General features: G+C 42.6%; 5 protein-coding genes and 1 long non-coding RNA gene across 7 annotated transcripts; 2 read left to right on the top strand and 4 right to left on the bottom strand.

Moving 5' to 3' along the window:
- Positions 1–2,215: 2,215 nt before the first annotated feature.
- Positions 2,216–3,616, bottom strand: LOC139566422 (putative nuclease HARBI1). Its single transcript, XM_071387587.1, has 3 exons — positions 3,478–3,616; positions 3,085–3,196; positions 2,216–2,990 (listed from the first exon to the last, which is right to left on the bottom strand). The coding sequence occupies exons 1-3, from the start codon at positions 3,544–3,546 to the stop codon at positions 2,620–2,622; spliced, it is 552 nt and encodes a 183-aa protein (XP_071243688.1). The 5' UTR covers positions 3,547–3,616; the 3' UTR covers positions 2,216–2,619.
- Positions 3,617–3,772: 156 nt separating this feature from the next.
- Positions 3,773–5,942, bottom strand: LOC139566421 (myb/SANT-like DNA-binding domain-containing protein 4). Of its 2 annotated transcripts, XM_071387585.1 has the most exons (9): positions 5,565–5,942; positions 5,203–5,273; positions 4,939–5,115; positions 4,786–4,847; positions 4,617–4,703; positions 4,488–4,529; positions 4,246–4,419; positions 4,131–4,166; positions 3,773–4,032 (listed from the first exon to the last, which is right to left on the bottom strand). In XM_071387585.1, exons 1-8 carry the CDS (start codon positions 5,720–5,722, stop codon positions 4,131–4,133), a joined length of 807 nt encoding a protein of 268 aa, XP_071243686.1. In that variant the 5' UTR covers positions 5,723–5,942; the 3' UTR covers positions 3,773–4,032. The 2 variants fall into 2 exon arrangements, with proteins under 2 accessions (XP_071243686.1, XP_071243685.1); XM_071387584.1 differs by having other exon boundaries at positions 3,773–4,419.
- Positions 5,943–14,892: 8,950 nt separating this feature from the next.
- LOC139566268 (myb/SANT-like DNA-binding domain-containing protein 4) lies at positions 14,893–17,200 on the top strand. The gene is made up of 9 exons (XM_071387328.1): positions 14,893–15,286; positions 15,572–15,642; positions 15,730–15,906; positions 15,997–16,058; positions 16,141–16,227; positions 16,315–16,356; positions 16,425–16,598; positions 16,678–16,713; positions 16,812–17,200. Exons 1-8 carry the CDS (start codon positions 15,129–15,131, stop codon positions 16,711–16,713), a joined length of 807 nt encoding a protein of 268 aa, XP_071243429.1. The 5' UTR covers positions 14,893–15,128; the 3' UTR covers positions 16,812–17,200.
- On the top strand, positions 16,895–18,837 carry LOC139566269 (putative nuclease HARBI1). Its single transcript, XM_071387329.1, has 4 exons — positions 16,895–17,366; positions 17,436–17,551; positions 17,648–17,759; positions 17,854–18,837. The coding sequence occupies exons 1-4, from the start codon at positions 16,895–16,897 to the stop codon at positions 17,895–17,897; spliced, it is 744 nt and encodes a 247-aa protein (XP_071243430.1). The 3' UTR covers positions 17,898–18,837.
- Positions 18,838–36,489: 17,652 nt separating this feature from the next.
- Positions 36,490–92,049, bottom strand: LOC139566267 (cholecystokinin receptor-like). The gene is made up of 5 exons (XM_071387327.1): positions 91,595–92,049; positions 81,362–81,610; positions 49,254–49,515; positions 44,990–45,117; positions 36,490–44,567 (listed from the first exon to the last, which is right to left on the bottom strand). Exons 1-5 carry the CDS (start codon positions 91,764–91,766, stop codon positions 43,993–43,995), a joined length of 1,386 nt encoding a protein of 461 aa, XP_071243428.1. The 5' UTR covers positions 91,767–92,049; the 3' UTR covers positions 36,490–43,992.
- Positions 92,050–98,859: 6,810 nt separating this feature from the next.
- LOC139566437 (uncharacterized) lies at positions 98,860–104,573 on the bottom strand. The gene is made up of 3 exons (XR_011673103.1): positions 104,438–104,573; positions 100,104–100,217; positions 98,860–99,792 (listed from the first exon to the last, which is right to left on the bottom strand). It is a non-coding gene; the product is annotated as an uncharacterized lncRNA (long non-coding RNA).
- Between the last annotated feature and the right edge of the window lie 39,606 nt (positions 104,574–144,179).

Below are 144,179 nucleotides of genomic sequence, written 5' to 3'. Positions count from 1 at the left end.
GCATGCTCTGAGGACGCGGCTGGGAATGCCGTCTGGGCCTGCAGCCTTGCGAGGGTTAACACGTTTAAATGTTTTACTCACCTCGGCTGCAGTGAAGGAGAGCCCGCAGGTTTTGGTAGGGGGCCGTGTCAGTGGCACTGTATTGTCCTCAAAGCGGGCAAAAAAGTTGTTTAGCCTGTCTGGGAGCAAGACATCCTGGTCCGCGACGGGGCTGGTTTTCTTTTTGTAATCCGTGATTGACTGTAGACCCCGCCACATACCTCTTGTGTCTGAGCTGTTGAATTGCGACTCGATTTTGTCTCTGTACTGGGACTTAGCCTGTTTGATTGCCTTGCGGAGAGAATAGCTACACTGTTTGTATTCGGTCATGCTTCCGGTCATCTTGCCCTGGTTAAAAGCAGTGGTTCGCGCTTTCAGTTTCACGCGAATGCTGCCGTCAATCCACGGTTTCTGGTTTGGGAATGTTTTAATCGTTGCTGTGGGTACGACATCGTCAATGCACTTCCTAATGAACTCGCTCACCGAATCAGCATATTCGTCAATATTGTTGTTGGACGCAATGCGGAACATATTCCAATCCGCGTGATCGAAGCAGTCTTGAAGCGTGGAATCAGATTGGTCGGACCAGCGTTGAACAGACCTGAGCGCGGGAGCTTGTTGTTTTAGTTTCTGTTTGTAGGCTGGAATCAACAAAATGGAGTCGTGGTCAGCTTTTCCGAAAGGGGGGCGGGGGAGGGCCTTATATGCGTCGCGGAAATTAGTATAACAATGATCTAGGGTTTTTCCAGCCCTGGTAGCACAATCGATATGCTGATAGAATTTAGGGAGTTTTGTTTTTAGATTAGCCTTGTTAAAATCCCCAGCTACGATGAATGCAGCCTCAGGGTGTGTGGTTTCCAGTTTACAAAGAGTCAGATAAAGTTCGTTCAGGGCCATCGATGTGTCTGCTTGGGGGGGAATATATACGGCTGTGATTATAATTGAAGAGAATTCTCTTGGTAGATAATGCGGTCGACATTTGATTGTGAGGAGTTCTAGATCAGGTGAACAGAATGACTTGAGTTCCTGTGTGTTGTTATGATGATCACACCACGTCTCGTTAATCATAAGGCATACCCCCCCGCCCCTCTTCTTACCAGAAAGATGTTTGTTTCTGTCGGCGCGATGCATGAAGAAACCAGCTGGCTGCACCGACTCCGTTAGCGTCTCTTGAGTTAGCCATGTTTCCGTGAAGCAGAGCACGTTGCAATCCCTGATGTCTCTCTGGAATGCTACCCGTGCTCGGATTTCATCAACCTTATTGTCAAGAGACTGGACATTGGCGAGTAGTATGCTAGGGAGTGGAGCGCGATGTGCCCGTCTCCGAAGCCTGGCCAGGAGACCGCCTCGTTTGCCCCTTTTACGGCGTCGCACAGGGTCGCCGGCTGGGATCAGATCCATTGTATTGGGTGGAAGGCAAAACACTGGATCCGTTTATTTAAACAACACCTGGGGCCTGTTGCACAAAACTAGGATAAGGGATTAAGCCAGGATATCTTGGTGATCCTGGCTCAATTGATCCGTAATCCGGTTGCACTAAAGATGGATAGGGGGCAGGAGGATATGTTATGGTATAAATTACCATGGAGATTTATTCTGTGGAGCTAGCCTGCTCCAGACCAGGCTAAATTCCAGGATCTATTTAATCTCATCCCTAATGTCAGTCAGCAGTCACCACAAATGGAAACCAATAGTTATTTCACTGCTCACTATACATTGTTATCACATATAACTAGACCCACTGTTATTATTTAAACGTTTGTGATCATTAATTTCAATGATTTTGGATAAAAAATGATTTTTAGATGATGTTGCTATCATTAGATAATTTACAGTTTCCCATAGACTATAAGGCTATATATAAAATGATAGAATATTAGGGCCACAGAGGGGAAAAAAACACAAGTCATAATATTGTAACCAGTTGTTTTAAAGGAGGACAGTTGTTAAAATGACAGATGTGGGGCATTTCGTGAAATTGTAATTCAGTATGGTTTCATAAACAAAGACATGCTGATGTGCCAGAATATTAAGTATCACATTGTCATAAGTATCAAAACTGTAAAAACAATATGTAGCTTTTCTGCAGAAAGAACCAGCCTCATAAATTTATGACTTTATCCTTTTTCTTCAGTGTGGCCCTAGTACTCTGTCATATAAACAAATACACATTCCATATGAATATAAAAACACAATGTGTAACATTATGTTCCTTTATTGAATAAGGACAAAACAAAGCAGGTAAACCATCAGCTCCTTTCGAAACTGAAGTCACAGTGACTCTACAAGATGGAAAGCACAGAATCCAAGCATATTATACAAAATGATACATACACATTCAAAGGTCTGTATATAACACACCCTGCATGTCTGCACACTAAAATAAATGCAGGACAAATCCATACACATCAACTGAACAGACAAATGAATGGATGCAGTAGCCTCCCTGCAGCCTTGTATTACACACAGTATACCGCACAAACATCATAAGAGGCCAAATTCGTCAAAAAACGAACCCCAAAAAACCCAAATTCCTCTGCCACCGCAGGACATATTTAACCAAAATTGAAAGCACACATACTAACTAAAATAATTCAACACATATTGGTCCCTCAGCAGCCGACCACTGTCGTCATCAGGGAAGATTGCCGGATTGTCCCAGTCCATGGCTGGTGGCACTCTGGGGGCCCTCTCCTTCCTCAGGCAGGCCACATTGTGGAGGACAGCACAAGCCACAGTAATATCACATGCCCTAACAGGGCTGACCCTTAATTTGTGAAGGCAGTGAAAGCGTGCCTTCAGGAGGCCAAAGGTCATTTCAACTCTGGCCCTGGTCCTGGCATGGGCATGGTTGTAGGCCTGCTGTGCTTCCTGGGGGTCTGTGAAAGGTGTCAGGAGAAAAGGCTGGCAGCCATACCCCCTGTCTCCCAGCAACACACCAGAGAATTCACCTGTCAACACAAAATCTCATCATTACTACCTCATAAACACAGTGATATTCTTGACACAGCCATGATGGTTATAAATAGGGGTTGTGTGGCTTACCTTGTGATAGGCACTGATAGATTTCAGAGGCCCGAAAGATTCTGGAGTCATGGACTGAGCCAGGCCATTTTGCCACAACATTGCTGATCACACAGTCAGCATTGCAGACCATCTGAAATCATAAGATGAGGAATATTACACCAATCAATGCACATCACTGGCAATGCAGAGTGTTCGTCAATGGACAATATCAAAAAGTTATGTTCACCTGAACATTAATGCTGTGAAAGGATTTCCTATTCACAAAATCGGCCTCATGGGCACCTGAGGGGGCTTTTATCCTTATGTGTGTGCAGTCCACTGCACCAATGACATTGGGGAAACCTGTCACACAAAGTAATGAGTATCCTACTATGTGTTAACAGTTGTCCTGTAATTTGTAGATCCTCTTACCTGCAATCCTATAGAACTCCTCTTTGATGTCACAGAGTCTTCTGTGGCCAGGGAAGGAGATGAAGACATCTGCTAATGCTTTGATAGCCAGACACACACTCCTTATTGTGTGGCAAATTGTGGCCTTGTTCAGCTGTTCTGCATCCCCCACTGAGTACAGGAAGGCTCCACTAGCAAAAAAGCGCAAGGCCACACAAACCATTTGCTCCACACTCAGTGCATGGCTCCGTGCAGTGCGGTGCTTAATCCTGGGACCCAGTAGTCTGCATAGATACCTGATGCCATCTGCAGAAAATCTGTATCTTTCATATAGATGGTCATCAGGGAAGGCCAGTGGGTCCAACCGGTCCCTGAAGACCCTTTCTCGCCTGAAGGCTCTCCTCAGCACAAGTGCTTCTTCATCCACCACATCTCGCACGAATGGGCATGCCATTGTCAGAGCAGAAAGGAACACACAATTTTGGGCCTTCATATAGGCTAGTGGCCACACCTGGTGCTGGGGGGGTGGGCAAAAGAGGGCGATGCCTTATAACGATGACTTGGTTGTACTGATTGCTGGGAAAATAAAAAAAACCTTAGAAAGATGCCACCGTCCTGTGTGCTCACAATAAGAGCTCATATGTCATGGCTCACTTGACTTTACGAGAATATACCTAATTTTTATTTTGAGCTGTGTCATCTTCTTGGAGCTGGGGGAGGAAAGAAAAATAATGATTAATACATTTGTGTTACAGTTAGCATACAGTGTACATTGAAGGCATATCTCACCTCCCTCTCAAGTTTTTTTATTTCAAGGTCCAGTTTCCTAATTGTCCTCTTTTTTATTTCGGACTCCAATGCAAGATTTTCCATCTTTTTCTTCTTGTACTGAATGTCTATGTCTGCCAGTTCTATTTGGCGCCGGAGGTGGTTGCCATACAACTTTCTGATAGCTTGTGAGCTCTGTGAACACAATACAATTAGCGCAGCTGGAATTTGGCAGGATGTGGTGTCCTTTTATTAATACGCACTATGTTGCCAGGCTGGTTTTCCCACTGTATAGCATCTGGGTCCTGTAAAAGAAATTAGATTTTTTGATTTTGATGAGGACTCCTCACCATTGTAGAGTAAATAGTACTTTCACAGTCTTAACATGATACCTCATGCCTTCTGGAATCCAGAGAGATGGTCTCCTCCTCATCATCGTCTCCATCATGTGCTGTTGCTGCTGCACTGGGGCCTTCACCCTATCACATTTAATCGGATTCATATTGAAGCTAGTAGACAAGACATGCCAGGCCTACAGTATGCCTTTGATGGAGTACTCACTGGATCAGCATCGTCTGGTGCTTGTGCTGGTGGCTCTAACAGGAACACAGTGCTGCCAGACACTGCAAGGCAATAGGTAAACCAAAGTCAGACAGTCCAAAATTGATTCAATATGAATGTGGTTGTATCCCATGTAGAGATGGAAGGACATACCTTGAATGAAGCGGGTGGCATCTTGGGAGGAACCTATGCTCGTCTCTTTCCCCCCAGGGATCCCCTCTAAGACGGGCCTGCCTTTATTTAGCTCCAAGGCCATGTCCTCTGCTGGGGTAAGGTCAGCCTTTGGTGACCCACCACCCGTGCCTTGTCTGTGGGTATTCTTTTTCACTGCTAAAACAGTACAGACAATGTGTGAGCAGGCACCTTCTGGGTACAATATATGCTTGTGCTTTGTTAAATATTAGTCAGGGACCATACCATTCTGCAGAATGTTCTTGTATTTGATTTTGACCTGCTGCCATGTCCGTTTTGGCCCGTTCATGTTTAATCTACACACACACACACACACACACACACATTTAATGGAGTCACACTGCAAAAAATTACTTGGTATTTTTGTCTTGTTTTCAGTAAAAATATCAAAAAATGTATCATAGCTTTATACAGTGTGATGGAGTTACTTTACACAATTTCACTCATATCTGCAGTGCATTTCAATTAAAAATTTAACCGTTTCATAATTACAGTACAACTGCATTTTTGGAGATGTGAATTAAATATTTGAATTGTAATTGTGATGTTTCAGCGGAGCGGTGAGTGTGTAATTGTGCACTACTTACGCATTCAGGCGGTCTGCAATACTTTGCCACGCTTTTTCTCTTTGCTTTATCACTGTGGCGGTGTTGCCTTTCTTCTTAATTATATCTTTTACCTCCTCGTATGCCTCCATGAGGATTTGTGCTTCCGACGGGGAAAAGTACGCGGCTCTAGTTGCCATGGTAAATCAGTTAATCTGTGATCTGTGTCTATTTGAGTGAGCCGTGAGCGCGCACCTATCCAGGATTGGTTTCACCTGGCTTAATGAATCCGTGTCTGCTCATCCTGGCTTGGTCTTTGTGCAACCAATTAAGCCTGGACGCACATGTTTTGGCTTCATTGAGCTCAGCTGAGTCATTTATCCCGGATGTCTTAATTCTACTTTTGTGCAACAGGCCCCAGGTGTCAAACACCTTATATTACCATAAAGTACCACTTATTTGTCTGTCTTCACCACTGAAGTAAGCTCTGAATCCACAAGTGTGTTTTGGCATTGACAATTCTCATTATAAGCTTTAGCTATAGGCCTTGGGGCAATGATTGAAACAGTCAGTTTCTAAGGCCTAGGGCGTGTGTCAACACTAATCGTTGTCTATGCAGGATGTCACATCCTTGAGAAAGGTAAACACATTATTCTCTCCTTCCAGCATTACTGTTAACTGAGTAATCCTCTCAATGTAGGCAGAAGCACACTCCTTATTCTCTTCTATTACAATGCTACAGTATTTACTACTGTCACACCCTGATCTGTTTCACGTCTTGTGCTTCCTCCACCCCCCGCCAGGTGTCCCCAATTTTCCCCATTATCCCATGTGCATTTACACCTGTGTTTTCTGTTTGTCTGTTGCCAGTTTGTCTTGTCTCGTCAAGCCTATCAGCGTGATTTTCCCGTATTCCTGTTTCTCTCTTTTACCAGTTTTGACCATTCTGTCTGCCCTAACCCTGAGCCTACCTGCCTTTCTGTACCTGTCTGACACTGCCCTGGATTACCGACCTCTGCCTGCCGTTCTGTACTTTACTGACACTGCGCTGGATAACGGACCTCTGCTTGTCCTTGACCTGTTTTTTGCTTGCCCCCTGTTTGGTCAATAAACATCTGTGTTTCGAACTGTCTGCATCTGGGTCTTAACCTGAGTCGTGATAACTACAATGGATTCACTGCTGGGGTTTTCTGTTAGTTTTCATTTGACTGGGGATGTTGCGGACATGTTTTCACATTTTTCACACTAAGGTTATTAAAGTTTACATTCCGTTTACATTCTATTTGTCTTCAGATATTTATTTGAGATTCAGTTTAGTTTCAGTTAGTTTTCAGATCCACTTTACTAGTTTTTACTTTAAACAATACATTTATGTTTTGTTCGAAAAATGTGCATATTTGAGGTATAAATCATAGTTTTACATTGCAGCTACCATCACAAATAGCACCGAAGCAGCCAGAATAATTACAGAGAGCAATGTGAAATACATAAATACTCATCATAAAACATTTATGAAAAATACATGGTGTACAGCAAATGAAAGATAAACATCTTGTGAATCCAGCCAATATTTCCGATTTTTTAAAGTGTTTTACAGCGAAAACACAATATAGAATTATATTAGCTTACCACAATAGCCAAACACACAAATGCATTTATTCACCGCAAAAGGTAGCTATCGCAAAAACCAGCAAAAGATATAAAATGAATCACTAACCTTGAACAACTTCATCAGATGACAGTCTTATAACATCAGGTTATACAATACACTTATGTTTTGTTCGAAAATGTGCATATTTAGAGCTGCAAACCGTGGTTATACATTGTGAATATGTAGCAACATTTCCCCAGAATGTCCGGAGCTATTTTGAACACTCACCTAATCTGACCAAAGAACTCATCATAAACTTTACATAAAAATACTTGTTGTATGGCAAATGAAAGATACACTGGTTCTTAATGCAACCGCCGTGTTAGATTTAAAAAAAATAACTTTACCATAACAAACAGCTTGCGTTATTGCGAGACAGCGCTCGCCAAAACGGCGGAGAATAGGAATCAACATTTTCCATAGAAATACGAAATAACATCATAAATTGTTCTTACTTTTGCTGAGCTTCCATCAGAATCTTGTACAAGGAGTCCTTGGTCCAGAATAAATCGTTGTTTGGTTTTAGAATGTCCTTTTCTTCTGTCGAATTCGCGCCACAATGCTAGCCAATGTTGATAACGTTCCCATTTTCTCTCGAAGCAAAGAACGGAAAACTCAAAGTCCCAATAAACGTTGAATAATCTGATGAATCTGATGAATCTGATCTGATGTTATTATCACATGTATCAAATAAAGTCAGAGCCGGAGATATTCGCCGTGAAAACCGAACGCTTATCAGAAGACAATATCGAGGTGCTTCGCTCGCCTTGGTAGACACCTGCCACTCCAAAAGCTCTTGTTCGACCTCAGATCAAGCTAGACACCCCATTCCACCTTCCACTGCCTGTTGACATCTAGTGGAAGGCGTATGAAGTGCATGCATATCGATAAATATAAGTCAATTGAATAGGCAGGCCCTGAAACAGAGCCTCGTTTTCAGATTTTTCACTTCCTGCATGGAAGTTTGCTGCAAAATGAGTTCTGTTTTACTCACAGACATAATTCAAAACAGTTTTAGAAACTTCTGAGTGTTTTCTATCCAATAGTAATAATAATATGCATATTGTATGATCTAGAAAAGAGTACGAGGCCGTTTCATTTGGGCACGATTTTTTCCAAAGTGAAAACAGCGCCCCCCTTATGACAAGACGTTAATGAAGTTTTATATACATTTTTATGTTTCGTTTTTATTTTATCCACACTATACAAAAATATAAATTCATGTAAAGTGTTAGTCAATTGGCATGCTGACTGCAGAACTGTCCACCAAAGCTGTTGCCAGAGAATGTTCATTTGAATGTTCATTTCTCTACCATAAGCCGCCTCCAGCGTTGTTTTAGAGAATTTGGCAGTACTGTACGTCTAACTGGCCTCTCGACCACAGACCATGTGTATGGCATTGGGTGGCCAAGACGTTTGCTGATGTCAACATTGTAAACAGAGTGCCCCACGGTAGCGTTGGGGTTATGGTATGGGCGGGCATAAGCTGTGAACAATGAACACAATTTCATTTTATCGATTGCAATTTGAATGTACAGAGATACCGTAACAAGATCCTGAAGCTATTATTATGCCATTCGTCCACTGGCATCACCTCATGTTTCACAATGATAATGCATGGCCACATGTTGCAAGGATCTGTACACAATTTCTGGAAGCTGAAAATGTCCCAGTTCTTCCATTTATTTCAATAAACTGACTTACTATATGAACTGTAACTCAGCAAAATCTTTGAAATTGTTGTATGTTGCATTTATACTTTTGTTCAGTATGGTTTCAGTTTTAGTTTTAGTGTTGGGGCAGAAAGTAACCATTTATGTGTTGTATAGATTTTGTGTGTTTGCGGATGTCACTTCTTGCCACTTTGGGGCCGAAATGCATAAGGTGATGGGTCCGGTCACATAGGTTAGGATAGGTTTAAAGGTACACTCAGCAAGATGACGTAGACGTAGTAAATTCGAATAACTCCATGTACTGAAGCATTTATAATGGAATAGTAAATTGTTTATTCATAATTTAGTAATCATTACTCCCACATGAGTAAAAATGAGAAACCTAGTTATTCATACATTTACAGTTGAAGTCAGAAGTTTACATATACCTTAGCCAAATACATTTAGACTCAGTTTTTCACATCGCCAAAAGATATCTGTCATTATCACAGCTTAACATATATTGTCTAATTCTATGACTAATGACAGTACTTTTTTAAAACAAAACATACTTTTTTTATTAATAGGGATATGTTAACACGGTTGAAGTCTAGCTGCTATGGAACCCACACTCAAAATTATCAAAATTATCAGAATTTCCCCTTAGGTACCCTTTTATCATAAGTTGCTATAACACCTATAACACCTCAAGATTGTTTTGATCACGCACACTGGAAAGTGTTCCGGGCAGCCTCAGAGAATAACATCTATTTATACGCTGATTCGGTGAGTGAGTTTATAAGGAAGTGCATTGGAGATGTTGTACCCACTGTTACTATTAAAACCTACCCTAACCAGAAACCGTGGATAGATTCGCTCAAAACTGAAAGTGCGAACCACCGCATTTAACCATAGAAAGAATATGGCCGAATACAAACAGTGTAGTTATTCCCTCAGCAAGGCAATCAAACAAGTGAAAAGTTGTTATAGGGACAAAGTGGAGTTGCACTTCAACGGCTTAGACACGAGACGTATGTCCTTCGCTCTGTTTGTTTAGAATAGATACCCTAGAGATACCTATAGTGGTGAGAGGAAATTGTTCTTTGTCTCTCGTCTTTTACGGGGAACGGCACCTCCGTACCTTCAGGCTCTGATCAGGCCCTACACCCAAACAAGGGCACTGCGTTCATCCACCTCTGGATTTCCACTTCCTGTTTGGATTTGTTCTCAGGTTTTTGCCTGCCATATGAGTTCTGTTATACTCACAGACATCATTCAAACAGTTTTAGAAACTTCAGAGTGTTTTCTATCCAATACGAATAATAATATGCATATATTAGCAACTGGGACTGGGGAGCAGGCAGTTTACTATGGGCACCTCTGTGCACCTTTCATCCAAACTACTCAATACTGCCCCTGCAGCCATAAGAAGAGAAAAGATGGAGGATAATAATAAGTACATGTTAACAAGGTGATGTCTAGCAGATATCATACATACACACTATAGGCAAACTCAATCTGTTTTAGATCACAAATAATTTCCCCCTATACAGGGTATCCTTGTGCCATCTGTTCCTATGGCGCCTGGCACTATAAACATGATCCAAGGATGACACCAACTAAATGTATCTTAACACCCGTTGTTATTTGAAAGGCTACTGTCTCTTCTGCTCGTTGGCTATTTCCATGTGGCACTCCTAAAGTAAAACACTCTCAAGCTGGAAAGGAGTGGGGGTAAAGACAAATTGGTGTTAAATCAGAGTGGGAGATGCTGGAGGGACACTTAAAAGCACTAATGCTTCAGAACAGGAAATTAACCAGCAAAACTGTGGTAATAGCCCACGATGTGGCATGCTTTGCAAACTGCCGGTCTGTAACTTTGGGGACAGGAAAGGAACCCTGCAAAACTGGCCAAATATGTGATATCTTCTACAAGCTGTCACAGAAGATGAAGCCAACAATCTTGCGTTCAGTTCCCACACTTAGCCGAGGCCAAGTAATTAGCATTTCGAGTCAAGATGAGTTGACAGATTCACTTTTCCTGAGGTTAGATTAAATCCATTAAATACTTTTTCTTCTTCGAATAAAGGTCCATTTAATTTAGTTCCTTAGCAACTAAAGAAGACAAAGTCTAAATATATCTTTGGGTTATTCTTGAATTGTGCTGTAATGCTGTCCTTGGACTTTGGCACCATGTAAAAACACAAAAAAATAACAAATACAAATAATACATGGTTCATTTTATTAAACTGTTATTTAATAAGAAAACATATGTCAGTCATTCATACTGTAAAACATATATATATACAGTGGGGAGAACAAGTATTTGATACACTGCGGATTTTGCAGGTTTTCCTACTTACAAAGCATGTAGAGGTCTGTCATTTTTATCATAGGTACACTTCAACTGTGAGAGACAGAATCTAAAACAAAAATCCAGAAAATCACATTGTATAATTTTTAAGTATTTAATTTGCATTTTATTGCATGACATTGCATGACATAAGTATTTGATACATCAGAAAAGCAGAACTTAATATTTGGTACAGAAACCTTTGTTTGCAATTACAGAGTTCATACGTTTCCTGTAGTTCTTGACCAGGTTTGCACACACTGCAGCAGGGATTTTGGCCCACTCCTCCATACAGACCTTCTCCAGATCCTTCAGGTTTCGGGGCTGTCGCTGGGCAATACGGACTTTCAGCTCCCTCCAAAGATTTTCTATTGGGTTCAGGTCTGGAGACTGTCTAGGCCACTCCAGGACCTTGAAATGCTTCTTACGGAGCCACTCCTTAGTTTCCCTGGCTGTGTGTTTCGGGTCGTTGTCATGCTGGAAGACCCAGCCACGACCCATCTTCAATGCTCTTACTGAGGGAAGGAGGTTGTTGGCCAAGATCTCGCGATACATGGCCCCATCCATCCTCCCCTCAATACGGTGCAGTCGTCCTGTCCCCTTTGCAGAAAAGCATCCCCAAAGAATGATGTTTCCACCTCCATGCTTCACGGTTGGGATGGTGTTCTTGGGGTTGTACTCATCCTTCTTCTTCCTCCAAACACGGCGAGTGGAGTTTAGACCAAAAAGCTCTATTTTTGTCTCATCAGACCACATGACCTTCTCCCATTCCTCCTCTGGATCATCCAGATGGTCATTGGCAAACTTCAGACGGGCCTGGACATGCACTGGCTTGAGCAGGGGGACCTTGCGTGCACTGCAGGATTTTAATCCATGACGGCGTGGTGTGTTACTAATGGTTTTCTTTGAGACTGTGGTCCCAGCTCTCTTCAAGTCATTGACCAGGTCCTGCCGTGTAGTTCTGGGCTGATCCCTCACCTTCTTCATGATCATTGATGCCCCACGAGGTGAGATCTTGCATGGAGCCCCAGACCGAGGGTGATTGACCGTCATCTTGAACTTCTTCCATTTTCTAATAATTGCGCCAACAGTTGTTGCCTTCTCACCAAGCTGTTTTTCTATTGTCCTGTAGCCCATCCCAGCCTTGTGCAGGTCTACAATTTTATCCCTGATGTCCTTACACAGCTCTCTGGTCTTGGCCATTGTGGAGAGGTTGGAGTCTGTTTGATTAAGTGTGTGGACAGGTGTCTTTTATACAGGTAACGAGTTCAAACAGGTGGAGTTAATACAGGTAATGAGTGGAGAACAGGAGGGCTTCTCAAAGAAAAACTAACAGGTCTGTGAGAGCCGGAATTCTTACTGGTTGGTAGGTGATCAAATACTTATGTCATGCAATAAAATGCAAATTAATTACTTAAAAGTCATACAATGTGATTTTCTGGATTTTTGTTTTAGATTCCATCTCTCACAGTTGAAGTGTACCTATGATAAAAATGACAGACCTCTACATGCTTTGTAAGTAGGAAAACCTGCAAAATTGACAGTGTATCAAATACTTGTTCTCCCCACTGTATGTATGACTGCAGAAAACACTGAGGGCAAGCAAATTGGCTTTTAGTAGATCAACAGAAATATACTGTATATATTATTTTGAATGCCAAACGTTTTACAATATAACCAAACAAAATATATTGTTACAAAATTGTTTCAATAATGTAAAAGGAATACCTGTCCCTCAATTTAATGTAATTCTTGTTATCACTTAAAAGAGAAGAAAACATTTTAAACATACAACATCCTTGAGTATGTGGAGTGATTAGTGCCAAATATGAAATTAATAAATGCATTTACATTTTCATATCAGTGCATATGATTAATTTCACACTGAAATTGCAATGTTAAAATGAAAATCGAAAATAGTTGATTGGAAATTGGAAACAGTAAAAGGGTGACATAATAAATAAACATTTTGGTATCTCAGATTGTTCTGGCAATTCTCACATAGAAACTTAATCGAGAGGAAGGATGTTTGAAATGCTGTTCATTTTTATCATTTTTTGGGGGTTAAGAAAATCATAATGAAAATTGAAATTTTTATGCCCCTTTTAGACCTATACATGCCTCCTGTTAGACCTTATGATCTGTGAACCGTACATGATACAGACAACATATTGGTGTCATTGTACTCTTTACAGTGTGCTCTAACATACAGAGTATCACATTTTAACATTAATTTCTTCTACATAAAAAATATTAATATGAATATCTCAAAACTACTCTTTTTAATTTTGTTCATTTTTAGAGAGCTTCTATTTGCATTTTTGTAAAAATGCTGTTATTAACATAGACTTGTTTTAACATAGCCCTGACATACTATTTAAACCAATGAGTGTTTGGAACTTTAAAGTAAATTATCTCAGAATTATCTTATAAAAGATTAAACCTTATAGTCTCAAGCTCTTGTATACAGTATGTTGAATAATCAAGACATACTCCATATTTGAGAACACAATATAAAGGGGTATAATGACACCAATATGTTGTATGTATCATGTACGGTTCTTGGATCATAGGGTCTTAAAGAAGTCATGTATAGGTCTAAAAAGGGTAAAAAAAATGCCAATTTCATTATGATTCTCAAAACAAATTTGTGATACAAATTTAAAAAGCATGTCAAACATCTTTCTTCCCAATTGAGTTTCTATGTAAGAATTGTCAGGACAAATTCAGACACACCTCCAAAAAGTGTCGGGCTAAGCTGGCATGGAATCGCCCAAACAGAAATTCTAAATCAAAATGGCAATGGTAAACAGAAAATGGTAAATGGTCAACAGAAAATGGTAAATAAATATAACCTTCATTTAACTAGGCAAATCAGTTAAGAACAAATTCTTACACTATTTACACCATTTCCAATTTTAATTGAACCATTTTCTATTTACATTTTGCAATTTAATAGTGGCACGCTCATGAAAAAAAAAACATTTATCATTTCCACATTCCTATTTAGCATTTAACCCTCAAACTACCAACATAATTTACACACAGATTACCAACTGGGGTAAATTTGAGCTAATTATAAAACTTTATTCTTATCAAACATGATTAGACATGTAAATAATGTTTTCTAAAATAAGAATGGACCAAAACACACTCTTATTTTAGCAAAAGTAGAGTTAATTTGCATATGCTGCCAAAAGGAAATGTCACGAATCCCGCTTCCTGAGTCTGTTTTTGCCTGTGTTCTGTCCTGGAGTGTTTTTTCCGGTGTCCTGGAACGCACCCTGTCTGGTTGCCGGGCGACGTAGCTAGTTGGAGGATCTCTGAGTACCCGCACCTGTATCCCATCAGCTATCTGCACACCTGGTCCTGATCATCACCCCTCCACTTCATAAGCGCTGACCTGACATCCATTCCCTGCCGGATCGTTAGCCATGAACAGTATGTTGTGCCAGCGTATCAGCCTCCAGTTTGATAGAGTTTGTTTTGTTGTTTTGTACGTCTTGCTTGCCTTGAACTTACCTCCGTTTTTTCTGTCTACAGTCATTCACCCGGAACACTCATCCCATCCCTACCTGGTCGTCGGTGACTTCAGTTACTTCCTTGGATCTGCTTACTCAATTCCATCAACTCACCTCCGCTGCCCGCTCCGCTACTTGGATTTTTCGATCACTACATTTAAACTTGTAAATAAATACTCACCTTCGTCTTACTCTCCTTGTCCAGGGGCCTGTTGCACAAAAGTAGAATTAAGACATCCGGGATAAATGACTCAGCTGAGCTCAATGAAGCCAAAACATGTGCGTCCAGGCTTAATTGGTTGCACAAAGACCAAGCCAGGATGAGCAGACACGGATTCATTAAGCCAGGTGAAACCAATCCTGGATAGGTGCGCGCTCACGGCTCACTCAAATAGACCCCGCCACAGATCACAGATTAACTGATTTACCATGGCAACTAGAGCCGCGTACTTTTCCCCGTCGGAAGCACAAATCCTCATGGAGGCATACGAGGAGGTAAAAGATATAATTAAGAAGAAAGGCAACACCGCCACAGTGATAAAGCAAAGAGAAAAAGCGTGGCAAAGTATTGCAGACCGCCTGAATGCGTAAGTAGTGCACAATTACACACTCACCGCTCCGCTGAAACATCACAATTACAATTCAAATATTTAATTCACATCTCCAAAAATGCAGTTGTACTGTAATTATGAAACGGTTAAATTTTTTATTGAAATGCACTGCAGATATGAGTGAAATTGTGTAAAGTAACTCCATCACACTGTATAAAGCTATGATACATTTTTTGATATTTTTACTGAAAACAAGACAAAAATACCAAGTAATTTTTTGCAGTGTGACTCCATTAAATGTGTGTGTGTGTGTGTGTGTAGATTAAACATGAACGGGCCAAAACGGACATGGCAGCAGGTCAAAATCAAATACAAGAACATTCTGCAGAATGGTATGGTCCCTGACTAATATTTAACAAAGCACAAGCATATATTGTACCCAGAAGGTGCCTGCTCACACATTGTCTGTACTGTTTTAGCAGTGAAAAAGAATACCCACAGACAAGGCACGGGTGGTGGGTCACCAAAGGCTGACCTTACCCCAGCAGAGGACATGGCCTTGGAGCTAAATAAAGGCAGGCCCGTCTTAGAGGGGATCCCTGGGGGGAAAGAGACGAGCATAGGTTCCTCCCAAGATGCCACCCGCTTCATTCAAGGTATGTCCTTCCATCTCTACATGGGATACAACCACATTCATATTGAATCAATTTGGACTGTCTGACTTTGGTTTACCTATTGCCTTGCAGTGTCTGGCAGCACTGTGTTCCTGTTAGAGCCACCAGCACAAGCACCAGACGATGCTGATCCAGTGAGTACTCCATCAAAGGCATACTGTAGGCCTGGCATGTCTTGTCTACTAGCTTCAATATGAATCCGATTAAATGTGATAGGGTGAAGGCCCCAGTGCAGCAGCAACAGCACATGATGGAGACGATGATGAGGAGGAGACCATCTCTCTGGATTCCAGAAGGCATGAGGTATCATGTTAAGACTGTGAAAGTACTATTTACTCTACAATGGTGAGGAGTCCTCATCAAAATCAAAAAATCTAATTTCTTTTACAGGACCCAGATGCTATACAGTGGGAAAACCAGCCTGGCAACATAGTGCGTATTAATAAAAGGACACCACATCCTGCCAAATTCCAGCTGCGCTAATTGTATTGTGTTCACAGAGCTCACAAGCTATCAGAAAGTTGTATGGCAACCACCTCCGGCGCCAAATAGAACTGGCAGACATAGACATTCAGTACAAGAAGAAAAAGATGGAAAATCTTGCACTGGAGTCCGAAATAAAAAAGAGGACAATTAGGAAACTGGACCTTGAAATAAAAAAACTTGAGAGGGAGGTGAGATATGCCTTCAATGTACACTGTATGCTAACTGTAACACAAATGTATTAATCATTATTTTTCTTTCCTCCCCCAGCTCCAAGAAGATGACACAGCTCAAAATAAAAATTAGGTATATTCTCGTAAAGTCAAGTGAGCCATGACATATGAGCTCTTATTGTGAGCACACAGGACGGTGGCATCTTTCTAAGGTTTTTTTTATTTTCCCAGCAATCAGTACAACCAAGTCATCGTTATAAGGCATCGCCCTCTTTTGCCCACCCCCCCAGCACCAGGTGTGGCCACTAGCCTATATGAAGGCCCAAAATTGTGTGTTCCTTTCTGCTCTGACAATGGCATGCCCATTCGTGCGAGATGTGGTGGATGAAGAAGCACTTGTGCTGAGGAGAGCCTTCAGGCGAGAAAGGGTCTTCAGGGACCGGTTGGACCCACTGGCCTTCCCTGATGACCATCTATATGAAAGATACAGGTTTTCTGCAGATGGCATCAGGTATCTATGCAGACTACTGGGTCCCAGGATTAAGCACCGCACTGCACGGAGCCATGCACTGAGTGTGGAGCAAATGGTTTGTGTGGCCTTGCGCTTTTTTGCTAGTGGAGCCTTCCTGTACTCAGTGGGGGATGCAGAACAGCTGAACAAGGCCACAATTTGCCGCACAATAAGGAGTGTGTGTCTGGCTATCAAAGCATTAGCAGATGTCTTCATCTCCTTCCCTGGCCACAGAAGACTCTGTGACATCAAAGAGGAGTTCTATAGGATTGCAGGTAAGAGGATCTACAAATTACAGGACAACTGTTAACACATAGTAGGATACTCATTACTTTGTGTGACAGGTTTCCCCAATGTCATTGGTGCAGTGGACTGCACACACATAAGGATAAAAGCCCCCTCAGGTGCCCATGAGGCCGATTTTGTGAATAGGAAATCCTTTCACAGCATTAATGTTCAGGTGAACATAACTTTTTGATATTGTCCATTGACGAACACTCTGCATTGCCAGTGATGTGCATTGATTGGTGTAATATTCCTCATCTTATGATTTCAGATGGTCTGCAATGCTGACTGTGTGATCAGCAATGTTGTGGCAAAATGGCCTGGCTCAGTCCATGACTCCAGAATCTTTCGGGCCTCTGAAATCTATCAGTGCCTATCACAAGGTAAGCCACACAACCCCTATTTATAACCATCATGGCTGTGTCAAGAATATCACTGTGTTTATGAGGTAGTAATGATGAGATTTTGTGTTGACAGGTGAATTCTCTGGTGTGTTGCTGGGAGACAGGGGGTATGGCTGACAGCCTTTTCTCCTGACACCTTTCACAGACCCCCAGGAAGCACAGCAGGCCTACAACCATGCCCATGCCAGGACCAGGGCCAGAGTTGAAATGACCTTTGGCCTCCTGAAGGCACGCTTTCACTGCCTTCACAAATTAAGGGTCAGCCCTGTTAGGGCATGTGATATTACTGTGGCTTGTGCTGTCCTCCACAATGTGGCCTGCCTGAGGAAGGAGAGGGCCCCCAGAGTGCCACCAGCCATGGACTGGGACAATCCGGCAATCTTCCCTGATGACGACAGTGGTCGGCTGCTGAGGGACCAATATGTGTTCAATTATTTTAGTTAGTATGTGTGCTTTCAATTTTGGTTAAATATGTCCTGCGGTGGCAGAGGAATTTGGTTTTTTTTGGGTTCGTTTTTTGACGAATTTGGCCTCTTATGATGTTTGTGCGGTATACTGTGTGTAATACAAGGCTGCAGGGAGGCTACTGCATCCATTCATTTGTCTGTTCAGTTGATGTGTATGGATTTGTCCTGCATTTATTTTAGTGTGCAGACATGCAGGGTGTGTTATATACAGACCTTTGAATGTGTATGTATCATTTTGTATAATATGCTTGGATTCTGTGCTTTCCATCTTGTAGAGTCACTGTGACTTCAGTTTCGAAAGGAGCTGATGGTTTACCTGCTTTGTTTTGTCCTTATTCAATAAAGGAACATAATGTTACACATTGTGTTTTTATATTCATATGGAATGTGTATTTGTTTATATGACAGAGTACTAGGGCCACACTGAAGAAAAAGGATAAAGTCATAAATTTATGAGGCTGGTTCTTTCTGCAGAAAAGCTACATATTGTTTTTACAGTTTTGATACTTATGACAATGTGATACTTAATATTCTGGCACATCAGCATGTCTTTGTTTATGAAACCATACTGAAGTACAATTTCACGAAATGCCCCACATCTGTCATTTTAACAACTGTCCTCCTTTAAAACAACTGGTTACAATATTATGACTTGTGTTTTTTTCCCCTCTGTGGCCCTAATATTCTATTATTTTATATATAGCCTTATAGTCTATGGGAAACTGTAAATTATCTAATGATAGCAACATCATCTAAAAATCATTTTTTATCCAAAATCATTGAAATTAATGATCACAAACGTTTAAATAATAACAGTGGGTCTAGTTATATGTGATAACAATGTATAGTGAGCAGTGAAATAACTATTGGTTTCCATTTGTGGTGACTGCTGACTGACATTAGGGATGAGATTAAATAGATCCTGGAATTTAGCCTGGTCTGGAGCAGGCTAGCTCCACAGAATAAATCTCCATGGTAATTTATACCATAACATATCCTCCTGCCCCCTATCCATCTTTAGTGCAACCGGATTACGGATCAATTGAGCCAGGATCACCAAGATATCCTGGCTTAATCCCTTATCCTAGTTTTGTGCAACAGGCCCCTGGTCTGCTTCTGGGTTCTACTTCAGAGAACCGTGACAGGAAATATATGTTTTCCCTTATGTAATGTGCTTATTCTTTTTAAGGTTTTTGTAATTCATTTTTATTTAACAAGGCAAGTCAGTTAAGAACTCATTCTTATTTACTATAACGGCCTACCCTGGCCAAACCCAGACGACACTGGGCCAATTGTGTGCCACCCTACAATCCACATTAATATTCAAATGCATATTTACCATCATTTGGTTGTAGTATCATTGTTTTTAGATTTGTGAAGTAAATATAAATTATTTCATATTTATGTGGTAAAATATATAAATGTTAAATATACTTAATTGTTGGGCCTCCCGAGTGGCACGGTCGTTTAAGGCACTATATCACAGTGCTTGAGGCTTCACTACAGGTCCGGGTTCAATCCCGGAGTGTGTCGCAGCCGGCCACGGCTGGGAGACCCATGAGATGGCGTACAATTGGTCCAGCATCGTCTGAGTTAGGGGAGGGTTTATATAGCCGGGTTGTCTTTGTCCCATTGTGCTCTAGCGACTCCTGTGGCAGACCGGGGGGCATGCACGCTGACACGGTCGCCAGTTGTACGGTGTTTCCTCTGACACATTGGTGTGGCTGTCTTCCGGGTTAAGCGAGAAGTGTGTCAAGAAGCTTGGCAGGGTTGTGTTTCGGAAGACGCATGGCTCTCGACCATTGCCTCTCCCGAGTCCATATGGGAGTTGCAGCGATGGGACAAGATTGTAACTACTAATTGGATATCACAAAATTGGGAAAAAAATATATAAACAATTATAATAATATACAGTACCAGTCAAAAGTTTGGACACACCTACTCATTCAATGGTTTTTCTTTATTTTCACAATTTTCTACATTGAATGTTCCTGAGTGGCCTAGTTACAGTTTTGGCAAGACTTGAAAATGGCATTTTAGCAATGATTAACAACCAACTTGACAGAGTTTGAAGAATTTAAGAAAATAACAATCAGCGAATATTGTACAATCCAGGTGTTCAAAGCTCTTTAAGACTTACTTAAAAATACTCACAGCTGTAATCATGGCTCAAGATGTTTCTACTGTAACATGCCATGTCTCAGGTTGGTGAATACTTATCGAATCAAGATACATTAGTGTTTTGGTGTTCATAAATGTGTAATAAATGTTAGAATTCTTCTTCCAGTTTGATATTACAGAGTATTTTGTGTAGATCGTTGACCAACAATGACAATTAAATACATTTTAAGCCCACTTTGTAACACAACAAAATGTGGAATACATTTTGGTAAAGAAAGTCAAATGCAAGTTTAAATGCCACCGCAATTCAAGAATGACCCCTTTATTAATAAATATTGGTCTTAATTCATTCTGTTATATTTTTATTTAATCATCTAAATTAATTTGCCAGAAGACTGCAATTGCAATTTTGAATTAAAAAATAATGTTTTCATTATCTCATTATGGTAAAGATAATCTCTCTTGGACAGACTGCGTAAACATAAACGGTACAGTAGATCTGACAAGATACAACAGGGTGCATGAGATTGAGCAGCATTAGTTCCAGTGCTGGTTATTTGGACAAATCACATATTTCATAGGTGTTAATTAACATCTTTCGAATTTCAGAAGGGGAGGGAAAATTTGGCCCATAGACATGCCCTTAACTTGCAAAGAGACAGGGCGGAGCTCTTTGTTCTGGTTCCGAGCCTCGTTCTCTTTCTTCTCTTAACGCGTACTGTATGGATCCAGAACTTTATCGAGCCTCTGACCAATATTGCAAGACTTTAGTTCTGTGTTAACCGAGGTTATGGTAAAGCATTAAAAATGAATGAAACAAATTATAAAAAGGTTTTGAACACTAAGCTTTAAACGTGGTCAAAGTTATACTCCTGACTGAGTTGGCATTGAAATCAAATTACACCAATGGTAACACATAATTTATATTGACATGGTCTCAGAGCTTAGCAAACGTCCCGTGCATGTCTGAAAATAACAAGTAACATGTAAAGAGTCATTTCCGTGTTCAAATATTATAACAGAAGTATGTACACAAATTGTGCTCATGTAACCTATGTGAAGGACAATGATATCTTTATGATGTGTGTTCAAAGACTCAGTAATAATAATTCATATGCTAATCTTTTTTGCTGTGCTAGTGTACTGTGTCAATATTTGAATACAGAGCTGTACCATGAGGTAACATAAAAGAGAACACAGCCAAAGCATAAGTAACTGCATTGTTCTAACCTGAGGGCACTTTCAACAAGAACAAAGAAACACTGCTAAAGCATGAAGGTAATACTGCATGCATCAGTAACGTATATGGATAAGTGACAAGTCAGGAGGGAGAGACATGTGGATGTCTTACCTGCACTGACTGTAAATTGCTCTGTATAAAAGAAAGCTGCTAATTGACCAAAATGTAAATGTAGTTACAGTACATTTGGCTCTGACATATATTAATGATTAACAAGCAGATACAAAACTCGAAGACACCTTCTAACAAGCTCAATTGTGTCCCATTGTCACGTTCGTCGTATACATAATGAGCGGACCAAGGCGCAGCGTGAGTAGAGTTCCACATATTTATTAAAGTAAACCTTAAAAAAAGAAAGAATAAACGAACAAGAAGTTTGTAGCGCACATAGCACTAAACCAAAACGGAACAATATCCCACAAACGCAGGTGGGAAAAGGACCACACTAAGTATGATCCCCAATTAGAGGCAACGATCATCAGCTGCCTCCAATTGGGAACCATACTCACACCAACATAGAAATTCTACACTAGAACACCCCCTAGTCACGCTCTGACCTATTGCACCATAGAGAACCCCAATGGCTCTCTATGGTCAGGACGCGACAGTACCCCCCCCCCCCAAAGGTGCGGACTCTGACCGCAAAACCTGAACCTGGATGGGGAGGGTTAGGGTGGGCAACTAGCGTCGGTGTAGGCTCCGGTGTGGGACGTAGCCCCCGCTCAGATCGCGGATCTGGCCCTGAAGCCAGGCTGAACGCCATACCCGGACTGAGCACCGGAGCAGAGGAAGGCTCCGGCCATGGAGCGGGACTGGACGCCGTGCCTGGACTGAGCACCGGCGCAGGGGAAGGCTCCGGCCATGGAGCAGGACTGGACGCCGTGCCCGGACTGAGCACCGGAGCAGAGGAATGCTCCGGCCATGGAGCGGGACTGGACGCCGTGCCTGGACTGAGCACCGGCGCAGAGGAAAGCTCCAGCCATGGCACCGGCGCCGGAAGCTCCGGGCCGCTGACCATCACTGGAGGCTCCGGACCGTTGACCTTCACTGGAGGCTCCGGACCGTTGACCTTCACTGGAGGCTCCGGACCGTTGACCGTCACTGGAGTTTCCGGACCGTTGACCTTCACTGGAAGCTCCGGACCGTTGACAGTCACTTGAAGCTCCGGACTGTTGACAGTCACTTGAAGCTCCGGACTGTTGACAGTCACTTGAAGCTCCGGACCGTTGACCGTCACTTGAAGCTCCGGACCGTTGATTGTCGCTAAATGCTCTGGACTGTGAACCGTCGCTGGAGGTTCTGGGCTGTAGACCGTTACTGGAGACTCCGGACTGTACACACGCACTGGTGGATGAGTGCGGGGAGCCGGCACAGGTCGGGCTGGGGAGGCGCACTTGGAGGCCTGGTGCGTGGAGCCGGCACAGGTGGCACCGAACTGATGACACGCTCTTCAGGGCGAGTGCGGAGAGCTGGCACAGGACGTACCGGGCTGGGGAGGCGCACTGGAGGCCTGGTGCGTGGAGCCGGCACAGGACTGATGACACGCCCTTCAGGGCGAGTGCAGGGAGGTGGCACAGGACGTACCGGGCTGGGGAGGCAGACTGGAGGCCTGGTGCATGGAGCCGGCACAGGTGGCACCGGACTGATTACACGCTCTTCAGGGTGAGTGCCGTGCAGAATACACCTAACCAACATCTCTCTCCGATCTCCCTCCTCCAACAGCTCCATCGACTCCCTGACGGTCTCTAGCTCTCTCCTCGGCTCGACCAACAGCCCCTTGTGCCTCCCCCAAAAAATCTTGGGGTTTCTGTGGCCGTGGACCCCGGCGTCATCGCTGTCCTCCTAAACTCCTTGGCGACTCCTGCCAAAGAAGGGTCTCGCATCCACCCATTATTTCTGCCCATGTCCAGCTCTCCTTTACCTCCATGGTACGCTGCTTGGTCCTGTAGTGGTGGGATATTCTGTCACGTTCGTCGTAAACATAATGAGCGGACCAAGGCGCAGCGTGAGGGGAGCTCCACATATTTAGTGAACCTTAAAAAAAAAAAAATGAATAAACGAACATGAAGTTTGTAGCGCACATAGCACTAAACCAAAACAAAACAATATCCCACAAACGCAGGTGGGAAAAGGACCACACTATGTATGATCCCCAATTAGAGGCAACAATCATCAGCTGCCTCCAATTGGGAACCATACTCACACCAACATAGAAATTCTAGACTAGAACACCCCCAAGTCACGCTCTGACCTATTGCACCATAGAGAACCCCAGGGGCTCTCTATGGTCAGAACGCGACACCCATGATCCCTAGCGTGAGAAAAACACTTGTAATGGTTTGGGTAATAGGTTCCATCACTCTCCCAAATTTCATGCTTATGTCCCCAGGCACGACCCTCCGCAGCCAAGACAAGGTCCATTATTGGCCCGTTACCATTCTATGGCTGTTAACACAGGCCACTGGTGGCCAGATGTGTCACACAGGATATGATCTCAGCACCAAAGCCTCACCTTGCAGAGGGTAGGGAGGGAGTGTAGATTGCAGAATGTAGGGAGGGAGGTGAGATTAATCATCACATATGTGGAACGTGTATAGCCCATTAGTGAGCTACACTGTGTGTGTTTAGAATGGGGAGTAGAGTGTTGAAAATCTTATTTGGATTGGGGCATTGTTCCAAAGAAGTTCCCTTGGTGTGACTGGTTCTTCTAGTTCTATATTCTATTATGTGTCATATTGATTTGTTGTCCTTTATGAAAGATGGAAAAGTTACATTGTATTTAGTATTCTAACATTTAGCAAATCAATCATTTGAGTGGCCTTCGGGTCAAGTATATGGCAATCTCTTGTTCATGGTTTAAACAAATCCCCATGTCTCTGTATATTGCTGAGCGTATGTTTTATGTATGTACTGTATATGTCTTTTTTACAGTGCCCAATAATTGCCCTTCGGGGAAATCACACATCTATTGAATCAATCGATCAAATGTACTTCATAAAGCTCACTAATGTGCGTTTTTTTGCTGCAGATATTTGCTACGATGTTCATCGGTATGACACAATCACAAAGACAACCATAAAACAACCACAACCAAACATCAAACACTTGCAGGTTGGTTGGCACTTAAACACACATTCACACAGGCCATAATAGCTTGTGCCCCACGTAATTGCCCTGCATGAACAGACGACTTCAGCACCACAGACAGCATCCCAAGTGCCAGCGATTAGGCCTACTTGTAGACAACACTACACACACAAAATGCCTAGTAGTCAGCGCTACTGATTGATATACAGTACCAGTCAAAAGTTTGGACACACCTACTCATTCAAGTGTTTTTCTTTTCTTTTTACTATTTTCTACATTGTAGAATAATAGCGAAGACATCAGAGCTATAAAATAACACATATGGAATCATATAGTAACCAAAGAATTGTTAAACAAATTCTTCAAAGTACACACCGTTTGCCTTGATGACAGCTTTGCACACTCTTGGCATTCTCTCAACCAGATTCACCTGGAATGCTTTGCTGGTGACGCTGTCAGTGATGTATTTAGATTTCAAGGCACACTTAACCAGCACGGCTACCACAGCGATACGCCATCCCATCTGGTTTGTGCTTAGTGGGACTATCATTAGTCTTTCAACAGGACAATGACCTAACACACTTTCAGGCTGTGTAAGGGCTATTTGACCAAGAAGGGCTCCCTGCCTGTGCCATTAAACCCCTACAACTCATCCAGAACGCCGCAGCCCGTCTGGTGTTCAACCTTCCCATGTTCTCTCACGTCACCCCGCTCCTCCGCTCTCTCCACTGGCTTCCAGTTGAAGCTCGCATCCGCTACAAGACCATGGTGCTTGCCTACGGAGCTGTGAGGGGAACGGCACCTCAGTACCTCCAGGCTCTGATCAGGCCCTACACCCAAACAAGGGCACTGCGTTCATCCACCTCTGGCCTGCTCGCCTCCCTACCACTGAGGAAGTACAGTTCCCGCTCAGCCCAGTCAAAACTGTTCGCTGCTCTGGCCCCCCAATGGTGGAACAAACTCCCTCACGACGCCAGGACAGCGGAGTCAATCACCACCTTCCGGAGACACCTGAAACCCCACCTCTTTAAGGAATACCTAGGATAGGATAAAGTAATCCTTCTCACTCCCCCCCCCCCTTAAAAGATTTAGATGCACTATTGTAAAGTGGCCGTTCCACTGGATGTCATAAGGTGAATGCACCAATTTGTAAGTCGCTCTGGATAAGAGCGTCTGCTAAATGACTTAAATGTAAATGTAAATGTAAGGAGAGCGATGGAGTGCTGCATCAGATGACCTGGCCTCCACAATCACCCGACCTCAACCCAATTGAGATGGTTTGGGATGAGTTCGATGGCAGAGTGAAGGAAAAGCAGCCAACAATTGCTCAGAATGTGGGAACTCCTTCAAGACTTTTGGAAAAGCATTTCAGGTAAAGCTGGTTGAGAGAATGCCAAGAGTGTGCGAAGCTATCATCAAGGCAAAGGGTGACTACTTTGAAGAATCTCAAATAAATAATATATTTTGATTTGTTTAACCCTTTTTTGGTTACTACATGACTCCATAGGTGTTATTTCATAGTTTTGATGTCTTCACTATTATTCTACTGAGTAGAAAATATTACAAATAAAGAAAAACCCTGTAATGAGTGGGTGTGTCCAAACTTTTGACTGGTACTGTATACTTACAAAATAGATTTGTTGTGTAATAATAGTAGACGGCTCTACTGCAGATAAACACTTGCTTGCACTTAAGTTTACCTGTAAACAAAGTCCATCCATTTATCCCTCGGGGTAAAGACATCAATGACTGAACTGTAAAATTTCTCCTTGATGGTCGTCAGTTTTAGAAGTCTCTCGGTCTCAATGGAGAGAATGGCAAGGGATGAGAGTCGTCCTTGATCGGTCCGGTTTTGACTATACGTTTATATTCATTTCAGAAAATGACCTCTCAACGGATGCTGTTACAGCTGGTATAGTGAGGACCAACTGCAGTAACTTTGTCGCCTCGGGGACAATGTGTGTCAGGTCATGCTGGAACAAAAAGCTGAGGAGCTGTCCAGGTGATATTCTCGTACCATTTGTGAACTGTACAATCTGACAAGATCAGCCTAAAACCTAACAAAATCGATGTACTCTGTACATTTTGACAGGTTCTCATTTTCAGGAGTCAAGCTTTTGTGACATTAAGTTAACCAGTGTAGTCAAACCTGGCTGTCATCTGAACATTGATATTGTCCATTATGCTTTAATAGATTCTCCCCCTCTCTACTCTGATCATCTGTTTACTACAAGTTTAGATTTCTGCAAGGTCCGGTTCATTGTATTTCTCCTCAAATTGCTCATAGAAACTATAAAAGTATTGTTGCTGCCGTTCCAGTGCTTTCTTTGTGTCGCTAATACTAGTACGACAAAAACCCATATACAGTGGGGAGAACAAGTATTTGATACGAAACACACAGCCAGGGCAACTAAGGAGTGGCTCCGTAAGAAGCATCTCAAGGTCCTGGAGTGGTCTAGCCAGTCTCCAGACCTGAACCCAATAGAAAATCTTTGGAGGGAGCTGAAAGTCCGTATTGCCCAGCGACAGCCCCGAAACCTGAAGGATCTGGGGAAGGTCTGTATGGAGGAGTGGGCCAAAATCCCTGCTGCAGTGTGTGCAAACATGGTCAAGAACTACAGGAAACGTATGAGCTCTGTAATTGCAAACAAAGGTTTCTGTACCAAATATTAAGTTCTGCTTTTCTGATGTATCAAATACTTATGTCATGTAATAAAATGCAAATTAATTACTTAAAAATCATACAATGTGATTTTCTGGATTTTTGTTTTAGATTTCGTCTCTCACAGTTGAAGTGTACCTATGATAAAAATTACAGACCTCTACATGCTTTGTAAGTAGGAAAACCTGCAAAATCGGCAGTGTATCAAATACTTGTTCTCCCCACTGTACATCAGGTAGTTCTGCAGAACACAAAAAAGCGCATCAGCTTCATTGACAATTCCATCATAGGCCATGAGCAAAAAGCAAACACGGTGGCGTTATCTAAATGGGTTGCTAATTGGTCATTTTTATCAGCAAAGGCATGTAATTCTTCCACAAACACTGAGTGTACAAAACATTAAGAACAACTTTCTAATGTTGAAAAACCAGCAGCGTTGCAGTTCTTGCCACAAACCGCTGCGCCTGGCACCTACTGCCATACCCTGTTCAATGGTACTTCAATATTTTGTCTTGCCCATTCACCCGCGGAATGGCGGACATACACAATCAACGTCTCAATTGTCTTAAAGCTTAAAAATGGTTCTTTAACCTGTCTCCTCCCCTTCATCTACATTGATCAATAAGGGATCATAACTTTCACCTGGATTCGCCTGGTCAGTTTTTGTCATGGGAAAGAACAGTTGTTCATAATGTTTTGTACACTCACTGTAGTTGCACCTGGGCCTGTTTGGTGAGCTGGCACTCTCATCGTCGCCACGAAATGCCAACTCATGTTAACCTCGATAGCATGTAGCGTGAATTAACTAGGTGTTTTAAAATGTCACGGTTCTCTTTCACCTTGTGCATTGTGCAAGATGTTCATTCAATGCCAGATCTATCTGTGAGCTGCCAAATGTCTTAAGCGTTATCTGCCTTTGGACATGAGACACAGATTTCTCATGCTTCTTGAGTGCTATAGGCAAGTTGTTCAAATCGCAGTAACAGGTTATTGTCCACACACTGTCGCTGGTGGGGAACAACAGACAGGGGAAGCAGTAGTCGGCTGCTAGCACCGCAGCCACAGAGCCAGTCTTTCTGTTGATACCACTCAGTTTGAAATAATTGTGTATTTTCTGTCCCTTCCTTTGATGTAGGTCCCTAAGCTCAGCTGTTGTTCTTCCATCCCTTATCACCCCTGGCCCTATTTTGCTAGAAAATCCAACTTTGAAAACTGTTGCAATATGCAATATGTTAGCCATCCTGATCAGCTTACTTTAGATAGCCGTAAAACAAACGTAACCGCCAAAAGGCGGCAGTTGACCTGTGCTGTGAACAGGCAGTAGCGAGCTCTGCCTGTCCTCCTGCCTATCCAATTATTTTTATACCTGCACATTTATTATTTGAGTGCAAGAAAAATGAATGGGACATGCTGACAAATGAAAGGCTTCGAAGCTCTCTGCCTGCCTTTCGCCATCTGTTAGCTGGCAGTATATGAAGACACACACATGCACAAGTCATGTCAATGCCTTACATTGAGTTTGGAGATTGAAGGGTGGGAGAAAGGCAAATTGCGAGGCTGTCTGTCCCCTGACCTTGGAAGTACTAGTTCAGAAATCGATTTTTTCAGGCAGAAAAAACATGAAGATGGCAAAATGATTTTTGATCAAATGTTTATTTTTTTATGTACAGTTATTTTTTCATATATTTTCACGGGGGAAGCGCACATCACTGATGTAGCCCTGAAATCAGCAGTTGTCACAAAATGCTTTACATATACTCAGCCTAAATCTGAGTATATATCAAATCTGTTTGAATTCAACTCCACAAACACTATAACAAACCTTCTTAGCAACTAATGTACAGTACCTCTTGTTCTCCTGCTTTCTTTTCTCCAAACCACGTCACTTCACAGAGCTGACAGGTGTGTATATTGAGATATACTGTACATAACTGTAGAGGTGTGTTCAAGCCATTAGCCATTAGCCTAGTGTAACATACTTTTATTTCCCTGAAGCATGAAAATAGCCAAGTGTTTCAGTCTCTCCAAATTGGAACATTGTTAAAGTGTGTGTGTCCTTGTCAGCCTTTTTTGACTATTACACACCATTACTGCCATAAAATCCAGCTTTTAAAAATTCAAGTGTAGAGAGAGGTGCAGGTGGGGGACATTAAGGGCTCAAGTCAATTCGTTTTGCTGAAGTTCAGCACTATATTTAAAGATAAATTCCGTCTGAGCCGACATATGCAGTGTTTATCGTCAATCAGCCTCAGCGAACTCGGCAACATTCCCTTTAAAATTATATTACGCTGAACTTGAGCAATACATATTGAATCAAGACCCTTAGAACGATGGAGAGGGAAGGAGAGAGAAGAACAAACATTTTCAGCAAAAGAGAGGGAGAAGGAGAGAGAGAGGAGGAAATCTAAACAGAAGAGATAGCGAGAGAGAGAGAGAGAGAGAAAGGTAGGAATATATACAGAAATGAGAGGAGAAGGGAGAAGAGAACAATTTATATAGAAAAGGAGAGTGGGGTACACCTGAGTGCATCAGGGCCAGGAGAGAGATGAATGTCTGTCACGTTAGGCTGATTGGGAGAGTGAGAGTCCATTTGCTTGGAGTGCTGGATCTGACGTTAGTAATGCACCCTGGAGCGGCCCACAGACATAACACATGGGGATGGAGGCAGGGGACTAATGGACACTATGCATCTATTCCAAACGTGTTTTGTTTGTGTAATATTATAGAAAAATACATACTTTTTACTGTTTGTAAAGATAATGGGGAAAAAAGGTTCATACTTAAGACTATGTTTCATTTTTGACATCATGTAATATACTGTAGATATTGAAATCCTTATGTGGATTACACCTGCATCTACTCTGGAAGATTTGACAGGTTTAAGAGTATGGCAAATATAAGCCTAATGATAAGATGCCATGTGCTCTGACAGAACGTATTTATTCCTTAAACTTTATGTTGGAGAAACAAATCAACACCTTAATTAATGTAACGGCTGTCTTCGGGTGAAAGAGAGGAGGACCAAAATGCAGCGTGATGATAATCCATATTTTAATTAGGATATTTAAACGACGAACAAAAACAACAAACTGACAGAAGGAACCGAAAACGCTACAGTCCTGAACATGGGAACACAGAACAGATGAACACACGAACAGGAACAATCACCCACAAACAAACAGTGAAAACAGGCTACCTTAATATGGTTCCCAATCGGAGACAATGACAAACACTTGCCTCTGATTGAGAACCATATTAGGCCAAACAACAAACCCAACATAGAAACACAAAACATAGAATGCCCACCCAGCTCACGTCCTGACCAACTAAACAAAGACTAAACAAAGGAAATAAGGTCAGGAACGTGACAGTACCCCCCCCCCCCCCAAGGTGCGGACTCCGGCCGCAAAACCTGAACCTATAGGGGAGGGTCTGGGTGGGCATCTGTCCACGGTGGCGGCTCTGGCGCTGGACGTGGCCCTCACCCCACCATAGTTAATTCCCGCTTCCGTGGCCTCCTCTTAACCCCACTGGACTGATGGGCGCCTCTGGACGGAGGGGCAGCTCCGGACTGAGGGGCAGCTCCGGACTGAGGGGCAGCTCCGGACTGACTGACGGCTCCGGACTGACGGCTCTGGCAGGTCATGGCTGACTGACGGCTCTGGCAGGTCATGGCTGGCTGACGACTCAGGCAGGTCCTGGCTGAATGACGGCTCTGGCAGGTCCTGGCTGACAGGCAGCTCCTGTCTGGCGGGCGGCTCTGGCAGCTCCTGTCTGGCGGGCGGCTCTGGCAGCTCCTGTCTGGCGGGCGGCTCTGGCAGCTCCTGTCTGGCGGGCGGCTCTGGCAGCTCCTGACTGGCGGGTGGCTCTGGCAGCTCCTGACTGGCGGGCGGCTCTGGCAGCTCCTGACTGGCGGGCGGCTCTGGCGGCTCCTGACTGGCGGGCGGCTCTAGCGGCTCCTGACTGACGGACGGCTCTAGCGGCTCCTGACTGACGGACGGCTCTGAAGGCTCAGGACAGACGGGCGGCTTTGAAGGCTCAGGACAGACGGGCGGCTGTGAAGGCTCAGGGCAGACGGGCAGCTCAGACGGCGCTGGGCAGACGGGCAGCTCAGACGGCGCTGGGCAGATGGGCAGCGCAGGCGGCAGCTCAGACGGCGCTGGACAGACGGGCAGCGCAGGCGGCGCTGGGCAGACGGCAGACTCTGGCCTGCTGAGGCGCACAGTATGCCTGGTGCGTGGTGCCGGAACTGGTGGTACCGGACTAGGGACACGCACCTCAAGGCTAGTGCGGGGAGCAGCAACAAGGCGTACAGGGCTCTGGAGACGCACAGGAGGCTTAGTATGCGTGGTGCCGGAACTGGTGGTACCGGGCTGGAGACACGCACCACAGGGCGAGTGCGTGGAGGAGGAACCGAGCTCTGAATACGCACAGGAAGCCTGGTGCGTGGTGTTGGCACTGGTGGTACTGGGCTGGGGCGAGGAGGTGGCACCGGATATACCGGACCGTGAAGACGTACTGGAGCTCTTGAGCACCGAGCCTGCCCAACCTTACCTGGCTGAATGCTCCCCGTAGCCAGGCCAGTGCGGGGAGGTGGAATAACCCGCACTGGGCTGTGCTGGCGAACCGGGGACACCATGCGTAAGGCTGGTGCCATGTACACCGGCCCGAGGAGACGCACTGGAGACCAGCTGCGTTGAGCCGGCTTCATGGCAGCTGGCTCGATGCCCACTCTAGCCCGGCCGATACGTGGAGCTGGGATGTACCGCACCGGGCTATGCACACGTACAGGAGACACCGTGCGCTCTTCCGCATAACACGGTGTCTGCCCGTACTCCCGCTCTCCACGGTAATCACACACCTCAGGGCGAGTACCGTGTATACTACGCCAAACCAACAGCTCTCTCTCTTCGGCCTCCTCCAATTTTACCAACAACTCATCGAATGTCTCATAATCTCCCATCCTTTCACTTTCCTCCAATCTGTCCAATAACTCCTCCACATTCTCCGACTCGTACCTCAATTTCGCCAACTGCTCCTTATGGTAAGCACGGGGAACTGGCTCAAGTGTCCTACTTGACCCAGCCACACACCCGTGTGCCCCCCCCCAATACATTTTTGGGGGAGCCTCTCGGGCTTCCAGCCGCTCTGCCTTGCTAGCTGCTGCCGCTGCTGCTGCTGCCGCTGCTTCCCCTTACCACGCTGCTTGGTCCGAGTTTGGTGGGTGATTCTGTAACGGCTGATTTCCTCCTCTTCGTCTGAAGAGGTGTAGGAGGTGTAGCAGGGATCGGACCAAAATCCATATTTTAATTAGGATATTTAAACGACGAACAAAAACAACAAACTGACAGAAGGAACCGAAAACGCTACAGTCCTGAACATGGGAACACAGAACAGATGAACACACGAACAGGAACAATCACCCACAAACAAACAGTGAAAACAGGCTACCTTAATATGGTTCCCAATCATAGACAATGACAAACACCTGCCTCTGATTGAGAACCATATTAGGCCAAACAACAACAAACCCAACATAGAAACACAAAACATAGAATGCCCACCCAGCTCACGTCCTGACCAACTAAACAAAGACTAAACAAAGGAAATAAGGTCAGGAAGGTGACAATTAAACCTACTGAGGATCGGCCCCTTTTTTTCAATTTCGCATAAAATGACATACCCAAATATAACTGCCTACAGCTCAGGCCTTGAAACAAGGATATGCATTGTCTTTGTACCATTTGAAAGGAAACGCATTGAAGTTTGTGGAAATGTGAAAGGAATGTAGGAGAATATATGACATTATATATGGTAAAAGATAATACAAAGAAAAAAACAACAGTTTTTTTTGTACAATCATCTTTGAAATGCAAGAGAAAGGCCAAAATGTATTATTCCAGGCCAGGTGCAATTTAGATATTGGCCACTAGATGGCAGCAGTGTATGTGCAACGTTTTAATTTGATCCAATGAACCATTGCATTTCGGTTCAAAATGTTGTATCAAGACTGCCCAAATGTGCCTAATTTGTTTATTAATAACTTTTCCTGTTCAAAACTGTGCACTCTCCTCAAACAATCGCATGGTATTCTTTCACTGTAATAGCTACTGTAAATTGGACAGTGCAGATATATTAACACGAATTTAAGCTTTCTGACCATATCAGATATGTCTATGTCCTGGAAAATGTTCTTGTTACTTACAACCTCATGCTAATCACATTAGCCTACGTTAGCTCAACCATCCCGCAGGGGACCCACCAATCCTGAAGAAGTGTTAACATACTCTGCTCAAATAACAAAACACAATTTCAAACACCTGTTGAAAGACACGTTTTGGCTAGTTGCATCCCAATATCATCTCTGGCACTCTCTTGGAAATTGCTTTCACTGTGACAGGACCAGTGTCTTTGATAGATAACTGTTAGAAATGTATTGCTCTAGTTTTATGAGTAAAGAAATCTGAGGAAAAAAGTATGTTACTATGGCAATACATTCTAAAAAGGTTCGTTTTTTTTCTCATTTTTTTGTTTTGTTATACCTTCGTCTCCTATACTGTACCTACGTATCTGAAAGTCCTGTTCCATTCAACGATGAGCTTTCCCCCAGTCAGGGTTGAGAAAGAGTAAGAGAAAGTAGTAGAAAGAGAAAATCAACACATATTTCCGACATTGACCAAAATGGGGTCCATTGAGGATTGAGAAACAGGTTTTTGAAGACTCCCATTGTCAGAGTAATGTGTGGATGAGCAAGTGGAATCTCATGCATTTATGCACAAACACACACACACACAAACATTTCCAAAAGCGATCTCCAGCACGCACACCTACACAAACTGACAAAAATGTATCCAGCCACACTGGCCCCGTAAAACACAGTTGATACAATGGATGTTATACAACTGATATGTTGGTGATGCAACAGAGTTTGTCTTCACAATTTTTTTTTTACACAATCATTGTGTGTTGTCTGTTGTGTCAAATTAGTTGTGCATCAGTTGTACAAACTGAGTGTGTACGGGGCCACTGGCTCACTTTAAATGCCTTTCACCTGAGGGGGTACCACATCAAAGGGAGCTTTGAGACCTGACCCTGATGTTATCATGAAAGACTGGCCTCTATAGAGCTTTATTTAGTGTTGACCACACGCAAAAGCTTTCACAGGCCTGGCCTGACTTCACACAGTCCTATAAACGGACCCAAGAGAGAACCTGTTTCATGGTATCAGCAGCATCCAGAGAAGTTACATCAAATGAGGAAATACTGTTCAGTGCTGGTGGAATTCAAGTTCCCATGAACACGTACACACCCGTACACACAGACACAGACAGAGCCACACACAGACAAACACACACAAAACACACAGTGTACATTTAATGACAGACCGCCTATCTGAGTTGCCCAAGAATTTATTGCTTTTTCTTTTAAATATAATTTGACATGAAACACAAATAAACACAGAAACCTGAAAACATTACAAAGTGGGGACACTAACCACAAACCTGAAAACATTACAAAGTGGGATCACTAACATTTTACAGGTAATAATTTACACCAAAAGCTGGCCTGGCATGAACAAATAAGATATAAAACACAGAAAACAAATACAGTATAACGCTGTCAAGAATTAATGAAAGAGTCAGTTGTCCAAATTTGACGGTTGCAGTTTACTACACAGACACAGACAGTAATTCTGTCTGAAAAGGACTTCAAAAGTCAACCAAGTAAGAACTGAACCATGTACAAAAGTCTCTTATTTTTCCACATCTGTTAGCTGTCAGTCAAACTGCGCAAATGATACACCTATGTTTTGTCAGTAACCGAGTAAGTGTTAAGGTTTGGGTTATGTTTAGGCATTAGGGTTAAGCTTAGGCATTCATTCTGAGTGATTAAGGTTAAGGTTTGGGAAAGGGTTAAAACACAAAAGAAATGCCTAACACTAGGATTGAACCCGTGATGCTTGGAGCCATAGCGCAAAGTTTTAGCTTATCCTCATCTACATCGTTGCGATCCGACCAAATGAACAGGCACTCGCGTTGCCCCTAGTCGATGGTTGGAAATTGGCATGAAAATATACTGAACAAAAATATAAATACAATATCCAACAATTTCAACAATTTTACTGAGTTACAGTTCATATAAGGAAATCAGTCAATTGAAATAAATGCATTAGGCCCTAATCTATGGATTTCACATGACTGGGCAGGGGCACAGCCATGGGTGGGCCTGGGAGGGTATAGGCCACCCACCGGGGAGCCAGGCCCAGCCAATCAGAATGAGTTTTTGCCCCAAAAATGGCTATTTTACAGACAGAAATACTCCTCAGTTTCATCAGCAGTCCAGGCAGCTGGTCTCAGACCATCCGACAGGTGAAGAAGCCGGATGTGGAGGTCCTGGGCTGGCATGGTTACACGTGGTCTGCAGTTGTGAGGCAAGTTGGACGTACTACCAAATTCATTAAAACAACCTTGGAAGTGGCTTATGGTAGATAAATTAACATTAAATTATTTTGCAACAGCTCTGGGTTTTTTCCTGTAGTCAGCATGCCAATTGCATGCTCCCTCAAAACATTTTAGAGTGGCCTTTTATTGTCCCCAGCACAAGTTGCACCTGTGTAATGATTATGCTGTTTCATCAGCTTTTTAATATGCCACATCTGTCAGTTGGATGGATTATCTTGGCAAAGGAGAAATGTTCACTAACAGGGATGTCAACATAATTGTGCACAATGTTTTTGAGAAATAAGCTTTTAGTGCGTATGGAAAAATGATGGGATCTTTTATTTCAGCTAATGAAACATGGGACCAACACTTTACATGCTGAGTTTGTTTTTTCCTAGTATAATTTGGCTTGCTTTAACTTCACCATTCCAAAAACGGGTTGACCGTGTGTAATCGACTAGAGCTTGGGCTGAAACATTTATCATGCTTTTCTCTACTCATCAGAGAGCAAGATGATGGATGATTCAAAAGACCCCAAATACAAACAGTCATCTGCCCTTACTCCTATCTCAATAACGCCTATCTCAATAACTCAAAATCCTAAAAAATATGGGAAGATTATGTGAACATTGTCTTTGAAAATAACTCTCTATTACACACATTTGATATAATGTAAAAATGACTTCCAAGATTAAGCACAGAGATTTTTATACAGTAAACAGAACCATAGAATAAACCATATAATGCACATGATATGGCAGCATCCTTCGAAAATATGCTATTGGCTTACTATTATTTGGCAGAAATTATACATCAAATCACATTTAGATTCCCATTTATCAAGTATTCAATCAATTGCAGTTAATTCGATTTCAGATAACACTTTCAGAAATGTGTTTACGTGGGTGGCCGTCGTGCACGGTGAGTGGCCATCCTATCGCCTCTGACCACAGAACATCAGCCATCGTTTTCCGTTCATTTCCAGACGATCTCTACACATATCACCCAGGAGGTGATCAACTGCGCATGTTCGACATTTGTGTTGCTCTCTCTTGTCCCTTTGGTTTGCACAGCAGCATGTCCTGGATGAAGAATGGAGTTTTCACTTGATGTATAAATTGTCAGTCTGCTTTTGTGCGCAGGATTACTTTTCAGTCAGGTTTTCAATCAGAATTGAACGGGTCACACCACATGACAGACAGTTTCCATATCTTCTCCCTCCATCCGAGACACACTGGCATTTCCGTGCAAAACTAAGCCACCTCTGAATGAACTATCAGGAAAGCCACTAGCATTCAATACCACCTTAAATCAAGTTCTCATTTAGACTACATTACATGCATTACTCTGTCAATGCGAATAACAAGAAGGACCAGAGCAAAGAAAAACAGCAATAGATCTTTAACTAAACAAGAAGCATGCATCACCTGACTAAGAACAAATGATAAACAAAGACAACAAGGCAGGTTAATCATGTATTGTAAATTAATAAAGTCCCCTAGGTAATTTAGTTGGTGCCACATGTGGTGCCTCGAAATGTACAAGACAATTATGCTGAAAAACTAAGCGAAACCAAGGCTGTTTGTCCATGGCGCCTGCATTTTTCTTATTTTAACACCTATATAAGAAGAGAGACATGGAGTTTATCCTGAATAAATGTTCTCACAGGAACACGTGACATGTTCACCTTGGCTAGGTCCATTTAAATTTCACATTTCCATTAAGGGTGCCATGTTGATTTTAGAATTTCTAGAATCAGCCGCAGACATTTTAACACCAGGGTCTTATTCTTGGTCCCATTTTCGATCACCAGGAGCCATTTCCCTCAATTACATTGGAGAATTGTGTTCACGTTTTTATATCTTGGAGGATAAGAACACATTATCATCAAAATGCTGTTTGTAGTTATTGTTGGCTTTGCCGTCTTAGCTCCAACCATATCTACTAATTAAAAAAAGTTCTTACAAAGGCAGAGGAAGGTTTGTAAATCGGGGAAAAAATTAACAAAATAAAGAAATATAAATGTTTTCAAAAGAAAGACAGATTTGTAGACATAACGTTGTTGTGAATGGTTGTTCCTCTTATTTATGGTCCTCATATGTACAGCATTCGTGAAGCTGACACGACAAGTGAGAGGCACACCGCAGAATGCTATATTTGCTATTCATATTGTGCGTAGGGACGAAGTTTAGATTAACACAAATTAAACATAACTATTAAAATGGATATTGGCTTTGTGTAACCGGAACAGAGGATCATGACAAAATGAACAGATAGTGGATAAACAAGGTAAAATTGAGGCCAGGGAGAGCAGAAAACGAGAGCGAGAGACAGCCAAGTGATGAATTCCCAGTAACACTTTACTTAAAGCCTGCAATTATAATGCATTATAATGCATTGTAGGGCTCATAATACTCATAGGTGGAGCGTTACTGAATTACCTTTGTTTGTCATACCAAGAATAAGACTGAGTAACATCTTTTACAAGGTATGTGCGAGTGTATGCATGTGCCCATCGGTGTCAAATAATCCCCCAAGGTCTCTGTGACATCCCGTTAACGAACACGGACCGTAAGCATATCACAGCAGTGTCTCTATTGTCATTCATATATTCAGCGCCTCTCTGCTGAGAGAGAAAATGTCCGGTGGTGGGGGGTAAGGTTAGGACGAGGAAAGAGGCCTATTTTAATTTCCTAAAGCAAGAAAAAGTATAGGTGAAACAGCGAGGGCATTGAAATGGTATAATTGTATAATCATGCATAGGATTTAGCGCTGTTCCTTTGTGTGTGTGTGCGCGTGCGTGCGTGTCTGTGTGTGCGTGTGGAGATAAATAAGCATGCAATGTGTGTGGCCTTCTGTAGACAGTTCATGGGGTTTCTGCACATTTTGGGTTTGATCAGTTCATTACTTCATTTGACTGTGTTGTGATTGTTCTAAGCAGTTCTGCTGAGACTGAGGCTGTCCTAACATGGACACCGTAAAAAAGCATAATTCAAACGGTGTCAGTTCTTTGCTACATTGTGGATTGTTGGAAAGTACAGTGTATTACCACACATTAAAAGGAGGATTTAGTCTTTACCATGGCACAGTCAATAATACAGAGATAGATCAGTATACAGCTATTTGTAAAAAAATTTAAGATGAGGAAGCAATGAAATACACATTGTAGGAGCTCTCCAAAATACAGCTGTTCATCTATAACCATAAAATTGAAGTTTAGTGCGTGTTTAAAGCTGAGCGTGATCAATTTGGCTCTGCTACGGCTGGTGGGTGCGTACATGGCACAAAAGGCATGCAGAGTACACGGCAGAGAAACTCAAGCATGAAGGGTGACATGGACTAAAATAACTATTCTGTACCTGTCACGCCCTGATCTGTTTTTATATCTGTATTTATCCCTGGATTGTTCAAGTCAACCAGCGTGTTTTTCCCCGTGCTTCTGCTTTTCTATTCTCTTTTCTAGTCCTCCCGGTTTTGACCTTTGCCTGTTTTTCTGGACTCCGTTCCCGCCTGCCTGACCATTCTGCCTGCCCTGACCTCGAGCCCGCCTGCCATTCCGTACCTCTGGAACTCTGAACTGGTTTGGACCTTTTGCCTATCCACGACCATTCTCTTGCCTACCCCTTTTGGATTGTTAATAAACATCTTGGACTCTAACCGTCTGCCTCCTGTGTCTGCATCTGGGTCTCGTCTTGTGCCCTTACAGTACCATTTGTAGCCAGAACACCATTGAGCAAAGAGCAAGTTCACCTTCTACTTGCTACAGGGCAATCACATCATGCATGGATGGATCTGAAATATTGTAATACGCAAACAGGTACATTGCTACATATTTTTAGCAGTAGTTTACCTCCTGACCAAAAAAGAACAAGTCAAAAACTTGCTACAGCAGGTACAACATGGTTTTCATATGTTCAACGTGAGGATGGTAGATATACTGTGGCTGTGGTACCTTCCCTCAATAAAAAGCTTCAACAGCATTTCAGAGGAGGTAATAACTATCTGTGGGAAACAGCCATACAGGAAATTTTACACAATATTTACACATTTGCAATTGTAACATGTTCCATGTATTTGAAAGGACCTGATAACCTCTTTCCAATACATTTTAACATTATTTAGGGAGAAAAAAACTGCACTCCAAACAAGCGTTTTACAATTCGGGGCCCCCCGAGTGGCGCAACCGAGGTTGTCCAGGTTAGGGGAGGGTTTGGCCAAGGGGCCTTTATTTGGATCATCACACTCTCATGACCCCTTGTGGTGGGCTGGGCGCCTGCAGGCTGACTTCAGTCGCCAGTTGAACAGTTTCCTCCGACACATTGATGCAGCTACCTTCCAGGTTAAGCAGGTGGGTGTTAAGGAGCGTGCTTTGGCGGGTCATGTTTTGGAGCATGTATGACTCGACCTTCGCCTCTCCCGAGCCCGTTGGGGAGTTGCAGCGATGAGACAAGATCGTAATTGGGAGAAAAAGGGGGTAAAATACAAAACAATGTTTTTTTACAATTCAATTTGTGTTAAAATAAAATGTGCTATTGTGTAATTAGGCTGTAGGCTGTACATTTCCGGTAGGCTTTGCCTGGCTACCCATCCACATCTCCGGCCAAATGCCACATCCACGAAAGTATCTTCTCAACGAAGAGTCTGGATTTTGCCTTCTTGAATGTGAACACATTCAATCCGTTCTGGTTGGCCCCAAAAACCGATGGGTTGGGCCTACGCATATCTTCACGTCAGCACAAACGACTTCTTGGGTAGTAGGTTCAGCGATCGAGCAGCTAAATTAAATTCATCAGGCAACTTCAACACTGAAAGTATATAATATTCAGGATAACTTCCTACTATTGAGTTGCAACTCCTTTTGCCCTCAGAACACCCTCAACTCTTCGGGGCATGGACTCTACAAAGTGTTGAAAGCATTCCACAGGGATGCTGTTCCGATGTTGACTCCAATGTTTCCCACAGTTGTGTCAAGTTGGCTAGATGTCCTTTGGGTGGTGGACCATTCTTGCTACACATGTGAAACTGTTGAGCGTGAAAAACCCAGAAGCGTTGCAGTTCTTGACACACTCAATTGAAAGGCACGTACATCTTCTGTCTCGCCCATTCACATTCTGAATGGCACACATACACAATGTTTTGTATACTCAGTGTATGCGGACTTATGCTATCTTTTCCTCATTGTGTGATACAGTAACACGAAAACATTTACATTACATATACAGCACTACATAAGATGTATACATTCCTTTTTGTATTTGAAATACTTTATATATTCAGGTAATCAGTCCTATAAATAAACCACACATACAGTGGGCATCATAAGTATTCACCCCCCTTGGGTTTTATCACATTTTATGGCATTAATTGTAATTTGTTTGTCTTTCATCTACACAAAATGCTCCAAAATGTCAAAGTGAAAAGATACATCTACAGATGTGTACAAATTAATAAAACTAAATAACTAAGATATAGTTGTTGCATACGTTTTCACCCCCTTTGTTTAGGCAAACCTAAATAAGTTCAGCAGTAAAATATATGGACTAACTCTCTATGAAATAATAGGGGTTGACAATTTTTTTTATGACTACCCCTTCCTCTGGCTCCCATACATACAACATATGTAAGGTCACTCAGTCAAGTATTGAATTTAGCACAGATTCAACTACGAACACCAGGGAGCTTTTTGAAAGCCTCATAAAGAAAGTGATTGATAGATTGGTAACAAAAACAAATCTGACATTTAAGCGTTATGCTTATAATCGAGTTCTCTCAAAGAGTGTAATGTATGAAGTCAGAACATCTGTTGTCTCAGCCACTGCCTGTCACCGAGGGAGTACCCCAAAGCTCGATCCTAGGTCCCACGCTCTTCTCAATTTACATCAACAACATAGCTCAGGCAGTAGGAAGCTCTCTCATCCATTTATACGCAGATGATACAGTCTTATTCTCAGCTGGCCCCTCCTCGGATTTTGTGTTAAACGATCTACAACAAAGCTTTCTTAGTGTTCAACAAGCTTTCTCTGCCCTTAACCTTGAAGAAAATGCCCCTCTCCCCACAGGTGTGTTTACTACCTCTGAGGGTTTAGAGCTTGAGGTAGTCACCTCATACAAGTACTTGGGAGTACGGCTAGACGGTACATTGTCCTTCTCTCAGCGCATATCATAGCTGCAGGCTAAATTTAAATCAAGACATGGTTTCCTCTATCGTAATCTCTCCTCTTTCACCCCAGCTGCCAAACTAACCCTGTTTCAGATGACCATCCTACCCATGCTAGATTATTATTGATCGGCAGGTAAGCGTGCTCTCGAGTGGCTAGATGTTCTTTACCACTCGGCCATCAGATTTCCCACCAATGCTCCTTATAGGACACATCACTGCACTCTATACTCCTCTGTAAACTGGTCGTCGCTGTATACCCGTCGCAAGACCCACTGGTTGACGCTTATTTATATAACACTCTTAGGCCTCACTCCCCCCTATCTAAGATATATACTGCAGCCCTCATCCACCACATACAACACCCGTTCTGCCGGTCACATTCTGTTAAAGGTCCCCAAAGCACACACATCCCTGGTTCGCTCGTCTTTTCAGTTCGCTGCAGCTAGCGACTGGAACGAGCTGCAACAAACAGTTTTATCTCAATCGCTTCATTCAAAGACTCATTCATGGACACTTACTGAGAGTTATGGCTCCTTTGCGTGATGTTTTATTGTCTCTACCTTCTTGCCCTTTGTTGTCTGTTCCCAATAATGTTTGTATCATGTTTTGTGCTGCTACCATGTTGTGCTGCTGCCATGTTGTGTTGCTACCCTGTTGTTTTGCTACAATGCTGTGTTGTCATGTGTTGCTGCCATACTATATTGTTGTCTTAGGTCTCTCTGTATATAGTGTTGTGTTGTCTCTCTTGTCATGACATGCATTTTGTCCTATATTTTATAATATATTTTTTTTTTATTCCCTGTCCCCGCAGGAGGCCTTTTGCCTTTTGGTAGGCCGTCATTGTAAATAAGAATTTGTTATTAACTGACTTGCCTGGTTAAAGAAAGGTTAAATAAAGAAAAGAAAAGAAAAAAGTGAGTAATTATGCTGTTGATGATGTATTAAACCACCCAGAAATATCAAAGATACAGTCGTCCTTCTGAACTGAGCTGCATAACAGGAAGAAAACTGCTCAAGGATGTCACCATGGGGACCATGGTCACCATGGGGACCATGAAGAATACAAATATACAGAATAAATATACCGAATAAAACATGCATATGTATGCAACAAGGCACTAAAGTAATACTGCAAAAAAACACGGCAAAGGAATACACTTTTTGGCCTAACTGCCACCTTATTTTCAATGATGGTGTTGGCTGCATTGTGGTATACGTTCGCTTGATATTGGCAAAGACAAAAATAAATGGGATGGAGCTGAGCACAGGCAAAATCCAAGAGGAAAACCTTCTTAAGTCTGCTTTACACCAGACACCGGGAGAGGAATTCACCTTTCAGCGGGACAATAACCTACAACACAAGGCCAAATCTACACTGGAGTTGCTTACCATGAAGACAGTGAATGTCCCTGAGTGGCCAAGTTACAGTTTTGACTTAAATCTGCTTGAAAATGTATGGCAAAACTTTAAATTGCTGTCTAGTCGTGATCCCCAAAACCTTGACAGAGCTTGAAGAATTCTGAAAAGAATAATGGGCAAATCTTGTACAATCCCGGTGTACAAAACACTTCGAGACTTACCCAAGATTACTCATAGCTGTAATCGCTGCCAAAGGTGTTTATAACATGTGTTGACTCAGGGGGGGAATGATTTTTTAAATTTTCATTCATCTTTAAAAAATGTTCTTCCACTTTGACATTACGGAGTGTTTTGTGTAGATCGTTGGCAAAAATGTCAATTAAATCAATTTTAATCCCAGTATGTATCACAATAAAATGTGAAGAAATCCAAGGGGGTTGAATATTTATCATGCCCACTATAGACCACAGACATTTGATAGTCAATAAAGTATTCCACAAAGAGCATAAACACCTGCAGCTAATCAGATAGGAGCAAACAAGCAAAGAAATGCACAAGAATTCTGCTACAGCCCCCTGTGTTCCCCCTATACAGGGTCCATATTAGGAAGAAGTCCTGCTGAGACTGAGGCTGTCCTAATGTGGACACTGTACCCCTAGCCCCCTTCACAACTAATCAGTAGGCCCCCGCGGTGCTCACTGTGGTATAGCTGATCTTGGACATGGACGAAGGACCAATAGTCCCTGTCACTGTCATCTCATCATCCCGGCCGTTCCGCATCCCCCGGCGGCGCCGACAGCAGGGCGGACGGCAGTGGGCGAAGGTGGTGAGCAACGCCTTGCGGAAGCGTGTATTCATAAAACAATAGATAACGGGGTTAACGCACGCCGATGTGTAGCTCAACAGGTGGATGAACGAGATGGGTGCCCCCGAGAGGAGCCGGTGGGCTGAGCTGATGTGGAAAGCCTTCCACGTGTTGGCCGTGTACAGGGGCATCCAGCAGAGGAAGAAGAGGACGGCAGTGACGATGAGCATGCGGATCACGCGCTTCTTGGCCAAGAGTTTAGCCTTCGAGGTATTGCTCCGAGGGTGCTCAGCGGATACTCTGGGTTTGGGAGATGCCGGAGTAGGGGTGGTGAGGGTAGACAGCTCCATGGACTGTGGCTTCTTTGGCATCTGAATGTAGCAGCCATCATCGTCTGTGTCGTTGTTGCTGGTTGTCGCGGTGGTTTTTACTCCGTTCTTCAGTGCTGTGGAATGTACATGGAAGTGTGTAAGTGGGTCTACATTGGGTGTAAGTGTGTAGGTGAGTGTATGTGTGTATGTTGAAGAAAGAGTACATGACTAATAATAGCATAAGCAAAGAGTTGATGACATAAGCCTGCGTTGTGGGGAACATGCATACACAAACAAATAGGCCTTATGAAAAAAAATGTACTCTATGATTGCAAAACCCTTACCCTGGCCCCAGCCTTATTTTTTCCTGTTTTAAAAACCCTAATCCTAGTCCTTGCTCTCATTGCTTCTACCCAGCACAAACCTATTTCAAAACCCCAAAACCCAATCCCTTACCCAAAACCTTAACTTCACTTATGTAATTTTCAATTTAAGAAACAAATTAGATGTTCAATCAAATCCACAACAGGAGATACATGTGGTGTAGGAGTCTCACCACTGCTCTCTCTGTTTTGGTCCAGCTCAAACTTCATCCCCCGGCACAGCTCTCTGGAGATGAGTCCATAGGCAACGATCATCACCACCCCAGGGATGAAGAACAAGATTAAAAGCAACAGCATGTACCTGAGAAAAAAGGAGAGATAGGGAAAAGAGGGAAAATGAGAGAAAGAAGGAAAGAAAGAGGGAGGGAGGGAAAAAAAGAGGGAGAGAAAGACAGAGGGAAAGAGGGACAGGAAGCCAGACAGGAAGATAAAATAGTGACTTTGATCATTGTGGTCATAGCATTTTATAATATTTCTATGGTGGTCATTAACATTTTACCAATTATCTTTACATCATCCGGATGCTATCAACTTGGCCGTATACAAAAAAAGTACAAATCCACTATTGTTCCTTCCACACACTTTGAGAATAAGTAGAGAGGAAGCCCTTATTTTGTGTTGTGTGCAATTATAATGGGTGCGTGGGTGTTTTCCTCTGAACATCCTCCATGGATGGTTCCTTTTTCATCTCCCGTCAGGCTTTGCAGCAGGTTAGACTCTCATTCATTCATCAATGCAGCCTCTGATACTCAAAGCTTTTCATCAGTACTCTGTTTGATAGTGGGTCACATATCAGGGGTGGGGGGACAAAAGGTGACAGGAAGCAGGGACATACAGAGAGGAAGTAAATAGAGGTTAGAGGTTTCGGTTCATCTTTTGTTTAGTCTTTGATCCTGATTCTCTGTCGTCAGAGAGGAACATGGAAGGGAGGAACAGGTGCTACACTAATATTTCTGTTTCACATTATTTGAGGATTCTTCATGGCTGGCATCATTTGTAAGCATAATCATAATTACACACTCTGATTTAATAGCCAATTTGGGGAGTAGCCCGTAATGGACTCGAACAGTCCCTGTGACTGTCAGTCTAACACCTTAGCCATTACACCAAGATGCTCAGCCTCGAAAAGGTCACCAAAAGTACAAAAGTACTAAGTACTAGTTGTGTTTCAATAGCATCTTTTCTGAAGTATATTGTAGTAACTGAAAATGATAGGTATTATATTTTGTGTGCTTGTTGATGACATCTACTGTCACCGCTGCTATGATAATTTTTTGAATATCAATACACATTATAATATAAATCCGATAAAAAATATTGTACCTGCCACTGTAAAGAGATACATTGCATTGGGAAAGTATTCAGACCCCTTCCCTTTTTCTACATGTTGTTAGGTTACGGCCTTATTTTAAAATGGATTCAATATTTTTTTAAATCCTCATCAATCTACACACAATATTCCATAATGACAAAGTGAAAACAGGTTTTGAAGTTTTTGCAAATGTATATAAAAAATATTCAGAGACTCAAAATTGAGCTCAGATGCATCCTGTTTCCATTCATCATCCTTAAGATGTTTCTACAACTTGAGTGGAGTCCACTTGTGGTAAATTAAATTGGCAAGACTTGATTTGGATAGGCACACACCTGTCTATATAAGGTCCCACAGTTGACAGTTTCTGTTAGAGCAAAAACCAAGCCATGAGGTCAAAGGAATTGTCCGTAGAGCCCCGAGACAGGATTGTGTTGAGGCACAGATCTGGGGAAGGATGCCAAAACATTTCTGCAGCATTGAAGATCCCCAATAACACAGTGGCCTCCATCATTCTGAAATGGAAGAAGTTCGGAACCACCAAGAAATGGAAGAAGTTAGGCCACGTGGCCAAACTGAATAATCGGGAAGTAGGGCCTTGGTCAGGGAGGTGACCAAGAAACCGATGGTCACTCTGACAGATCTCCAGAGTTCCTCTGTGGAGATGGGAGAACCTTCCAGAAGGACAACTATCTCTGCAGCACTCCACCAATGAGGCTTTATGGTAGAGTGGCTAGATGGAAGCCACTCCTCAGTAAAAGGCACATGACAGCCCGCCCGGAGTTTGCAAAAAGGCACCTAAAGGACTCTCAGACCATGAGAAACAAGATACTCTGGGCTGATTAAACCAAGATTGAAGTCTTTGGCCTGAATGCCACGTCTGAAGGAAACCTGGCACCATCCCTACGGTGAAGCATGGTGGTGGCAGCATCATGCTGTGGGGATGTTTTTCAGCAGCAGGGATTGGGAGACTAGTCAGGATCGAGGGAAAGATGAACGGAGCAAAGTACAGAGAGATCGTTGATGAAAACCTGCTCCAGAGTGCTTAGGACCTCAGACTGTGGCGACGGTTCACCTTCCAACAGGACAAGGACCCTAAGCACACAGCCAAGACAATGCAGAAGTGGCTTCGGGACAAGTCTTGGAATGTCCTTGAGTGGCCCAACCAGAGCCCGGACTTGAACCCGATCGAACATCTCTGGAGAGACCTGAAAATAGCTGCGCAGCGACTCTCCCCATCCAACATCAGAGCTTGAGAGGATCTCCAGAGAAGAATGGGAGAAACTTCTCATACAGGTGTGCCAGGTTTGTAGCATCATTACCAAAAAGACGAGTCTGAAATCGCTGCCAAAGGTACTTCAACAAAGTACTGAGAAATGGGTCTGAAAACTTATGTAAATGAAATAGTTATGTTTTTTATTTATTTGAAAAAATTTGGGTTTTGCATTCATACAGTGCTTTGTTATTATGGGGTTTTGTGTAGATTGATGAGGGGAAGAAAAACTATTTAATACATTTTAGAATAAGGTCTGAATACTTTCCGAATCCACTGTATATCCCCAAAGGACTCTTGTGGTTGTAGTGTAAAAGAAAAATAAGTATAGTCTGGGGATGGGGTGGGAGGTTCTGACAGGCCGCAATCAGTGAACAACTAAACTCAGCAAAAAAAGAAACGTCCTCTCACTGTCAACTGCGTTAATTCTCAGCAAACTTAACTGTAAATATTTGTATGAACATAACGAGATTCAACAACTGAGACATAAACTGAACAAGTTCCACAGACATGTGACTAACAGAAAGGGAAAAATGTGTCCCTGAACAAAGGGGGAGTCAAAATCAATAGTAATAGTCAGTATCCGGTGTGGCCACCAGCTGCATTAAGTATTGCAGTGCATCTCCTCCTCATAGACTGCACCAGATTTGCCAGTTCTTGCTGTGAAACTCTTCCACCATAGCCCTAGCCCTCACCCTCCGATCCAACAGGTCCCAGACGCCCTCAATGGGATTGAGATCCGGGCTCATGCCTAAGGCACATTCACACAGGTGAGCAGGGACCCTGAGCATCTTTCTTTTGGTGTTTTTCAGAGTCAGAAGAAAGTCTTCTTTAGTGTCCTAAGTTTTCATAACTGTGACCTTAATTGCCTATCGTCTGTAAGTTGTTAGTGTCTTATCGACCGTTCCACAGGTGCATGTTCATTAATTGTTTACGGTTCATTGAACAAGCATGGGAAACATTGTTTAGACCCTTTACAACGAAGATCTGTGAAGTTATTTGGATTTTTACAAATTATCTTTGAAAGACAGGGTCCTGAAAAGGGACGTTTCTTTTTTTGCTGAGTTTACAATCAAAGTAATAAGGTCTGCAGAGAGAGAGCTTATTTTGTGTAAAACATAAGAAGTATGGTCTGGGGGAGAGAGACGAGAGTGCTCTATTAGGCTGAGGAGAACCCCTGGAGAATGTCAATCTTCCTTGAATTGCTCTGCTCCACAGCCTCTCTGTTTGATTATGGGCAAATTGTGCACAAACTTAACAGCAACAGTTTCTACAGAAAAAGCCTGGGCTTGAACTGCAGATGCAGAAACTCGGGCAGTGGAACTTTGTTCTAGCTATATTACTAATCGTAGACCATTGTTTACTAAACTGCTGATCTTTAGAGTGGAGTACCTTCCAAAACTGCTTCCCTAGCCCTGAGTCAATGCGAACTAATCTGTCCTAAAATATAATTGCTTTGCCTTAGATGTTGCTGTGGTGCTCCTAAATGTCCGGCTATGACAATTTTGTTCAGTCTTGCAGGGGGAAAAGGGAAGACTTTAATTTTGGGCAAATGTAATGTCAGTGGAAATATATTGAAAATAGCATAAAATGCTTCATTGCTTCCCTGATCAGAAAATATTTATTTTGAAACAGATCTATTCAATAAAAGCAATCAAACATAAAAACAAACCGAACAAACCCAAGATACTTTTTTGAACAAGGGACTGGCAATCTATGTTCCTTTGATGCCAGCTTACTTTGAAATTACCACACGAGAACTGACAATTAGTGTCAGGATATTATCTAAGGGACGGGTCAGAAGCCCGTTCTGACCACTGCACTAGAGGTCTCCAGTCAGAAACTCACTCACCACGTCTGTTCCACCCCACCGCTTGGCCATTCCAGGCGGCACATGTGCCCCGTAGTTCGGTCGGCTTTGGGGAAGGACTTGAGGTGGCTGAACACTGGGTAGGGCACCATCATGACCAACGACAACACCCAGATGGCAGCGATGACCCGGTAGGCGTGGGAACGAGTCTGCCACGCCCGCGACTTCAGCGGGTTGCAGATGGCGCTGTACCTCTCGGTCGCAATGGCGACCAGGCTGAAGGTGGAGATGCTGACGGAGAGCGCTATGGGAAGGCAGGGAAGGCGGAGGGGTCAATAAGAGAGAGATTAAAATGACAGTATCAACAGTGATCAGACCTGGGTTCAAATAGTACTTGTTTTATTTTCTTTCTGTCTGGAGTGCCAGATGTACGGGGTTTAAACTTTTGGGACAATTCTATTGTCTCTATTGAGCAAGGCAAGTTCAATTAACTTCTTATGGCTGCGGGGCAGTATTGAGTAGCTTGGATGAAAAGGTGCCCAGAGGTGCCCAGCGTAAACTGCCTGCTCCTCAGTCCCAGTTGCTAATATATGCATATTATTAGTGTATTTGGATAGAAAACATTCTGAAGTTTCTAAAACTGTTTGAATAATGTTTGTGAGTATAACAGAACTCATATGGCAGGCAAAAACCTGAGAAAAAAATCCAACCAGGAAGTGGGAATTTTGAGGTTTGTAGTTTTTCAACTCATTGCCTATCGAATACACAGTGGGATATGGGTCATTTTGCACTTCCTAAGGCTTCCACTAGATGTCAACAGTCTTTAGAACCTTGTCTGATGCTTCTACTGTGAAGTGGGGCCGAATAAGAGGGGATTGAGTAAGGTCTACCATGACATGAACATGCTCTGACCATGCTCTGACAACACTTCCGGGTTGGAGCGAGCGGTCGCATTTCGCACTTCGCTCCGCAGGTAGTATAACTTTTCATTACATTTCATTATAGTACAACGGTTTGATTTGTCTGATCTTAGCAATTTCTTCTTAGCTAGCTACATAGCCGTCTTTGTATCAAAGATAATTGCGTAATTATCGTAATTCGTCGTCCTAACGTAGTCAACACTGCTATCTGGCCAGCAGCTAGCCAGCTAGCCAACGTCCACCGTCTACCGAATAGCAGCACTGTAGAAACTATTACACTCAACGGAACGACTTGATTAGTGTAGTGTTAGCTAGCTACATAGTTGTCTTTGCTGTCTTCGTATCCAAGATAATTGTGTAGTTTAGAGTGTGTAGTTTTAGAGTGATTATCTTAATTTACCGAGGTTAGCTAGCCAGCTATTTGTCGTCCTTAACGTAGGAAACACTGCTAGCTAGCCAACAGCTAGCCAACGTCTACCGAATAGCAGCACTGTAGAAACTATTACATTCAACGGAACGACTTGATTAGCGTAGTGTTAGCTAGCTACATAGTTGTCTTTGCTGTCTTCGTATCCAAGATAATTGTGTAGATTACAGTAATTATCGTAATTTACCGAGGTTAGCTAGCCAGCTATTTGTCGTCCCTCTTAACGTAGGAAACACTGCTAGCTAGCCAGCAGCTAGCCAGCTAGCCAACGTCTACCGTCTACCGAATAGCAGCACTGTAGAGACTATTACATTACAACGGAACGACTTGGTTAGTGTAGTGTTAGCTAGCTACATAGTTGTCTTTGCTGTCAAGATAATTGTGTAGTTTTTGAGTAATTGTCGAGGTTACCTAGCCAGTTACCGAGGCTACCTAGCCAGCTACACTTTCAAACTAAGTCAACAACGCAGCCACTGCTAGCTAGCCTACTTCAGCAGCACTGTATCATTTTTAGTCAATAAGATTTCTTGCAACGTAAGTTTAACTTTCTGAACATTCGAGACGTGTAGTCCACTTGTCATTCCAATCTCCTTTGCATTAGCGTAGCCTCTTCTGTAGCCTGTCAACTATGTGTCTATCTATCCCTCTTCTCTCCTCTCTGCACAGACCATACAAACGCTTCACACCGCGTGGCCGCTGCCTGGTGGTCCCAGCGCGCACGACCCACGTGGAGTTCCAGGTCTCCGGCAGCCTCTAGAACTGCCGATCTGCGGCCAACAAGGCAGAGTTCATCTCAGCCTATGCTTCCCTCCAGTCCCTCGACTTCTTGGCACTGACGGAAACATGGATTACCACAGATAACACTGCTACTCCTACTGCTCTCTCCTCGTCTGCCCACGTGTTCTCGCACACCCCGAGAGCTTCTGGTCAGCGGGGTGGTGGCACTGGGATCCTCATCTCTCCCAAGTGGACATTCTCTCTTTCTCCCCTGACCCATCTGTCTATCGCCTCCTTTGAATTCCATGCTGTCACAGTTACCAGCCCTTTCAAGCTTAACATCCTTATCATTTATCGCCCCCCAGGTTCCCTTGGAGAGTTCGTCAATGAGCTTGACGCCTTGATAAGCTCCTTTCCTGAGGATGGCCCACCTCTCACAGTTCTGGGTGACTTTAACCTCCCCACGTCTACCTTTGACTCATTCCTCTCTGCCTCCTTCTTTCCACTCCTCTCCTCTTTTGACCTCACCCTCTCACCTTCCCCCCCTACTCACAAGGCAGGCAATACGCTTGACCTCATCTTTACTAGATGCTGTTCTTCCACTAATCTCATTGCAACTCCCCTCCAAGTTTCTGACCACTACCTTGTATCCTTTTCCCTCTCGCTCTCATCCAACACTTCCCACACTGCCCCTACTCGGATGGTATCGCGCCGTCCCAACCTTCGCTCTCTCTCCCCCGCTACTCTCTCCTCTTCCATCCTATCATCTCTTCCCTCTGCTCAAACCTTCTCCAACCTATCTCCTGATTCTGCCTCCTCAACCCTCCTCTCCTCCCTTTCTACATCCTTTGACTCTCTATGTCCCCTATCCTCCAGGCCGGCTCGGTCCTCCCCTCCTGCTCCGTGGCTCGACGACTCATTGCGAGCTCACAGAACAGGGCTCCGGGCAGCCGAGCGGAAATGGAGGAAAACTCGCCTCCCTGCGGACCTGGCATCCTTTCACTCCCTCCTCTCTACATTCTCCTCTTCTGTCTCTGCTGCTAAAGCCACTTTCTACCACTCTAAATTCCAAGCATCTGCCTCTAACCCTAGGAAGATCTTTGCCACCTTCTCCTCCCTCCTGAATCCTCCTCCCCCTCCCCCCCCCTCCTCCCTCTCTGCGGATGACTTCGTCAACCATTTTGAAAAGAAGGTCGACGACATCCGATCCTCGTTTGCTAAGTCAAACGACACCGCTGGTTCTGCTCACACTGCCCTACCCTGTGCTTTGACCTCTTTCTCCCCTCTCTCTCCAGATGAAATCTCGCGTCTTGTGACGGCCGGCCGCCCAACAACCTGCCCGCTTGACCCTATCCCCTCCTTTCTTCTCCAGACCATTTCCGGAGACCTTCTCCCTTACCTCACCTCGCTCATCAACTCATCCTTGACCGCTGGCTACGTCCCTTCCGTCTTCAAGAGAGCGAGAGTTGCACCCCTTCTGAAAAAACCTACACTCGATCCCTCCGATGTCAACAACTACAGACCAGTATCCCTTCTTTCTTTTCTCTCCAAAACTCTTGAACGTGCCGTCCTTGGCCAGCTCTCCTGCTATCTCTCTCAGAATGACCTTCTTGATCCAAATCAGTCAGGTTTCAAGACTAGTCATTCAACTGAGACTGCTCTTCTCTGTGTCACGGAGGCGCTCCGCACTGCTAAAGCTAACTCTCTCTCCTCTGCTCTCATCCTTCTAGACCTATCGGCTGCCTTTGCTACTGTGAACCATCAGATCCTCCTCTCCACCCTCTCCGAGCTGGGCATCTCCGGCGCGGCCCACGCTTGGATTGCGTCCTACCTGACAGGTCGCTCCTACCAGGTGGTGTGGCGAGAATCTGTCTCCGCACTACGTGCTCTCACCACTGGTGTCCCCCAGGGCTCTGTTCTAGGCCCTCTCCTATTCTCGCTATACACCAGGTCACTTGGCTCTGTCATATCCTCACATGGTCTCTCCTATCATTGCTATGCAGACGACACACAATTAATCTTCTCCTTTCCCCCTTCTGATAACCAGGTGGTGAATCGCATCTCTGCATGTCTGGCAGACATATCAGTGTGGATGACGGATCACCACCTCAAGCTGAACCTCGGCAAGACGGAGCTGCTCTTCCTCCCGGGGAAGGACTGCCCGTTCCATGATCTCGCCATCACGATTGACAACTCCATTGTGTCCTCCTCCCAGAGTGCTAAGAACCTTGATCCTGGACAACACCCTGATGAGGCGTGATCCTGGACAACACCCTGTCGTTCTCAACTAACATCAAGGCGGTGACCCGTTCCTGTAGGTTCATGCTCTACAACATTCGCAGAGGACGACCCTGCCTCACACAGGAAGCGGCGCAGGTCCTAATCCAGGCACTTGTCATCTCCCGTCTGGATTACTGCAACTCGCTGTTGGCTGGGCTCCCTGCCTGTGCCATGAAACCCCTACAACTCATCCAGAACGCCGCAGCCCGTCTGGTGTTCAACCTTCCCAAGTTCTCTCACGTCACCCCGCTCCTCCGCTCTCTCCACTGGCTTCCAGTTGAAGCTCGCATCCGCTACAAGACCATGGTGCTTGCCTACGGAGCTGTGAGGGGAACGGCACCTCCGTACCTTCAGGCTCTGATCAGGCCCTACACCCAAACAAGGGCACTGCGTTCATCCACCTCTGGCCTGCTCGCCTCCCTACCTCTGAGGAATTACAGTTCCCGCTCAGCCCAGTCAAAACTGTTCGCTGCTCTGGCACCCCAATGGTGGAACAAACTCCCTCACGACGCCAGGTCAGCGGAGTCAATCACCACCTTCCGGAGACACCTGAAACCCCACCTCTTTAAGGAATACCTAGGATAGGATAAAGTAATCCCTCTAACCCCCCCTTAAAAGAATTAGATGCGGATATTCCACTGGATATCATAAGGTGAATGCACCAATTTGTAAGTCGCTCTGGATAAGAGCGTCTGCTAAATGACTTAAATGTAAATGTATATGTAAATTTATTGTGCAACTGGGATTCCTGGGAGTGCATTCTGATGAAGATCATCAAAGGTAAGTGAATATGTATTATGTTCTTTCTGACTTCTGTTGACTGCACAAAATGGCAGATACATTTTTGTCTTGATTGGGCTCTGAGCGCCGACCTCAGAATATTGCATGGTTTGCTTTTACCGTAAAGCTTTTTTGAAATCTGACACAGCGGTTGAATTAACCTCTAACGAGTCACAAACCCGGATCCGGGATCCCCCCATCAAAAAAGCTGACTAGCATAGCCTAGCCTAAAGCGACAGGGATATCGTATAATAAAATGTTCATGAAATCACAAGTCCAAGCCACCAAATGAAAGATAAACATCTTGTGAATCCAGCCATCATTTCTGATTTTTAAAATGTTTTACAGGGAAAACACAATATGTATTTATATTAGCTAACCACGATAGCAAAAGACCCAACTTTTTTCCCCCACCATTTTCTTACTGCATAGGTAGCTATCACAAATTCGACCAAATAAAGATATAAATAGTCACTAACCAAGAAACAACTTCATCAGATGACAGTCTTATAACAGATTTATTGTATAGCATATGTTTTGTTAGAAAAATGTGCATATTTCAGGTATAAATCACAGTTCTACATTGCAGCTGCAATCTGAAATAGCGCCGAAGCAGCCAGAATAATTACAGAGACCAACGTCAAATACCTAAATACTCATAATAAAACATTTCTGAAAAATATATGGTGTACAACAAATGAAAGACAAACATCTTGTGAATCCAGCCAATATTTCTGATTTTTTAAGTGTTTTACAGCGAAAACACAATATAGCATTATATTAGCTTACCACAATAGCCAGAAACACAAGCCATTTACCAGCAGCAAAGGTTAGCGATCGTAACAAACCAGCAAAAGATATATAATTTTTGACTAACCTTCATAAACTTCATCAGATGACAGTCCTGTAACATCATATTACACAATGCATACAGGGTTTGTTCGAAAATGTGCATATGTAGCGGCACAAATCGTGGTTATACAATGTGAATAGTAGCCAAACTTCAAGCAATCTGTCCGGCGCCATCTTGGAGAGGCACCTAATCTAATCAATAACTAATCATAAACTTGACTAAAAAATACAGGTTGGACAGCAAATGAAAGATACATTAGTTCTTAATGCAACCGCTGTGTTAGATTTTTAAAATTAACGTTACTACGACATACAGCGTGCGTTACAGCGAGACCGTGCCGAAATTAATGGCGGAATAATAATTTTACATTTTTCCACAGAAATACGAATTAACATCATAAATAGTTCTTACTTTTGATGAGCTTCCATCAGAATCTTGGGCAAGTTGTCCTTTGTCCATAATAATCGTTGCTCGGCTGTAGAATGTCCTCTTCAACTTTGGAACTAGCAGCAAACATTAGCTATGTGGCGCAGAGGTGTCCAACTGTTCATAACGCAGCACAAAGAAAATTCAGAAAATCGCAATATACTCATGTAAACTGATATAACTCGGTTTAAAATAACTACATTATGATGTTTTTAATACCTATATCGAATAAAATCAGAGCCGGATATATCTAACGCCGATAACGTGAGCTTTTCAGAATGCCATCCTGAGGTCTGTCTCGCGTCATGGCGAACGTTGAAAAGCCTGCACCCCCCGTTCCATGAGCCTTTATACTGCCTCAGATCTACCTAGCAACACCATTCCAATTCTCAACGCTTGCTGACATCTAGGGGAAATCGTATGCAGTGCTTGTCGACCAATAGAATAATTGCAAATGAATTAACTGACCCAGGAACAGAGTGCACAATTTCAGATTTCTCACTTCCTGACAGGAAGATTGCTCCAACTCGAGTTCTGTTTTACTCACAGATATAATTCAAACGGTTTTAGAAACTAGAGAGTGTTTTCTATCCAATAGTAATAATAATATGCATATTGTACGAGCAAGAATTGAGTACGAGGCAGTTTAATTTGGGAACTAATTTTTACAAAGTCGAAATGGCGCCCCCCTATTGACAAGAAGTGGATCTAAAATTCCATGTATAACACTTGATCTTTGGTCAACGTTTATTATGACTATTTCTGGAAATTGATGTGGCTCTCTGCAAAATCACCGGATGTTTTTGGAACTACTGAACATAACGCGCCAATGTATACTGAGATTTTTTTATATAAATATGAACTTTACTGAACAGAACATACATGTATGATGTAACATGAAGTCCTATGAGTGTCATCTGATGAAGATCATCAAAGGTTAATGATTAATTTTATCTCTATTTCTGCTTTTTGTGACTCCTGTCTTTGGCTGGAAAAATGGCTGTGTTTTTCTGTGATTTGGCGGTGACCTAACATAATAATTTGTGGTGCTTTCGCTGTAAAGCCTTTTTGAAATCGGACACTGTGGTGGGATTAACAACAATATTACCTTTAAAATGGTATGAGATACTTGTATGTTTGAGGAATTCTAATTATGAGATTTCTGTTGTTTGAATTTGGTGCCCTGCACTTTCACTGGCTGTTGTCATATCGATCCCATTAACGGGATTGCAGCCATAAGAAGCAGAAAACATATTTGAATGAAAACAAATACTATATTTCCAGGTCTGATAGTGATACACACCTTCTATATATTTGAGCAGGCTTGACACATCAGAGATGCCAGTAGGCCACCAAAAAAGGGAAGACAAATGGTGAAGCCTCTTTAGCTTATCATTAAGTAAAGACACGAAGTACATTACATTCCAGACAAATAGCCTCACACTGATGGAATCACACCGTTGTCGTTCTGTCCTGCTCAATGTTAGATCTCTAAAGTGCATTATATTACCCAAGGACACCCTTGTAATTGGTTTCAAACTTGACTGAAAACAATTTAGTGAAAATCTTCAACACAAACTGTGTTTGCCTACATGAATATGTATGAAGCTGCACTGAGGGAGTGCGCTCAATCGGTCTGCAGTCAGACAAGGAGTCAGCAGTGAAGATAAATAGCATTAATAAAGGCATACTGTACCTGCACTAAACCAGCAGCCATTACCCACCACCCGAGACTCGCTCTAATATAGTCCACCCACTAATCCTCCCTCAGAAAGATCCACAACTTCAATACCAGACCCACCATTAGCACTCTGTCGTGACGTGACTATCATTAATGTGATGACATCTATTTTATCAAATCAATTAACTATGTTTAATTATTACGTGATTAACTTTTAGTTGGTACTCATCCCGGATCCGGGAGCACCCCCCACAGTAAAAAAGCTGACTAGCATAGCCTAGCATAGCGTCACAAGTAAATACAAGCATCTAAATATCATTAAATCACAAGTCCAAGACACCAGATGAAAGATACAGATCTTGTGAATCCAGCCATCATTTCTGATTTTTAAAATGTTTTACAGGGAAGACACAATATGTAAATCTATTAGCTAACCACGTTAGCAAAAGACACAACTTTTTTTACTCCACCATTTTTTTCCTGCATCAGTAGCTATCACTAATTCGACTAAATAAAGATATATATAGCCACTAACCAAGAAACAACTTCATAAGATGACAGTCTGATAACATATTTATGGTATAGGATTATTTTTTTTTGAAAAGTTTGCATTTTTCAGGTATAAATCACAGTTGTACATTGCAGCTGCAATCTGAAATAGCGTTGGAAGCAGCCGGAATAATTACAGAGACCGACGTCAATTACCAAACTACTCATCCTAAAACATTTCAGAAAAATACACAGCCTACAGCAATTGAAAGACACAGATCTTGTGAATCCAGACAATATTTCAGATTTTCTAAGTGTTTTACAGGGAAGACACAATATGTAAATCTATTAGCTAACCACGATAGCAAAAGACACAACTTTTTTTCTCCACCATTTTTTTCCTGCATCAGTAGCTATCACTAATTCGACTAAATAAAGATATATATAGCCACTAACCAAGAAACAACTTCATAAGATGACAGTCTGATAACATATTTATGGTATAGCATATGTTTTTTTTGAAAAATGTGCATATTTCAGGTATAAATCACAGTTCTACATTGCAGCTGCAATCTGAAATAGCGTTGGAAGCAGCCGGAATAATTACAGAGACCGACGTCAATTACCAAACTACTCATCCTAAAACATTTCAGAAAAATACACAGCCTACAGCAATCGAAAGACACAGATCTTGTGAATCCAGACAATATTTCAGATTTTCTAAGTGTTTTACAGCGAAAACACAATATATCGTTATATTAGCATACCACATGAGCTAACATCACCCCAGCATGAAATCAAGGCAAAGGGGGCGATAACGTTATCGCCACCAAAATATATTAATTTTTTCACTAACCTTCTCAGAATTCTTCAGATGACAGTCCTGTAACATCATATTACACAATGCATATAGAGTTTGTTCGAAAATGTGCATATTTAGCATCAAAAATCTTGGTTATGCAATGTAATCTGTCAAAACATGGCATGCATTCGGGCCGGCGCCATCTTGGAAAGGCACCTATGATTACGATTATTTATCGATTAGATTGACAAAAAAAATACCGGTTGGACAGCTAATGAAAGATGCATTGGTTATTAATGCAACCGCTGATTTTTAAAATTAACGTTACAAGACATACATTGTGAGTTACAGCCATACTAGTGCCGCAAAAAATGGCCGACAACTGCGTTTAACTTTTTCCACATAAATACGGAATAAAATCATAAATAACTCTTACTTTTGGACGAGCTTCCATCAGTATCTTGGGCAATGTGTCCTTTGTCCAAAAGTATCGTTGCTTTGTTGTAAAACGACCTCCTCAACTTCAGAACTAGCAGCTAACGATAGCTTCATGGCACACACATGCCCAAATCGTCAAACGCAATACTAAGGAAATTCAGAAAAATAGCAATATACTCGCATGAACTGATATAAATCGGTTTCAAATAACTTCGTTATGATGTTTCTAACACCTATATCGAACTAAATCACAGACGGATAGATCTTTGATCAATAACGAGAGCTTTTGAGCATGCGATTCTGATGTCCTCCCTTGCGTCCTGGCGAGCGTCAAAAGGAAGGGTCATCTCACTCCACTCCCTTTTATAAACTCTGACAAACACGTAGAGACACCATTCCACTTCTCATTGGTTACTGACATCCAGGGGAAGGCGGGTGCAGTTCATGTCAAGCCATAGGGCACACACAGAGTTTTCAACTGATCTGAGATCAGAGACTATTTTTCAGAGCTTTGCATGTCCTGTCATGAGTTTGGCTGTAGAAAGAGTTCTGGTTCACCCACAGACATAATTCAAACGGTTTTAGAAACTAGAGATTGTTTTCTATCCAATAGTAATAATAATATGCATATTGTACGGGCAAGAATTGAGTATGAGGCAGTTTAATTTGGAGACGATAAATGCTAACGTTGAAACAGCACCCCCTATATTGAGAAAAGGTGAATCATGTAACAATTAACTCAATTGTAACTTGGGGCACTACAGAAAAAGTTTGTTTAATGAGTTATCGTTTCCCGAATTAACTCAAGAATATATCAGAATATACTATAAGTATCATACCAGTCATCCATTAATTATGACCTCATATCAGTCTCATTCTAAACGTTGTTGACTTCAAATCTGCATGAACTCTAGTCTAAATGATCATTCAGCGATACACAAATTGGCTTAATTATTTATTTACTAACTAACTAAATAATCATACAGAATTACATAAACACACACACAGGATAGATTATAGGTTGATTAGTAACATAATGCAATGAAAAGTCCCTCGTGGACTAACCCGGTATGACGGCTTGTTACATAATGAAAGGGAGGGGCAAGATAAAGAGAGCAGGACAGACTAAGTGAGTGGGCTGGTGCATACATGTGGAAGCTATGCTTATGAGAATGAATACTTTGCACATGAACGACCGCTCATTCGAAAACAATTGCAATGTATATATTTACGATTGTATGTCTTGGTCGTCTCTCTGTTGAAATCACCCGGTCTGTCTATATAGGGAGTAGTTCGACTGAAGTCTCTGGTTGTGTAAGTCTCTGGTTGTCCACCAGAGGTCACAATGTCCTTAGTTTTAGGCTTCTTTGTCTCTGAGTGTTCGTTAGAATGGATACATCAGACATTCCAATGGTCGTTTGCCGAGATCTTCCTCATGTTTTTGGTCAGTTCTAGACTACTTTACATTAGAGCTGCAAGCGGTGAATGTCTTCTTCTTCTCTGTTGAAAGTTTAAGAGTTTCTAACCATTTTCAAGTCTTGTAGTTTTTAACCATTTCCATGTATTCAGCTCGCACTGCACGCATACTGGTCTGGTAGAGTCTAACCATTCGTGACGTTCGGCTCAACACCGTCCGCCTGCTTGGTCTCAATGGTTGATTATTCAGAGTTCAGCTCCCGACCATTTTGCACGCCACAGGCAACCCAGCATGTACTGGTCTGATGTAAATTTAGTTAGGAGTCCTTAGTAAGCACTCTGGCAAAAGGGGCGTGCCATCCTTTTGGCATAATGTCTGTGCTCACGTCAGCGTGATTACTGACTGGGTAAAACTTTACATGAAAAACAATGATCTAATTTAGAAGGCTAAAATCAAATGGAATCTTCTCACAAATAGTTTTATATTGAATCATATATGTTTTACAACATTTAGATGTAACTCTGACATATACATTGTGAAAGCTCTTAAAGTTACAATGTTTCCGTTATAACGTCTTTAATGATATCACAAAATAATAAATGATCTGACATGATTATTGTTTGGATCTCCACCGACCTTCCCAAAAGTTTGGATTTCAAAACTAATGTTCAATTGTCCAATCTTTTGATGCTAAAGTTTTTAACAAGAGTCTTTCACAAATCATTTTTGACTTCTCCATACTGCAGGACCAGAGAGAGAAAGTTTACAACCGGTCGTCAAAATCATACAACCGGCCCCACTCCCCCTCTTCCTCTCTGGTGGGAGAGGGGGGGGGGCTAACTTTGATTCTCACCCAGGAGCGAGAGTCATGACAACTCATACTCTATTTCACAATGACAGAAATGCTTTGTTTTCGCACTACATTTCGCTGATCAGCAGAAGGCTGCATCCACAGAGGCATTCATTTCATAGGCTACCTGTTTATTGTTTTTTTGGGCATGCACAGACAGACAGACACACACACAAACACACACACACACACACAATAACACACACAGAAAGACAATTTGACCCTCTTGAGGTTTGGAAACCCCAGCTTTATAGTGAGCACTCTGCAGTATATTTCCCTAAGCACTATATGCAACGTGCGCTCCATCCTAAGATAATAGAATTCTACTCTATCCCTCTGAAGTGAAGATTGTAAAGCTATGTGCTCTGTGCTCAAATTACATTTTAAGTCAGCATACAGTACAATAGTATCGCTTTAATCTCTTACAGGGAATTCATTTTTCATGTCAGAATTTTTTATTTAACCTTTATTTAACTAGTTATTAAGAACACATTTTTATTTACAATGATGGCCTACCAAAAGGCAAATGGCCTCCTGCGAGGACAGGATTAAAATGTAAATGTAGGACAAAACACACATCACAACAAGAGAGACATCACAACACTACCTAAAGAGAGACCTAAGACAACAACGCAGCAACACATGACAAGATAGCATGATAGCAACACAACATGACAGCAGCAGCACAAACATGGTACAAACATTGTTGGGCACAGACAACAGCACAAAGGGCAAAAAGGTAGAGACAACAATACATCATGCTAAGCAGCCACAATGTCAGTAAGTGTGTCCATGATTTAGTCTTTGAATGTAGAGATCGAGATAAAACTATACAGTTTGAGTTTTTTTTGCAGCTCCAGTCCAGTTTGTAGTTCCTGTTGCTAGCTTTAGCAAACTGATCACGTTCAAAGAGACAAACATAATCGCCCTCAATAAGTCAACTAAATTCAATTAGCTACAGGTAGAAGTTTGACTTTAACTTTGGAGGAAAGGTCTTCTTTTGTTCTACTTCCACCCAAAAGTGCAAACCCGCCAATCTGGCACTCTAGGTAAGCCCAAGAAAATGATGTAAGTAACACTTTATATTAAGTTGCCCTTACTACTATATAACTAACACAGTAATAACTGAGTTAACCTGTTGAGGACAGAGGGCGCTATTTTCACTTTGGGGGAAAATCGTGCCCAATTTAAACGTCCTCGTACTCTATTCTTGCTCGTACAATATGCATATTATTATTACTACTGGATAGAAACTCTCTAGTTTCTAAAACCGTTTGAATTATATCTGTGAGTAAAACAGAACTCATTTTGCAGCAAACTTCCTGACAGGAAGTGGAAAATCTGAAATCGATGCTCTGTTTTAGGGCCTGTCTATAAATGTCCTTGATATTTATTAGTATACATGCACTTCATACGCCTTCCACTAGATGTCAACAGGCAGTGAGAGAAGAAATGGAGTGTATAACATCATCTGAGGTCGAATAAAAGCTCTTGGCATGACGTGACCCCAATTTCCTGTTTCCTGGAGCGCTCGAGAAGGGACCTGGTATTGCCTTCTGTAAAGCTGTCGTTATAGACGACTAATATCTCCGGCTTTGATTTTATTTGATACATGTGACAATATCATCGTAAAGTATGTTTTTTCAATATAGTTTTATTAGATTATTTACATTTTTTCGGGATGTTAGGCGTGTTGCTTTGTCTGCGTATGTTCAGGAAGGAGAGCTTCGCGCCACTTTGCTAGCTTTCCGTGCTAATTGACTGGAGAAGAGGACATTCTAAATCCAAACAACGATTGTTCTGGACAAAGGACCCCTTGTACAACATTCTGATGGAAGATCATCAAAAGTAGGACCCATTTTGTGATGCTATTTCATATATCTGTCGAACATGTGTACTATTAGGTAGCGCCCAGATTTTGGGCACGCTCTCGCTATAACATAAGCTGGATGTCGTAATGAAGTTATTTTTAGAATTCTAACACGGCGATTGCATTAAGAACTAGTGTATCTATCATTTCCTATACAACATGTATTTTTTAGTCATGTTTATGAATAGTTATTTGGTCAAAATAGATGAGTATTAGAAAAATATCCGCACATTATGGGAAAAAGATGCTACGTTAGCACAATGTATAACCACTGATTTCAGCTCTAAATATGCACATTTTCGAACAAAACATAAGTGTATGTATAACCTGATGTTATAGGACTGTCATCTGATGAAGCTTATCAAGGTTAGTCAAAAATTATATATATTTTGCTGGTTTGTTACGATCGCTAACATTTGCTGCTGGTAAATGGCTTGTGTTTCTGGCTATTGTGGTAAGCTAATATAATGCTATATTGTGTTTTCGCTGTAAAACACTTAAAAAATCTGAAATATTGGCTGGATTCACAAGATGCTTGTCTTTCATTTGCTGTACACGATGCATTTTTCAGAAATGTTTTATGATGAGTATTTGGGTATTCCACGTTGGTCTCTATAATTACTCTGGCTGCTTCGGTGCTATTTCTGACGGTAGTTGTGATGGTAGCTGCAATGTAAAACTGATTTATAGCTCAAATATGCACATTTTTCGAACAAAACATAGATTTATTGTGTAACATGTTATAAGACTGTCATCTGATGAAGTTGTTTCTTGGTTAGTTTGGTTGGTTCTTGGTTAGTTAGGTTGGTTTTGTGCATGCTACATGCTACAAAGCGGATCCTTTGTTCATACCACCCAAGGCATTCAAACTGATTCCAGAGTCTGACCAAAATGACATCCCCGCAGAAGGCACAGTATTTTACTCGCTAATGTCCAGTCTCTAGATAACAAGGTAGACGAAAATAGTGCTAAGGTTGCTTTCCAGAGAGACATCCGAGATTGTAACATACTCTGTTTCACAGAAACATGGCTCTATGGGGACATGCTGTCATAGTCAGTACAGCCACTGGGATTCTTTGTGCGTTGCATTGACAGGAATAAACATCTCTCAGGGAAGAAGAAGAGTGGGGTTGTATGTTTCATGATTAACGACTCATGGTGTAATTGTAACAACATACTTCCTAGAATTCCTCACATACAAATGCCGTCCGTATTATCACCCAAGATAATTCTTGTCCATTATTGTCACTGCGGTGTAAATCCCCCCCAAGCCAACACCACGATGGCCCTCAAGAAACTCCACTGGACTATGTGCAAACTGGAAACCATATATCCGGAGGCTGTATTTATTGTAGATGGGGATTTTCACAAAGCAAATTTGAGAACCAAGCTACCTAAATTCTATCAGCATATCGATTGTGTCACGCCCTGACCTTAGTTATCTTTGTTTTCTTTATTATTATGGTTAGGTCTGGGTGTGACGTTGGGTGGTATGTGTGTTTTTGTCTTGTCTAGGGTTTTGGGTATGTCTAGGTGTGTGTGTGTAGTCTAGGCATTATGTAGGTCTATGGTGGCCTAGATTGGTTCCCAATCAGAGGCAGCTGTTTATCGTTGACTCTGATTGGGGATCCTATTTAGGTTGCACTTTTCCAGTTTGGTTTGTGGGTGATTGTCTATGTGATGTTGCATGTTTGCATTCAGTGTTATAGCGGTCACGTTCGTTTTGTTATTTTGTATTGTTTGTTAAGTGTTCTTCATTATTAAAAGGAAGAATATTTTCTAATCACGCTGCGCCTTGGTCTCCTCACTATGACGTTCGTGACAGATTGTAGCACCCGGGTTGGCAAAAACACCCGGGTTGGCAAAAAGGATCACTGCTACTCTAACTTCCGCAATGCATCCCCCGCCCTTCGTTCGGCAAATCCGACCACAACTCCGTTTTGCGTCTCCCCTCTTATAGGCAAAAATTAAAACAGGATGTACCCATGACAAGGACCATTCAACGCTGGTCTGACCAATCAGAACCCACGCTTCAAGATTGTTTTGATCGCGCGGAGTGGGACATGTTCCAGGTAGCCTCAGAGAATAATATAGATTTATACGCTGATTCAGTGAGTGAGGTTATAAGGAAGTGCATAGAAGATGTTGTTCCCACTGTGAATTTTAAAACCTACCTTAACCAGAAACTGTGGATAGATGGCGGCATTTGCTCAAAACTGAAAACGCGAACCAACGCATTTAACCATGGAAAGATGACTGGGAATATGGCCGAATACAAAGAGTGTACTTATTCCCTTCGCAAGGCAATCAAACAAGTGAAACGACAGCACAGGGCAAAGTGGAGTCGCAATTCAACGGCCCAGACATAACCCTCGCAAGGCTGCCGGCCCAGACAATATCCCGAGCTGCGTCCTCAGAGCATGCACAGACGAGCTGGCTGGTATGTTTACGGACATATTCAATCTCTCCCTATCCCAGTCTGGTGTCCCCACATGCTTGAAGAGGGCCACCATTGTTCCTGTACCCAATAAGGCAACGGTAACTGAACTGAATGACTATCGCCCCGTAGCACTCACTTCTGTCATCATTAACTGCTTTGAGAGACTAGTCAAGGATCATATCACCTCCACCTTACCTGCCCCCCTAGACCCATTGCAATTTGCATAATGCCCCAATAGGTCCACAGACGATGCAATCGCCATCACACTGTACACTGCCCTATCCCATCTGGACAAGAGGTATACCTATGTGAGAATGCTGTTCATTGACTACAGCTCAGCATTCAACACCATAGTACCCTCCAAGCTCATCATTAAGCTTGAGGCCCTGGGTCTCAACCCCGCCCAGTGTGATTGGGTCCTGGACTTCCTGATGGGCCGCCCCCAGGTGTTGAAGGTAGGAAACAACATCTCCACTTCGCTGATCCTCAACACTGAGGCCCCACAAGGGTGCATGCTCAGCCCCCTCCTGTACTCCATGTTTGCAGATGACTGCATGGCCATGTACACCTCCAACTCGATCATTATGTTTGCAGACGACACTACAGTAGTAACAACCTCTCACTGAACGTCAACAAAACAATTGAGATGATCGTGGACTTCAGGAAACAGCAGAGCGAGCACCCCGCTATCCACATCGACGGGACCGCAGTGGAGAAGGTGGAAAGTTTAAAGTTCCTCGGCGTACACATCACGAACGAACTGAAATGGTCCACCCACACAAACAGTGTGATGAAGAATTTGCAACAGCGCCTCTTCAACCTCAGGAGGCTGACGAAATTTGGCTTGTCACCTATAGCCCTCACAAACTTCTACAGATGCACAATTGAGAGCATCCTGTCGGGCTGTATCACCGCCTGGTACGACAACTGCACCGCCCACAACGGCAGGGCTCTCCAGAGGGTGGTGCGGTCTAAACAAGGCATCACCGGGGGCAAACTGCCTGCCCTCCAGGACACCTACAGCACCCGAAAGCCAAAAAGATCATCAAGGACAACAACCACCCGAGCTACTGCCTGTTCATCCCGCTGCCATCCAGAGGGCGAGGTCGGGGCAGTTGTATCAAAGCTGGGACCGAGAGACTGAAAAATAGCTTCTATCTCAGGCCATCAAACTGTTAATTAAACAGCTATCACTAAAACAGAGAGGCTGATGCCTACATTTACATTTACATTTACATTTAAGTCATTTAGCAGACGCTCTTATCCAGAGCGACTTACAAGTACATACATTCATACTTTTTTTTTTTTTGTTTTTGTACTGTCTGCCTACATACAGACTTGAAATCATTTGACACTCTAGTAATTTTATTAATGCCACTTTATTAATGATGTTTACATAGTATCTTGCACTTCTCATCCCAGATGTATATACTGTATTTTATACCATCTATTGCATCTTGTCTATGCCGGTCGGTCATGGCCAATCCATACATTTATATGTACAAATTTATTCCATCCCTTTGTTTGGACACACCTACTCATTACATGATTTCTTTATTTGGACTATTTTCTTCGTTGTAGAATAATAGAGAAGACATCAAAACTATGAAATAACACGTATGGAATCATGTAGTAACCAAATAAGTGTTAAAAAAATCAAAATATGTTCTATTTCAAAATAGCCACCTCATACCTTGATGACAGCTTTGCACACTCTTGGCATTCTCTCAACCAGCTTCATGAGTTAGTCACCTGGAATGCTATTCTATTAACATATGTGCCTTGTTAAAAGTTAAGTAGTAGAATTTCTTTCCTTCTTAAGGCGTTCGAACCAATCAGTTGTGTTGTGACAAGGTATGGTTGGAATACAGAAGATAGCCCTGTTTGGTAAAAGACCAAGTCCATAATATGGCAAGAACAGCTCAAATAAGCAAAGAGAAACGGCAGTCCATGATTACTTTAAGACATGAAGGTCAGTCAATTTGAACGTTTCTTCAAGTGCAGTCCCAAAAACCATCAAGCGCTAAAATGAAACTGGCTCTCATGAGGACCGCCACAAGAAAGGAAGACCCAGAGTTACCTCTGCTGCAGAGGACAAGTTCATTAGAGCTGTATCTCACATTGCAGCCCAAATAAATGCTTCACATAGTTCAAGTAACAGACACATCTCAAAATCAACTGTTCAGTGGAGACTGCATGAATCCGGCCTTCATGATCAAATTGCTGCAAAGAAATCCATACTGAAGGACACCAATAATAAGAAGAGACCTGCTTTGGCCAAGAAACACGATCAATGGACATTAGACTGGTGGAAATCTGTCCTTTTGTCTGATGAGTCCAAATTTGAGATTTTTGGTTCCAACCGCCTTGTCTTTGTGAGACGCATAGTAGTTGAACGGATGGAGGAGGAGGTGTGATGGTGCTTTGCTGGTGACACTGTCAGTGATTTATTTAGAATTCAAGGCACATTTAACCAACATGGCTACCTCAGCAATATGCCATCCCAGCTGGTTTGTGCTTAGTGGGACCGTCATTTATTTTTCAACAGGGCAATGACCCAAAACACCTCCAGGCTGTGTAAGGGCTAGTTGACCAAGAAGGTGAGTGATGGAGTGATGGATCAGATGACCTGGCTTCCACAATCACCCGACTTCAACCCAATTGAGATGGTTTGGGATGAGTTGGACCGCAGAGTGAAAGAAAATCAGTCAACAAATTCTCAGCATATGTGGGAACTCCTTCAAGACTGTTGGAAAAGCATTCCAGGTGAATCTGGTTGAGAGAATGCCAAGTGTTCAAAGTTGTCATCATGGCGAAGGTTAGTTACTTTGAAGTATCTAAAATGTTAAATATATTTTGATTTGTTTAATTCTTATGGATGAAATCCCGTTAAAGGCCAGCGAAAGTGCAGGACTGTAACGGTGCTCTAGCTCTTCCTCCTCCTCGGACGAGGAGAGGAGAGAAGGATCGGTGGACCAATACGCAGCGAGGTATGATGACATAATGAATTTATTAAATAAAGACGAAACACGAAGAACACTTGAATAACTTACAAAATAAGAAAACGACGTAGACGAAACCTGAACATGGAACTTACATAAAGACACGAAAGAACTCACGAACAGGAATAGACTACATAAAACGAACAAACCGAAAACAGTCCCGTGTGGTGCACAGACACAGACACGGAAGACAATCACCCACCAACAAACAGTGAGAACAGCCAACCTATATATGATTCTCAATCAGAGGAAATGAATAACACCTGTCCCTGATTGAGAACCATATAAGGCTAATTAACCAACACACTCCCACATAGAACAAACAACACAGACTGCCCATCCCAACTCACGCCCTGACCAACTAAACACATACAAAACAATAGAAAACAGGTCAGGAACGTGACATAACCCCCCCCTCAAGGTGCGAACTCCGGACGCACCACCAAAAAGTCTAGGGGAGGGTCTGGGTGGGCATCAATCCACGGTGGCGGCTCAGGCTCTGGGCGTGGTTCCCACCCCACCATAGTCACTACCCGCTTTCGTAGCCTCCTCCAAATGGCCACCCTCCAAATTAACCCCACTGGATTAAGGGGCAGCACCGGACTAAGGGGCAGCACCGGACTAAGGGGCAGCACCGGACTAAGGGGCAGCACCGGACTAAGGGGCAGCACCAGGATAAGGGGCAGCACCAGGATAAGGGGCAGCACCAGGATAAGGGGCAGCTCCGGACTGAGGGACGGGAGCTCCGGACTGAGGGACGGCGGATCCTGGCTGGCTGGCGGATCCTGGCTGGCTGGCTCTGGCGGATCCTGGTTGGCTGGCTCTGGCGGATCCTGGCTGGATGACGGCTCTGGCGGATCCTGGCTGGATGACGGCTCTGGCGGATCCTGGCTGGATGACGGCTCTGGCGGATCCTGGCTGGATGACGGCTCTGGCGGATCCTGGCTGGATGACGGCTCTGGCGGATCCTGGATGGATGACGGCTCTGGCTGGTCATGGCTGGATGACGGCTCTGGCTGGTCATGGCTGGATGACGGCTCTGGCTGGTCATGGCTGGATGACGGCTCTGGCTGGTCATGGCTGGATGACGGCTCTGGCTGGTCATGGCTCGCTGACGGCTCTGGCTGGTCATGGCTCGCTGACGGCTCTGGCTGGTCATGGCTCGCTGACGGCTCTGGCTGATCCGGTCTGGCGGAAGGCTCTGGCTGATCCGGTCTGGCGGAAGGCTCTGGCTGATCCGGTCTGGCGGAAGGCTCGGGCTGATCCGGTCTGGCGGAAGGCTCTGGCTGATCCGGTCTGGCGGAAGGCTCTGGCTGATCCGGTCTGGCGGAAGGCTCTGGCTGATCCGGTCTGGCGGAAGGCTCTGGCTGATCCGGTCTGGCGTCTGGCGGACGGCTCTAGCGGCTCCTGTCTGGCGGACGGCTCTGTAGGCTCATGGCAGACGGGCGGCTTTGCAGGCTCATGGCAGACGGGCGGCTTTGAAGGCTCAATACAGACGGGCAGTTCATGCGGCGCTTGGCAGACGGACAGTTCAGACAGCGTTGGGCAGACGGGCAGTTCAGGCGCCGTTGGGCAGACGGGCAGTTCAGGCGCCGCTTGGCAGACGGGCAGTTCAGGCGCCGGTTGGCAGACGGGCAGTTCAGGCGCCGCTTGGCAGACGGCAGACTCTGGCCGACTGAGACGCACTATAGGCCTGGTGCGTGGCGCCGGAACTGGAGGTACCGGGCTATGGACACGCACCTTTAGGCTAGTGCGGGGAACAACAACAGGGCACACTGGACTCTCGATGCGCACTATAGGCCTGGTGCGTGGTACCGGAACTGGAGGTACCGGGCTGAGGGCACGCACCTCAGGGCGAGTGCGGGGAGAAGGAACAGTGCATACAGGGCTCTGGAGACGCACAGGTGGCTTAGTGCGTGGTGCCGGAACTGGAGGCACCGGGCCGAAGACACACACCACAGGAAGAGTGCGTGGAGGAGGAACTGGGCTCTGGAGACGCACAGGAAGCCTGGTGCGTGGTGTAGGCACTGGTGGTACTGGGCTGGAGCGGGGAGGTGGCGCCGGAAATACCGGACCGTGCAGGCGTACTGGCTCCCTTGAGCATTGAGCCTGCCCAACCTTACCTGGTTGAATACTCCCCGTCGCCCGACCAGTGCGGGGAGGTGGAATAACCCGCACCGGGCTATGTAGGCGAACCGGGGACACCATGCGTAAGGCTGGTGCCATGTAAGCTGGCCCGAGGAGACGCACTGGTGGCCAGATATGTAGAGCCGGCTTCATGGCACTTGGCTCAATGCTCAATCTAGCCCTACCAGTGCGGGGAGGTGGAATAACCCGCACCGGGCTATGCACACGTACAGGAGACACCGTGCGCTCTACTGCGTAACACGGTGTCTGCCCGTACTCTCGCTCTCCACGGTAAGTACAGGGAGTAGGCGCAGGTTTCCTACCTGACTTCGCCACTCTCCCTTTAAGCCCCCCCCCAAGAAATTTTTGGGGTTTACTCACAGGCTTTTCGGGTTTCCAGCCACGTCTCCTTGCTGCCTCCTCAAACCACCGCTCCTGGGCTTTAGCTGCCTCCCTCTCTTCAATAGAGCGGCGATATGCCCCTGTCTGAGCCCAGGGTCCTTTTCCGTTCAATATTTCCTCCCATGTCCACGAGTCCTGGTTTCCTTGTTGCGCTCTCCCCCGTCGCTTGGTCCTAGGTTGGTGGGTGATTCTGTAACGGTGCTCTAGCTCTTCCTCCTCCTCGGACGAGGAGAGGAGAGAAGGATCGGTGGACCAATACGCAGCGAGGTATGATGACATAATGAATTTATTAAATAAAGACGAAACACGAAGAACACTTGAATAACTTACAAAATAAGAAAACGACGTAGACAAAACCTGAACATGGAACTTACATAAAGACACGAAAGAACTCACGAACAGGAATAGACTACATAAAACGAACAAACCGAAAACAGTCCCGTGTGGTGCACAGACACAGACACGGAAGACAATCACCCACCAACAAACAGTGAGAACAGCCAACCTATATATGATTCTCAATCAGAGGAAATGAATAACACCTGTCCCTGATTGAGAACCATATAAGGCTAATTAACCAACACACTCCCACATAGAACAAACAACACAGACTGCCCATCCCAACTCACGCCCTGACCAACTAAACACATACAAAACAATAGAAAACAGGTCAGGAACGTGACAAGGACGCCAATTTCAAACAACAGAAATCTCATAATTAAAATTCCTCAAACATACAAGTATTGTACACCATTTTAAAAATAAACTTGTTGTTATCCCACCACAGTGTCCGATTTCAAAAAGGCATTACGACGAAAGCATACCATGTGATTATGTTAGGTCAGCACCTAGTCACAGAAAAACACAGCCATTTTTCCAGCCAAAGAGAGGAGTCACAAAAAGCAGAAATAGAGATAAAATTAATCACTAACCTTTGATGATCTTCATCAGATGACACTCATAGGACTTCATGTTACACAATACATGTATGTTTTGTTCGATGAAGTTCATATTTATATCCAAAAATCTCAGTTTACATATGTTCAGTAATGTTTTGCTTCCAAAACATCCGGTGATTTTGCAGAGAGCCACATCAATTTACAGAAATACTCATCAATGTTGATGAAATACAAGTATTATACATGGATTAAAGATATTCTTCTCCTTAATGCAACCGCTGTGTCAGATTTAAAAAAAACTTTACGTAAAAAGCACACCATGCAACAATTTGAGTACAGCGCTCAGGCACCAAAACAAGCCATACAGATGCCCGCCATGTTGTGAAGTCAACAGAAGTCATCGGAATGCACTCCCAGGAATCCCAGTTCGACAATAAATGTTTGTTTTGTCCGATAAAGTCCCTAATTTATGTCCAAATACCTCCTTTTTGTTCGCGCGTTTAGTTCACAAATCCAAATTCAAGAGGTGCAGGCACTTAGTCCAGACGAAAAGTCAAAAAAGTTATATTACAGTTCGTAGAAACATGTCAAACGATGTATAGAATCAATCTTTAGGATGTTTTTAACATAAATCTTCAATAATGTTTCAACCGGACAATTCCTTTGTATTTAGATATGAAAAGAATTGCAGCTAACTCTCACAGAGTGAGACTGACTGAGCTCATGGCATTCTGCAAGACACCTGACTCAAACAGCTCTTATTCTCTCCCCCTTCAATGCTTGAAACAATGTTCTAAAGACTGTTAACATCTAGTGGAAGCCTTAGGAAGTGCAATCGGATAAAGTTTTACACTGTGTATTGGATAGGCAAAGACTTGAAAATCTACAAACCTTAGATTTCCCACTTCCTGGTTGGATTTTTTCTCAGGTTTTTGCCTGCCATATGAGTTGTGTTATACTCACAGACATCATTCAAACCGTTTAGAAACTTCAGAGTGTTTTATATCCAAAAGTAATAATAATATGCATATATTAGCATCTGGGACAGAGTAGGAGGCAGTTCACTATGGGCACGCAATTCATCCAAAAGTGAAAATGCTGCCCCCTATATCAAAGAAGTTAAATAAATAAGACCTATACCACATTTAAATAGAGTGCTTTGTAAATTCGCTCTGGCTATTTGTTTGGATTTCAGAACACTCTTGTCTGAATGTACCAGAGCGCAGAATAACTGATGACTTTACAAGCGGTCAACTCCCGCTGAATATGGCCGGTGACAGTAAACGTTAGGGAAAATAACGTAATTCAATTATTGCCAGCAGCGCAGCGCAGTTAGTCACCAACGCTTTGAATAACATGGAAAAAGTCTAACCAGCTCTGCTAGGGTGAGTAGAATGGTCAGAGCGAGGATGTGTTTTCTTGTTTATGTCTGGAAGTAGCTAGCAAGCTAGCCTGTTTGGGATAGGTGGCGGTATTTTCACGTCCGGATGAAAAGCGTGCCGAAAGTAAACTGTAGATTTTAATAGAAAACACTCTAAAGTTTCTAAAACTGTTAAATAATGTCTGTGAGTATAACAGACAGGAATTACTTTTTTTGAGGTGACCTTGTTTTCAATTAGTTTCTATGGGAATCTAGATTTCTGAGGCATCTGGTTGCAGTTCCTAGGGGTTCCACTAGATGTCAAAAGTCTTTAGAAATTGGTTGATGTTTTTGTTTTGAGTAATGAAGAAGTATGGCTAATCAAAACGAGGGTTGAGTCTAGTGTACTGTTGTGTTTGGGGCGTGCGACCTAGCGCTTGCTCCACTTTCATTTTATCCGCTTTGAACACGGTTTATTCCGTCTTAAATTTTTTAGATTATTTACGGTATAAAATACCTAAAGTTTTATTATGAAAGTTGTTTGAAGTGTTTGGACCAAGATTACAGGTAACTTATTAGATAATGTGTAGTCATGTTGGGCGAGTTGCAACCGATGTTTTTCTGAATCAAACGGGATAAAACGACAGAATTAATCGAACAAAAGGACCATTTGTGATGTTTATGGGACATATTGGAGAGCCAACAGAAGAAGATCATCAAAGGTAAGGCATGAATTATATCGTTATTTCTGAGTTTTGTGTCGCGCCGGGAGGGTTGAAATATGATGGTCTGTGATTGTTAGCTGGGGTGCTGTCCTCAGATAATAGCTTTGTTTGCTTTCGCCGTAAAGCATTTTTGAAACCTGACACTTTGGCTGGATTCACAACAAGTGTAGCTTTAATTTGATATATTGAATGTGTGATTTCATGAAAGTTACATTTTTGTAGTAATTTATTTGAATTTGGCGCTCTGCATTTTCACTGGATGTTGGCTAGGTGGGACGCTACCGTCCCACATATCCCAGAGAGGTTAACTTCTTATGGCTGGGGGCAGTATGGATCTGTTTGCGCTTCCTACGCCTTCCACTAGATGCCAACAGTCTGTAGAACGTGGAATGAAGCCTCTAGTGTGATGTGGGGCCGGATGGGAGGTGTTTCAGTCATTGGTCTGGCAGAATGCCAGTTCCTGGTCATGCGCTTTCCTCATGATATCGCCTTGCGTTCCATAACTTCTACAGACACGAAGGAATGCTCCGGTTGGAACGTTATTGGATATATATGATAACAACATCCTGAAGATTGATTCTCTACTTAGTTTGACAAGTTTATTCGACCTGTTATATAACTTTTTGAAGTTTTTGTCCGAGTTTGCCTGCATCTGCGCGAGCGTTTGGACATGTGCACTAAACATGCTAGCAAAAGTAGCTACTTAGACATAAGTAGTGGACATTGTCGTACAAAACAACGATTTATTGTGGAACTAGGATTCCTGGGAGTGCATTCTGCTGAAGATCATCAAAGGTAAGGGAATATTTATGATGTAATTTCGTATTTCTGTTGACTCCAACATGGCGGAGAAATGTTGTTATTTTTGAGCGCCTTCTCAGATTATTCCATGGTGTGCTTTATCCGTAAAGGTTTTTTGAAATCTGACACAGCGGTTGCATTAAAGGACTGTCATCTGAAGAAGTTTGAGAAGGTTAGTGAAAAAATTAATATATTTTGCTGGTTTATTCGTTATCGCTATTGATGGCTTGAATCAATGCTGCTGTGTGGTTCACTATTGTAGTAAGCTAATATAATGCTATATTGTGTTTTCGCTGTAAAACACTTAAAAAATCTGAAATATTGGCTGGATTCACAAGATCTTTGTCTTTCATTTGCTGTACGCTGTGTATTTTTCATAAATGTTTTATGATGAGTATTTAGGTAATTCACGTTGGTCTCTGTAGTTATTCTAGTTGCTTTGGTGAGAGTTGTGATGGTGGCTGCAATGGTAAACTATGATTTATACCTGAAATATGCACATTTTTCGAACAAAACATATGCTATACAATAAATATGTTATCAGACTGTCATCTGATGAAGTTGTTTCTTGGTTAGTGGCTATATATATCTTTATTTGGTTGAAATTGTGATAGCTACCTATGCAGGAAAAAAATGGTGGAGAAAAAAAGTTGTGTCTTTTGCTATCGTGGTTAGCTAATAGATTTACATATTGTGTCTTCCCTGTAAAACATTTTAAAAATCAGAAATGATGGCTGGATTCACAAGATGTGTATCTTTCATCTGGTGTCTTGGACTTGTGATTTAATGATATTTAGATGCTAGTATTTACTTGTGACGCTATGCTAGGCTATGCTAGTCAGCTTTTTTACTGATGGGGGTGCTCCCGGATCCGGGATGGTGTGCAATTAGAAGTTAAGAACAAGTGTATCTTTATGTAAAACATGTATCTTTCATCAAAGTTTATGATGAGTATTTCTGTTATTTGACGTGGCTCTCTGCAATTTCTCCGGATATTTTGGAGGCATTTCTGAACATGGCGCCAATGTAAACCGAGATTTGTGGATATAAATATGCACATTATCGAACTAAACATAAATCTATTGTGTAACATGATGTCCTATGAGTGTCATCTGATGAAGATCATCAAAGGTTAGTGATTAATTTGATCTCTAATTCTGCTTTTTGTGACTACTATCTTTTGCTGGGAAAATGGCTGTGTTTTTCTGTGGCTATGTACTGAGCTAACATAATCGTTTGGTGTGCTTTTGCCGTAAATCCTTTTTGAAATCAGACATGTTGACTGGATTCACAACATGTGTAGCTTTAATTTGGTGTCTTTCATGTGTGATTTTACATTTTTTTTCTGGATTTTGGCCAAGTGTCCCAGAGATGTTAAAGAGCATATTGAAGTTAGAAGCAATAGGATTTGAAGCAATAGCCTACAACTATTTTAGCACTGTTTCACGCTGCTCTGAGACAAGCATGGGGACTGGTATTGATAAATCAATGAGATTAAAATTTTCACTGAATCTCTGTTTGGGTATTGGTTAGACTACAATTATACGGCAGAAATGTTATGCAATTTAAGAACAAATTCTTATTTACAAGGACAGCCTACGCCTTCCTCCCCATCGGGGAATTGAACCCCGGTCTCCCGCGTGCCCTCACAAAATGGGGATTCTTCAGCAGAAGAGCCCTTTACTGTAGCCTACTCCCAACCGTCACATTGTACTGCTCCATATTTTCCGTTCCTTCCTTATTTATTTAAAAAGCATATTGAAATTAGAAGCAATAGGATTTAAAGCAATAACTATTTCAGCAGTTTTGCACTGCTATGAAACAAGCATTGGGACTGGTCTTGATAAATCAATGAGATTTTTATTTTCACTGAATCTCCGTTTGGGTATTGGTGACACTACAATTAGGGTGTGGAAATGTTATGCCACTTAGATATTTATTTTGAATCCTCCAATCCTCTTATGCTCTTAGTACTATAGCCTACTCCCGACTGTCACGTTGTCAAGTGCCATATTTTCCTTTCCATCCTAACGGAAACCGTGAGGGTTTCATTTTATTTGTATTTTTATAGAAACACCATAATAATCAAATGAATTAGGCTACATTTCTTAAAATCAATCCCATATACTGTTCTTACAAAATAGGTTTCAAATTCTCTAGTAATGCCAATATTGAAGGGTGGTCAAACTAGCACTAACTTACATTATTGGTAAAAATGGCTGACAATTAAATACCGTGCCATTGAATTCTGCAGCAGCCGGCAAGGAACCAATGGGTGAGATGGGGCATTAGACAAGGTTGCACTCTATCGGGGTAGTTATACACACTAGACATTGAGCTTTTTTTGGGCATGCTATTCAGGAGACTGCAGGGAGTGTGCTAGACAGGCATGGGTGTGTTGACAGGCATAGCAGTGTCAGCGTTTGCAGATGATGTTTCTGTGATGGTCAGGGATGGTCCGGATATACAGGCACTAGAGACTAGTCTGATGTTTTATGAGGGAGCTTTGTCAGCTAAGGTAAACTGGGGAAGAGCTCTGTTATGTGGGGATAGGGCCTCTCCTCTGCTTCGAGGGGGTTTGCAGCGGGGTTGTGAAGGGCTTAAAATGTTGGGGGTGTAGCTGGGCTCGGAGAGGTGGGTCAGGAAGAACTGGGAGGGGTTGTTACAGGCATGGGTGTCAAGACTGGCCAGGTGGAGGTGGCTCCTGTCCCAAGTGTCACATAGAGGGAGGGTGCTGATAATCAACAACCTGGGGGCATCTTTCCTGTTGCATAAATGGGTGGTCCTCAACCCCATCCCCCTAAATGTGGCTAAATGTGTTTTGTTGAATTTTATGTTTGTCAAGGCAAAGTTGGCTTTTTGGATAACTAAACTCAGCAAAAAAAAGAAACGTCCTCTCACTGTCAACCGAGTTTATTTTCAGCAAACTTAACATGTGTAAATATTTGTATGAACATAACAAGACTCAACAACTGAGATATAAACTGAAGAAGTTTCATAGACATGTGACTAACATAAATGGAATAATGTGTCCCTGAACAAAGGTGGGGGGGTCAAAATCAAAAGTAACAGTCAGTATCTGGTGTGGCCACCAGCTGCATTCTCATGGACTGCACCATATTTTCCAGTTCTTGCTGTGAGATGTTACCCCACTCTTCCACCAAGGCACCTTCAATTTCCCGGACATTTCTGGGGGGAATGGCCATAGCCCTCACCCTCTGATCCAACAGGTCCCAGACGAGCTCAATGGGATTGAGATCCGGGCTCTTCACTGGCCATGGCAGACTACTGACATTCCTGTCTTGCAGGAAATCACGCACAAAACGAGCAATATGGCTGGTGGCATTGTCATGCTGGAGGGTCATGTCAGGATGAGCTTGCAGGAAGGGTACCACATGAGGGAGGAGATTGTCTTCCCTGTAACGCACAGCGTTGAGATTGCTGATGATGCTGTGACACACCGCCCCAGACCATGACGGACCTTATCCCGCTCCAGAGTACAGGCCTCGGTGTAACGCTAATTCCTTCGACGATAAACATGATTTCAACCATCACCCCTGGTAAGACAAAACAGCGACTCGTCAGTGAAGAGGACTTTTTGCCAGTCCTGTCTGGTCCAGCAACGGTGGGTTTGTGCCCATAGGCGACGTTGTTGCAAGCTCTCAGTCCAGCCTCTCTCAGCCTATTGCGGACAGTCTGAGCACTGATGGAGGGATTGTGCGTTCCTGGTGTAACTCGGGCAGTTGTTGTTGCCATCCTGTACCTGTCACGCAGGTGTGATGTTCGGATGTACCGATCCTGTGCAGGTGTTGTTACACGTGGTCTGCTACTGCGAGGACAATCAGCTGTCCATCCTGTCTCCCTGTAGCGCTGTCTTAGGCGTCTCACAGTACGGACATTGCAGTTTATTGCCCTGGCCACATCTGCAGTCCTCATGCCTCCTTGCAGCATGCCTAAGGCGCGTTCACGCAGATGAGCAGAGACTCTGGGCATCTTTCTTTCTGTGTTTTTCAGAGTCAGTAGAAAGGCCTCTTTAGTGTCCTAAGTTTTTCATAATTGTGACCTTACTTGCTTTCCAATTGTAAATTGTTAGTGTCTTAACAACCGTTCCAAAGGTTCATGTTCATTAATTGTTTATGGTTCATTGAACAAGCATGGGAAACAGTGTTTAGACCCTTTACAATGAAGATCTGTGAAGTTATTTGGATTGTTACGAATTATCTTTGAAAGACAGGTTCTCGAAAAGGGAACGTTTCTAATTTTGCTGAGTTTAGGAGGCACAGGGCGTAAGGGGGATAACAGACCCTTCACTATTATTTAATGGGGTGGTGTCTGCGCAACTTAGCGTGTATTTTGAGTTCTTTTAAATTATAAAAAGTGTGGAGATGTTTCAGGAGATATGGTGTGTCGGGGGGCTGTCTATATATCTGGGGAAGTTGTTTTGGATATGCGGTTGTAGAAGTGGTGAGGTTTTGGGAATGGTGATGTGTGGTGTTGTTTTGTATCGTGGGGTAGAGGGCAAGGTGAGTATGGCATATATTTTGGTGTTTTATTTTAAGGGGGGGTGGTGAGGTTTTAATGAAATGAGAACATTTCATTAAAGAAAGACAAAAAGTCAAGTCTCTCTCTCGCTCTCTCGCATTCTCTCTCTCTCTCTCTCTTTCGTTCTCTGTCTGCCCCTCTCTCCCTCTCTCTCACTCTCTCTCCCACCCACGCTCTCTCTTACCCCCTCTCTCTTCTCTTTCTCTCTCTCTGACTCAGGGAGGTATTGTGGTCCATTGGGCCCAGCCTGATGAATAGCCAGCTCATTAGTAAGTCACACTCCTGCAGACGTATGACAGTCCAACTGGCTCTGGCATGATGGGTTGTGTCCGCCCTGACCTCAGCATATTGTGCCCCCCCCCCCTCTCACTCTCTCTCTCCCACCACAAGTTTTATGACTTTATGACAGATTATACATTTCTGGCAGAGACTCTCTCCCCCTGGTCATGCAGAAAGAGATGGGAAATAAACCTATGGAACAAAGATCTTCTCTTTGTTAAACTCCTAATCCCCAAAATTGGAGGACTTAATAACAATATTTCTATGTTTGAGACTGTGGCAATGGTCCGTGGATATTTAAAGAACAATCCTGTCGAAGTTGTTTATTTTGTGACATCAGGAAGGACGGTAGCACAGAACTGAGCTAGCTTTGGAAGTGAACATTTCTATGAGTTTTCTACCTTGAATGTTTAAAATATATGATTGAATATTAAACTATTTGTGAGAAGATGTAATGTCATGTTGGCCTTGTAAACAAGATACTTGTTCAGTTACATAGTTTTAACTAGTCAGTGGCCACACCCTCGTGAGCCTAGACATTACGTAGGCGTCATGGACCGCCCTTTTCTCAGAAGTGTATAAAACCCACTCCTGACAAAACTTACATTAGACCAGTCCGCGTGCAGCTGTGGCTACATGGCTGACAAATGGATTAAAACTACAAGTCCAGAAAACCAGACTACATGTAGTGTTGGCTACACGGCTAGAAATGGTACAACTCTGAGACTATCAATCACTACAGAATAAGAGCAAATCCTAAACGTAGAATTACTGGTCTGCAGCTAGAAATTACATAAACCTAGGATGAGAATACCGACATTTGCCAAAACATCTATTCTAAGGACATGGTACGCCTGACGTATCCATTATGAACACAACCCAAGACTTTCTGATGATTGACTCTTCAGCAGATGGACCAGCGATTTCATCAGAGAGAGACAACAAGACATACAAGTGTAAATATGTACATTGCAATTTCTTTCAGAATGAGCGGCCGTTCATGTGCAAAGGATTAGCATTTCAATGAATATAATTATCAACTGTGTGTAGTGAATCCATTTTGTCTTTCCTGCTCTTTTATCTGTCCCCACCCCTTTCCATTGTCTACCAAGCCGTCATACTGGTTTAGCCCACTAGGGACGTATCAATATATTGTGTAGTAACCAATATCTACTCTTCGTTTGTTACGTATGTATTTCTGTGAAAATTAGTTAGTTAATAAATAAATGAATAAGCCAATTTGTATATCGCTGATTCATCATTTAGGCTAGGGTTCGTGCAGATTTCCAAGTGTTTGCGACATTCAGTAATGGGAACTGATGAGGTAATAATAATTCATTAGTAGAAGACTGTAATTGATCAGATATTAAAATATCTGAAGATTTATATTCGGGAATTTATAACTCTGTAATTCTCAACATTTTCCGTGGTGCTCCGACTTCCTAGTTAATGAATGTTTACATGATTAGTTTAATCACGTAATAAACCTAGAGTACTGATTTGATATAAACACGTCTTCACATTTAATGATAGTCCAGACACGACAACATGGAATTAGATAATTGGTGAATTTGTGCAGTTCGACTGCTTTGCAGACGGTCTGGAACGTGGCCACAATCTTACCCATGAAGTAGGTGACCATTTTACACATGGCAGCTCCGAAGATGAAGTCCTCCAGCATGTTTGGGATGAGCGTGAAGGGCATGCAGAAGACAGCCAACGTCAGGTCACTGACCGCCAGCGACAGCAAGAAGGAGTTGGTGACCGTGCGCATGCGCTTGTTGACCGTCAGGACCACAATGATCAGAAGGTTGCCAAAGATGCTGAGCAGGAAGATGAGAGAGTAGAGCAGGATGCGCACCGAGTCCATCTCTGAGAGCGAGAGAGAGAAAGGTGACAATGATCACATATTGAAACATCAGTAAAAGTCGGAAGTTTACATACACTTATGTCGGAGTCATTACATTTTTTTATTTTTTTTATTTAAAATTTTTCAACCACTCCACAAATGTATTGTTACAAACTATAGTTTTGGCAAGTTGGTTAGGACATCTACTTTGTGCATGACACAAGTCATTTTTCCAACAATTGTTTACAGACAGATTATTTCACTTATAATTCACTGTATCACAATTCCAGTGGGTCAGAAGTTTACATACACTAAGTTGACAGTGCCTTTAAAACTTCTTGTCAATAGGGGGGCGCCATTTCAACTTTGTAAAAATTAGTTCCCAAATTAAACAGCCTCGTACTCAATTCTTGCTTGTACAATATGCATATTATTATTACTATTGGATAGAAAACACTCTCTAGTTTCTAAAACCGTTTGAATTATATCTGTGAGTAAAACAGAACTCGAGTTGGAGCAATCTTCCTGTCAGGAAGTGAGAAATCTGAAATTGTGCACTCTGTTCCTGGGTCAGTTAATTAATTTGCAATTATTCTATTGGTCGACAAGCACTGCATACGATTTCCCCTAGATGTCAGCAAGCGTTGAGAATTGGAATGGTGTTGCTAGGCAGATCTGAGGCCATATAAAGGCTCATGGCACGGGGGGTGCAGCCTTTTCAACGTTCGCCATGACGCGAGACAGACCTCAGGATGGCATTCTGAAAAGCTCACGTTATCGGCGTTAGATATATCCGGCTCTGATTTTATTCGATATAGGTGTTAGAAACATCATAACGTAGTTATTTTAAACCGAGTTATATCAGTTTACATGAGTATATTGCGATTTTCTGAATTTTCTTTCTACTGAGTTATGAACAGTTGGACACCTCTGCGCCACATAGCTAATGTTTGCTGCTAGTTCCAAAGTTGAAGAGGACATTCTACAGCCGAGCAACGATTATTATGGACAAAGGACAACTTGCCCAAGATTCTGATGGAAGCTCAACAAATAGTAAGAAGTCTTTATGCTGTTAATTCGTATTTATGTTGAAAAATGTAAAACAATAATTCCGCCATTAATTTCGGCACGGTCTCGCTGTAACGCACGCTGTATGTCGTAGTAACGTTAATTTTACAAATCTAACACAGCGGTTGCATTAAGAACTAATGTATCTTTCATTTGCTGTCCAACCTGTATTTTTTAGTCAAGTTTATGATTAGTTATTGATTAGATTAGGTGCCTCTCCAAGATGGCGCCGGACAGATTGCTTGAAGTTTGGCTACTCTTCACATTGTATAACCACGATTTGTGCCGCTACATATGCACATTTTCGAACAAACCCTATATGCATTGTGTAATATGATGTTACAGGACTGTCATCTGATGAAGTTTATGAAGGTTAGTCAAAAATGATATATCTTTTGTTGGTTTGTTACGATCGCTAACCTTTGCTGCTGGTAAATGGCTTGTGTTTCTGGCTATTGTGGTAAGCTAATATAATGCTATATTTTGTTTTCGATGTAAAACACTTAAAGAATCGGAAATATTGGCTGGATTCACAAGATATTTGCTGTACACCATATATTTTTCAGAAATGTTTTATAATGAGTATTTAGGTATTTGACGTTGGTCTCTGTAATTATTCTGGCTGCTTCGGCGCTATTTCTGATTGCAGCTGCAATGTAGAACTGTGATTTATACCTGAAATATGCACATTTTTCTAACAAAACATATGCTATACAATAAATAAGTTATCAGACTGTCATCTGATGAAGTTGTTTCTTGGTTAGTGACTATTTATATCTTTATTTGGTCGAATTTGTGATAGCTACCTATGCAGGAAAAAAATGGTGGGGAAAAAAAGTTGTGTCTTTTGCTATGGTGGTTAGCTAATAGAAATACATATTGTGTCTTCCCTGTAAAACATTTTAAAAATCAGAAATGATGGCTGGATTCACAAGATGTGTGTCTTTCATTTGGTGTCTTGGACTTGTGATTTCATTAACATTTTATTATATGATATCCCTGTGGCTTTAGGCTAGGCTATGCTAGTCAGCTTTTTTGATGGGGGGGATCCCGGATCCGGGTTTGTGACTCGTTAGAGGTTAACTTCTTGGAACTATAGGGGGTGCTGTTCCGCATTAGCATATTTTGGTCTCCAAATTAAACTGCCTCGTGCTAAATTCTTGATCGTACAATATGCATATTATTGTTATAATTGGATAGAAAACACTTTCTAGTTTCTATAGCCGTAGGAATTTTGTCTCTGAGTGGTACAGAACTATATCTACAGCACTTTTCATGACAGGGGTCAGATTTCAGAAATTTTTACCCCTGATCTGGAGTCTGTTTTTAAGGTGACAGTGAATGCTATGAAGAAACCGACACTGCCTACGTCTTCCTCTGGGTGTCTGTACGTCATCACGTTTTGAATGGAGTCGATTGCACAATCACAGCCACTATAAAAGAAAAAAACGTGGAGGTACCTCCCTTTCTCGTCGCGCGCCTGAAGCGTGAAGGACATCGGACTTGCCTCATTCCAAATCGTTGTTTAGCCAGCAATATTTCTCTGGTCATGTTTTTACTCGTTATAGTTGTTAAAAACATCATAATGTAGTTAATTTGAACCGTTTTATAGCAATTTATATCCGTTTAGTGCGATTCTGAGGAATTTCTTTGTCGTGCACTTTCTAGCTTTGGGAACGTTTCGGGGTCTCGGTCGTTGTTAGTGGACATTTCGAAGGACAGAGGACATCTATCGACCAAAAGAAGATTACAACATAGAAAGGATACATTGCCCAAGAATCTGATGGAAGAACAGCTCAAAGTAAGCAATATTTAATATGATAAATCGTTGTTCTGTCGAAATATTTTAAACGCATATTTCGCCCCCTGTATTGAAAAGTAAGGATAATTTTAAAAATGTAAGTCAGCGGTTGCATTAAGAACTAATTTGTCTTTCGATTCTTGTCAACCCTGTATTTTTTAGTCAAGTATATGATTAGCTTTCGATTAAACTAGATCACTCTGAAAGTTGACGTCCCTCATTTTGATGCTTGAGTTGCTACTATTTTCATTGTATAACCACGGTTTTGTATGGCTAAATATGCACATTTTCGAACAAACTGTATATGTATGTTGTAAAATGATGTTACAGGAGTGTCATCGGAAGAATTCTGAGAAGGTTAGTGAAAAAATTAATATATTTTGGCGGTGATTACGTTATAGCGCTCTTTGGCTGGAATCGATGCTCTGGTAACGTTTTCACATGTGGTATGCTAACTTATCGATTTATTGTGTTTTCGCTGTAAAACGCTTAGAAAATCTGAAATATTGTCTGGAATCACAAGATCTGGGTCTTTCCATTGCTATGCTTTGTCTATTCTTATGAAATGTTTTATTAAGAGTAAATTGGTCATACACGTTGCTCTCTATAGTAATTCTAGTCGTCTTGTGATGGTCGGTGCAATTGTAAACTGTGATTTCTACCTGGAATATGCACTTTTTTCTAACAAAACCTATCCTATACCATAAATATGTTATCAGACTGTCATCTGAAGAGGTTTTTTCTTGGTTAGTGGCTATCAATATCTTAGTTTAGCCGAATTGGTGATAGCACCTGAAGTAGTAAGAAACTGATGGAGTTAGAAAAGTGGTGTATTTTGCTAACGTGTTTAGCTAATAGATTTACATATTTTGTCTTCCCTGTAAAACATTTTAAAAATCTGAAATGGTGGCTTTATTCACAAGATCTGTATCTTTCATCTGGTGTCTTGGACTTGTGATTTAATGATATTTAGATGCTACTATCTACTTGTGAAGCTATGCTAGCTATGCTAATCAGTGTGTGGGGGAGGTGGGGGGTGATCCCGGACCCGGGGTAGAGGCTCGTTAGAGGTTAAATAGCTTGGAAAATTTCAGAAAATGATGTCATGGCTTTAGAAGCTTCTGATAGGCTAATTGACAAAAATTATAGACCTCCACAAGTCTGGTTCATCCTTTGGAGCAATTTCCAAACGCCTGAAGGTACCACGTTCGTCTGTACAATCAATAGTACGCAAGTATAAACACCATGAGACCACGCAGCCGTCATACCGCTCAGGAAGGAGACGTGTTCTGTCTCCTAGAGATGAACGTACTGTGGTGTAAAAAGTGCAAATGAATCCCAGAACAACAGCAAAGGACCAAGATGCTGGAGAAAACAGGTACAAAAGTATCTATATCCACAGTAAAACGAGTCCTATATCGACATAACCTGAAAGTCTGCTCATCAAGGAAGAAGCCACTGCTCCAAACTGCCACAAAAAAGAAGCCACTGCTCCAAAACTGCCACAAACCGCAGACTGCGGTTTGCAACTGCACATGCGGTCAAAGATAGTACTTTTCGGAGAAATGTCCTCTGGTCTGATGAAACAAAAATAGAACTGTTTGGACATAATGACCATTTTTATGTTTGGAGGAAAAAGGGGGCGGCTCTCTAGCCGAAGAACACCATCCCAACCGTGAAGCACGGGGGTGACAGCATCATGTTGTGGGGGTGCTTTGCTGCAGGAGGGACTGGTGCACTTCACAAAATAGATGGCATCACGAGGCAGGAAAATTTGGTGGATATATTGAAACAACATCTCAAGACGTCAGTCAGGAAGTTAAAGCTTGGTCTCAAATGGGTCTTCCAAATGGACAATGACCCTAAGCATACTTCCAAGGTTGTGGCAAAATGTGGCAAAACAACAATGTCAAGGTATTGGAGTGGCCATCACAAGCCCTGACCTCAATCCTATAGAAAATGTGTGTGCAGAACTGAAAAAGCATGTGCGAGCAAGGAAACTTGATTCAGTTACACCAGCTCTGTCAGGAGGAATGGGCCAAAATTCACCCAACTTATTGTGGGAAGCTTGTGGAAGGCTACCCAAAACGTTTGACCCAAGTTAAACAATTTAAAGGCAATGCTACCAAATACTAATTGAGTGTATGTAAACTTCTGACCCACTGGGAATGTGATAAAAGAAATAAAAGCTGAAATAAATCATTCTCTCTACTATTATTCTGACATTTCACATTCTTAAAATAAAATGGTGATCCTAACTGACCTAAAACAGGAAATTTGTATAAGGATTAAATGTCAGGATTGTGAAAAACTGAGTTTAAATGTATTTGGCTAAGGTGTATGTAAACTTCCGACTTCAACTGTATATTTGTTTTATTTATATTAGTTCAAAAAATGTAATGTACATTTTGTTTAGGTTCAGTTCGTTTTCAGATGCATTTGACTAGTTTTATGAATAGATTTATATAAAAATGGATTGGATTTACGGTATATAGCACTTTTCTACCAACTGAGGTACTCAATGCGCTTTACATAGTAAGGGGGAAACTCGGCAACCATTTTGTGCCAGAACGCTCACCACACATCAGCTATCAGGTGGAGATGTGAGGAGTGATATATGCCATGTATGAATGAGGGGGGTGATTAGATGGCCATGATGGAATAGGGCAAGATTGGGAATTTAGCCATGACACTGGGGTTAACACCTGTACTCTTACGATAAGTGCCATTAGATTTTGTATCTCAGAGAGTCAGGACATCCGAAAGATGGCACCTCACGCAAGGCAATGTCCCCTTGCACCTTCACGTCAACTGCATTAACTTTACAAGAATCCTGTAATCAAAGTTCATTAAGATTTGACTGCAGTGGACTGCAAGCTTCTGCAGTTGCCCTTCACCAACTTCATCCTGCAGCCTTTGTCTGCATTGTGGGAGGCTCTATTGTCAACAAATCATTAGGGTGTTTCTGTTAGACTAACGCGAACGTGACCAAAGACATGATTGAAACAGGAACCAATTTGCCACAATGTATATGTACAATAGTGGATATACAAATACATGTGATATTTGAGGCTCTCTCTCTCTAAGTGATTGAACAGTATATACATATTATATTATGATTTTAGTTTGTGAGTGTGTGATATGTTTACTTCGACATTATAAAGAAAACCTTTCATAAACAATAGCAACACTGCCATGTTAATCTGAGCCTCGCTGTTAGAAAACCACATTTGTGTCCGACTTTCGGGCTGTCACTTCATTCCTAGACTTTCATCTACAGTCGTTTGCTTTATCTTTACCACTCAGACGCTCCCAATATCTGCAGTGCTGCTCGTGGCAATGTCATTGCGCTGAGTCTACCTTATAATCAGGGTTTCCCAAACTAGGGGATTTGAAAATTGGGTCACGAGTGAAAATTTGCGCCTGGTAGATTCTGATTACATACAGTATTAAAGCGGTAACTAATCCAACTATGGGATTTGCATAGGCTTCTGAGGAACTCATAAACCTCTGTTAGCCTCATTGATGCTACAAAACTGTCAGTGTTAAACCTTGATGACAATACAGCAGAAAAGTTGAACAGAAATGACATCTACTCTAAAAAAATATATATTAAAGCCACGCCCCTAATAAGCCAATCCTCCATTCCGTGGTTCCTCCAGGAACCTGTTGCTACATTGAACCATTAAAGGTTCCTCCAAGAAGCCGTCAACTAGCTGAAGGTGCAAATATGAACCATTGAACAGCCATTGTTCCTTGAGGAACTCTAGGGGTTCCTTGAGTCAGTCCTTATTCTACGAGTGTAGACTCAGCAAAATTACTTTGCCATGAGCAGCGCCACAGATATTGAGATGAGCGCGATGCAAGACTTCGCTCTCACACAGCCATACACAGTATCTCCACATGTGCATGGGTTCGCTTCACACCATTGCAGCATGATAGCCACAGGACCAAAACAGCGGAGAAGTTTAGCCTCGCGGTTTAAATATTTAATTTCAGTTTGTTGTTTTTTCAGGATTTGTTTTTGTTTTAGTTTCAGTTTACTGTAATAACCTTGGATGGAAGGGACAGCTACTGTCAGGCCATAAATTGCTCTGTCTCCGAGACAGCCGAGTCAGCTAAAAACCTTTTGGCCATGGAGTCTGCAGATGAAGTCTACATTATAATAAAGATATGTCAGGGCTGTATGTGTGTGTGTGTGTGTGTGTGTGTGTGTGTGTGTGTGTGTGTGTGTGTGTGTGTGTGTGTGTGTGTGTGTGTGTGTGTGTGTGTGTGTGTGTGTGTGTGTGTGTGTGTGTGTGTGTGTGTGTGTGTGTGTGTGTGTGTGTGTGTGTGCTTGTCTGCGTGCATGTGTGTGCATGCGTGCATACGCTTGTATGTAAGGGGGGCTTGTGTCGTATCTATGGGTGCAGTTCTATACCCTTTCCCCATAATTTTGGTCCATAACTCTCCTAGTTTCAGGAAAGGTATCTCCACAGGTTTTCATTTTTTACTATATTTGATTAGTTACCCAACTTTGTCTGGTGATAGTTAAGTTGAAAATATATTAACTTTAATAGTGATGCTCTGTGGAAAATGTAATTTCAGCATATTGGGCCATAAAAGTGATGCACCAGTGGAGTGTGAAATATATAGAATTATTTAGAGGACTTTGATTAAATTTCCTCCTCTACTATAGTAAAAACCTATGAGAGAACAGCGAATAGCCTGAAACCCCAAGGTCTGTTTCAGTCTGATAATAGACCCCTAGTCTACTAGGTATGCACCAGACACAGCCAGCCGTGAGGTGTAGCGGCAAAAACGTATTTGTTCTTATTGTCACTCAAAGAGAGTCGAGCATATAACAATTGCTTGTTTTTTATTCTTGTAGATCATAATAAGCATGAATATGAATTAAAGATAACTCATTTAAATTAAATATTACCAAAGATAAAATTGAAGGATACCATATTTAATTGAATAATATAATTTGAATGTGTTGAGATCGATGTGGTTGGGGTATCAATAGAAATCACTCCAGCCAGGTGATCGAAAACAGTTTGAGATTCTCCAAAGTAGCCACCCTTTGCCTTGATGACAGCTTTGCACACTCTTGGCATTCTCTCAACCAAATTCATGAGGTAGCCATCTGAAATGCATTTAAAATAAACAGGTGTGCCTTGTTAATTTGTAGAATTTCTTTCCTGAATGCGTTTGAGCCAGTTGTGACAGGCAGGAGTGGTATACAGAAGATAGCCCTACTTGTATACAGAAGATAGTCCTATTTGGTAAAATACCAAGTCCATATTATGGTAAGAATAGCTCAAATAAGCAAAAAAAAACGACAGTCCATCGTTACTTTAAGACATGAAGGTCAGTCAATGCGGAAAATAAAAAAAAACTTCAAGTGCGGTTGCAAAAACCATCAAGCACTATGATGAAACTGTCTCTCATGAGGACCTCCACAGGAAAGAAAGACCCAGAGTTACCTCCGCTGAAGAGGATGAGTTCATTAGAGTTATCAGCCTCAGATATTCAGAGGAGAGTCCGTGAATCAGGCCTTCATGGTCGAGTTACTGCAAAGAAACAACTACTACAGGACACCAATAAGAAGAAGAGACTTGCTTGGGCCAAGAAACACGACCAATAGGCATTAGACCAGCGAAAATCTGATGAGTCCAAATTTGAGATTTTTGGTTCCGACCGCCGTGTCTTTGTGAGACGCAGAGTAGGTGAACGGATGATCTCTGCATGTGTGATTCCCACCTTGAAGCATGGAGGAGGAGGTGTGATGGTGTAGTGGTGCTTTGTTGGGGACACTGTCAGTGATTTATTTAGAATTCAAGGCACACTTAACTAGCATGGCTACCACAGCATTCTGCAGCGATACGCCATCCCATCTGGTTTGCGCTTAGAGGGACTATAATTTGATTTTCAACAGGACAATTACCCAACACACCTCCAGGCTGTGTAAGGGCTCTTTGACCAAGAGTGATGGAGTGCTACATCAGATGACCTGGCCCCCACAATCACCCGACCTCAACCCTACTGGGATGGTTTGGGATGAATTGGACGGCAGAGTGAAGGAAAAGCAGCCACCAAGAGCTCAGAATATGTGGGAACTCCTTCAAGACTGTTGGAAAAGCATTCCAGGGGAAGCTGGTTGAGAGAATGCCAAGAGTGTGCAAAGCTGTCATCAAGGCAAAGGGTGGCTACTTTGAATATTCTCAAAAATATAAATATATTTTTATATAACACTTTTGGTTACTACATGATTTCATATGTGTTATTTAATAGTTTTGATGTATTCACTATCATTCTACATTGTAGAAAATAGTAAAAAAAAAAGAAAAACCCTTGTGTAGGTGTGTCCAAACTTTTTGGCTGGTACTGTATGTTAACTTTTTTTGTGCCTTGATAAAGAACCTTATGTGCACACTGAATGAGTGGTCACCAATTTTATTTTCAACACTTTCCCTGGATGCCACTAGTCTTGTTCAACTAAATAGTTCATCTGTTTTATCCGAAGTGTCCCCACTTGCATCACCGAATAATTAGCTTTTGTGTGGCATTGACTGGTAAGACGCTTCAGGAAGGTGTCTCCTGTGCCAGCAAGGCAGAGTTTCCGCCAGGTATGGGCCGAATTGTGGAGGAGGTAGTACTCTCTAAGCAATCAGCATGACGTCCTTTACATTTGCAATGTCATTTTGCTCCAAAATTTGATTTATTTATAGTTTTTTAAGAGGCAATTACTCAAAAATGACAAACTAAAATGAATTTTAACACACAAATCTTCAGGGGTGATTTTGCAACAAAAAAATTCTGGCCACTTATTTCCCTTCAAAATGTGTTTGCCTAAGGATAGTCAGCATGCACATATCTAAATCTTACCAAACGTTACTTTTTTTCTGTCAGAAAATATACATTTCCCTTAAGGTGGGCGTTTTCCCCCAAGTTACCCTATTGTTCAATGTGTTGTGAACAACCTGCTGGTGTGACAAACAATGCCAAATACAGACAATGATTTTCTTCGCAACCCATCATATAATTTAATGGAGGAATTAATCTCATGTAATTAATTTAATGATAGGAAATTATTTAAGAAGCTCAAAACAATAGAGATAGTTCTAGAGAATCTTTAGGAATCTTCCAGTAATACCTTTTTGTCGTGTGGATGGGGTTTTTGTGATGACAGACGCATTGTTACAGGAGGTATTGGTAACTTCCTTGCTCATATTTCCAGACGCATTCACGGATGATGTGCTCTGCAGGCGTGGCAGACAGTCCAGGAATGTTGACAAAGAAGTGTCATTCGAAGTTTGTAAAGCCATGTTTTTTTCTCTGTTCTTCAAACTATAGAAATGAATCAAATAAATAACTTTTCATCCTTGTCAGTTGTATCTCTATGAAAAAATTATAAAGTTGCAAAGTGCATCACAAAAACGCCCATGGTAGCAAATCTGGTCCACAGGATTATTTCCAATGTACTCTCCTGTCGTTTTGACATAGACATGTTCTGAAGGCGAGCTGTCATATATGTCAATCCACTGACAGTCTGCAGAAAGATGCAGATCCGTGAGAAGAGTCACCGAGAGCACACTGGCATCACTGTTGTGTGGAAACCTGACAGATTTTCTGGTATATAGAGAGAGGGCGTGTGTTTTTATACTGAGGGATATCTTTCTCTCTCCGCTCTCTCTCTCCTCTCTCCCTATGTGTGTCACTATATAAACACGTGTTGGAGAGGGGTGTTTGGGATGAGGGGCCATGCAGTTACTTAACTGCAGCACAGTAGCATATACTATAGCTTGATACTGCCTCCCAGTGGAAGTGACAACACTTTAGCCCAGTGGTCACCAACCTTTTCTGAGTCAAGATCACTTTCTGAGTCCAAAAGCTAGCCGAGATCTACCATTCAGATTTTTTTAAAGCATATTGCCTATGCTTAAATTGCCCTGCCAAATTATCTTTCAAAAGTGTGATCATATACCAACAATGAGGGAGGGAGGGAGGGAGGGAGGGAGGGAGGGAGGGAGGGAGGGACAGTGGTGAGGCTGCCTCCAATTCACCGTCCCTCTGCTCTCCCTCCCTCCGCAGAGAAAAGGTGAAACTGAAGTTGCACTGCGTTAATTCTGCCTCATGCACCAATTGTTCCTCCTATAAACAGAGACAGGGAAATATTCCTTGATATTAAAAAAGACACGAGCCACAAATAATCAAAGCACTTTTCTATACTCATTCATTGCAGCTGCAGTGCTGGTTGTAGCGTGAGGGAGAACGCTCATTTTATGGCTTATAAAAGTGTTGAACAAAGTGTTGACAGTGTTGAATAACAACTTAAACATTAACTTATATAAACAAGTGCTCTTTGCTGTATTCATTGATTATCTCTCTAGTCATGGTTTTAAAAGTTTTGAAATCTTACAGTTTCGAGGCTTCTTTCTAAGCTGTGCAGACACGGTGATCGAGCTTTCTGATTGGGCAGTGATCTTGGCCTATAGGTGCACTTGATTTGCTCTCTGGGCCTGCTGGGTATGCAGAGTTCTACCTTCAGACACATGAAATGATTCAACATGGGAACACATTGCTTTCCTGGCGCTAGGGCTGCTGAATGGAGTGCACCTACAGCCAAAAGTGCTAAATGAAGGAAAAAAGAAAAGCAAGGCTTTATCATTGTTGTTTTTTACATTCGTTTTTGGCGATCGACTACAAATGCATTGGAGATTGTTGACAGACTACAGTGTGAAAGCATACAATCCACAATCCCCGAGAAGAAAGGCAATGACTCAAACATACTTTCATCCTATTATCTTCTCCTTGACATCAAGAGGATTCCGAATTTCCTGCTGCATGTATCCAAAGAAGAAAGCCTAACGTGTCAGTGGATGTATGCCAAATGGCATCCTTATTCCCTATTGACTGGCGGCTGCTGATGCAACACACTTCTGCGTTGTCTCCCTACCGCTCCACTGTTTATTGCTACTTAACTACCTGCCAAACTTGATCACTTTTTACTCTTAATAACTATTTGATAAAACTCTGTATTTAACAAGTCCACCAAGGTCTTAGTTTTGTCCTCCTCATTTTTCATTCAACTTTTTCACCCCTGACGCTTTATCTGGACATAGATCTGTGGGATCTCCTCTGGCCGCAAAAAAAAGCTAAGTAACATAATGCCTTCTCATTGCAGTCGCTGTACTCTTAATGTACAGGAGAACTATTGCTGTGTGGCGAGGATAGCCGAGTTGCAAGCTTGGTTTAAGACAAAATCGTTAGGCAAGGGCAATTTAAGTCTAGGAAAGGATGGTAAAGTGTCTGTGTCACAAGTAAATACAGGTATTGGTGTTAAAACTCCTCCACAGTCCCCACAGATGAACACGTTTCTCATGGCTTCTGGAAAGAAATGCTGTAGGCATGCTTAACTGGTGATGTTCATTCAGCCAATTAAAACGTTGAACCGGTTTTCCCCTCTAAGCAATGAGTTGGAGTCAAAGTCTGATCTTCTCGGTTCTCTCCTCCACCCGTTATGGGTCTGAGCAACAGCCTACCATTAGCTTGGACAAATTAAAAACACAAGTCATTGGCGACTACATTACCTGTCACATTATTTAAAAATAATCATCCAGTGATCATACATTGTTTACCATGGGGCGGGGCTACCGACGTAAAGGTTAATCTAAAGATGTTACTGGCTGAGGCTAAAACTGGCGTGTGTAGATGGTATATGGATATTGTTATCCACGTCCAACAATGCTAGGATGAAACAGTCAGAGGTCACCAAGTGGAACTGAGGATTGATGGACTCCATTCAAGCTGGAGGAGTGCTCTCATCTTATCTATCAACATAGACAGGGCTCTAACTCCTCAAGCTCCACAATGAGATAGAGTGCAGGCCAGGCAGCAGGTTGTTAGCCAGCCTGCCAACATAGTGGAGTCTGCCGCTATCACAGTCAGTGTAGTCAACTAAGCTTTCCCCATTGAGACCGTTATTGTTCCTCGATCTAGGTCGGGCAAAACTCCATTGAGACCGTTTTTGTTTCTCGATCTAGGTCGGGCAAAACTTAACAAGGCGGTGTTCGCCTTAGCAATCTCACTGGAAAAAAAGACCTCCATTCCTGTCATTATTGAAAGAGATTTTGATAATATCTCACATCTCAAAAGAGGACCACTTAATGTTAGATCCCTCACTTCCAAGGAAGTCATAGTCAATTAGCTAATCACTGATCATAGCCTGATGAATTTGCTGTGTTAAATGAAGCCTCTTTTCCTGGTTTACTAGTGACCATATCTCCCTCGCATCCCGCAAAGGTGGAGGTGTTGCTAACATTTATGACAGCAAATTTCAATGTATGAAAAAATTACTGCGTTTTTTACTTTTGAGCATCTAGTCATAACATCTATACAGCCTGCTCAATCACTTTTTATAGCTACTGTTTACAGACCTCCTGGGCCATATACAGCCTCCTGGGCCGTATACAGCGTTCCTTATTGAGTTCCCTGAATTCCTATTGGAACTCGTAGTCATGGCAGATAATATCCAAATTTTTGGTGACTTCAATATTCACACGGAAAAGTCCATAGACCCACTCCAAAAGGCTTTTGGAGTCATTATCGACTGTGTTTTGTCCAACCTGTCTCCGGACCTACTTATTGCCACAATTATACCCTGGATTTCAGACAACCCAAAGTTTCCTAGATGCCCTTCCAGACTCCCTCCACCTACCCAAGGACATTGGAGTACAAAAATATGTTAACCACCTAACCGAGGATCTAAACTTAACCTTGCATAATACCCTGGATGCAGTCGAACCGCTAAAAACAAAAAACCTTTGTCTCAAGAAATTAGCTCCCTGGTATACAGAAAATACCAGAACCCTGAAGCAAGCTTCCAGAAAATTGGAACAAAAATGGCATTCCACCATACTGGAAGTCTTCCGACTAGTTTGGAAAGATAGTTCCGTACAATATCGAAGAGCCCTTACTGCTGCTGAATCAGCCTACTTTTCCAACCTGATTGAAGAGAATTGGGGTGGCAGGGTATTCTAGAGGTTAGAGCGTTGGACTAGTAACCGAAAGGTTTCATGTTCAAATCCCCGAGCTGACAAGGTACAAATCTGTCGGTCTGCCCCTGAACAGGCAGTTAACCCACTAGGCCATCATTGAAAATAAGAATTAGTTCTTAACAGACTTGCCTAGTTAAACAAAATTTTACAATTTAAAACAATCAAAAATGTTGTTTATATACTGTTGCAAAGTTAACAAAAAAATTGACATTCTCCAAGTGAGGATGGGTTTCACTATAGCAGTTATGAATTCATGAACTACTTCGACAAAAAGATAATGATCATTAGAAATAAAATTATGAACTCCTCTTTGAATATTTGTATTTCTCCAAAACTCAGTTGTCCTGAGTCTGCACAGAACTGCCAGGACCTAGGATCAATAGAGACAGTCACGTTTTTTAACCCTTTACCTCTAAACCTTCCAACTGCCTACTAGACCCTATTCCAACAAAACTACTGAAAGAGCTATTTCCTGTGCTCACTAAAATTGGCAGTAATAAAGCCTCTCCTGAAATGTAAAATCGGCCTATATCGAATCTCCCATTCCTCTCAATAAAAAAAAGCTGTTGTGTAGCAACTCACTGTCTTCCTGAAGACAAATAATGTATATGAAACACTCCAGTCAGGTGCTAAAAGGTGCTAAATTACCTTTTAATGGCGTCAGACCAAGTCTCTGCATCTGTCCTTGTGCTCTTAGACCTTAGTGCCACTTTTGACACCATTTGTGGATAGTTTGTTCTCTGACAAATTAAAGGTAAGTTTATGTTCCTCAAAGTTCCGTTTTAGGACCACTTTTGTTTTCACTATATATTTTACCTCTTGGTGATGTCATTCGGAAACACAATGTCAACTTTTACCGCTATGTGGATAACAAACATATGTACATTTAGATGAAACATGGTGATGCCCCAAAATTACCTACCCTGGAAGCCTGCGTTTCAGACATAAGGATGTGGATGGAGGCACATTATTTACTTTTAAATTCCGACAAAACAGAGATGCTAGTTCTAGGTCACAAGAAACAATCTGACAATTAATCTTGATGGTTGTACAGTCGTCGCAAATAACACAGGGAAGGACCTTGGCATTTCTCTGGACCTTGATCTCTCTTTAGACGAACATAGATAATCAAGAATATTTCTTGGGCAGCTTTTTTCCATTTTTTAACAATGCAAAAATCTAAAATGTTTTGTCCAGAAATTATGCAGAAAAACGAATCCATGCTTTTTCAATTCTAGATTATTCTACCGCAATGCTCTACTCTCTGTCTACCCGGATAAAGCAATAAATACACTAAATTTGGCTGCTAGAATATTGACTAGAACCCCAAAAAGCAATCATATTACTCCAGTGCTAGCCTCTCTACACTGGCTTCCAGTTGAGGCAAGGGCTGACTTGCTCCAACTTTGTTCTCTGATTTGGTCCTGCCGTACATACTGTACCTACACATACGCTACGGTCAGAAGACGTAGGCCTCCCTATTGTCCCTAGACCTTGTAGGCAAACAGCTGAAGGCATGGCTTTCTCCTATTTATCTCTAATTTTTATGGAATGGTCTGCCTATCCATGTGGGAGACGCAGACTCAGTCTCGACTTTTAAGTCCTTCCTGAAGACTCATCTCTTCAGTGGGTCCTATGATTGAGTGTAGCCTGGCCCAGGGGTGGGAAGGTGAACAGCAAGGCACTGGAGTGACGAAGCACCCTTGCTGTCTCGGACAGGGCCACAGTGTCCCCGACCCCCCCTGTCTCAGCCTCCAGTATCTATGCTGCAATAGTCTGTGTCGGGAGGCTACGAACCCTGACCTGTTCACAGGACATACTACCTTGCCCTGGTCCTGCTGTTTTCGACCATCTCTTTCTCTCCCTCTCTCTCTCTACTGCACCTGCTGTCTCGACCTCTGAACGCTCGGCTATGAAAAGCCAACTGACATTTACTCCTGAGGTGCTGACCTATTGCACCCTCTACAACCACTGTGATTATTGTTTGACCCTGCTGGTCATCTATGAACGTTTGAACATCTTGAAGAACAATCGGACCTTAATGGCCATGTACTCTTATAATCTCCACCCAGCAGAGACAGAAGAGGACTGGCCACCCCTTAAAGCCTTGTTCCTCTCTATGTTCCTGCATTTCTAGGGAGTTTTTCCTAGCCACTATGCTTCTACATCTGCATTGCTTGATGTTTGGGGTTTTAGGCTGTGTTTCTGTATAAGCACTTTGTGACATCTGCTGATCTAAAAAAGGCTTTATAAATAGATTTGATTGATTTATGGATAATTATTGCACTACTTGTGACCAGGGCCTATAGGGCTCCTATAGTGCACTAGAATAGAGAATAGGGTGCCATTTGGAATGTACAGACTCCGCTGCCTGTCCTATTGTGTACTACTTTGTGTTGAGTCAGTGACCAATCAGAGAGGGCGCTAAGCATCCTGGGTAATGATGGGAGTGACAGTGATGAAAGGAGAAAGCCATTTAATTGGATCATTTTTAGAACCAATCTGAGTGGGAGTCTGACAGAGATGGCTTGTAAATCACAGCAGTGTGTGTGCACAGACATGCATCTGTGTGTGTGTGCGCCTGCGTGTGTGTGATGCATGAGCACAGGAGAGTGCACCCTTATGCTGAGAATTTACCTGCATCATTAGGTCTTTCATCCATCTATTATTTGGATGAAGGGATATGTCATCTTCTTTGATCTTTTCTATCTGAGTACGTATTCTCTGCTGCAGGCAAAAGCAGCCTGATGTCTGAGCAAAAGTTAATGAATCCCTCTGATATAATTGAATAATCATAATTTTATGAATATATAGATACCTATTAAACGTTAGAAAATGAGCACAGAATTAAAGGGGAAATCTGCGATTCAAACAACAACAAAGCGATCACCCTGGTCAAATTCACAAATTGATTTACCAATCCCAGATTTCCCCTTCAATAGATAGAGTTTCAGAGTTTGTGTATTAGGCTATATGCTTATTCTCTTTCTTCCCTAGTTGGTTTCTTCCCTAGTAGGTTCTGTCTTACCTAGTAGGTTCAAATTTGGACAAATACTAAAAGTGAAAAGGGAGTAGATTTAACTCACACATCGGTCTTGCTCTTCGCTGGCGTGTAATTGGCACTTTATTCTCCCCCACAAAGAAATTGGAGGGGAGACTATGGCTATGTCTCCGTCTGTTCGTACGTTAGTAATTCCAAACTTTGAACAAGCATATCTCCTGTCCCATTTGAGCTTGAATTGTTGTCACTAGTTGGCGAAAGGGGAGGCGCTGCATCATTCGTAGGGGAGGACATCTTTACTGTTGCCTTGTTATTAATTAAAGGGATTGAACGGGATCTTAAGCACTTACAAATTCATAATATATACGAATTGCAGGATTTTATTAAAAAACATTTCCCGGGATGTAACATATCATACGAAATGGTTGGCGTTGTACACAGTTGTGTACAATTTCCGTGAACCCGTTTTTGCTCGTGAGCACTACTTTCAAAACTACTGGCTGAAATTATACAAAAGCTCTGCTGCATCACTTTAACAATATGATTTTACCTGGCAATGTATCTAGATAAACTTCTTTAAAACGAATCAAAGCACATGAGTAAAGCAGGCACATAAAAGCAGGGAGCCCCTGGTAATTTTCATACACTTGACCTTAGACCTGAATGAGGGAACTGATTTCCTGTTGACAGTATTAATATGGAAATTCAGCTCCATGTAGAACAAAGATGTTTATCAAAGTCAATAGACTGCAAGAGGGTAACTAGTGTTAAGGTACAGTGTATCCTATTCCCAGACCTTTGGTTGTGTAGATCCACGTATATTCCTCAACCCCCCCCAAAAATGGAAAAGATAAGCCCCAAATTAACCTAGGTAGTTAGATGTTGCTTATCTTTCCAATTCATTGGTGATTGAGGCCTATAGCTGGATCTACACAATTGATGGGTTTGTTGACATATCTCAAAAATGGTCTACCAGTTTCCTTTTGTGGTCTGGAAAAATGAAACTTTCATCTAAAAGTGAAATGTCTAATGAATGCTTCATCTACAGTTCAACTATACCGGTGGAAGCGACACAATATTAGCCTTATTGTATTATTGTATAGTATTTCTCAGATCAGCATCACACACAGTCATCATAATCTTCTTCACAGGAGTCTTCTGGGGAGTCTGCCCCTGCAGCTGCAGCCATAGTGGTTATCTCCATGTTAGACGAGCCAGCCTGTGGGGATTCTTCATTGGAACACTGCATTATACTGCCCTCTGGTGGTGGGATCCACACAGGACTGTATTTTCCTGCAGGTCACAGGGGTGACATTCAGTAACATAAGGGGCCCAAGTGGACCACTAGACCCTACACGCTATACACTTGTGGAGATCTGAGAGGATTTGACAGGTGCAATCAATATGGAAAGGGTAGGTGGAAGTTTTTTCATTTTGCTTATAGCGATCAAATAATCCCAAAAGGTTTAGGTATCCATTTGGGATTGGTCCAAAGTCTCCCAACAATGATTTCATAACAAAACATAAAAGGAAATGTAAAACATGGATATTGTCCTCTGTTAGTTTAGATTATTTTAGCTGGTGTAGGAAGATTGGTACCATACCTTTATCTTTCATAACCCAACGTCCACACAACCCCATGACAACCAAAGTGAGAGACACGAACAAGACGATGCGCATGATGTTCACGATGACACTGAGCTTGTCTTTAGAAAAGGCTAAAAATACAAAAAAAGTGTTAGGTAATCTGTTGGAGGTCTACATTGTTATGCATTTCTAAAATAATTACAATATAAACAGAAATGTCAATGTGATGATAATAGGTTAAAACATCTCCCCAGCAGTGTGTGAGTGAGATTGAAAAAGTACAGAATTTTTTGGTTGAATAACTGTACGTAAAGGTGATTTGTTCATACTGAAATGTCATGACTCTCCTGTGAGGATCTGAAGGATCAAGTTACAGTGGGTCAGCTCTACAGCACCCTCTCTCTCCCGCAGAGGGGGAGAGGGACGAAGTTGGCCAGTTTTATGATGGTCACAAATACCTTGCAGGAACTGTCTCTCATTTACCATGCAGGCTTGAGGGGAAATAACCCTTTCGTTAAAAGGAGATTCCTCCTATCAAAACTACAACATCCCAAAATGGATAATGACACAGTATTCCTAACACAGATAATGTGGGAAATGGTTGGTGGGGCACTAAACTATAATCATGTCAAATCAGTTGGTGTTTTGTGATATCATTAAGGACTGTATAACCAAATAACGGTAACTCTACAAATGTATACGTCCCAGTTATCAGATTTACATTTAAATGTTGTAAAACTTATATGATTTAATATGAACCAATTTGTTAGAAGATGAAATGTGGTTTTAGCCTTCCAAATGAGATAATTGTTTTTCATGTAAAGTTTTACCCAGTCAGGATGGAACACCCTTTTTGCCAGAGTGCTTATAAAGGACACCTAAACAATTAACATATTAGACCAAGCAGCCGGACGGACGTCACGAATGGTTAGACTATATCAGACCAGCGTGACAGACAGCATGAGCTGAACGTTACGAAATGGTTTAAAACTAAAGACCAGTATATGTGCAGCGCGAGCTGAATACGTTACGAAATGGTTTAAAGACTACAATACCAGAAAATGGTAAGACTCTGAAACTCTCCAGAAGAAGAAGACTACACAGGAACATTCTGCAGCTGTTTATGCGCTGTTAGCCCAGGACACTCGACCGAAGACATTTACATTACATTTACATTACATTTAAGTCATTTAGCAGACGCTCTTATCCAGAGCGACTTACAAATTGGTGCATTCACCTTATGATATCCAGTGGAACAACCACTTTACAATAGTGCATCTAACTCTTTTAAGGGGGGGGGGGGTTAGAAGGATTACTTTATCCTATCCTAGGTATTCCTTAAAGAGGTGGGGTTTCAGGTGTCTCCGGAAGGTGGTGATTGACTCCGCTGACCTGGCGTCGTGAGGGAGTTTGTTCCACCATTGGGGTGCCAGAGCAGCGAACAGTTTTGACTGGGCTGAGCGGGAACTGTACTTCCTCAGAGGTAGGGAGGCGAGCAGGCCAGAGGTGGATGAACGCAGTGCCCTTGTTTGGGTGTAGGGCCTGATCAGAGCCTGAAGGTACGGAGGTGCCGTTCCCCGTAAAAGACGAGAGACAAAGAACAATTTCCTCTCACCACTATAGGTATCTCTAGGGTATCTATTCTAAACAAACAGAGCGAAGGACAAGGCCAGCAGAACACAGTGTGGTACACCTCTGGAAGATCCGTTCTAACAGACACAACCAGACTTTCTGTCAACTGACTCCCCAGGAAATGGACAGGGCGTTTTCAACAGAGTAAGAAGACACAAGCGTAAATATGTACATGGCATTTCTAAATTCAAATGAGTGGTTGTTAGAGTGCTAAATATCCACATTTACGATGAGCACATTATTCAGCTGTATGTACGATAGTTGAATTCTTTTGTCTCCCCTTCTCCCTCTCTTTCTTTCCCCACCCCCTCACCCTAACAACCACTCATTCGGATTTAGAAATGCAATGTAAATATTTACGCTTATATGTCTTTGTCTTCTTACTCTGTTGAAATCGCCCCGTCCATTTCCTGGGGAGTCAGTCGGAAGAAAGTCTCTAGTTGTGTCTGTTATAACGCATCTTCCAGAGGTGTACCACTGTGTTCAGTGGGCCTTGTCCTTCGGTCTGTTTGTTTAGAATAGATACCCTCAAATGACTGCCTTGCCTGGTTCACCAATTACTTTTCAGATAGAGTTCAGAGTGTCAAATCGGAGGGCCTGTTCGCCGGACCTCTGGCAGTCTCTATGGGGGTGCCACAGGGTTCATTTCTCGGGCTGACTCTTTTCACTGGATATATATCAATGATGTCGCTCTTGCTGCTGGTGATTCTCTGATCCACATCTATGCAGACGACACCATTCGGTATACATCTGGCCCTTCTTTGGACACTGTGCTAACAAACCTCCAAACGAGCATCAACGCCGCACAACACTCCTTCTGTGTTCTCCAACTGCTTTTAAATGCTAGTAAAACTAAGTGCATGCTCTTCAACCGACTGCTGCCCACACCCTCCCGCCCGACTAGCATCACTACTCTGGACGGTTCTGACCTAGAATATGTGGACAACTACAAATACCTAGGTGTCTGCTTAGATTGTAAACTCTCCTTCCAGACTCACATAAAGCACCTCCAATCCAAAATTAAATCTAGAATCGGCTTCCTATTTCGCAACAAAGCCTTCTTCACACATGCTGCCGAACATACCCTCGTAAAACTGACTATCCTACCCGATCCTTGACTTCGGCGATGTCATTTAGAAAATAGCCCCCAACACTCTACTCAGCAAACTGGATGTAGTCTATCATAGTGCCATCCGTTTTATCACCAAAGCCCCACATACTACCCACCACTGCGACCTGTATGCCCTCGTTGGCTGGCCCTCACTACATATCCGTCGCCAAACCCACTGGCTCCAGGTCATCTAAAAGTCTTTACTAGGTAAAGCCCCGCCTTATCTCAGCTCACTGGTCACCATAGCAACACCCACTAGTAGCACGCGCTCCAGCAGATATATTGCACTGGTCATCCCCAAAGCCAACAATTTCCTTCCAGCTCTCTGCTGCCAATGACTGGAACGAATTGCAAAAATCACTGAAGCTGGAGTCTTTTATCCCCATCTCTAACTTTAAGCATCAGCTGTCAGAGCAGCTTACCCATCACCGTACCTGTACACAGTCAATCTGTAAATAGCACACCCAACTACCTCATCCCCAAATTTTTACTTACCCTCTTGCTCTTTTGCACCCCAGTATCTCTATTTGCACATCATCATCTGCACATCTATCACTCCAGTATTAATGCTAAAGTGTAATTATTTTTGGCTCTATGGCCTATTTATTGCCTTACCTCCATACTCTTCTACACTTGCACACACTGTACATAGATATTTTTATTTTATTTTATGTTATTGACTGTACGTTTGTTTATGTGTAACTCTGTGTTGTTTTTGTCGCACTGCTTTGCTTAAACTTGGCCAGGTCGCAGTTGTAAATGAGAACTTGTTCTCAACTGGCCTACCTGTTTGGGGTTTTAGGCTGGGTTTCTGTACAGCACTTTGAGATATCAGCTGATGTAAGAAGGGCTATATAAATAAATTTGATTTGATTTTGATTTGAAATAAAAAATAAATAAATTGTGTAACAAGCCGTCGTAATGGTTTAGCCCACTAGGGACTTTCATTGCATAATGTTAATTTTCAATTATATCCTGTGTGTGTGTTTATGTATTTCTGTGTGATTATTTCATTAGAAAATAAATAATTATGTCAATTTGTGTGAGCTGATTCATCATGGAGACTAGGGTTCGTGCAGATTTATAGGATATGACGACATTCAGAATGAGACTGAATTGGGAGCAAATGATTGATGGATGACGGCTATGATATCGAGATATTCTGATATTTTGAGTTAATTCGGGAAATGGTAACTCGTTAAATAAACTGCTCCCATGGTGCCATAGAATACTACCTAATGAATTGTTATATTATTCATTCAATTGTGTAATAATTACAAATAGTTAATTATTTGAGAAATAGCGTTTGATTCACATTAATGGTAGTCACTACAGAAATTAGTGAGTGGGAATGTCATACCTCCCCTGCTTATTCTTATTCTCTTCACCATGCTCTACCACAAATTTCCTCTATCCTGCTAAACAGAACCTATTCATCATTGACCAACTGAACACTCACTCATGGATCAAACATCAATGATATTATAGCAAAGCAGTTTTGGTGAGGTGACTGAGATTGAAACAGTACATTATTCTTTAATGTATAGCTGTAGGCAAAGGTGATTTGGTCATACAGAAAGTATAGTGAGTGAGAGGGTCATACTGTACCTTCCCCTGGCTTATTCTCATTCTCTTCACCACGCTCTACCACAAGGTTCCTCTCGCCTGCTAAACAGAACATATTCATTACCCACTGGGCACAAACTGAAAATGCATTGGATTTGAAAAAAGTATTCAAAGTGAAATGTTTTTTTCAGCATGAAATTTCAATCACAGAATTATGTCATCATAGTAACCAATTTTCAACATAGGAAAACCTTGTATAAAATCTGTTGAATTTGTACCTTTGAAACAACGTCAGATTTTCAACGTTATATCCAGGCTGTGCAGCACCTATCTATCTACAGCTAATCATGTGGTCTCTAATCCAGGGTTTTAAACCAAGCCCAGCTTCGATACTTTACTTTAACTAAGCAAGTCAGTTTGAGAACAAATTCTTATTTACAATGACGGCCTACCGACGAACAATGGGTTAACTGTCTCGTTCATGGGAAGAACGACAGATTTTTATCTTGTCAGCTCGGGATTCGATCCAGCAACCTTTACCGGCCCAACTCTCTAACCACAAGGCTACCTGTCAGCACCGAAATGACTACTACCAATGTGCTATTGTGAGAATGATTGTTAAGAGATCTCTTAATAACTAAATAGATTCACTGTTGCTATCTAAGTCATTCCAAAGCTTAGGTTTAAGAGAGCAAATTAAATGTAACCATACTTTATAAAGTCATGTATCATCAACAGGGCTAGGGCAATATAGCATTTGAAAAGTAATCAACAGCTTTGTTTCAAGTCAACCCAGGGTTAAAGTAAAAATAAAAAATACATACAGTGGGGAGAACAAGTATTTGATACACTGCCGATTTTGAAGGTTTTCCTACTTACAAAGCATGTAGAGGTCTGTAATTTTTATCATAGGTACACTTCAACTGTGAGAGACGGAATCTAAAACAAAAATCCAAAAAATCACATTGTATGATTTTTAAGTAATTAATTTGCATTTTATTGCATGACATAAGTATTTGATCACCTACCAACCAGTAAGAATTCCGGCTCTCACAGACCTGTTAGTTTTTCTTTAAGAAGCCCTCCTGTTCTCCACTCATTACCTGTATTAACTGCACCTGTTTGAACTTGTTACCTGTATAAAAGACACCTGTACACACACTCAATCAAACAGACTCCAATCTCTCCACAATGGCCAAGACCAGAGAGCTGTGTAAGGACATCAGGGATAAAATTGTAGACCTGCACAAGGCTGGGATGGGCTACAGGACAATAGGCAAGCAGCTTGGTGAGAAGGCAACAACTGTTGGCGCAATTATTAGAAAATGGAAGAAGTTGAAGATGACGGTCAACCACCCTCGGTCTGGGGCTCCATGCAAGATCTCACCTCGTGGGGCATCAATGATCATGAGAAAGGTGAGGGATCAGCAAATAACTACACGGCAGGACCTGGTCAATGACCTGAAGAGAGCTGGGACCACAGTCTCAAAGAAAACCATTAGTAACACACTACACCGTCATGGATTGAAATCCTGCAGCGCATGCAAGGTCCCCCTGCTCAAGCCAGCGCATTTCCAGGCCCGTCTGAAGTTTGCCAATGACCATCTGGATGATCCAGAGGAGGAATGGGAGAAGGTCATGTGGTCTGATGAGACAAAAATAGAGCTTTTTGGTCTAAACTCCACTCGCCGTGTTTGGAGGAAGAAGAAGGTTGAGTACAACCCCAAGAACACCCTCCCAACCGTGAAGCATGGAGGTGGAAACATCATTCTTTGGGGATGCTTTTCTGCAAAGGGGACAGGACGACTGCACCATATTGAGGGGAGGATGGATGGGGCCATGTATCGCGAGATCTTGGCCAAAAACCTCCTTCCCTCAGTAAGAGCATTGAAGATGGGTCGTGGCTGGATCTTCCAGCATGACAACGACCCGAAACACACAGCCAGGGCAACTAAGGAGTGGCTCCGTAAGAAGCATCTCAAGGTCCTGGAGTGGCCTAGCCAGTCTCCAGACCTGAACCCAATAGAAAATCTTTGGAGGGAGCTGAAAGTCCGTATTGCCCAGCGACAGCCCCGAAACCTGAAGGATCTGGAGAAGGTCTGTATGGAGGAGTGGGCCAAAATCCCTGCTGCAGTGTGTGCAAACCTGGTCAATAACTACAGGAAACGTATGATCTTTGTAATTGCAAACAAAGGTTTCTGAACCAAATATTAAGTTCTGCTTTTCTGATGTATCAAATACTTATGTCATGCAATAAAATGCAAATTAATTACTTAAAAATCATACAATGTGATTTTCTGGATTTTTGTTTTAGATTCCGTCTCTCACAGTTGAAGTGTACCTATGATAAAAATTACAGACCTCTACATGCTTTGTAAGTTGGAAAATCTGCAAAATCGGCAGTGTATCAAATACTTGTTCTCCCCACTGTATAGGCCTAGGGTTTCAAGCTTTGGTTGATTTCAAATGTTAACTTCAAGTTGATAATTAATATGTTGGATTCACGTCTCCATCTCATCCAAAAATCGAAGTAAACAAATAGTACTAAATACATTTAAATCAAAAATTAAATGCACTTTAAATAAAATGGATGACCAATGCACTCCTCATATAATTAATAAAAATACCTTTATTTGTATGGAAACAAAGATAAAAACCTCAGATGCGTTTCAGTACTACTATAAAATAGATGGCTCTCCACTTCCAACTGTACGTTTGTTTATCCCATGTGTAACTCTGTGTTGTGGTTTCTGTCGCTCTGCTTTGCTTTATCTTGGCCAGGTCACAGTTGTAAATGAGAACTTGTTCTCAACTGGCCTACCTGGCTAAATACATTCCTACCTCTTTGCCCAGTCATATTTAAGGTTAGAACATATCTATTTAACTTTTTATGTGTATAGTATTGCTCACTGGACTCCCGAGTTGTGCAACAGTCTAAGGCACTGCATCTCAGTACAAGAGGTGTCACTACAGTCCCTGGTTCAATTCCAGGCTGTATCACATCTGGCCGTGATTGGGAGTCCCATAGGGCGGCACCGTCTGGGTTTGGTCGGGGTAGGCCGTCATTGTCAATAAGAATTTGTTCATAACTCACTTGCGTAGTTAAATAAAGGTAGAAAAATACTGGGTGTTGTCCAGTGAATTCTGTAACCACTCCCTCTTCAAAGCAGGGTTGATTGGAAAATGCTGTTCAAAAGAAGACATTCTATTATTATATCTTTGTACTCCCTGACGAAGGCCATGCAGCCAAACAGTTTTTACTCTTTGTTTCCATTGAACATGCCATTCAAATAAAGGCATGTTAATGAATTATATGAAGTGCCTTGGCCCTCCTTTCGTATGATCAATTTACCCATTTTACCAAAGAGCTCCTTCTGTCTAACCTAGCCAGTTAGAGGTTACCTAGCCAGCTACACTTTCAAACAAAGTCAACAACGCAGCCACTGCTAGCTAGCCTATTTCACCAGCCAGCAGTACTATATCATTTTAGTCAATAAGATTTTTTTGCAACGTAAGCTTAACTTTCTGAACATTCGAGACGTGTAGTCCACTTGTCATTCCAATCTCCTTTGCATTAGCGTAGCCTCTTCTGTAGCCTGTCAACTATGTGTCTGTCTATCCCTGTTCTCTCCTCTCTGCACAGACCATACAAACGCTTCACACCGCGTGGCCGCTGCTACTCTAACCTGGTGGTCCCAGCGCGCACGACCCACGTGGAGTTCCAGGTCTCAGGCAGCCTCTGGAACTGCCGATCTGCGGCCAACAAGGCAGAGTTCATCTCAGCCTATGCTTCCCTCCAGTCTCTCGACTTCTTGGCACTGACGGAAACATGGATTACCACTGATAACACTGCTACTCCTACTGCTCTCTCCTCGTCTGCCCACGTGTTCTCGCACACCCCGAGAGCTTCTGGTCAGCGGGGTGGTGGCACTGGGATCCTCATCTCTCCCAAGTGGACATTCTCTCTTTCTCCCCTGACCCATCTGTCTATCGCCTCCTTTGAATTCCATGCTGTCACAGTTACCAGCCCTTTCAAGCTTAACATCCTTATCATTTATCGCCCTCCAGGTTCCCTTGGAGAGTTCATCAATGAGCTTGACGCCCTGATAAGTTCCTTTCCTGAGGATGGCTCACCTCTCACAGTTCTGGGTGACTTTAACCTCCCCACGTCTACCTTTGACTCATTCCTCTCTGCCTCCTTCTTTCCACTCCTCTCCTCTTTTGACCTCACCCTCTCACCTTCCCCCCCTACTCACAAGGCAGGCAATACGCTTGACCTCATCTTCACTAGATGCTGTTCTTCCACTAATCTCATTGCAACTCCCCTCCAAGTCTCCGACCACTACCTTGTATCCTTTTCCCTCTCGCTCTCATCCAACACTTCCCACACTGCCCCTACTCGGATGGTATCGCGCCGTCCCAACCTTCGCTCTCTCTCCCCCGCTACTCTCTCCTCTTCCATCCTATCATCTCTTCCCTCTGCTCAAACCTACTCCAACCTATCTCCTGATTCTGCCTCCTCAACCCTCCTCTCCTCCCTTTCTGCATCCTTTGACTCTCTATGTCCCCTATCCTCCAGGCCGGCTCGGTCCTCCCCTCCTGCTCCGTGGCTCGACGACTCATTGCGAGCTCACAGAACAGGGCTCCGGGCAGCCGAGCGGAAATGGAGGAAAACTCGCCTCCCTGCGGACCTGGCATCCTTTCACTCCCTCCTCTCTACATTCTCCTCTTCTGTCTCTGCTGCTAAAGCCAATTTCTACCACTCTAAATTCCAAGCATCTGCCTCTAACCCTAGGAAGCTCTTTGCCACCTTCTCCTCCCTCCTGAATCCTCCTCCCCCTCCTCCCCCTCCTCCCTCTCTGCTGATGACTTCGTCAACCATTTTGAAAAGAAGGTCGACGACATCCGATCCTCGTTTGCTAAGTCAAACGACACTGCTGGTTCTGCTCACACTGCCCTACCCTGTGCTTTGACCTCTTTCTCCCCTCTCTCTCCAGATGAAATCTCGCGTCTTGTGACGGCCGGCCGCCCAACAACCTGCCCGCTTGACCCTATCCCCTCCTCTCTTCTCCAGACCATTTCCGGAGACCTTCTCCCTTACCTCACCTCGCTCATCAACTCATCCTTGACCGCTGGCTACGTCCCTTCCGTCTTCAAGAGAGCGAGAGTTGCACCCCTTCTGAAAAAACCTACACTCGATCCCTCCGATGTCAACAACTACAGACCAGTATCCCTTCTTTCTTTTCTCTCCAAAACTCTTGAACGTGCCGTCCTTGGCCAGCTCTCCTGCTATCTCTCTCAGAATGACCTTCTTGATCCAAATCAGTCAGGTTTCAAGACTAGTCATTCAACTGAGACTGCTCTTCTCTGTGTCACGGAGGCGCTCCGCACTGCTAAAGCTAACTCTCTCTCCTCTGCTCTCATCCTTCTAGACCTATCGGCTGCCTTTGATACTGTGAACCATCAGATCCTCCTCTCCACCCTCTCCGAGCTGGGCATCTCCGGCGCGGCCCACGCTTGGATTGCGTCCTACCTGACAGGTCGCTCCTACCAGGTGGCGTGGCGAGAATCTGTCTCCGCACCACGTGCTCTCACCACTGGTGTCCCCCAGGGCTCTGTTCTAGGCCCTCTCCTATTCTCGCTATACACCAAGTCACTTGGCTCTGTCATATCCTCACATGGTCTCTCCTATCATTGCTATGCAGACGACACACAATTAATCTTCTCCTTTCCCCCCTCTGATAACCAGGTGGTGAATCGCATCTCTGCATGTCTGGCAGACATATCAGTGTGGATGACGGATCACCACCTCAAGCTGAACCTCGGCAAGACGGAGCTGCTCTTCCTCCCGGGGAAGGACTGCCCGTTCCATGATCTCGCCATCACGGTTGACAACTCCATTGTGTCCTCCTCCCAGAGTGCTAAGAACCTTGGCGTGATCCTGGACAACACCCTGTCGTTCTCAACTAACATCAAGGCGGTGACCCGTTCCTGTAGGTTCATGCTCTACAACATTCGCAGAGTACGACCCTGCCTCACGCAGGAAGCGGCGCAGGTCCTAATCCAGGCACTTGTCATCTCCCGTCTGGATTACTGCAACTCGCTGTTGGCTGGGCTCCCTGCCTGTGCCATTAAACCCCTACAACTCATCCAGAACGCCGCAGCCCGTCTGGTGTTCAACTTTCCCAAGTTCTCTCACGTCACCCCGCTCCTCCGCTCTCTCCACTGGCTTCCAGTTGAAGCTCGCATCCGCTACAAGACCATGGTGCTTGCCTACGGAGCTGTGAGGGGAACGGCACCTCCGTACCTTCAGGCTCTGATCAGGCCCTACACCCAAACAAGGGCACTGCGTTCATCCACCTCTGGCCTGCTCGCCTCCCTACCTCTGAGGAAGTACAGTTCCCGCTCAGCCCAGTCAAAACTGTTCGCTGCTCTGGCACCCCAATGGTGGAACAAACTCCCTCACGACGCCAGGTCAGCGGAGTCAATCACCACCTTCCGGAGACACCTGAAACCCCACCTCTTTAAGGAATACCTAGGATAGGATAAAGTAATCCTTCTAACCCCCCCCCCCCCTTAAAAGAGTTAGATGCACTATTGTAAAGTGGTTGTTCCACTGGATATCATAAGGTGAATGCACCAATTTGTAAGTCGCTCTGGATAAGAGCGTCTGCTAAATGACTTAAATGTAAATGTAAATGTAAATGTCTACTAAAACCTACTATTGTGTACCGTTAGCAGCGCTTCACATCCTTATTTTTTCTACAAGTTTGATTTGATTTAGTCCTATTCTTTAACTTAGATTTTTGGTTAAGATGGAGACATGAATCCAACATATGATTTTTTTTTTTATAGACAACTGGAATTAAAGCCAGACTAAGTCAGCGGTAGAAAAGATACATCTCCTTCGAATGTTGACATTTGGTTGCGTTGACAACCAAACAATTCAGCATCACTATTGCAATACAATAAATAGCCTATTAACTTGTCGAGAAGTTAAGAAATTGTTGTATTGACGTCTCCATCTAAACAAAAAATAAAAGTTAAAGAATAGGATTATTAAGCGAGTGGCTCAGATACAATGTATAATAATTTATTCTACTTTTATAGTGCTAGTCATAATATACAAAAATGTCAAAGGGCTGTACAGCAACAGCAACAACAACAAATAACAAGCAAATTAAAAACAACATCATTAATAATCATGAGTAATCACAGTCCAGAGACAGAAGGTTGAGAAAGTTAATGGATTCAGTAAGGTCAGTAGAGACAGGATACAACTATCCAAGCATTAGACACATCACCTTTAAAATGTTACGATTTAGTTGCGTTGTCAACCAAACAATTCAATATTACTTTTGTAAAACAGTAAATAGCCTAGAGTTAAAGCTATCTTACAAACTCATTTATCAGTATTTATTCAACCTTAAAATGAGCAACACATCCACGGCCACATTTTGAGGTCAATGTGACTATACATTTCTTATATAAATCACAGAAAGCGTGCATCTTAAAGATAACATGCAAAGGTGGCTGGTCTGTGGAGAGCTTGTTATAATAACATGTGCAGAATCTCAAACACCATTGATCACTTGCACTAACCAAAAACCCCCCAATATTTTTTGAATTTGGTTGTGCTTTTAGATGGTTAAAAGCATGATAACACCTTGGGAATTCAACACACTTCCAGCTATCTTTTTGAGCGGGTTAATAAAAGTTTGAAATCTCGTTGATCAGCATCTCAACCAAATATTACCCACATTTCCACTTTGAAACGACGTGGTGTGCCCAGTGACCAACTCAACACTCACGGATCAAATATCAATGGTGTCTAAGTAAAGCTGGGGTTGTGTCCGACAAAATAAGTTAACATCATAACCTTTGACTGATGCAATATGTATTACAAACTGGGAACAGTGATTAATGAACTGCTTACCTGAGACGGTAACATTGATGGAATGACTTACACCTCTGTCAAATGCACACCTGTATAGACCGGAATCTGGATTGGATATGTTGACAAAAACTAGAAATGAAATCCCTGTACTGTCTGTCAAATCTCTCCACCATGTTTGAATGTGACCATTAATGTTGACAGCAACCCAATCCCCTTTTCCATCATATTTACACCATGAGACAGGTGATGAGTTGGGACAGAAATCAACAGAACAGCTAATCTTCAGGTGAGCCCCTGGTGAAGCCTTCCACACAGTGTTCCGTGCCACTCTAATTTCTGGGATACAGTCATAATCTTCTCCTAAAGACAAATATGAGAATGAACTGAAATTCAATTAATCTGAACACAGTGGACTTGATTTACATTTACATTTACATTTAAGTCATTTAGCAGACGCTCTTATCCAGAGCGACTTACAAATTGGATGCTAGAACTTGCATTGTGACACTTGTTCCCCATTCTTGCTTATATAAAAGAATCTAAAGGAAATTACCGACTGTTTTACATTATCATCAGCTACATTTTGCTAAGGGAATATCAAAACACATTGTATTTATCATATGCGCCAAATACAACTGTAGACATTTCCGTGAAGTTCTTGCTTACCAGCCCTTCCCAACAATGCAGATTGTATGTGTGTGGTACAGAGACTGGGTAGTTATTCAAAAATCACGTTAACCACTATTTATGAACACAGAATGAGTCCATGCAACTTATTATGCGATTTGTTAATTAAACACATTTTTATTCCTAAACATATGTTGGGCTTGCCATAAAGGGGTTGAATACTTATGGACAAGACATTTTAGCTTTGTATTTTGTATAAACTACAAAACATTTCTAAAAACAAATTCCACTTTGACATTAAGGCTGTAACACAACAGAATGTGGAAAAAGTCCAGGTGTGTAAATACTATCTGAATGCACTGTGTATGCACTGTGTAAACACACAGTTGAAGTCGGAAGTTTACATAGACCTTAGACAAATACATTTAAACTCTGTTTTTCACAATTCCTGACATTTAATCTGAGTAAAAATCCCCTGTTTTAGGTCAGTTAGGATCACCACTTTATTTTAAGAATGTGTAATGTCAGAATAATAGAAGAGATAATTATTTATTTCAGCTTTTTTTCAGTCCTTAATCCATTTTGCAACAACTTTGGAAGTATGCTTGGGGTCATTGTTCATTTGAAAGACCCATTTGTGACCAAGCTTTAACTTCCTGACTGAAGGCTTGAGCTGTTGCTTCAATATATCCACATACTTTTCCATCCTCATGATGCCATCTATTTTGTGAAGTGCACCAGTCCCTCCTGCAGCAAGGCACCCCCACAACATGATGCTGCCACCCCAGTGCTTCACGGTTGGGATGGTGTTCGTCGGCTTGCAAGCCTCCCCCTTTTTCCTCCAAACATAACGATGGTCATTAGGCCAAACAGTTTTATTTTTGTTTCATCAGACCAGAGGACATTTCTCAAAAAATTACAATCTCTATCCCCATGTGCAGTTGCAAACCGTAGTCTGGCTTTTTTATGGCGGTTTTGGAGCAGTGGCTTCCATGCTGAGCGGCCTTTCAGGTTCTGTCGATATAGGACTCATTTTACTGTGGATATAGATACTTTTGTATCTGTTTCCTCCAGCATCTTCACAAGGTCCTTTGCTGTTGTTCTGGGATTGAGTTGCACTTTTCGGACCAAAGTACGTTCATCTCTAGGAGACAGAACGCATCTCTTTCCTGAGCGGTATGATATCTGCATGGTCCCATGGTGTTTATACAGATGAATGTGGTACCATCAGGCATTTGGAAATTGCTCCCAAGGATAAACTTGTGGCGGTCTCCAATTTGTTTTCTGAGGTCTTGGCTGATTTATTTGGATTTTCCCATGATGTCAAGCAAAGAGGCACTAAGTTTGAAGGTAGGCCTTGAAATACATCCACAGGTACTCCTCCAATTGACTCAAATTATTTCAATTAGCCTATCAGAAGCTTCTTAAGCCATGACATAATTTTCTGGAATTTTACATGCTGTTTAAAGGCACAGTCAACTTAGTGTATGCAAACTTCTGACCCACTGGAATTGTGAAACAGTGACTTTTAGGTGAAATAATCTGTCTGTGCATGACACAAATAATTTTTCCAACAATTGTTTACAAAGTAGATGTCCTAACCGACTTGTCAAAACTATAGTTTGTTAACAAGAAATTTGTGGAGTTGTTGAAAGATTTGTTTTAATGACTCCAACCTAAGTGTATGTAAACTTCCGACTTCAACTGTACATGGAGTACCAGAGCAATGTGCAGGGGTACGAGGTATTTGAGGTAGATATGTACATGAAGGCAGGGTAACGTGACTAGGCATCAGGATAGATAATACAAGTAAAATAAAGAACAGAGCAGAAAATGTGTAAAAGTGTGTATGAATGTTTTTGTGTGTGTTCGTGTGTGTGTATGTATTTGTTTGTGTTGTGTTGGTATCTGTGTGCATATGTAGTGTTTAAGTATGTAGTTTATAAGATAGAAAAACAAATAAAATATTTTGTAACAGTAAACACGAAGGCCTACAAAAACAACAATATTATTTCCCAACAAGAAGACAAAATGGTGCCGTTCATGCGTTCATTACTTATAATACATAAAAAATACATATGTAAAATGTGAACATTATATACACAATTTGGATACAATGAAAGACTAAAATGTTTACCTTGAATTTGGTTTCCTAACAAGATGATGATACCAACCAAGGCATTCAACATGATCATTGTATTGGTGTGGCCCCTGGTTGTTCGCTAGCGTGGTAACAAATGTTATCTGAATGCATAGCATACCTGCTCCCTCCCCATGCTGTAAGGCGGAAGAGATCATTTGAACTAATATAGACTTCTTGTAGATGTGGTTTTAACTGAGACATTCATGTGGGTAAACTCATTGTTAATAACAACTGTGATCGTTATTGTTTCCATGTTTTAGGTAACACTTTACAGTATCTTTCATTATATGTATGTATTTGAAACCATGTTCATTTCTACATCTTATTGTCTTCTTTGGAACAAATATTTTTTGTAATATTAAAAAAAAGAAAATTACACAATATATAACTTCCACATACAAAAAAAACATACATAAGCACACAAACATCCACAAAATTACCCCTGCCCAGACCCATCTGCCCACACCATCTCCAGCGCCTGCATTACTCTATCACATAGCCTCAAACCGCAACATTTTGGGGGTTTTCCGTCACCCACGGACATTCAACATTTAGATAATAAAGCATTTGATCTTTCCATTGTGTTAACGATAGAGGATTTGTTGATTTAAAGTTTAAGTTCAAGTTTTTTCCAGATGATTGACGAGAAAAAGTATTGTCCAACCCATCGGTTTCTCACTGCACTCTCATATGCCATGTCTTGAAATATGCAGACAGACAGATTAAAAGTACATTTACATTGTAATACTTCTGACAGCCAACTTTCTAACTCTGCCCTTGAATTTTGGACTTTATAGCATTCCCAGAAGGCATAGCTTATTGAGTCATTGTTAGTTTTACACTTAAGACATGACTCTGCCATTGTGCTGTTGAATTTGTGAATTTTGTCTCGTGTAATACATTAGTTTATATTGGACTTATTTTCAATTTTCATTAAATGTAATTTTGTTAGTTATGTTAAACATTAAAACATTTTAAATGTCCCTTTTCTCCTGATTTGCTCCAGGGTGTACATGGAGAGACTAATGGTTTACTTTAAATTTTTGTTTAATGTAAGAATGTATACAGTGAATGCTGAATCTTGAATGCTGATTGGTTAAAACCGCATTCCAGACAATGTCTATTCCGGCTAAATCTATGACATTAAAATGCCTATTTACTCAGTTCCATCTGACTGCACAATCCACTGTCTCATCAGCCCAGTAAGGCAATTTATAAACTTGATCCACTATAAAAAAAAACATCTAGACATTATCTGACATTTCTTTTAGACTAACATATAAAAAAACATACAGAAGCACACAAACATCCACAACATTACCCTTAATCGAATACCAAGTACTACGCATGGTGTGTATGAGAGAAAGATAGAGAGAGTGTGCTTGTGTGTGAGGGAGGGCCTTGTATGCTTGCTGGTAGAATAACAATGGTCTACGAATCCATCGCCCCTAGTGGTAAAGGAGGTGTGTTGATGGATGTTGGGCATCATGCGTCTTAATGACGCGGAATTAAAATCCTCTGGCAATCAGAAAAGCAGTCTCTGGATGAAAGATTTCCCACTTGTTTATAGCCTTGCACAGTTCGTAAGTGACAGCTTATTCTTTTTCTTGTCCTGGGGTGGAATGTATACGAAGGATCATGTTAACAGCTGAAAACTCCCTTGGGAGGTAGAAGGGTCGGTATTTGACAATCAGGTATTTCAAATCAAATCAAATTTTATTTGTCACATACACATGGTTAGCAGATGTTAATGCGGGTGTAGCGAAATGCTTGTGCTTCTAGTTCCAACAATGCAGTAATAACCAAAGAGTAACTAACAATTCCACAACTACTACCTTATACACACACAACTGTAAAGGGATAAAGAATATGTACATAAAGATATATGAATGAGTGATGGTACAGAACGGCATAGGCAAGATGCAGTAGATGGTATAGAGTACAGTATATACATATGAGATGAGTAATGTAGGGTATATAAACATAAAGTGGCATAGTTTAAAGTGGCTAGTGATACATGTATTACATAAAGATGGCAAGATGCTGTAGATGATATAGAGTACAGTATATACATATACATATGAGATGAGTAATGTAGGGTATGTAAACATTATATTAAGTGGCATTGTTTAAAGTGGCTAGTGATACATTTTTACATACATTTCCATCAATTCCCATTATTAAAGTGGCTGGAGTTGGAGTAAAGTGGCTGTTTAACAGTCTGATGGCCTTGAGATAGAAGCTGTTTTTCAGTCTCTCGGTCCCTGCTTTGATGCACCTGTACTGACCTCGCCTTCTGGATGATAGCGGGGTGAACAGGCAGTGGCTCGGGTGGTTGTTGTCCTTGATGATCTTTATGGCCTTCCTGTGACATCGGTTGGTGCAGGTGTCCTGGAGGGCAGGCAGTTTGCCCCCGGTGATGTGTTGTGCAACCTCACTACCCTCTGGAGAGCCTTACGGTTGTGGGTCGTACCAGGCGGTGATACAGCCCGACAGGATGCTCTCGATTGTGCATCTGTAGAAGTTTGTGAGTGCTTTTGGTGACAAGCCGAATTTCTTCAGCCTCCTGAGGTTGAAGAGGCGCTGCTGCGCCTTCTTCACAACGCTGTCTGTGTGGGTGGACCAACTCAGTTTGTCCGTGATGTGTACGCCAAGGAACTTAAAACTTACTACCCTCTCCACTACTGGAAGGCTTTCCACTAGATGTTGGAACATTGGTGCGGGGACTTGCTTCCATTCAGCCACAAGACCTTTAGTGATGTCAGGCACTGATGTTTGGTGATTAGGCCTTGCTCGCAATCTGCATTCCAATTCATCCCAAAGGTTTTCAATGGGGTTGAGGTCAGGTCTCGTGCAGTCCAGTCAAGTTCTTCCACACCGATCTCGACAAACTATTTCTGTATGGACCTCGTTTTGTGCACAGGGGCATTATCATGCTGAAACATGTATGGGACTTCCCCAAACTGTTGCCACAAAGTTGTAAGCACAGAATCGTCTAGAACAGTGGTTCTCAACTGGTTTTGCCTGGGCACCCAAATTTGACAATGACAATTTCGTCGCGACCCAATATTATGGACTGTTGATAAAATTGTACAATGTCGTATTGCAGCTGCCTTCTTGGGCAGGCTTCACTTGTGGTATCAATTATGGTATTAAAGAGTCATTACACAGCCATATTGACTGCGAAAACATTTATCAATTCAAGAGAATAAGCCATTAAGTTAGGCGACCAGTTCAGGAGTGGGATGTAATAAATGATCAGACTCAGAACATGATATAAAAACCAGCCCAATAATGTTAATGAACAGTAAAAAATACCAGTGTTTAAAATAGTTGTTTTTTCTATCATTAGGAATTCTTAAGCATTAATTACCATGTGAATAGCTTCACAACCTTGACGTTTTTTTAAAGGTGTACGTTTTTAACCAGTTTAGTAAAATGTAATAAGAATGTCAGAATTAAATAACGCTAGCGTCCCACCTAACCAACAGCCAGTGAAATTGCAGGGCGCCGAATTCAAAACAACAGAAATCTCATAATTAAAAATCCTCAAACATACAAGTATTATACACCATTTTAAAGATAAACTTCTCGTTAATCCAGCCAACGTGTCTGATTTCAAAAAGGATTTACAGCGAAAGCACACCTTGCGATTATGTTAGCTCAGTACATAGCCACAGAAAAACACAGCCATTTTTCAAGCCAAAGAGAGGAGTAACAAAAAGCAGAAATATAGTTAAAATGAATCACTAACCTTTGATGATCTTCATCAGATGACACTCATAGGACTTCATGTTACACAATACATGTATGTTTTGTTCAGTAAAGTTCATATTTATATCCAAAAATCTGAGTTTAGGCGGGACGCTACTGTCTCACTTGGCCAAAAGCCAGAGAAAATGCAGCACGCCAAATTCAAATAAAATACTATAAAAATCTAACTTTCATTAAATCACACATGAAAGATACCAAATTAAAGCTACACATGTTGTGAATCCAGCCAACATGTCTGATTTCAAATAGGCTTTTTGGCGAAAGCACACCAAACGATTATGTTAGTTCAGTACATAGCCACAGAAAAACACAGCCATTTTCCCAGCCAAAGATAGGAGTCACAAAAAGCAGAAATAGAGATAAAATTAATCACTAACCTTTGATGATCTTCATCAGATGACACTCATAGGACATCATGTTACACAATATATGTATGTTTTGTTCGATAATGTGCAATTTTATATCCACAAATCTCGGTTTACATTGGCGCCATGTTCAGAAATGCTTCCAAAATATCCGGAGAAATTGCAGAGAGCCACGTCAAATAACAGAAATACTCATCATAAATTTTGATGAAAGATACATGTTTTACATAGAATTAAAGATACACTTGTTCTTAATGCAACCGATTTCAAAAAAACTTTACGGACAAAGCACACCATGCAATAATCTGAGACAGCGCTCAGATATAACAACATTTCTCTGCCATGTTGGAGTCAACAGAAATACGAAATTACATCATAAATATTCCCTTACCTTTGATGATCTTCATCAGAATGCACTCCCAGGAATCCTAGTTCCACAATAAATCGTTGTTTTGTTCGATAATGTCCATTACTTATCTCCAAGTAGTTAGCACGTTTAGTACACATGTCCAAACGCTCGCGCAGATGCAGGCAAACTCGGACGAAAACTTCAAAAAGTTATATTACAGGTCGAATAAACTGGTCAAACTAAGTAGAGAATTTCGCAGCGCTAGCTGTGCCACCAGAGACTCTGGGTTCGCGCCCAGGCTCTGTCGCAGCCGGCCGCAACCGGGAGGTCCGTGGGGCGACGCACAATTGGCGTAGCGTCGTCCGGGTTAGGGAGGGTTTGGCCGGTAGGGATATCCTTGTCTCATCGCGCACCAGTGACTCCTGTGGCGGGCCGGGCGCAGTGCGCGCTAACCAAGGGGGCCAGGTGCACGGTGTTTCCTCCGACACATTGGTGCGGCTGGCTTCCGGGTTGGAGGCGCGCTGTCTTAAGAAGCGGTGCGGCTTGGTTGGGTTGTGCTTCGGAGGACGCATGGCTTTCGACCTTCGTCTCTCCCGAGCCCGTACGGGAGTTGTAGGGATGAGACAAGATAGTAATTACTAGCGATTGGATACCATGAAAATTGGGGAGAAAAGTAAAATTAAAATTAAAATAAAATAAAAAACTAAGTAGAGAATCAATCTTCAGGATGTTGTTATCATATACAGTGGGGAGAACAAGTATTTGATACACTGCCGATTTTGCAGGTTTTCCTACTTACAAAGCATATAGAGGTCTGTAATTTTTATCATAGGTACACTTCAACTGTGAGAGACGGAATCTAAAACAAAAATCCAGAAAATCACATTGTATGATTTTTAAGTAATTAATTAGCATTTTATTGCATGACATAAGTATTTGATACATCAGAAAAGCAGAACTTAATATTTGGTACAGAAACCTTTGTTTGCAATTACAGAGATCATACGTTTCCTGTAGTTCTTGACCAGGTTTGTACACACTGCAGCAGGGATTTTGGCCCACTACTCCTCCATACAGACCTTCTGCAGATCCTTCAGGTTTCGGGGCTGTCGCTGGGCAATAGGGACTTTCAGCTCCCTCCAAAGATTTTCTATTGGGTTCAGGTCTGGAGACTGGCTAGGCCACTCCGGGACCTTGAGATGCTTCTTACGGAGCCACTCCTTAGTTGCCCTGGCTGTGTGTTTCGGGTCGTTGTCATGCTGGAAGACCCAGCCATGACCCATCTTCAATGCTCTTACTTAGGGAAGGAGGTTGTTGGCCAAGATCTCGCGATACATGGCCCCATCCATCCTCCCCTCAATACGGTGCAGTCGTCCTGTCCCCTTTGCAGAAAAGCATCCCCAAAGAATGATGTTTCCACCTCCATGCTTCACGGTTGGGATGGTGTTCTTGGGGTTGTACTCATCCTTCTTCTTCCTCCAAACACGGCGAGTGGAGTTTAGACCAAAAAAATAAATTTTTGTCTCATCAGACCACATGACCTTCTCCCATTCCTCCTCTGGATAATCCAGATGGTCATTGGCAAACTTCAGACGGTCCTGGACATGCGCTGGCTTGAGCAGAGGGACCTTGCGTGCACTGCAGGATTTTAATCCATGACGGCGTAGTGTGTTACTATTGGTTTTCTTTGAGACTGTGGTCCCAGCTCTCTTCAGGTCATTGACCAGGTCCTGCCGTGTAGTTCTGGGCTGATCCCTCACCTTCCTCATGATCATTGATGCCCCACGAGGTGAGATCTTGCATGGAGCCCCAGACCGAGGGTGATTGACCGTCATCTTGAACTTCTTCCATTTTCTAATAATTGCGCCAACAGTTGTTGCCTTCTCACCAAGCTGCTTGCCTATTGTCCTGTAGCCCATCCCAGCCTTGTGCAGGTCTACAATTTGATCCCTGATGTCCTTACACAGCTCTCTGGTCTTGGCCATTGTGGAGAGGTTGGAGTCTGTTTGATTGAGTGTGTGGACAGGTGTCTTTTATACAGGTAACGAGTTCAAACAGGTGCAGTTAATACAGGTAATGAGTGGAGAACAGGAGGGCTTCTTAAAGAAAAACGAACAGGTCTGTGAGAGCCGGAATTCTTACTGGTTGGTAGGTGATCAAATACTTATGTCATGCAATAAAATGCAAATTAATTACTTAAAAATCATACAATGTGATTTTCTGGATTTTTGTTTTAGATTCCGTCTCTCACAGTTGAAGTGTACCTATGATAAAAATTACAGACCTCTACATGCTTTGTAAGTAGGAAAACCTGCAAAATCGGCAGTGTATCAAATACTTGTTCTCCCCACTGTATATCCAATAACGTTCCAACCGGAGCATTCCTTTGTGTCTACAGAAATAATCGATATCATTTGGAATGCGCATGACCAAGAACTGGCACTCTGCCAGACCACTGACTGAAACACCTCCCATCCGGTCCCAGATCACAGTAGAGGCTTCATTCAACGTTCTACAGACTGTTGACATCTAGTGGAAGGCGTAGGAAGTGCAAACAGATCCATATCTTACAGGGATTTGAATAGGTGATGAGTTGAACATCGACCAGCCTCAGAATTCTCACTTCCTGTTTGGATTTTTTCTCAGGTTTTTGCCTGCCATATGAGTTATGTTATACTCACAGAAATCATTCAAACAGTTTTAGAAACTTCAGAGTGTTTTCTATCAAATAGTAATAATAATATGCATATATTAGCATCTGGGACAGAGTAGGAGGCAGTTCACTCTGCGCACTCTATTTATCCAAATGTGAAAATGCTGCCCCCTATATCAAAGAAGTTAACTAGGCAAGTCAGTTAATAACAAATTATTATTTACAATGACAGCCTAGGAACAATGGGTTAACTGCGTTGTTCAGGGGCAGAATGACTGATTTTTATCTTGTTAGCTCGGGGATTTGATCTAGCAACCTTTTGGTTACAGGCCCAACACTCTAACCATTAGGCTACCTGCCGCCCCGCATTACTCAATGACATTGACCCCAATCTCAAATTCACTATTGAATGTGAAACTAAACATGTTCATTACCTCGATATGTGGATTGGGAAATCAAATGGAACCCTGTTTACAACTCTGTACAGAAAAGAAACTGAAAAAATACTCTATTACAGGGGGACAGCTTCCACCCTGAGCCATTAAAAAGAGGACTTCCAAGAAACCAGTTTTTCAGACTGCACCGTATACAGTATGCCACTCCACAGAGGACTATCTAGAAAAAGCAGCGGAGATGCACAATAGTTTTCTAAGAAGAGGCTACTCTCCACAATGTGTGGATGAAACTCTTAATTTGGCATTGGGGGAAAACACGAGATGAAATGCTACAAAAAAGACACACTCGAGCTAAAGAACACTCACAACCACATACAACCACTGTAATATTCACAACCACATATATTTTCTCGCGAAAAGTGGGAGATATTGTCAAGAAACACTGGCATGTTTTATCATCGGACCCAGCTTTGCCAGCTGAATTTAAGAATCCACCACTTATTGTATATAGGAGAAGGTCACAATTTACGCCATAAATTGGTCTGCAATAAAGATAGCTTAGATGTGCGAGTGCCTTTTGAATTTTGAATTGTAAGATTTGCAAAAATGGAGCTGGTTAGCAATCGCACAACAGGTGCAACAGTCAAGAGCCCAACAAACAAGAGTTGGGTCTCAGCCTTTATAGTTTTGTTACTCCTTCCTGCTGATGGAATTGTTGCTGCTGCTCAAGCTAGCCTCTATTCTCTTCATATCTCCACACGGCTGTGCCCTTGAAAGATAGGAAAAGAACAGGATGGACCAAAACACGGGTCACTCTTAGACATCCCTTTTGTCTTTGGCCACATGAGTAAGTTACTCAGATACAAGAGAGGAAAAACACTGGCTTCTTCTTTACATGAGAGAAACAGACAGTGGAAATGTACAGATTTAGGGCTTATACAAATGATGTGCATAACAGAGTTTGTAATTTTGCCACTATAATGCTCAAACCCAACCACCTTTCCTGCATACATATTGATGATTGAAATTGTAAATAACACAATGTGAATAATAAAGTATTTTTTTCTTAAATTTGGAGTAAACTATTATCCACAGAATACAAACTCTGCACTCTTTTGAGCCACGTCACAACACCTTAGTGTATCTGAAATGATTCAGCAATATGTTTGGGTTTGATATAAATCTGGTCTCTCCATGATGATTGGTCTCTCCATGATGATTGACGGGTCATGTTCTGCCTTGATGAACCTGTAGCACACAGAATATATATTCAATAAGCAACTTGTCAGGTTTTGGCCAAGACTGTTCGGGTTTTGGTCACTAGATGTCCCCATTGCACCTTTTTTGTACCTTTTGTTTTTCTTGCTCTAATTATTGTTTGCACCTGTAGGTCATTCCCTTGTTAGTATTTAAACCCTGTGTGTTCCTCAGTTCCTTGCTCAGTGTTTGTAAGTTAGCACCCAGCCTCAGCCCAAGCCTTGTTCTTTACAGATATTTATTTTATTGGATTTTCCAGAGGTTCTCTGGTTTAGTTCTTGTGTATATTTTGAGTAGTCTTTTGAGGTTTGTTTTTTCCCTGCTGTTTTTTACCACTTTGTGGAGTTTCTTTTGTATTTTGGAGGATTTCCATTTTTGTGCCTCTTGGCTTTATTTTTGGACATTGTGGATTTAGTTTCTTTGCCTGAAGATTTTGTTCTTTAATTAAACCACCATCTCTAGTACTGCTGTGTCTGCCTCATCTTCTGGGTTCTGACGATTATTAGTGACTGTTTCTCGCACCGGGTCCTGACAGAAACACTGAGCCATTATAATGAACCCAGAGGCAGCCAGTACCCAGGATCTTTTTTCCATGCTGTCCCACCACGAGGGGACTGTCCAACGCCACGAAGCTGCTCTAGTTCAGCAAGAGGCCTTAATGGCTAGACATTCTCAACTTCTGTCAGAGATGCTGACTTCCATAAAGCAGATTTCGGATCGACTTTCCTCGGCAACCGCTTCTGCTCCAGTTCATCAGATTCAAGTGCCCCTGGCAGTTAACCCCCTGGCTGAACCTTGTCTACCGCCTCCCCAACGGTTCTCAGGGGATCCGAGTGTTTGTAAGGGGTTTTTCACCCAATGTTCTCTCTCCTTTGAGCTGCAACCATCGTCGTTTCCCACCGACCGGTCCAAGATAGCATATATCATCACCCTGCTGTCGGAAAAAGCCCTAGCCTGGGCTACTGCTGTGTGGGATGCCCAAAGTCCCTGCTGTGCCAGCTACTCTACCTTTGCTGAAGAATTCAAGCGAGTGTTTCAAGGTCCTACCAACGGCCCTGACTCAGCCAAACAGCTCCTGACTCTCCGCCAAGGTCGGCGCAGCGTGACGGACTATGCCATCCAGTTCCGCACTGTGGCAGCAGCAAGTGGCTGGAACGACGAGGCGCTCACAGTGTGTTTTTTGAAGGGTCTTTCTGACACCATCCAAGATGAACTGGCCACTCGGGAACCACCGGACAACCTCGAGTCCCTTATCAAGTTGGCTTCACGCATAGACCAGCGTCTGAGAGAGAGAGAACTCAACCGTAGACCGCTCACCCTAGCTCCTATCGGTTCCAGCTCCGAGTCTCCACCTTTATCCTCGTGGCTCCACCAGAACCCATGCAGGTTGGACGCATCTCCCAGGCTGAGAGAGACCGCCGGATGAGGGAGCGATGCTGTCTATATTGCGGCAAACCGGGCCATTTCCGCTCCACGTGTCCCGGGCTCCAGGGAAACGCACTCTCCCGTGCAGGCCTGGGAGGACTGTAACGGGAAACATAACCTCCTCCCATCCATCCAACTCCCGCCTGCTCATTCCAGTTACCCTTTCCTAGGACGACCACGAGTTTTCTCTTCAAGCCTTGGTAGACTCTGGAGCCGCAGGTAACTTCATGGATGGGGTCTGGGCGAAAGAGAATGGCGTTCCTTCTGAACCTCTGAGTGACCCCATAAGGGTTACTACGTTGGATAGAAGCCCTTTGGGATCTGGACTTGTTACTCGTGCCACTACCCCCTTGCGACTTTCAGTTTCCCAACACCAGGAAGTGATGAACTTTCATCTGATCTCCTGTTCCGTGTTCCCTCTCGTCCTTGGTTATCCCTGGCTTCACAGCCATAACCCTCACATCGACTGGTCTGTGGGCACTATCAAGCAGTGGGGTCCTACGTGCCAAGCCACTTGTATCTTCCCGAGTTCCCCGAGTTCCCCTTCCGAGTCTCTAGAATCCATCGACCTGTCCCGAGTTCCCGAGTGTTACCATGACCTCAAACTGGTATTTAGCAAACAGAGGGCCACCAAACTACCACCCCATAGACCTTACGATTGCACCATCGACCTGTTTCCGGGGACCTGCCCTCCCAGGGGTCGGATCTTTTCCCTTTCTCCTCCCGAACGAGCTGCTATGGATACCTACATCAAGGACGCTCTGGCAGCAGGCCTCATGCGTCCATCTACCTCGCCGGCGGGAGCAGGGTTTTTCTTTGTGGCCAAGAAAGACAGTGGATTACGACCTTGCATCGACTACCGGGGACTCAATGCCATAACCGTCCGTAACCGCTACCCGCTACCCCTTATGGCCACAGCCTTTGAGCTGCTCCAGGAAGCAGTTGTCTTCACTAAGCTTGACCTGCGGAACGCATACCATCTTGTGCGGATCAAACCCGGGGACGAGTGGAAGACCGCTTTCAACACGCCTGCTGGTCACTACGAATACTCGGTGATGCCCTTCAGCCTGTCCAACGCTCCGGCTGTGTTCCAAGCGCTCATAAACGATGTGCTTAGGGATATGCTTAACATCTTCGTGTTTGTTTACTTGGATGACATCCTCATCTTTTCGAGCTCCCTTCAAGAACACACTAAGCATGTCAGACAAGTGCTCAAACGCCTCCTAGACAGCCATTTGTACGTTAAGCCGGAAAAGTGTGAATTCCATTCCTCTCGAGTACAATTCCTGGGATTTATAGTGGAACCCGGTCGAGTCCAGATGGACCCCAAGAAGGTAGGGGCGGTAGCGGATTGGCCCACCCCCAAGTCCGTTAAGGAAGTTCAGCGTTTCCTGGGCTTCACCAACTTTTACCGCAAGTTCATCAAGAACTTCAGCTCGGTGGCAGCCCCTCTCTCAGCTGTAACCAAGGGTGGCAACACAAGGTTTCTGTGGGGAAGAGAAGCTGAGACGGCCTTCCAAGGACTCAAGCAGCGCATCCTCTCTGCTCCCATCCTGACACTACCAACGGCGGATGAACCTTTTGTGGTGGAGGTAGACGCATCAGAGGTTGGGGTTGGAGCTGTCCTGTCTCAGAGGGGTGAAGACAAGAAGCTTCATCCTTGCGCCTTCTTCTCTCACCGGCTTACCCCGGCCGAGAGGAATTACGATGTGGAGAATCGTGAACTCCTAGCGGTTAAGATGGCATTGAAGGAATGGAGACACTGGCTCGAGGGGGCTTCTCAACCGTTTCAAGTGCTTACGGACCACAAAAATCTGGAGTATATCCAGCAGGCGAAGCGGTTGAACTCCAGACAAGCTCGATGGTCTCTTTTCTTCAGCCGATTTCAGTTTATCCTCACCTATAGACCCGGGTCGAAGAATCTCAAACCGGACGCCTTGTCACGAATCTACTCTCCTGCCATTCGAGAAGATACTGACATGACTGTCCTTCCGGCCGCTAAGATCGTGGCTCCGATCTCGTGGCAAGTGGAGGATACCGTGAAACAAGCTCAAGCCATCGAACCGGGCCCTGGAGGAGGTCCTGCTAATCGGTTGTTTGTTCCCAAGGCAGCAAGGTCCCAAGTCCTTCTGTGGGGGCACTCCTCTCGCCTCACCTGTCACCCGGGCGTAGGTCGCACCTTGGAGTTCATCCAGCGTAAGTTCTGGTGGCCCACCATAAAAGAAGACGTTGCCACTTTCGTCAAGGCCTGTTCCGTGTGCTGCCAGGGCAAATCTTCTCACCTCCGCCCTCAAGGACTCCTTCACCCTCTATCTATTCCCCACCGACCCTGGTCCCATATCTCGTTGGACTTTATTACTGGCCTTCCTCCGTCCCATGGTAATACTACGATCCTAGTCATCATCGACAGGTTTTCTAAGGCGGCCAGGTTTGTTCCCTTGACCAAATTACCTTCTGCCAAGGAAACAGCTGAGTTGGTGATTAACCATGTGTTCCGAGTCTTTGGGATTCCGCAAGATATGGTTTCCGACAGAGGTCCCCAGTTCGCCTCAAGGTTTTGGAAGGCCTTCTGCCAACTCATAGGGGCCACGGCCAGTTTATCTTCAGGGTACCATCCGGAGTCCAATGGCCAAACTGAGAGGATGAATCAGGAGCTGGAAACCACCCTCAGATGCATGGTTTCCAACAACCCGTCCACATGGTCATCCTTCATTGTTTGGGCCGAGTACGCGCACAACACCTTGTGCTCCTCCTCCACTGGTATATCCCCGCATGAGTGTCAGTTTGGCTATGCGCCTCTATTGTTCCCGGACCAGGAGGCAGAAGTCAGAGTGCCTTCAGCCTCGAGGTTCATCAGACGCTGTCGGCTTACGTGGAAGAAGGCACGTCTTAATCTTCTGCGTTTCTCTCAGCAGTACCAACGACAAGCCAACAGACGTCGCCGTCCCGGTCCTACCCTGTACCCCGGCCAGAGAGTATGGCTCTCAACTAAGAACTTACCGCTACGGGTGGAGTCTCGCAAGCTGTCCCAGAGGTTCATCGGTCCCTTTAAGATTGCCAGGAGAGTCAATCCCGTTACTTTTCGCCTGCACTTACCCAGATCCCTTAAGATCAATCCAACATTTCACATTTCTTTATTAAAACCTGTTGTTTTTTCTCCCCTTATCCCGGCAGGCAGACCTCCCCCTCCGCCCCGTGTCATCGGTGGCCAGTCGGCTTATACCGTCCACCGGATACTGGATTCCCGCCGGGTGCAGCGGTCCTGGCAGTATCTGGTGGACTGGGAAGGCTACGGTCCCGAGGAGCGCTCCTGGGTTCCTGCCAAGGACATACTGGACCCTGACCTCATTCGTCAGTTCAGGACCCTCCACCCTGAGAAGGCTGGTAGGAACGTCAGGAGCCGTTCCTAGGAGGGGGATTCTGTCAGGTTTTGGCCAAGACTGTTCGGGTTTTGGTCACTAGATGTCCCCATTGCACCTTTTTTGTACCTTTTGTTTTTCTTGCTCTAATTATTGTTTGCACCTGTAGGTCATTCCCTTGTTAGTATTTAAACCCTGTGTGTTCCTCAGTTCCTTGCTCAGTGTTTGTAAGTAAGGTCCCGTGTGGCTCAGTTGGTAGAGCATGGCGCTTGCAACGCCAGAGTTGTGGGTTCAATTCCCACGGGGGGACCAGGATGAATATGTATGAACTTTCCAATTTGTAAGTCGCTCTGGATAAGAGCGTCTGCTAAATGACTTAAATGTAAATGTAAATGTAAGTTAGCACCCAGCCCAAGCCTTGTTCTTTACAGATATTTCTTTTATTGGATTTTCCAGAGGTTCTCTGGTTTAGTTCTTGTGTATATTTTGAGTAGTCTTTTGAGGTTTGTTTTTTCCCTGCTGTTTTTTACCACTTTGTGGAGTTTCTTTTGTATTTTGGAGGATTTCCATTTTTGTGCCTCTTGGCTTTATTTTTGGACATTGTGGATTTAGTTTCTTTGCCTGAAGATTTTGTTCTTTAATTAAACCACCATCTCTAGTACTGCTGTGTCTGCCTCATCTTCTGGGTTCTGACGATTATTAGTGACTGTTTCTCGCACCGGGTCCTGACACAACTGTCCCTTCTGACATAGTTACATCACTTTCTAAGGAATCATAACATGCAGTAAAACACCTCATAACCCCATTGGTAACACAACATGCGATGATTGGCTGCAAAGCATACAGTAAATGTAAATGTTTTGTTATTAATCTTACCTTAAGTAACTCCAGTATTAGACGGGACCACAGTATCAGTCCAGTGTTGTATGTCCAGTTGAGGTCCACCATTGTTGGCTTTTCTTTTTCAACTGAAGAGCGATGGCACCAGGAAGCTTCAATATGACCACGTTTTCTCGGCATGCCCTCTCTCCCAATGATAGGGACCCTTGGGCACCTCACCTCCAAACCATCTGGAGTAAAGACAATGCTCACTGATGATTATCGTTTTTATAAATACTATTTTATATCAGTAAAACTACAATAAAAAAGCATAGATCTGTAATAGATGTGAAACAAGAGTTGTAACAATGTTTGAGTTCCCTCAACAAAAAATGAAACTGTTTGAAAAAAGCCATTACGCTGTTGCTTTCATCAGAAATGAATGTAAGATCAACACAGAATTAACTCATGAGCACCAATTACACATTCCATGATAGAAAAAGAAAAAGAATGTTTGTCTAATATCAGCATTATGATACCAACCCAGGCTTAACCAATATTAGCATAAAACATACTCAAAGCCCCTGGTCACTCGCTGTCGTGTGATAAAGACTAGTTCCAAGAGTTGTCTTTAGCCTGGCAAGCGAGACTAATAAAAACATTCTTCACTTGTTTTGTGGCAACAGCTGGTGCATGGTCGTCTCCTCTTTAAGTCCCCCTACCTTTAAAGTTTACCCTAAGGTGGAAGTGGTCATTTCCATTCATTTAAACGTGTAGATATGGTTTTACTGAGGTGTTTATGCGTGTAAACATATAAAAACGCATTTGATAATTGCTTGATTATTTTATATGTTTGATTATTTTATAAGATTGCAGATATAGTGCACACATTTGTATGTAGTTTGTCAGTTGATAATGGTCAAATGGCTAATTTCCATATACTGTATGACACACCAAGCTTTTATTATCTTGTGTTTTTTTGGGGTACACAAAATAACTCTGGGGAACACATAAATACAACCAAAATGTATATGGGGAAGTTCTGAACTAGTGGTGTAGCCAATAATTCACACAAAATATCACTCAGTTTCACAATTCATAATAACTTCCTTCAAAATAGTGTAAACGTACAGTATATAGTAGTACAGTGCACTCCCGAGCCTTCACATCAAACTGAGATAATGATGAACATCACAAGACAAGCAGATTCCTTTTCTCCACCTCACCCTTCCAACCACAAAGACTGCTACTAACGCTGTTCACATAGCATCAGGCATCCATTTGTTTGTGCAGATGCTATGTGTGGTTTCCTGTCCTGTATGGGCATTTATTCTAACAGACGCAGACCTGAAAGGTGTAGAGACATAGCCCACCATGACAAGAACAGGGGAGAGAACAAGCAAATAAAACTAAAAAATAGGTACGCATGACAACTAGAACAAAAAAGTATTTACAGTGCAGTCCTGCGATTATGATGAACATCACAAGACTAGCAGACCATTTTACTAACCCTCACCCTTCCAACCACATGGACTGCTACTGGCTCTGTTCACATAGCAGTTGCACAAACGGAGGACTAAAGCTATGTGTGGTTTCCTGTCCTGTGTGGGCATTTCCTCTAACAGACACAGACCTGAGAGGTGTGCTTAAAATTGTCATTGAGCAATCATGTGACTATTCCAGTGAAATTCTATGAAATCGGATATTATTTTAAGTAGTACAAACCCTCCTGTCTTCCAACATACATGTTTGAAGCTGGTTTATAAAACGCTCAAATTTTTCGTAAATGTTAACTATTAACCGTAGAATCCAAATGTTGTAGTCTTTTGAGCCACGTGGCACCTTATTTGTACATATGTAAAACGATTCAGTTAAATGTTTGATATAATGTAAATCTGTATTGTAGATGGTGTCTCCATTATAATTGATAGGTCATGTTCAGCCTTGACATAATCTGCCATCAGCTAGCAGACCAGATCAATGATTAACCGGTTAAACACAAATAATCATCAATAAACAAGAGACTTCACATCAAAAGATCTACATTCATTTTTGATTGGCTGCGAAGTATAAATGTACAAGTGCATTTTTTGTGTAATAATTTGTTATTGATCTTGCCTCAAGTAACTCCAGTATTAGGAGAAGGGACCACAGTATCATTCCAGTGTTGTATGTACAGTTCAGTCCACCATTGTTGGCCTTTCTTTGATCAACTATGGGAGCTGCTGTTATAGGGTTAGAATTCAACATGATTGGTTGGTGGTTGGTGGTTTGTTGATTGTTTAATTGATTGACTGATGATCATGCTACATGGTTGTCTCACCTCAGTTGAATGTTGTTATTGTAAGTCTCCGTGGGTTAGAGTAACTCATAATAAAAATGTACTGAAAAAATGTAATAGAAAAGTACCTTCGCCCATGATATTTATGTAGTGTCCCATGGTAGTATGGCCTCCGATTTCACATACTGCATGGCACTGATAGACTCCTTGGTCAGCAGGGGTCAGCTGTATGAAGTCCGTTACAACGCGTCTATGTCTGACACTGCGGTCACCCATAAACATCTCGTTGACAAAGGTGAGGTACTTTCTGGGGTCAATGAGCTTGGGACACTCTTCCAAAGTGTGATGACACCAAATGGCATCAATACGACCACGTTTTTTTGTGTCATACTCTGCCTTACAGGTGAGCCTCAAGGGCATGCCCTCAATCCCACCCACAGGAGTCCTGGATTACTTTAACTCAATGGCATCTGGAGTAGCTAAAGAGTGGGAGTTGTGGAAAAAGGACATAACTTTACATCCACGGAGACAAACCATTTCCAAGCACTCTAAACTGAAAGTTGCTTAAACTGATATACTCCACGTGAGCTACAGTTGAAGTTGGAAGTATACATACACATGTTAGAGTCATTAAAATTCGTTTTTCAACCACTCCACAATTTTTCTGTTAACAAACTATAGTTTTGGTAAGTCGGTTAGGACATCTACTTTGTGCATGACACAACTAATGTTTCAAACAATTGTTACAGACAGATATAATTCACTGTATCACAATTCCAGTGGGTCAGAAGTTTACATACACTAAGTTGACTGTGCATTTAAACAGCTTGGAAAATTCCAGAAAATGATGTCATGGCTTTAGAAGCTTCTGATATGCTAATTAACATAATTTTGAGTCAATTGGAGGTGTACCTGTGGATGTATTTCAAGGCCTACCTTCAAACTCAGTGCCTCTTTGCTTGACATCATGGGAAAATCAAAATAAATCAGCCAAGACCTCAGAAAAAAATTTGTAGACCTCCACAAGTCTGTTTCATCCTTGGGAGAAATTTCCAAATGCCTCAAGGTACCACGTTCATCTGTACAAACAATAGTATGCAAGTATAAACATCATGGGACCACGCAGCCGTCATACCGCTCAGGAAGGAGACGCGTTCTGTCTCCTAGAGATGAACGTACTTTGGTGCGAGAAGCGCAAATCAATCCCAGAACAACAGCAAAGGACCTTGTGAAGATGCTGGAGGAAACAGGTACAAAAGTATCTATATCCACAGTAAAACGAGTCGTATATCAACATAACCTGAAAGGCCCCTCAGCAAGGAAGAAGCCACCACTCCAAAACCGTAATAAAAAAGCCAGACTACGGTTTGCAACTGCACATGGGGATAGAGATTGTAATTTTTGGAGAAATATCCTCTGGTTCAATGAAACAAAAACAGGACGGTTTGGCCATAATGACCATCGTTATGTTTGGAGCAAAAATGGGGATACTTGCAAGCCGAAGAACACCATCCCAAACGTAAAGCACGGTTGTGGCAGCATCATGTTGTGGGTGTGCTTTGCTGCAGGAGGGACTGGTGCACTTCACAAAATAGATGGCTTCATGAGGAAGGAAAATGATGTGGATATATTGAAGCAACATCTCAAGACATCAGTCAGGAAGTTAAAACTTGGGTGCAAATGGTGCTTTCAAATGGACAATGTCCCCAAGCATACTTCCAACATCTCAGTTTACATTGGCGCATTACGTGCAGTAATGTTTTGATTCCAAAACATCCGGTGATTTTGCAGAAATACTCATAATAAACATTGATAAAAGATGCAAGTGTTATTCCCAAAATTAAAGATACTTATCCTTAAACTTATCCTCTATGCAACCGCTGTGTCAGATTTCAAAATAAACTTCACGGAAAAAGAATAATCTGAGAACGGCGCTCAGAGCACAATCCAGCCAAAGAAATAGTCGCCATTTTGGCGTCAACAGAAGCTACAAAAACACTATAAATATGCACTTACCTTCGAATAACTTCATCAGAATGCACTCCCAGGATTCCCAGTTCGACAATAAATGACTGAAAAGTTCCATAAAGCCCATCATTTAGCCACTTGTTGTTAGCATGTTCAGCCCACGAATCCATTTTCATGACGCACGAGCAATCCCTCCAGACAAAAACTCAAAACGTTCCGTTACAGGTCGTAGAAACAAGTCAAATGATGTATGCAATCCATATTTAGGATGTGTTTAACATTAATCATCAATAAGGATCCAACCGGACAATTTCATTGTCTGAAGAAAGAGCATTGGAACGAGAGCACTCTCTTTCGCTCGCGCGCAAAATGAGACTGGGAATTTCTGAAGACCACTCAGTAAAATAGCTCCTATGAGCCCCTCCTTTATAGTAGAATCATATAACCACAATCTAAAGACGGTGACATCTAGTGGAAGCCCTAGGAAGTGTTTGCTTATCCATAACTATATGGGGTATCATTTGGCACTTTTTTGAAAATCGAGTTCTCACTTCCTGTTTGGAAGTCTTCTCAGGTTTTTCTCTGCCAAATGAGTTCTGTTATACCTACAGACATAATTGAAACAGTTGTAGAAACTTCAGAGTGTTTTCTATACAATAGTAATAATAATATGCATGTATTAAACACTGCCCCCTGTCCATAACAGGTTTAATTAATGTGAGTCTGGAAGGAGAGTTTACAGTCTAACCAGACACCTAGGTACAGTGGTTCCTCCTTTAAAAGTTGTGTCATACTGCGGCACACCCGGCGTGCTGCTGCAGCATTCGGTGGCACGTCATTTAATTCTCTGCCATTTCTTCTGTTACTGTAAGTTATTGCTAGTTTGACCACCAGAGGGCATCTTTGAGAAGCATTTGATAGTATTTCGTATTGGCATTACCAGAGAATTTAAAACCTTTTTTGTAATAGCATAGTAAATGGGATGGATTTTAAGAAATTTGGCTTAATTAATTTGATTAATATTATGGTGATTCCATTCAGAGAAAAAGTGTCAGTTTGTAAACTCAGACCGTGTCGCTCTCGGAGCGCACACTGGACGTTCGGGCCGAGGAGTAGGGTTGATTTGAGCGTACTGGCCTTACAACGGCAGTCAAGCATCCAAGGTAATGTTGGTTAGCTACTTCCAGACACAAATGAGACAACTTTGACCATTTTACTCGCCCTAGCAGAGCTGGTAAGGCAGTTTTCGTGTTAACCAGGGTGTTGGTGACTGTAAATGTGCTGCTGGAAACAATTGATTTATGCTTTTTTCCCAACGTTTACTGACACCGGCCATATTCAACGGGTGTTGTCGGCTCGTAAAGTAATTATTCTGCGCACTGGTACACTCAGACGAGAGTGATCTGAATTCCATGTAGATAGTAGGCTGGACACGACATTTTTAACAGTGTTCTTTTCTGATAAAAACGAGTTAATTGCATCTGCCGTGGAGCCCAGTTTCATAAAATGTCCATATTTCCCAGCTGCTTGCTGTCGTTTTGAAGTAATCGTGAAAAAACAGGCCTTATTTTAGTGCATTTTTCACCCTGCCAGCTCCTATTAGATCTACTGAGCACCGTGGCACCAACTCGCCTTCCGAACGTTCTATTCCCAGCTTATTGTTCAATGTCACAATGCCTGCTTCGCTATTGTTGGCAATGAGATCTGCTTACGTTGTTTTATAGTTAAAATGTAAACAACAAAATGTAAACAACAGAAATAATATTGGAAGTCTGCAGTCTTCCCATTGTTTCCTATAGGGGAAATATAGGCATGTCTGTCTATTTCGCCAAATATCTCGCAATGTGTATATTTAGATTTTTTTCAAGTTGGGTGTAACGGTGTGAAATGGCTAGTTTGCGGGGTGTGCGCTAATAGCGTTTCAATCGGTGACATCACTCGCACTGAGACCTTGAAGTAGTAGTTCCCCTAGCTCTGCAAGGGCTGTGGCTTTTGTGGAGCAATGGGTAACGATGCTTCGAGGGTGGCTGTTGTCTATGTGTGCAGAGGGTCTCTGGTTTGAGCCCAGGTAGGGGTGAGGAGAGGGACGGAAGCCATACTGTTACACAGGAACCATTTTAAATCAGGAGAATCTCCTCTTTGTAATTACGTTAGTCTGGACAGCGAGCTCGTTTGTCATCGATCGCTGGACCAGAAATAGTCAGAAGTTTTAAATTTTTCCCTACTTTAGAGAGACATAAACACAGTTGACACCATCAAGGTGCGGATGTTTACTTTCTACACAAGTTGGTTTTTTCCAGTTTCGTCCGAAAAACAGATTGTAGTGGTAAAATAAAAAGGGATACATATTTTATGGAATTCTAAGCATCACTGCAGTCAAAACAGGCTCTGCGAACATTCGAATCCATTTAATTTAATTTACTATGGGCTCACGCTAGTGATCCAGTTTAGCCAAGCCGTTTTTCAGCCTTGGGTGAATTTTGACTCGTTCTATTGTCTCGTTCTATTGTCGAGCCTATAGATAGCCAGAGTGAATTTACGAAAGCACCCGAATGTCTATTGAGAAAGCATAACGACTATACCATTTAGCTAAGCTAAGAATGACGAGAATAATCAAGTCAATAAACGTTGGGTAGTTAGTTAGCCTATAGTTAATATAATGACAAGTTTGATGTATAGCTACTCACGTTAGGTAGCTAGCTAACATAATGGTACATACTGCTGTAATGATATGCTATGTGGTTCGTAAGGACAGCGTAGCTAACAAATTGTCAGCCAACACAACGTTTGAGGTAACTTATTTGAAAAGTCATTACTTTAGGTCAAATCTGGTCTGTGATAGGAGGGGGGGTTTCACACCTAGCTCGGCTATTAGACTATTCTTTAGTAAAGGTTGAATAATCTATTGTTCAGATAATAGCCCTCCTCCCCAACTTGCAACAAATTGCTGTTCCCATCTCATTCCTTTCCCACTTCCACGCGTCATCATTCTGCTTCTGAGTGGCTTGCTTGTGGGTGTGCTGGCAGGATATCTTCGGTTGTGCTTCAAGAATTCTGCATACAGTAGCACGTTTGTATGAAAGTGTGGTTAGTCACAGGCAAATTATTATATGCTATGGAGGTACACTTGTATTTTTGTCGAGAGCAAAACCTTTTTTATTTTCAATTAAAAATAATTTTCCTGAAAGCAACTTATGTTTTATTTTTTTATTTTTTCAAAGCGGAAACCTACGAAGATGGCATCTCAGGTAAGCAGCACTGGGCTGTGTTGACATATCCCAAAAAGGACATCTGCTGATTTAAATTGAATGGTCATAGCTCAGTTATTGTTTTCATATCTATAAAAAAATAAGCTGTTTTCTTTACTTTCAGAGAAACCAAGGGGTCGAAAATGTAGATATTGCCAGATGTTCACTGTCCGAGGAACAGGCCGTGGAAGCTTTATTGCTGGCAAAAGTGTCCATAACCAGAGGTAATTAAACTGTTCTGTGATCTTTTTCTCTATCTCTGCCTGTCTTTTTATACATGGAACCTGTCTCACATGCATTAATTAAAAAACTCGTAAGATGTCAGCTGCTAATTTTAAAATTTACACCACATAAACACAACCATTTTCACTGAGAGAGGAACCAGTCCCGTCATCGTCACCTCACCCGCTCATAAGAAGATAAGATAACCTTCGGGCCAACTGGGGGCCCAAGGCTGGTTAGGAGACACCACAATTGTGTTGAACTGAGAGAATATTAGGGTAGCACTGTAATTCATGAATCATATGCTGTCTGCCGCTGTTCTTACCTCTTTCCCTTTCTGTCTTCTACACCTCTCTCCCCACCTCGTCTTTCTTCCTCGTTTTATAATGCACACCATGGGTGCATTGAAGTACAGATTGAACTTGTATTTATAATATTACAATGATCATAATTATATTGCATTTATGTATTTATAACACCTGGATAATGAACTTCTTTCAATAAAACGTTTCACATTCTCCACTGGTTGAAATTAAGTATCTCATTGAAATACTATCCTGTGTCCTCAGATTAATGCAGATGAAGGGAGTTAGATATGCATAGTTTTTTTCTGTATATATGATTAGGGATAGGTGTCCCGTCAACGGGGCAGTTGTAAATCATGCAGCGCCTTGTGACACAATTGCAGATTTTAAAGAAGCAACAAATGTCGGTACATATACAGTGGGGAGAACAAATATTTGATACACTGCCGATTTTGCAGGTTTTCCTACTTACAAAGCATGTAGAGGTCTGTAATTTTTATCATAGGTACACTTCAACTGTGAGAGACGGAATCTAAAACAAAAATCCAGAAAATCACATTGTATGATTTTTAAATAATTAATTTGCATTTTATTGCATGACATAAGTATTTGATCACCTACCAACCAGTAAGAATTCCGGCTCTCACAGACCTGTTAGTTTTTCTTTAAGAAGCCCTCCTGTTCTCCACTCATTACCTGTATTAACTGCACCTGTTTGAACTCGTTACCTGTATAAAAGACACCTGTCCACACACTCAATCAAACAGATTCCAACCTCTCCACAATGGCCAAGACCAGAGAGCTGTGTAAGGACATCAGGGATAAAATTGTAGACCTGCACAAGGCTGGGATGGGCTACAGGACAATAGGCAAGCAGCTTGGTGAGAAGGAAACAACTGTTGGCGCAATTATTAGAAAATGGAAGAAGTTCAAGATGACGGTCAATCACCCTCGGTCTGGGGCTCCATGCAAGATTTCACCTCGTGGGGCATCAATGATCATGAGGAAGGTGAGGGATCAGCCCAGAACTACACGGCAGGACCTGGTCAATGACCTGAAGAGAGCTGGGACCACAGTCTCAAAGAAAACCATTAGTAACACACTACGCCGTCATGGATTAAAATCCTGCAGCGCACGCAAGGTCCCCCTGCTTAAGCCAGTGCATGTCCAGGCCTGTCTGAAGTTTGCCAATGACCATCTGGATGATCCAGAGGAGGAATGGGAGAAGGTCATGTGGTCTGATGAGACAAAAATAGAGCTTTTTGGTCTAACTCCACTCGCCGTGTTTGGAGGAAGAAGAAGTATGAGTACAACCCCAAGAACACCATCCCAACCGTGAAGCATGGAGGTTGAAACATCATTCTTTGGGGATGCTTTTCTGCAAAGGGGACAGGACGACTGCACCGTATTGAGGGGAGGATGGATGGGGCCATGTATCGCGAGATCTTGACCAACAACCTCCTTCCCTCAGTAAGAGCATTGAAGATGGGTCGTGGCTGGGTCTTCCAGCATGACAACGACACGAAACACACAGCCATGGCAACTAAGGAGTGGCTCCGTAAGAAGCATCTCAAGGTCCTGGAGTGGCCTAGCCAGTCTCCAGACCTGAACCCAATAGAAAATCTTTGGAGGGAGCTGAAAGTCCGTATTGCCCAGCGACAGCCCCGAAACCTGAAGGATCTGGAGAAGATCTGTAGGGAGGAGTGGGCCAAAATCCCTGCTGCAGTGTGTGCAAACCTAGTCAAGAACTACAGGAAACGTATGATCTCTGTAATTGCAAACAAAGGTTTCTGTACCAAATATTAAGTTCTGCTTTTCTGATGTATCAAATACTTATGTCATGCAATAAAATGCAAATTAATTACTTAAAAATCATACAATGTAATTTTCTGGATTTTTGTTTTAGATTCCGTCTCTCATAGTTGAAGTGTACCTATGATAAAAATTACAGACCTCTACATGCTTTGTAAGTAGGAAAACCTGCAAAATCGGCAGTGTATCAAATACTTGTTCTCCCCACTGTATGTGTCTTATATGGGCTGAAAATTCTTGTTAATATAACTGCACTGTCCAATTTACAGTAGCTATTACTACAAAAAAAATGCCATGCTGTTGTTTGAGGAGAGCTCCTAACAACAAAACACTGTTTTCACCGCATTAGGTTTGATAAATTCACCTCTGAAGGTGAAATGTGTATTTACATTCTGAAATCTTTCTCTGATTTATCATCCCAAAGGTCTCAGAGATAACATGAAGTGTTGTTTTGATAGATAAAATCCTTTTTCATATCCTAAAAAGGTCCATATAGCATGCACGATCGATTTTGTATTTCCACTCGTTCAATTTGCAAAGAAAGGAATCTGTGAAAATCTAACCCTAAACGTTGTTTCAACCAGTCAAATGATGTTCATATTTATTCCTCAGAGATCCTAGAACGTAACTAGACTTCACTATATCATTAGGAGTGTAGTATATCCTATAGGACACCAAATTTGTTCAGAGAGCGACGCCTTCATGTCATGCCGATGGCACTGGCAGTTATTCACTTGATTGACTGTAACTTTGTCAAATAAGCACCAATCGGGTTCAAACAAAGCTAGCTAGATAGCCAATGAGCTGGGCTTTGAGTATGAAACCCCATATCTGTCGCAAAATTTGGCTGCTAACCTTATGCGAGCAAGCCTTTTCCTTTTGGAAAAGAATTGCAAGAATATTGAGAGTTATGAAGTTATGAAAACTGGGTGTTTTGTAAATGTTGAACTTACAATATGGCTACAAATACTGGAAAAGCTAAATCATAGTCAGATTTTATGATATTCTTGCAGAAAAATGTAATGTAAATGTGTCCTTCACAATTTGCCCAAACGTACTTGGGTGACTTCACACTAAATTTCATGTAGCTTGCTCATACTTCAATTTATCAGTTTGATACTTTGCACATACACTGCTGCCATATTGTGGACACTATCGGAATTACAACCAGAGTGATGGCTAGATTTGGGACCTTTCTGTTGCATTTCAAAGATGGTGGTAGAAAGAAAATGCAAAAAATAAACTTTTTTTTTCTTCTACTAGATCTATTGTGTTATATTCTCCTACTGTCTCCTACTATTCTACAAACATCAAAGTGTGTCCTTTCAAATGGTACCAAGAATATGCATATCCTTGCTTCAGGGCCTGAGCTACAGGCAGTTAGATTTGGGTATGTCATATTAGGCGAAAATTGAAAAAAGGGGGCTATCCATAAGATGAATTACAAATCAATCATGTTTATAGTCTATTGCATAGTTGTAATGTGTAATCATTGATGTCCCAGGAGCAGAAGTGGTAAACACTGTTGAAATGTATAATTGTAATACATACATGCAGACACAGAGTCATTCAAATAATGGAGTTTGATATGACTGAAAAAGAATGTCTCAGAGATTCATACCTGAACCGCACCTTTTTTTGCCAAGGAAGAGTACGTGATCAGTGAATATATTCAATGTACAGGCTACAATGTAGGAATCTCATGCGTGGTAATAACGACAGTACATGTGTATATAGGACTTGCATCCTTGGCACAATACAGTTATTATATTCTACTCTATCCATAGGCTTCATTAATGCCATTCAGACTTGAAGTTGATACAACAACTATGATAGTCGAGGTTCATAGATTGGTATGAATATTAGTTCAGAAACTAATGTTTTCACACACAGATCGGCTACTTACTGTAGCTAGCTACACATCCATAGGCATACAATTATTTTTATCCTCCACTACACAACAAGCAAGTAAATAGCTAGCTATGTTACTTCAGCTGCATTGCAAGGCAAGCTTACACAATTGTATATTACATTTGCAGGAAATGCTTTAGCTAGCTAGATTCTTTACATCCACTGTTTCACAAGACGACAGCCTGGTTTTCTGGTTTTCTCAGGAGTCCCTAAAACATCAAACAACACAAATTACAAATTCATTCACCTAACACTAGCTAGCTGGCTAATGTTAGCTAGTCAGATAACTTGCTAAATAGCAATTTTCGTAAATTAACGTCATGACAAAATATATGCATATATTTGTCTCTACATTAACTAACATACTCCTCAAAATTGTAAATGTTTTGCTTGACTCGTTATGACGTTATAACAACTTACATCTCGTTCAACCGTAATGTTTTGTTAGCCATCTTTGTTGAAGAACGCCACAAGGCAAGGGCGACTCGCGTCAAAATTCGTCATTAGAATCACTCAATATGATTGGTCATATAAAAACCTTGGGACCCAAATGCATAATGAGTGCTCTAACTCCCCCTTATGGTGGTTTGGAGCAATGAAGCCGTGATGCTGGGTACCGCTAAGTCCCACGGTGCAAGCTAGCAACTTTTAAAGGAGAAGCCACTGTATTTGTAGTTGTCCACATATTCTAACTATCCAGAGTAGTGATGCTAGGTGGGCGGGCGGGGAGCAATCGGTTGAAGAGCATGCATTTAGTTTTCCTAGCATTTAAGAGCAGTTGGAGGCCACGGAAGGAGTGTTGTATGGCATTGAAGCTTGTTTAGAGGTTTGTTAACACAGTGTCCAAGGAAGGAATTTTGGCGGATCATTTTAGAAAGAGAGGGTCCAGATTGTCTAGCCCAGCTTATTTGTAGGGATCCAGATTTTGCAGAACTTTCAGAACATCAGCTATCTGGATTTGGGTGAAGGAGAAGCGGAGGGGGGGGGGGGGGGGGGGGCTTGGGTAAATTGCTGCAGGGGGTGCAGAGCTGTTGGCCGGGGTAGGGGTAGCCAGGTGGAAAGCATGGCCAGCCATAGAAAAATGCTTGTTGAAATTCTCGATTATCGTAGATTTATCGGTGGTGACAATGTTTCCTAGCCTCAGTGCAGTGGGCAGCTGGGAGGAGGTGCTTTTATTCTCCATGGACTTTACGGTGTCCCAAAACTTTTGGGAATTAGTGCTACAGGATGCACACTTCTGTTTGAAACTAGCCTTAGCTTTCCGGTCTGACTGTGTTTATTGGTTCCTGACCTCCCTGAAAAGTTGCATATCGCGGGGGCTATTTGATGCAAATGCAGTACGCCACATAATGTTTTTGTGCTGGTCAAGGGCAGTCAAGTCTGGAGTGAACCAAGGGCTATATCTTTTCTTAGTTCTACATTATTTGAATGGGGCATGCTAATTGAAGATGGTGAGGAAAACACTTATAAAGAACAACCAGGCATAGTTGGCAGATTGGCTGTACCGACTTCTGACGATTCCCAAGGCACTTGTGGGGGTCGTTGCAAAACAGAGACCAACATCGTGTTCGTGAGAGTCAAATCAAATCAAATGTATTTGTCACATACACATGGTTAGCAGATGTTAATGCGAGTGTAGCGAAATGCCTGTTTTTCTAGTTCCGACCATGCAGTAATATCTAACAAGTAATATAACTGAACAATTTCACAACTACCTTATACACACAAGTGTAAAAGAATGAATACGAATATGTACATAAAAATATATGAATGAGTGATGCCCGAATGGCAAGATAGGCAAGATGCAGTAGATGTTATAGAGTGCAGTATATACATATGAGATGAGTAATGTAGGGTATGAAAACATTATATAAAGTGGCATTGTTTAAAGTGGCTAGTGATACATTACATCAAGATGGCAAGATGCAGTAGATGGTATAGCGTACAGTATATACATATGAGATGAATAATGTAGGGTATGGAAGCATTATAGAAAGTGGCTAGAGTTGAGTCAGTATGTTGGCAGCAGCCACTCAATGTTAGTCTTTTTGGACTTCCTGTGACATCGGGTGGTGTAGGTGTCCTGGAGGGCAGGTAGTTTGCACCCGGTGATGCGTTGTGCAGACCTCACTACCCTCTGGAGAGACTTACGGTTATGGGCGGAGCAGTTGCCGTACCATGCGGTGATACAGACCGACAGGATGCTCTCGATTGTACATCTGTAAAAGTTTGTGAGTGATTTTAGTGACAAGACGAATTTCTGAGGTTGAAGAGGCGCTGCTGTGCCTTCTTCACCACGCTGTCTGTGTGGGTGGACCATTTCAGTTTGTCCGTGATGTGTACGCCGAGGAACTTAAAACTTTCCACCCTCTCCACTACTGTCCCGTCAATGTAAATAGGGGGCTGCTCCCTCTGCTGTTTCCTGAAGTCCACGATCATCTCCTTTATTTTGTTGATATTGAGTGTGAGGTTATTTTCCTGACACCACACTCCGAGGGCCCTCACCTCCTCCCTGTAGGCCGTCTCGTTGTTGTTTGTAATCAAGCTTATCACTGTAGTGTCGTCTGCAAACTTGATGATTGAGTTGGAGGCGTGCATGGCCACGCAGTCGTGGGTGAACAGGGAGTACAGGAGAGGGCTGAGAACGCACCCTTGTGTGGACCCAGTGTTGAGGATCAGCGGGGTGAAGATGTTGTTACCTATCCTCACCACCTGGGGGCGGCCCGTCAGGAAGTCCAGGACCCAGTTGCATAGGGCGGGGTCGAGACCCAGGGTCTCGAGCTTAATGACGAGTTTGGAGAGTACTATGGTGTTAAATGCTGAGCTGTAACCGATGAACAGCCTTCTTACATAGGTATTCCTCTTGTCCAGATGGGTTAGGGCAGTGTGCAGTGTGATGGCGATTGCGTCGTCTGTGGACCTATTGGGGCGGTAAGCAAATTGGAGTGGGTCTAGGGTGTCAGGTAGGGTGGAG

The sequence above is a fragment of the Salvelinus alpinus genome, chromosome 38 (assembly GCF_045679555.1).
Source record: "Salvelinus alpinus chromosome 38, SLU_Salpinus.1, whole genome shotgun sequence".
NCBI classification, from domain to species: Eukaryota; Metazoa; Chordata; class Actinopteri; order Salmoniformes; family Salmonidae; genus Salvelinus; species Salvelinus alpinus.
This window is presented reverse-complemented; position numbering and strand designations above follow the sequence as displayed.

Bases quoted from the DNA above. Each gene is read 5' to 3' on its own strand.
- LOC139566422 (XM_071387587.1), bottom strand. From the start codon at position 3,546: ATGTCTTCATCTCCTTCCCTGGCCACAGAAGACTCTGTGACATCAAAG. The intron at 3,197-3,477 runs GTAAGAGGATCT...TTATGATTTCAG, and splicing joins GGAGTTCTATAGGATTGCAG to ATGGTCTGCAATGCTGACTG. The intron at 2,991-3,084 runs GTAAGCCACACA...TTGTGTTGACAG, and splicing joins CTATCAGTGCCTATCACAAG to GTGAATTCTCTGGTGTGTTG.
- LOC139566421 (XM_071387584.1), bottom strand. From the start codon at position 5,722: ATGGCAACTAGAGCCGCGTACTTTTCCCCGTCGGAAGCACAAATCCTC. The intron at 5,274-5,564 runs GTAAGTAGTGCA...GTGTGTGTGTAG, and splicing joins ATTGCAGACCGCCTGAATGC to ATTAAACATGAACGGGCCAA. The intron at 4,704-4,785 runs GTGAGTACTCCA...TAAATGTGATAG, and splicing joins CACCAGACGATGCTGATCCA to GGTGAAGGCCCCAGTGCAGC.
- LOC139566268 (XM_071387328.1), top strand. From the start codon at position 15,129: ATGGCAACTAGAGCCGCGTACTTTTCCCCGTCGGAAGCACAAATCCTC. The intron at 16,059-16,140 runs GTGAGTACTCCA...TAAATGTGATAG, and splicing joins CACCAGACGATGCTGATCCA to GGTGAAGGCCCCAGTGCAGC. The intron at 16,599-16,677 runs GTGAGATATGCC...TTCCTCCCCCAG, and splicing joins TAAAAAAACTTGAGAGGGAG to CTCCAAGAAGATGACACAGC.
- LOC139566269 (XM_071387329.1), top strand. From the start codon at position 16,895: ATGAAGGCCCAAAATTGTGTGTTCCTTTCTGCTCTGACAATGGCATGC. The intron at 17,367-17,435 runs GTAAGAGGATCT...TTTGTGTGACAG, and splicing joins GGAGTTCTATAGGATTGCAG to GTTTCCCCAATGTCATTGGT. The intron at 17,760-17,853 runs GTAAGCCACACA...TTGTGTTGACAG, and splicing joins CTATCAGTGCCTATCACAAG to GTGAATTCTCTGGTGTGTTG.
- LOC139566267 (XM_071387327.1), bottom strand. From the start codon at position 91,766: ATGGCTTTACAAACTTCGAATGACACTTCTTTGTCAACATTCCTGGAC. The intron at 81,611-91,594 runs GTATTACTGGAA...TCTCGCTCTCAG, and splicing joins CCCATCCACACGACAAAAAG to AGATGGACTCGGTGCGCATC. The intron at 44,568-44,989 runs GTGAGACTCCTA...TACATTCCACAG, and splicing joins CCAAAACAGAGAGAGCAGTG to CACTGAAGAACGGAGTAAAA.